This window comes from Rhododendron vialii, chromosome 6a (genome assembly GCF_030253575.1).
Source record: "Rhododendron vialii isolate Sample 1 chromosome 6a, ASM3025357v1".
Taxonomy (NCBI): Eukaryota; Viridiplantae; Streptophyta; class Magnoliopsida; order Ericales; family Ericaceae; genus Rhododendron; species Rhododendron vialii.
In genome coordinates this window covers 23521365-23665543 of record NC_080562.1, presented here as the reverse complement: position 1 = coordinate 23665543, position 144179 = coordinate 23521365, and the positions used below count along the sequence as shown (strand labels likewise).

At 39.2% G+C, this 144179-nt stretch overlaps 3 protein-coding genes and 1 pseudogene across 3 annotated transcripts; 1 reads left to right on the top strand and 3 right to left on the bottom strand.

Moving 5' to 3' along the window:
* Nucleotides 1-1613: 1613 nt before the first annotated feature.
* On the top strand, nt 1614-2762 carry LOC131329555 (serine hydroxymethyltransferase, mitochondrial-like). Its single transcript, XM_058362738.1, has 4 exons — nt 1614-1762; nt 1875-1925; nt 2045-2131; nt 2619-2762. The coding sequence occupies exons 1-4, from the start codon at nt 1760-1762 to the stop codon at nt 2745-2747; spliced, it is 270 nt and encodes an 89-aa protein (XP_058218721.1). The 5' UTR covers nt 1614-1759; the 3' UTR covers nt 2748-2762.
* A 55742-nt stretch (nt 2763-58504) lies between these two features.
* LOC131329327 (G-type lectin S-receptor-like serine/threonine-protein kinase At5g35370) lies at nt 58505-61389 on the bottom strand. The gene has a single exon (XM_058362417.1). The coding sequence runs from the start codon at nt 61276-61278 to the stop codon at nt 58669-58671; it is 2610 nt and encodes an 869-aa protein (XP_058218400.1). The 5' UTR covers nt 61279-61389; the 3' UTR covers nt 58505-58668.
* A 2533-nt stretch (nt 61390-63922) lies between these two features.
* On the bottom strand, nt 63923-122933 carry LOC131328965 (protein FORGETTER 1-like; annotated as a pseudogene).
* A 4358-nt stretch (nt 122934-127291) lies between these two features.
* On the bottom strand, nt 127292-132129 carry LOC131328964 (protein pleiotropic regulatory locus 1-like). Its single transcript, XM_058361953.1, has 9 exons — nt 131801-132129; nt 131615-131700; nt 131424-131445; nt 131219-131302; nt 130977-131032; nt 130817-130883; nt 128445-129487; nt 128272-128340; nt 127292-128180 (listed from the first exon to the last, which is right to left on the bottom strand). Exons 1-6 carry the CDS (start codon nt 132053-132055, stop codon nt 130880-130882), a joined length of 507 nt encoding a protein of 168 aa, XP_058217936.1. The 5' UTR covers nt 132056-132129; the 3' UTR covers nt 127292-128180; nt 128272-128340; nt 128445-129487; nt 130817-130879.
* Nucleotides 132130-144179: the final 12050 nt, after the last annotated feature.

Here is a 144179-nt window from a genome sequence, read left to right as displayed (position 1 = left end):
AGTGGACAGGAACGGCACGGCACGGTTCTAGCAAGGCACGGGCACGGGCATGGGCACAACCCGACACAACATGGGCACGAAAGGGCACGGCACGAGGCACGGAAAAACAAAACAAAAATTAAATAAGCCAAATGCCTTTTTTAAAAATTTTTAAAAAAATTAAACAATTTCTATTCGGTAAAAAATATTTGTTTACCTTTTTTTAAAGGTAAAAAAGGTAAACAACTAAGATATTTAATTTTAAAAAAAATAATTTATTAAAAAAATCATGTTTTTCAAAAATTATCAATTTTTAGTCTGTAAAAAATATTTGTTTTGTTTTTGTTAGTAAAATAAGCTTTGGACCTTTGGTTTGCAAATTTAATATTACAATACAAGATAACAAGTAAAATTTTAAAAAAAAACTTATCAAAATATTTATGGTGCAAGAGTAATTTAATACGAGAGAAAACGTGCAAAGAGTCATTATTATTTACCCCAAATCTAACGAGAAATAAGAAAAAAAGTGTCAAACCAAAAAGAAAAAAAAATACATAGTAGAAATAAGGGAAAAAAATAAATAAAAAGGGGTTAGCTGGACTAGGACTTAAACCCAGGTCCTTTGATCCTTTCATACGCAAACAAACCACTGTACCACCAATTAATTTGTGTTATGGATTTAAAAAATTAGTCTATAATATGTAGCTCTATTATATAAAAACGAGGCCATCAAGCAGTAGTCACACAATCGCAACGCAATCACGACAATCGATACCATTCAATGCATTCATTTTGTTGTGCTTAGTGTTTTAATCATTGGATCCAATTTCTTCGTACTTTAGATTTTGATAGCCCTTTCATCGGCACATTATTCATTGTTTGATTAAATTTTTTTTACGTCCGATCAAGTATGTAGCGATAAGCATTTTACTTGATTATTGGTATGAATGATCTAATCTCTCCCACATAAAAGTTAGATGGTTCTAATTTTTAAAAATAGCTTAGGCGGCTCTTAAGTAGTGTATTATAAGACTTTAATGCCTCTAGAAGCGTCGAATGTGTTCCGATCATGTGGTTTCCGACATTCGATTATTACCTATTCAGGTGAGAATGATAAATTTGATAAGACATTAAATCGTAACGGTTTAGATCGAACATTCGAAAAAAATAGTCTGTAGCTACCTTTCAAATATATAAATTGAACTTAGTTGGTTATGAACTAAGGTATTCTGCTATAATACAATGTTCGTTAGCCACACGATCACAAAATAAATATGACGATTCATACCGTTCCTTTTGTTATTCTCTGTGTTTTAATGACTCTCACCAATTTTTGGGTTTATCAGGTTTTAAAAACTCCTTCATCAAAACGTAGATTCATTAATAGAAAAATGAACGTTATAAACAATCAAGCATATAACGATGACCAAATTACTTCATTTTTGGCAAAACTGATATAATCGCTCCCACATAAAAGATAGACGGTTCCGATTTTCAAAAAACAGCTCGGGTGCATTATAGGACTTTACGAGAATTTTCCGCTATTGGTGCACATGGATTATTGGCGTCTCATACGCACATGATCATACAGTTAATATAAAAGGGGAAGAGATGTTGCCCTAGCAGCAGACATCTCTGATTCTCTCTCTGTCTCTCACAATCTCACTCTCCTAGTCTTTCACGACTCACAGTCTCACTCAGAGCAATGGCACTGGGTCGACTCTCCTCTTCGGATGACAAGCCACTCTAGCGCCTCATCAATGGCGGATCTGTCTATTACATGGTCTTCATTTTCTTAACGTTTTCGTATTTTGAAACTTCAGTTTCTACCTGTTTTTATTTGTGAACGATTTGTGTTTATGTTGCTCTGGTTTTGGTTTTGTTTTGTTGTGTAGGCATCATTGCCGAATGAAGCTGTGTACGAGAAGGAGAAATCTCGTGTCTCAGTTAAGCCCGTTAACTGTTTGATTTAATGTTTCGCCTCCTTTTGATGTAATTTTTATTCGTTTTGATTGGTTGCTAATATCTGTTTGTTCGCCCTTTGAATTGAAACTTGTGTATACAGTGGCCAAAGCAATTGAATGATCCACTTGAAGTTGTCGATCCTGAGATTGCCAACATCATTGAGCTCGAAAAAGCAAGACAATGGAAGGTATAACTTAATATGTGTATATGAATTCTTTTTTTGCTAAGTAAAAATATACGAATTTGCTAATTGATATATGGTGACTATTTACTTTGGTAGGGGCCATGGCCACTCATTGACAACTTTCAAGTCCATTCTCATATAGAGTATCTATTGTTTTCGGTTTTGTATACCATAGATCAAAGAATATTCTGCTGTGTTTATTTCTTTTTAATGAGTTCAATAGGTAGGAAAACTGAGAATGTAGAAAATTTTCAATCCTTCATGTTTTCTTGATTAATTCCGTAAAAGATGAAGAAGTCATCTCAACTAAGTGAAATGACTTTGCTACGCTCGGTTGAATTGAGTTTTTGTTTTCTTGGTACCAAGTGAAAGAAGAAAAGTTCAGGGTTCAATTCTTTTGTTACATTTAGGATATCCTTGAATGGAGTTGTAAGATGCAGTATTGGTATGAATTTGATCGCTCAATGAAGTTCAACTTACGTTTGTGAAGGGACTAGAACTTATACCCTCAAAGAATTTCACCTCTGTATCTGTGATGCAAGCAGTAAACGGGCAGACTAACATGGCAACGGCATGGCCCGACCCAACCCGAATAAGTAAATGGTCCGGCACATCTTGACACGATTGAAAATGGCACGGCACGACACGATTTAAGAACACGGGCCTGCACGACACAACACGATTTAAGAAAACGGGCCGGCACGACACGACACGATTTCAGAAACGGGCCGGCACGACACGATTGGCAAATGGCACGGCACGACACGACACGACACGATTTAAGTAAACGGGCCGGCACGGCACGACACGATTGACAAACGGCACGGCACAACACGATTTGAGTAAATACAGTAAATGGGCTGGCATGGCACGGCACGAAGCACGGTTAGCACGAAGTTAAACGGGCCGTGCCGGCACGGCACAACCCATTTGACACCTCTAATTAGAATTGAAGTTGAATTTAAAAGTTTATGTTAGAATGTTAGATTTATTAGAGGGTTCCAACTTAAAATCAATTGGCTATAAGTGGAATAGTCTCTAGATTATATTAACCAAACTTGGGTGGCTTAGATTAGCGATATGAAACAAAGTCTAACACTCTTCTTCACGTGCAGCCTGGATGCACGTGAAGGTGCGAATTGAGTTGACCAAGAGATTTGCTTCAGGTGACAAAGACTTTCTCGTGAGAGGTGAGGGTCACGCAACACCTAGCTCTGATACCATGTTAGATTTCTTGGAGCGTGTATCAGAGCTAGGTCTTGGGTGACCTCACTTCTCGTGGGAAAGTCTCTGTCATCTCTGTCGCCCGAGTCAACCACTCAACTCCTAGTCTGTCACCTCCACGTGCCTCCTAGTTGCACGTGAGGGGGAGTGTTAGATTTGTTTCACATCGCTCATTTAAGCTACCCAAGCTTGGTTAATAAAATCTAGAGGCTACTCCACTTATTGCCAATTGGTTTTAGGTTGGAACCCTCCAAGAGATCTAACATCCCACATCGCTCATCTAAGCCACCTAAGCTTGGTTAATAAAATCTAGAGGCTACTCCACCTATTGTCAATTGGTTTGATAAGCACCCGAGAATGTAATATAGGGTGCGCTAGTGTTTAGTTTTAGTTTAATTTAAGTATTAATTAGTTATTATTAACGGTGTTTGCTTGTAGAGTATTTTAGTTCTGTTTTGTAGGTGAATCGCCAAACACGGGAGTTTTCGAGGCTTAAGGCATGTCATGGCCTGAGAATGGCCCAATTGCCCGAGCAGAAGCTGAATTGCCCGAGCAGAAGCTGGATTGCCCGAGCAGAAGCTGAAATTGCCCGAGCAGAACCAGAATTGCCCGGGCAAGAGGCAGGCAGCCAAGGCAGAGGATGACGGCCAAGCATCAAGCTATTGAGCTCGGCATCGATGTCAAGTGAATAAGTCCATCGATGCCGAGCCCCTTAGTGGTCCAGTCTCTTATCCATCTCGGCATCGATGGGATGTATTGTGTTACATCGATGCCGAGCCCCATAGTAGAGCACTCTAAAGCCGTTGCCATCGATGCCGAGGGACTTAAGAGCGAATTTTCTGAGCATCTTGGGAATATTCCAGGCGCGGATCTTCAAGATATAAAAGCTTATGTCATTGTTTTGTAAAAACAAGTAGAACAGATTCAAATAGTACAATTTTTAGATCTAGATTAGATTTCATTGCAATTCAAATTGTTCTTGAGTGTTCTTCATTTTTCAGTTTTGAATATTTCAATTTCTGCCTTTAGTTGTTAGTTTTTGATATTGTCGCTTTAATTAAAGTTGTTTATTTTCTCCCGATCTATCTCAATCTCTAGTTTATTTCAAGTCTTGTTATTTCATTATGTTAAGTAGATTTTTGCTTGCTCTTATCTCTCTAGATATGGGTGAGTAGTTTCAAGGGTTAAGTCATGGGATGATTAGCTTCTCATGGCTCGGGCGAAAATTGCATTTTGCACCCAATAAAGCTTTAAACTTTGATTTGAAGATTGATGTGGGGTTCGGGTTTGTTTGACAAATTACCGAGGTGTTAACCTCTTTGATCATGTGTAGGTGGGAGTATCGCCTACCCACCACACATGATGCTTAAAGCTCTGTCGCTCGAGGTATTTGCCAAATGAATTCTAGAGCTAGCTTGGTTCTCAAATCATTTTATCTTCCGATTTTAGAACTATAATCAAGTATCTTAAATTGTGTAATTGGGTGAAGAGTGTGATTTAGCTTGAGTTTAATTTCTAGACCTAGCCTATCCTTTCTCTAGTTAATTCGTTTTTAATTTAGCCTTTTATTTCCACCGTTTAAAGTAAAACAAAGTTGGCTGTCTAAAAGCCGAAAGCCCTTACTTGCATCTACAAATCCGACCAAGCCATATAATTATTCCCTTGGGTACGATCCCGGATTTCCGGTTTATTATGCTTCAATCGACGTGTTAAACCCTACGCTTGGGGTATTATTCCACATTATCTTGGAGAACGAAACATTTTTGGCGCCGTTGCCGGGGATTTCTTGTTATGGCTTTCTTGGAGGTTCGACAAACCACTGTAAGTATCCCGCTTTCGTCTAGTAGCAGTAGTAGTAGTATAGTAGTTTATGTGTTAGTAGTTCGTATTTAGTTTGGTAGATACCTCTAACCTAGTTCTACTAAACTTGAGGTGTAACGAAGCCAGGCTAAATATCGAATTTGTTCTTAGTTAGTTTAGCATAACTAATTTAGTTAGTTAGTTTAAATTTGATTGCATTGCTTAGCCGAGGTGGTGGCATAACCCCTCGCATATTCTGTTTACTGAGTTGAGGTGGTGGCATAACCCCTCCAGTCTGGTAGTTTGCAAGTCGTTAGTTAGTAGTTGTTTTGTGTATGCGTGTTTATCGAAGCCCAATTTCAAATCGGCTTCATCGTTCTTCTTCACCGCTAAGAATCCGTAGCATTGCCAGGGCGTATCCTGCCCACTCTCTGCCTTGGAAATTAAATCGCAATCGCAAAGGCCCAATGGCCGAAGAAGTTCCAGTTCGTACTCTGCGTGATTATCTGAATCCAGAACGGGCTCCTCAAGTATCTCCTATCGTTATTCCGACTCCGACCGCTGGGAATACATTTGAATTCAAGGCTGAATACCTTCGGATAATTCCAGAATTTCGGGGGCGAGAATTAGAGGATCCTTATTTGCATATCCGGGAGTTCGAGAATATTCTACACTCTTTTGTTACAGTTCCGGGCAACTTGATCAAGCCCGCCTGAAGTTGTTCCCATTCACTCTCAAGGACAAGGCGAAACAATGGTTCAATTCTTTGAAGCCTCAATCTTTGCGCAACTGGGGAGAAATCCAGGATGCTTTCACCACTAAGTTCTTTCCAGCCAGCAGGACAAAGTTACTTATCGATCAGATTCAATGTTTCAAGCAAAGCGATGGAGAGACTTACCACAAGTATTGGGAGCGCTACAAGGACTTGCTTATGTTGGTTCCTCATCACAACCTTCCGTTGTATCTCAGAGTCAACTATTTCTACACAGGGTGTTCTCAAGAGAGTAAACAGCTTTTGGATACTATGGGTGGAGGTGATTTTATGGGAAAGACACCGGAGGATGCTTGGGATTACTATGAGTCGCTAGCTGAGAAGACCCAGTCTTGGCAGTTTGCAGATCCAGGAGATAGAGCAATGTACAATCAAGGTCCTACAGGTTCAGGAAAATTCTCTATTGCGGAGCATACAGCTTTTGAAACTCGTTTGGAGGAGATTGCTCGAAAACTTGACAAGTTGGAATTAAAGAGTGCTCAATCTCAAGAAGTGAAAGCAGTACGCCAAGTGGAGGAAGTTTGTGTTATTTGTGAGATTATGGGCCATTCTACCGAAGCGTGCCCCAATATTCCTGCTCTTAAAAACGTGATTAATGGGATTGCTCCAGAAGAAGTACAAGCTATCCAACGCTTTGACCCTTATTCTCAATCTTATAATCCGAGGACAAGGCAACATCCGGCTTTCCGTCGGAGTCAACCTGTTGAGGGGGGTTCGTCTCAAGCTCCACCGCAAGCTCCTCAAATGCCTTGGAAGCAACCTTAGAATGCTTTTCGTTTCCCTCAAGCTCAAGGTTCGCCTGGTTTTGCTCCTTCTGCTCCATTCCCACATGCAAACTAATTTCAACAACAACCTGCTCAGTTCCACCAACAACCACCAAAGCGTTCTTGGGAAGATCAATTTAGTGCTCTTTTGCAAGGTCAAACTGCTATCAATGAGCAACAAACTCAGATGATGAATGATATTAAAAATCAGTTGGGCAAGTTGACAACTACAGTGGGTTTGTTACAACAAGAGAAAGGGAAGTTTCCTACTCAACCTCAACCTAATCCGCAACCGAATTCTAATCCTACTTCTCAAGGTCTTCAATTTGCTAGCTCTTCGGTGACTTTCCCCGAGCAAGCAAAAGCTATTATTTCTCTTCGAAGTGGCAAGACGGTGGATAACCAAGTGGTGATGCCTCCGGAACCTACCTCGTTCCCTTCTCCTATCGAACGTTCAATTCCAATCCTTGGGGAATCTCCCAAGGAAACAAGTAAGGAGACTCTTGAAGAAGAAGGAAAGGATAAGGGCAAGAGCAAGGAAAGTGTACCGGAACCTCAAGTTATTCCAACACCGGCTCCGTATCCTAACCGTTTGAAGGCTTTGGCGAAACCAAATTTGAATGCGGAGTTGCATGAGTTATTCGATCAAGTGAAGATCAACATTCCTCTTATGGATGCAATTAAGCAGATTCCCTCATATGCCAAGTTTCTTAAGGATTTGTGTACTCGGAAGCGCAAGCTTAATGTTCAAAAGAAGATATTCCTTACTGAGCAAATGAGTTCTATCATTCAAACGAATATCGCGCCTAAGTACAAGGATCCGAGGAGTCCTACTATTGCTGTCACAATTGGAGGAAAGCGTATTGAACAAGCCTTACTCGATCTTGGTGCTAGCGTTAATCTACTTCCATACTCTGTTTATCAAGAACTTGGGTTGGGGGACATGAAACCTACTCATGTCACACTCCAATTAGCCGATCGAAGTGTTTGTACACCGAGGGGAGTAGTAGAAGATGTTTTAGTGCAAGTTGGCCAATTCGTTTATCCGGTGGATTTTGTCATTCTTGAGACCAATCCGACTGACTCTTTAGCTACTTCTACTCCGGTTATTCTTGGGAGACCTTTTCTAGCCACAGCGGATGCAGTTATAAACTGTCGAAATGGACTTCTCAATATGACCTTCGGTAACATGAAGATGGAGGTCAATGTTTTTAATGTGGGTAGTCAAATAGGAGATGACGAGAATGTTAATGAAGTGAGCCTTATCAATACTCTTATAGAAGAACACGTGGATGAGTTGCTTTACAGTGATCCTTTGAAAGTTGCTCTTATAGCCGAAGAGGTCAAATTTCTTGAGTCTTCTAAAGTGAGTTATTTGAGTTCATTGTTGGGTGAGGAAAATGAAGTTTGTGCTATAAATTCTTGGACTCCAAAGTTTGAAGAGTTTGAGGAGCTACCTCCAATTGAGAAGAAGGTTCTCCCATCTAGTGTTGAGCCACCGAAATTGGAGTTGAAGCCCCTACCTGATACTTTGAAGTACGTTTTTCTTGGAGACAATGAGACTTATCCTGTGGTTATTTCCTCTTCTCTCGGGAATCTCGAAGAGATGAAGTTGATCAATTCACTAAAGGGGCACATGAAGGCTATAGGATGGACAATTGCTGATATCAAAGGGATCGATGCTACTCTTTGCTCTCACCATATTGCTTTGGAGGATAATGTCAAGCCATCTCGCCAACCTCAACGTCGTTTAAACCCGATTATGAAGGATGCAGTTCGTCCTGAAGTTTTAAAGCTCTTGGACGTAGGAATCATCTATCCTATTGCCGATAGTAAGTGGGTGAGCCCGATTCAAGTTGTACCAAAGAAATTCGGAGTTACAGTGGTGCGAAATGAGGAGAATGAGCTCATACCTACTCGTGTTCAGACTGGAAGAAGAGTTTGTATCGATTATCGCAAGCTCAACGCAAGTACCAGAAAGGATCACTTTCCCTTATCATTTATTGATCAGATTTTGGAAAGGATAGCCGGCCATGCATTCTATTATTTCTTAGACGGTTATTCCGGTTACAATCAAATTGAAGTTGCTCTAGAGGATCAAGAGAAAACGACATTCACTTGCCCCTTCGGAACGTTCGCTTATCGTCGTATGCCTTTCGGTTTGTGCAATGCTCCGGGGACTTTTTCACGATGCATGATGGGGATTTTTAGTGATATGGTTGAAAAGATAGTAGAGGTTTTTATGGATGATTTCTCCATTTTTGGCGATTCATTTGATTCATGCTTGGCCAATTTGGAGAAAGTTTTAACAAGGTGTGAAGAGAAAATTTTGGTTCTAAATTGGGAGAAGTGTCACTTCATGGTCACTCAAGGGATTGTCTTGGGGCATATTATATCGTCGGATGGTATCGCGGTGGATAAGGCCAAGATCGACCTTATTTCCAATCTCCCGACTCCAAAATGCGTGAAGGATATCCGTTCATTTCTCGAGCATGCCGGATTCTATCGTCGGTTCATCAAAGATTTTAGTGCTATCTCTCGACCCCTGTGCCATCTACTTGTCAAAGACGTTCCGTTTGAATGGACCCCCGCGTGTGAGCAAGCTTTTGTTAAGCTAAAGGCTAGTCTCACTTCTCCTCCTATTGTGCAACCACCGGATTGGAGCCTCCCGTTTGAGCTTATGTGTGATGCAAGTGACTATGTTGTAGGTGCTCTTTTGGGACAAAGGAAGGACAAGCATCCGTATGTTATCCATTATGCAAGCAAGACTTTGAACGATGCTCAAGTAAATTACACTACCACGGAGAAAGAGTTGCTTGCAGTAGTGTTTGCTCTTGATAAATTTCGGTCTTATCTCATCGGTGGCACCCCTATTGTTGTGTATACGGACCATTCCGCTCTCAAGTACCTACTTACCAAGCAAGATGCCAAAGCTCGCTTGATACAATGGATTTTACTTCTCCAAGAGTTCAATTTGACTATCAAGGACAAAAAGGGTGTCGAGAATGTGGTAGCCGATCATTTATCAAGGTTACAGTTCGAGGACCCTACTCCAAGCTTACCTATTGTAGACACGTTTTCGGATGAACAATTGTTTGCTGTTTCGAGTACCCCATGGTTTGCAGATATAGTGAATTATTTGGCTACTGGACTCTTACCGCCACATTGGTCTCCTCAAGAACGTCGTCGGTTCCTTCATGAAGTACGAATGTTCTCTTATGATGACCCTTATCTCTTCAAGTATTGTCAAGATCAAATAGTGCACCGTTGTGTCCCAGATTCAGATCAACGAAGAATTCTTGAGTTTTGTCACTCAGAAGCTTGTGGAGGTCACTTCTCTTCTAAGAAGACTTCTACCAAAGTGCTACAATGTGGATTTTATTGGCCAACCTTGCATAAGGATGCTCATCACTTCTGTGTAGCTTGTGAACATTGTCAAAAGCTTGGAAGTGTGTCTCGGAGGGACGAAATGCCATTGACTAACATTATGGTGGTTGAGATCTTTGACTGCTGGGGCATAGACTTCATGGGACCTTTCCCCGTTTCTTTTGGCAACCTATACATCTTATTGGCGGTTGATTATGTTTCAAAATGGGTAGAAGCCATCGCAACACGTACCAATGATGCCAAGGTAGTGGTGGAGTTTCTCAAGGACAACATTCTTTCACGTTTTGGGATGCCGAGAGCAATCATAAGTGATCAAGGAACTCATTTTTGCAATCGTGTTTTTAGGGCATTAATGAAGAAGTATGGTATCACTCACAAGGTCTCCACTGCTTATCATCCTCAGACGAATGGACAAGCTGAGTTGGCAAATAGGGAAATCAAGCACATTTTGAAGAAGATGGTGAATCCGAACCGGAAAGATTGGAGTCTTCGTTTGACCGATGCACTTTAGGCTTATCGTACAGCATACAAGACCATCTTGGGAGCTTCACCATATCGTTTGGTTTTTGGAAAAGCATGCCATCTTCCGGTAGAACTCGAGCACAAAGCATATTGGGCAATCAAGACACTTAATTATCGTTTACCGGCCGCCGGAGCACACAGAAAGCTCCAACTCAACAAACTTGAAGAAATTCGGAGAGATGCTTATGACAACACCGCCATTTACAAAGCAAAAGTCAAGGCTTTCCACGACAAGTGAATTCACCGGAAAGAGTTTGAGGTTGGACAGAAGATACTCTTATACAATTCTAAACTTCATTTGTTTCCCAGTAAATTACGTTCTCGTTGGGCTGGCCCTTATGTTGTTGAACATGTTTATCCTCACGGTGCTGTTGATGTTATGAATCCGTTAAATGGTAAATCTTTTAAAGTTAATGGCCAAAAGCTTAAACCATTTCTTGGAACTTTTGAGTTTGGCAAGCCGGATGAGGAGTTAATCGATCCAGTTTACACGGTTGATTAGTTTTGATACATAAAATTGCACGGGGAGCGAAAGCATAACCGCTGAACTTAACTGTTTGTCGGACCCGGCCCCCGGGTAGGGGGTACCCTCCATTGACTTGGGTATATGTAGCTTCGCACGCCGCTACTAAAAGAAGGATCGTGTGCCCAGCTCCGGTTCGAAGGGCAAATCATTTAATATTAGTGACATAGGGCTTTAATTAGCTTTTCTGATAGGAGTAATTCACAGTAAACCACTCACGTCTCTCAGATTAGCCCCAACGGGGGCGGTATAGATCCTTAGGTTTGACCTTGATATTCCCGTGCTTACGCACTTGGCTCTATCTTGTTGCTTACCTGGTTACGATCTTAGGGGACGCTGGACTTCATTGTTTGGCGGAGTCTAGCTGTGACTTTGACGCTTCGAGTTCTGATATTAAATTTGTATATACTGTGCATTTCTTTCTTTCTTTCTTGCTTTGTTCTCTTTTAGTTTAGTTATGCATGTTTTGTTTTGTTGTGTTTTGTTTGTTTTGTTTTGTGTTTGCATCAAATAAAATCTTGGAGATACATCACTTGCAAAAGATTTCATCAATGTGTTAGTGTAAAAAGGGCTTTCATTAGTTCTTCTTGGTAATAGTTTATCGTTAATGATCCATGCTCTCCGCGATTGCCCCTAATCGGAGGTAACTTAGGTCTTCGAGTGAGGTTTGATATTGCCTGGAGTGCACGCTAGGTTGTATTGCATCTTGCTTTGTTTTGATCTTAGGGGACGCTGGACTTCATTGTTTGGCGAGGTCAAGCGATAGATTTTATTACGGGCGCTAGCATAAGAAATTTTCGACGGTCTAGTATAGCCACCCATTTCTTACCCCAATGGTAAGAGATGGGAAGAAAAGTATGACTCGTGTGATCGCGTGATGATCGGGTGGTACATTGCATTTCATTCTGTTTTGCATATCATGTCTAAGTGCTTTGTATGTTTTCTTCATGTTTTCTTTACCTTCTGTCTTTTCACTTTTTGTTTTGTTTGGAAGCCGGATAACATGGGCCGGCGGTTCTAATGTCAATTGTTTTGTGGAAAGTCGTTCTCTTAAGTTTTTTGCAGGGTTTATTTGCTACCACACCAGCCTTGGTGGATTGGGTCTAAAGCCGGAGCGAGTGAGGCATTCAGGAGCCCTAAGCATGGGTGCGGCTAAGCGCCGCGGTTGTTAGTCCAATAAAGCTTTGGATATGGCCCTGTGTGACTAGCTATGGTTCCGAGTTGGTAGAACCAAAGGAGTAAACCCTGGAAGCATCTAATCTGGCTGAAGCAAGACATTGACATAAAAACCTCCAACTTGATCGAGGTATTTAGGGGTTGACATTCCCCTTGGACGGTACATTCGCGCACTCTTTCTCTCTTCATCTTGTTCCTAATGCTATGAGGGTATAACATCGCTTTAAGTTGGGGGGAGGGATTAGCTTATGTGCTATTGCTTATGTGCTATTTGTTTGATATTTTTTTGATTTTGTGAAAATTTGAAAATTTCAAAAACAATAAAAATTGAAAATCAAAAAAATGAGAAAATGAAAAAAAATTTGAAAAAATAAATAAAATGTTTTACTTGCAATCATTCCTTTTATCACGGTTTTTGTTCTTTTTCTTGACTTGTTGCATGCTCAATAATTGTTAGTTGGCAAGAGTTCATAGCAATCCTAAGAATTTTGTGTTTCTTAATTTGCATGCTTAGTTGGAAATTGAATGGTTTAAGTGTTGAGTAAGTTTTTGAGCAAGTTTTGGCCCATATCCCCAACTTCTCAATAAAATACTTGTAGCTAGGTGAATAATCGCATGTCCATGCCTAGTTGTGTTTAAATGTCGATTTTCAATCATTTTGGAATCCAAGGCGCACTTAAGAAAGGATACAAGGCATTCTTTGCATGATCATACTACATATGAGTCACCTTGTCCTATTTTGCATCCTGTTATTCTCCCATTCTTTGCTTAGCCTAGGCGACCGGTTGTTTGGAGGGATGGTTAGTGTGGTTTTCAATATGCAAAGGTCTTTTTGGGGTTGTTGAATCAGTTGTTGGAAGTTCTGGGACCAAATTGAAGAAAGGCAGAATTTTTGAGTTAAGGCAGTCGACATCGATGGATTGCAAAAGTTTACATCGATGCCGAAGTGGATACCCTCCTGGGCAGTTAAGGCAAACGGCATCGATGGAAGGGGACTTGTTACATCGCTACCGAGGGTGTTATTCTACTGGGCCGTTGATAGAATCGGCATCGATGGGATGAAACATTTTACATCGATGCCGAAGGTGTTTCAGCAACAGATCAGTGCTAGTCTCGTCAGAAACCCAGCAAAGTACCACTCCAACTTCTGAACCCGATTACCCTCCTCTCTTCACCTCCGTTTTCTCTCAAAAAACCCTAACCAAAAACCTTCAATCCACCCACTAAATCCTCCATATCTCCACAGAAAACTTCCAAATCCTTCATCTCCCTCAAGAATACTCAAGCTTTTCTCCATCAATTTCAAGTTCTAAACCAAAAATGAGGTAAACCCACCACCCCTCTTCTCAAATCCAAAATTTTCATCTTTTACCCTAAAAATCTGAAATTTCTTCCTATTCTTCACTCATATATCCACTCCCCACCATAAATCCCTTCCCTACATTCCATTTTCCCACAAAAAAATCAAAAACCCTACTAAAACCCTAAAAAAATCCGAAAATACCCAAATAAATACCCAAAATCCCTTTTAGCCTACAATGCCGAGAATTAAACAAACCGCACACCGTGCTCCCTCTTCGTAACCTGAAATTGAAGAGGATGATGATTTTATGGCTGAAAGTGAGGAAGAAAATCAGCCCGCGGAGGCTTTAGGATCTAGGAGTAAAAGGAGGAGACGGACTCCGGGTCAGATTGCAGCGGATAAGAGGAGGGTTTGGGAGGACAGTTTTGCGGGCAGAAAATTCAAAAACGAGACGCAAGTGGATGCTACGACATTGCCCGATGATCACACGGGGCTTCGGTACATCATGAGAAAACGTTTGAATTTCTGGACTGAGCCGTTACTTGGATATAATAAGAATGTCGTTATTGAATTTTATAAGTTCATGATTATTCCTGAGGGTCATTGGGAAAGTGACCCGGCTGTTGGAATTTTTTCGAAAGTAGGGGGATTTGATATTGTTATTACTCCTAATGATATTGCTGCATATCTGAAAATTCAAAGGCCCCCTCCTGAGTCTGTGAATTACCCTAGAAAGGATGAGTTGATTGATTTGCAGGTTGTGAATGAGACCTTGTATCATGATCCCTCTTTGACTTCAGTACCCCATGTGCCCGGAAATTTCAAAGTAAGCTTTAGATTTCTGAATAAAGTGATTCATTATAATCTTTATCCCCGAGGCTGAGAGAGTAGGCCAACCAGGAAAAGTGGAGAAATTTTGTTTGCTTTGACAGCTAATGATTTGATAGTTGATTGGGCTTTGTTCATCTTTACTCAGCTGTGTGATTTTAGGGCCAATACTCTGATTACTACCAATATGTCATTTCCTTGTATGATTACTAGTTTGTGTAAGGAAAAAGGAGTTAGGGGGGCAGCTTATGAGCAATTGGAAGAACTCCCTCCGGGGCCTATAGATGACACATTTGATATGAAAAGCTCATCTCAGATTCACATTGCTAAAGGCAAACAGGCGAGAAAGGGGGATTATTTGACAACAATGCCATCAAAAAAGGAGAAACAGGGGTCTTGGCTCAAGAAGCTGTTCTGTCAAGGGGTTTCAATAATCAATAGCCAAAGGAAAGAGAAGGCTAAAAAGAGGAAGATGATGAGGGAACAGGAAGCACAAAGGAAAGAGATAGCCTGGCAGACATCAATTCTAGAGCAGCAGCATGGGGTGAAGTATGTCCCTGAGCCGGTTGATGAGGGGGAAGTAAGTGATGACTTCGCAGGGTATGAGAGTGAGGAGTTGGCTGATTGATGGGATGACTTGATGAGGTGGTGACGTGGTGATGATCTGATAGAGAGTCGGTGGCTCTAGAAATTCCCCTTACTTGGTCGGGGTCTTGGTTGGTTGACATGCCAACTATCCTATCCTTTTATTTTGTTCTGTTGCATTTTCATTTCGTAGTATAGCTTTGCACATTGTTAGTTAGTAGTTGGTTTATTGGTTTGGCCGGTTTGGCCTTGACTTGGTTCATTTCATATGTTGGCGACGGTCACTCGGGTAGTTAACCAAGCTAGTAATAGACCGTTGCCCATTTTTGCTAACCCTTCTTTGTAACCAAGGTCATTACAAGCTAAAAAAAGACCTTAGTTGATCTTTTGTGCGTATGGATTCCATTTTGATTAGCTGTTTGATAGTTGCATAACTAGTTAATGGCATGCTTTCCTTTCGTTATCCAAATATCATCTGCTAGTTTTCAATTCTGTTGAATAAGTGCTTTCGTTGTTTGAGGCATAGTATTTCTTGTTCACTATTGCCTGTTTATCAAGCACTTCTTCGGTGGATATGGTTTAGCTTGAATTCACAGGTTCTGTGTCCCGTATCCTCCCATTGTTCGAGGACACAAACCTTTTTAGCTTGCTCTTTAACTTGCTTGATACTAAGCTTGTTTAATTGAATGCTGAAAATGTGAGTTGTAGAAATGAAATAAAAAGTTGGATTGTTGAACTCTTGCTAGGTTACAGAATTGAGCATGTTCTAAGTTGTGAATTCGGAAGGATTGCATAGTTGCTAATGTTCTAAGTTTTTGCATTTCGTTCGCTAGGGACTAGCAAACCTTAAGTTGGGGGGTGTGATAAGCACCCGAGAATGTAATGTAGGGTGCGCTAGTGTTTAATTTTAATTTAATTTAAGTATTAATTAGTTATAGTTAACGTTGTTTGCTTGTAGAGTATTTTAGTTCTGTTTTGTAGGTGAATCGCCGAGCAGGGGAGTTTTCGAGGCTTAAGGCATGTCATGGCCTGAGAATGGCCCAATTGCCCGAGCAGAAGCTGAATTGCCCGAGCAGAAGCTGGATTGCCCGAGCAGAACCAGAATTGCCCGGGCAAGAGGCAGGCAGCCAAGGCAGAGGATGACGGCCAAGCATCAAGCTATTGAGCTCGGCATCGATGTCAAGTGAATAAGTCCATCGATGCCGAGCCCCTTAGTGGTCCAGTCTCTTATCCATCTCGGCATCGATGGGATGTATTGTGTTACATCGATGCCGAGCCCCATAGTAGAGCACTCTAAAGCCGTTGCCATCGATGCCGAGGGACTTAAGAGCGAATTTTCTGAGCATCTTGGGAATATTCCAGGCGCGGATCTTCAAGATATAAAAGCTTATGTCATTGTTTTGTAAAAACAAGTAGAACAGATTCAAATAGTACAATTTTTAGATCTAGATTAGATTTCATTGCAATTCAAATTGTTCTTGAGTGTTCTTCATTTTTCAGTTTTGAATATTTCAATTTCTGCCTTTAGTTGTTAGTTTTTGATATTGTCGCTTTAATTAAAGTTGTTTATTTTCTCCCCATCTATCTTAATCTCTAGTTTATTTCAAGTCTTGTTATTTCATTATGTTAAGTAGATTTTTGCTTGCTCTTATCTCTCTAGATATGGGTGAGTAGTTTCAAGGGTTAGGTCATGGGATGATTAGCTTCTCATGGCTCGGGCGAAAATTGCATTTTGCACCCAATAAAGCTTTAAACTTTGATTTGAAGATTGATGTGGGGTTCGGGTTTGTTTGACAAATTACCGAGGTGTTAACCTCTTTGATCATGTGTAGGTGGGAGCATCGCCTACCCACCACAAATGATGCTTAGAGCTCTGTTGCTCGAGGTATTTGCCAAATGAATTCTAGAGCTAGCTTGGTTCTCAAATCATTTTATCTTCCGATTTGAGAACTATAATCAAGTATCTTAAATTGTGTAATTGGGTAAAGAGTGTGATTTAGCTCGAGTCTTGGGTGTTAATAATTTCTAGACCTAGCCTATCTTTTCTCTAGTTAATTCGTTTTTAATTTAGCTTTTTATTTCCACCGTTTAAAGTAAAACAAAGTTGGCTGTCTAAAAGCCGAAAGCCCTTACTTGCATCTACAAATCCGACCAAGCCATATAATTATTCCCTTGGGTACGATCCCGGATTTCCGGTTTATTATGCTTCAATCGATGTGTTAAACCCTACGCTTGGGGTATTATTCCACATTATCTTGGAGAACGAAGCATGGTTTTAGGTTGGAATCCTTCAAGAAATCTAATATGGTATCAAAGCCAGGTCTTGGGTGGTGTAGGGAGGTATTCCCGAACACATACATTTAGTTGCCGAACACGTGATATTCGGGAGCACGTGGTAAGTATGACAGGACTTACCGCCGGGCAATATAGTGAACAGCAATATGGACCAATGATATGAGAAGTCATTGATCCATGCTGTTTGTTCGGCAAACTAAGGTCCAAGTTACATGTGAAGTAGATGGTCCAAAGCAGATTGTTCGGTTATAAACAGGCGAACAGATGAAGCAAAGAACCAAGCACGTGATACGAGGGATCACGGGTTAAAAAGCAATGCAAATGGTATGTGGGACCATAGTTTGAATATAGGCAGGACAGTCATCATGCTAAACAAATGTTCGGCAAGATGGACCAATGACATGAGAAGTCAATGGTCCAAGCCGTCTGTTCGGCAACGAGATGGCCGAACAAAAGAAAGAACTTCAGTCAAGTATTGGAGCATAAAGAACATTCTTGAAGAGTCCAGAAACAATAGTATTCCATTTAGGAATAAGATCCCGAAAATATAGGATCTGATAAAGATACCCAACGAGTATGGGATGTTCGGCTTGTTATGGAAAAGAGTCCTACAAGGATTAAAGTAATGAACTGATAAAGGAAATGAGAATCCTTGATATCTTGGGATTCCCATACGAGTTAGGAATCCTAAGGCAACACAGATGCTTGGACAGCAAGCATACGTGAATCTATAAATAAGAGGAAAACCTAGGGGTAAAAGGTATGCAATACTTTGCATCTTGCTTTCCTACTGATAATTAGGGTTTGATTGCTAGTACGTGATACTAACAAAGGCATCGGAGGGCCTTTGCCACGAGAGGCAGAGGTGCGCTCACCCCCTGTCTATTTTGCAGATTAGGGCTCCGACGACGAATTAGGGTTCCGGTGAAGAGGCACGAGAAAGCCGTTGCAATCCAGTTGATCAGAAGGCATCGATTGTTTTCATCCCCCTACAATTGGCGCCGTCTGTGGGAAAGAACAAACTTTTTTGAAAAAGTAATCATGACAGAAGAAAATCCAGTCACTCCGTTTAGTCCAAAGGACCAGTTGGGTGGGGGAAGGGATAAATCCCCACCAGGCGCTCCGAGAAAGCCCACTGGAAGACATGATAAAGATAACTCCAAAGAAAAAGGAGACAAAATAGCTACTGGCTCCACGAGAAGGAGTAGGTCTCATCGAAGAGAAGAGTCAATTACTCGTTCGAAAAGTATACACAATGATGATGATGTCCTTGATAAAAAGAGAAGAGAAATCGAGGAGTATGCTCGTTTAATTAGAAAACGAGAGTACGAGATATGAGAGCTACAGCAGGTACGAGAACACCCAGAAGATTCTGGACTCTCTCGAAGGAATTCCCAGAGAGACGGACGGGCTCTGGTGGTTCATAAGCAGACTCATTCACGGAGAAGAAGGAGCAGAAGTCCTGTTATAGGGCGTCACGAGGCTTCTCCACGAAAAAAAGGGAAGAAGAAGTAGAAGCCGAACGCCTGAGAGAAGGGCTTCTTCACGGAAAAGGAGGAGCAGAGACCGAAGTTCTACTCCCGAGGAAGAGGAAACAAGAAAACATCACCGAGATAAGTACGAGAGACCTGATGCTGATTGGATCAAGGCTTCGGCCCACAAGTCAAAAGAACAAGAGAATGGGACAGTGACTGCACGAGAAGCAGCACGCAAGGCCCTGAGTAATATTGCAGCCTCCCCCTTTACAAAGAGGCTACAAGAGGCTAGGTTGCTGAGCAGAGTGAAGCACGGTGCGTTCGTACTTTACGAGACAAATACGGATCCCGTGGCTCACATTCAGCATTATCAACAGGCTATGTTTATGCATGAAGGGGATGATTCCATCTTGTGCAAGATGTTTCCCTCCAGTCTTGGCAAGGTGGCTTTATCCTGGTTTCATAAACTGGCCCCACGATCCATACGAGGATGGAGGCAGTTGGCCGAGGAGTCCACTGCTCGGTTCTTGACAAGCAGAAAAGCCCCAAAAACTTTTGAGAGTCTTTCCACCATGAAACAGGAGGAGAACGAGCAGATCAGGGATTATGCAAAGAAGTACTGGGAGACTTTCAACGAGATTGAAAGTTGCAGTGAGGAGTACGCAATTGCTACTTTCAAGACTGGTCTGCCTGTTCGGGGAGAGTTGCGTCGTTCATTGAATAAACATCCGGTAGCCACACTGGCTAAATTGATGGAACGGATAGAGCAACACGCCAGAATGGAGGATGACATACTCCGTGAAGATGGCAGGACGGTTGCTGAACAGCCAAAGGCACCTGCCAAAAAAGTGGATAAGCCAGAGCCCAAGACTTATAGAGAGAGAAGGGAATATGGGCAGGCTAAGAAAGAGCCGTACAAAGATAAGCAAGCTCCTGACCCAAAAGCTTTCTTTTCTATCACTACGGTTTGGAAGGAACCAATATACAGGATTCTTTATCGAATAAAGAATCACCCATATTTCAAGTGGCCCCCGAGTCTAGGCGGAGACAAGGATGCAAAACGTGCTACGAATCAGCACTGCAGTTACCACAAAGATTGGGGCCACATGACCGAGGATTGTGAGATGTACAAGAGGCACCTTGATGATTTAGTCTCTCGGGGCTATCTCAAGGAATTTATCCAAGAGGATCCAAAGGAAAAAGGGAAAGCTATGGAGCTGGGTTACGAACAAAACCCTAAAGGTGTGATCCATATGATACATGGGTTGGCAACACCTTATACGAGGAATGAGGTGAGGCTGTTGCAAAGGCAAGTCAGACACGATCAGCATGTGATGCGTTTGGGAAATAAGAGAGGACGAGAGAATGATGTGTGCAACGAGAGCATAGCATTCACTGACGATGACTTGGGGGAGGTCCAAATACCCCACAACGATGCATTGGTCGTAACCCTACGAGTTGGAGAGTATGACATCGAGAGAATTCTAGTGGACTCAGGAAGTTGTACAGAGGTGTTGTACTACGATGCGTTCAAGAAGCTGGGGCTGGCCCAAACAGACTTAGAGCAGTCTACAACGCCTCTCATTGGGTTTGGTGCAGGAGCAGTCTGGCCCCTTGGGAAGGTAACGTTACCTGTTCGGGCTGGGACAATAGTGTTAAGAACAGATTTTCTGGTGGTCGATGTCCCTTCTTCCTATAACGCGATTATAGGGAGGACGTGGTTGCACAAGATGAGAGCAGTCTCCTCGACTTATCACCAGATGATGAAATTCCCAGGTTCAAATGGGATTGAAGTCCTTAAAGGCAACCAAAAGGTGGCACAACAATGTTTGATTTCCATCATCAAAACAGCCCCAAAGGCCCTCCATGTTCATACATTAGAAGTACCAGATCAACCAACCATCGAGGATGTTGGAAGAAGCCCGGCTGAAAAAGTGGTTGAAGGATTGGAGAAGATTCAGATCAACGAGACTGATCCTGAAAGATATTTTTTAATTGGGGAATCACTACCAGCAAACGAAAAGGCTGAGTCGATAAGATTTCTAAAGGAGTATATTGATGTTTTTGCATGAGTGCCAGAGGAAATGCCCGGGGTGGATGCAGATGTGATCTGTCACCATTTAAACATTGACCCTCAGCACAAGCCGATCATTCAGAAAAAACGAAGGGCAGCCGTGCAGCATGTAGATGCAGTGATTGAGGAGGTCGATCGTTTACTGGAGGCCAAGGCAATACGTGAAGTCTATTACCCAGAGTGGTTATCCAACACTGTTGTGGTAAAGAAGAAGAATGGGAAGTGGCGTGTCTGTGTGGATTTCACAGACTTAAACAAAGCGTGCCCTAAGGACAGTTTTCCTTTGCCCAGGATTGACCAATTGGTTGATGCAACCTCTGGTTACGAACGAATGAGTTTTCTCGATGCATATCGAGGATATCATCAGATTGCTATGTTTGAACCTGATCAAGAGAAGACTTCATTCATCACACCACGAGGGTTATACTGCTACAGTGTCATGCCGTTTGGGCTGAAGAATGCTGGGGCTACATACCAAAGACTTGCAACCATTATGTTCAAGAAGCTCATTGGGAAAACTCTGGAAGTTTACATAGATGATATGGTGGTAAAGAGTCGAGAAAAAGGAGGGCATATTACTGACTTAAAAGAAGTATTCGAAATCTTAAGGAAGTATAAACTAAAACTCAACGCCTCGAAGTGTGCGTTTGGGGTCGGTTCAGGAAAGTTCCTGGGCCATTTGGTAACCATGAGAGGGATAGAGGCAAATCCCGATCAGATTGATGCCTTGCAGAGACTACAGAGTCCCAAAACTACCAAGGAAGTCCAGAGGCTGACTGGAATGGCAGCAGCACTTAACAGATTCATCAGCAGGTCAAGTGATAAGTGCAGACCCTTTTTTCAATTGCTGAAAAAGAGGGAGGGATTTGAATGGGGAGCAGAATGTGAGCAAGCTTTCCAGGACCTGAAGAAGTACCTGGCCGAACCCCCACTATTGTCAACTCCATAGCCAGGTGAGTCTTTAATTCTGTACTTAGCTGTTTCCGAGCATGCAGTAAATGCAGTCCTGTTGAGGGATTTGGGAATCGAACAAATCCCAATTTATTATGTTAGCAAGACATTGTTGGATGCAGAAACGAGATATCTGCCTTTAGAAAAACTTGTCCTGGCACTTAGGACAGCCACAAGGAAATTGCCACACTACTTCCAAAGCCATAAGGTTGTGGTTTATACTGAGTTTCCATTAAAAACGTTGCTACGAAAGGCAGACTTTTCGGGAAGGATCTCGACATGGTCCGTGGAGTTAAGCCAATACGATCTCGAATATCAGCCACGCACAGCAATCAAAGGCCAAGTGTTGGCTGATTTTGTGGAAGAATTTTCACCCACTGTGGCTCCCCTATCTCCTACGAGAAAGGAACAGGTGACTGAGACATCATCCATGAAGGATCAACCTTCAGCCGAACAGGATCCCACGGAGTGGAAGCTATTCGTTGATGGATCAGCATGTAATACTGGTTCAGGAATTGGGGTAGTCCTGTTTCCTCCTCAAGGAGTTCTGATTGAACTATCTGTTCGGCTTGGATTCAGTGCAACGAATAATGTAGCTGAATATGAGGCACTCCTGGTTGGATTGAGGAGTGCAAAAACCCTTAAAGCAGAACGGGTTAGGGTATATTGTGATTCCCAACTTATGGTGAATCAGCTGTCCGGCGAGTATGAAACTTGAAATGAAAAGATGGTGGCCTATGTGCAGGCAGCCAAGGACTTGCTTGATACCTTCGAGAGGGTATATATTGAACAAATAAGTTCTGGACAGAATGCTCATGCAGATTCATTAGCTTGGTTGGCTGCGGCTGTTCCTACTGAGTTCAAAAGGAAGGTAGCAGTCGAATATCTGAATGAGCCGAGCATTGGGAGGAATGTAGACTTGGTCTTGGACGTGAACCAAGGACCAAGTTGGATGGACCCAGTCATGGAGTTCTTACGAGATGAGATACTACCATCTGACAAAAAAGAGGCCCACAAAATAAGGGTCAAATCTACTAGGTTTTGGCTGTCCCCAGAGGGTAAGTTGTACAGGAAATCCTTTACAGGCCCATATTTACTATGTGTACATCCTGAGATGGTACAAAAGTTCCTTCATGAAATCCACGAGGGAACATGTGGGAGCCATGCTGGAGGCAGATCCATTGCCCACCGAGCAATTACTCAAGGCTACTGGTGGCCACACATGCAAGAAGATGCAAAGGTGTATGTGAAGATTTGTGAGAAGTGTCAAAAATTCTCACCAATGATTCGAACACCCGCCGAGGATCTCGTGCCTTTGATAAGTCCCTGGCCTTTTGCTCAATGGGGGATGGATATTGTGGGACCATTGCACAAAGCAACTGGGAATCGAAAATTCCTGCTTGTTGCAACTGACTATTTTACAAAGTGGATTGAGGCAGAACCACTGGCCAAAATCACTGAACCTATGATAGAAAGGTTCGTGTGGAAAAGCATCATCACTCGCTTTGGGGTCTCTTACTCATTGATCACAGACAATGGATCCCAATTTCAGAAGAAATTCAAGGCTTTCTGTGCTCAATTTGGAATACGAAATTATTATTCCACCCCAGCCTACCCTCAGAGTAATGGGCAAGCGGAGGCATCTAATAAAACTATCCTTGATGGAATCAAGAAAAGATTGGACAAAGCTAAGGGAAAGTGGCCTGACGAGTTACCATTAGTTCTGTGGGCTCACCGAACAACGCCTAGGAGGTCTACGGGAGAGACCCCCTATTCATTGGCCTATGGAACAGAGGCTGTCATACCTCTGGAGGTGGGTCTGCCGACCAACAGGACCGTTTTGGTTGAAAGTGGAGGCAATGACAGGGCCCTTCAAATCGAGCTTGACCTTGCCGAGGAGAGGCGAGAAAAAGCCTTGGTACATCTTGCTTCTTACCAAGAACAGCTGATGAAAAGCTACAACAAGCATGTTCACCCTCGAGAGTTTGGTGTTGGGGACCTCGTACTACGAAAAGTGCTCGGCAACACCAAGGTGGCCAATGAAGGCAAGTTGGGGGCAAATTGGGAAGGTCCGTATCGAGTGACTGAGATTGTAGGCATAGGGGCCTATAGATTGGTAGATTTGGATGGTAATCCAATTCCGAGGCCTTGGAATGTCCATAATCTACGAAAATTCTTTGTTTAAAAGAAGCATTCAGTTCTGTTTTAGATTTGCACTACGTGATTGTGTGGGAATTACGAATATATTCCCTTGTTCTATATTTTAGTTGCAAGGGGTACAAATAACGCCCTCTTGAGTTTTACCGATTATGAATAAAATCACTTTTTTAGTATAATTGTTATGTTCTAATCTAGAATATTGGTATTTGTTTTAAATACGAACTACGAGATTAGTTTTCCTTATTCGTATTGGGGAGCAGGGTATACAGTTAAGTACGTGAAACTTAAACACGAGTAGTTCTAAGTACGTGATACTTAGGCGTTTTTGTGTGAGTACGTGATACTTAACAAGTATGAAACATTTGTATGGATTTTTAAAAGTACGAGAAAACTTAAACGTTATCCAACACACGAGTAGTTCTAAGTACGTGATACTTAGAAGTTTTTGTGTAAGTACATGAAACTTAACGAATGCAAATACGAGACTCTTGTAAACGTTTATTGGCATGACTTGAAAACATAACGAGTATATGTTAGCCACATTTATTCAAGTACGAGAAACTTAAAAACGTTAAGTACGTGAAACTTATAAATATCTGTTCTTAAGTATGTGAAACTTAAAAAGAACACCTATATGATTATATGAACCTTACAAGTGTTTGTACGAAAATACTTGAAAGATTTGAAGACGAATACAAGTATGAATACACTTGTATGTACTAAAATTGAAAATAGTACGAGACACTGGGAAACAAATGTGGTTAAGTACGTAAAACTTAGATTCAGTACAAAGAAATCATGTTTGTAGGATCTGCTCGAGTACGAAATACTTATGCAAACAAAACATATATGATTAAACTGGATCAAAAGTACGAAATACTTAGATAAAACTGATTTGCACCTAAAAATGCAAACAACGAGGGAAGCCGAGCAAAACATAAGGTTATGCCACGAAGGGCCGAATACCTGTGTTAAACAAAGTATTTGATTGTACTGATGCCTCACAGGGCCAAAATATGCTTATGGTCACGCAGGACCGGCAACAGTTTATATACTTACCAGCTTAGTCCACATTCTGGACCTCTGGAGTGTTAGTGTTGATCTCAGTATCAGCACCATCTTTAACTACATTCTCTTCCAAGTTTATGGGCTCAAGGGTCGAAGCCCGAGCAGGAGATTGAGCAGGGTGCACGCCTGTGGGTGTGTCTTCTTCAGCATTAGCAAATTCCTCAATTTGCTGTTCGATGTCGTCCTCCGGATGTCCTGCTGGTTCCTGAATATTCTGAGAAAGGGTGCTCGGCAGATCATCGTCAACCCAGAGGGGTGAATCCTCAGCAACCCCTACCTTGGTCAGACATGCCTCCCAGCATGCGGTCCAGATCTGGTCCTGTATAGCTGGCATCTGTTCGACGTAGCTTGTTGTTGTGGCGTCAAAACCCTTCTGGTACCCTTCTTCATAGGAGGCTTTTTTGGTGTTATCGATCTCCAACAATGCCTGATTGAGGCCCTCCTCAGCAATCTCCAGCTTGCCTTTAGCTCCTTCAAAGTCAGCTTTAGCTTTATCTCTCTCTCTCTCTCTAATCTGGTAATGGTACGGAGCGGTCTTGTGTTGTTGTTCAGTAGCGAGATCCTTTCGTTATCTGCATCCTGAAACTTCTGGCCCAGTGTGACCATTTTTTGCATGAATTGGCAAAAACACCGAGTGGTAAGTGACAGGTGTAGCAATATATGATCCGTGGTATACGAAATATACATAAAGACTTATATGAAAAGATTAAGTCACATTACCTTGATACCACTGACAAGTCCAGTGGAGACAAGCCGATCAGGAGCAGCCTCAGATTCCTTCTGCATGTCTACAGGAAGCAGTAGACCTTGGGCGAGGGCAAGTGCTGTTTCCGAAGAGCTGGCACTGTCCCCAATGTGAACAGGCCGATCGCCCCTAACGAGATTGGGGGTCCAGCTTTCGGGAAGTACTGGAGTACTCGAAGAAGGGGGTTGTTGGACTAAAGTAGTGGTTTGAGTAAGGGCGTCCCCAGTTTCTTCGCTTCTGGGACGTTTGTCCCGATGAGCATCAGTAGCCTCCACGGGACTATCTTCTTCCCGAGGAGAAGATGACGATCTTGCAGATCCCTCCCCCCCCCCTATTGCGACGTGAACGTGGGGGAGGGGCGCCAGTTGATGCTACCCTATTGGTAGCACCACGTCCCCGTGAGGAGACAGTGAGTAAAGAACTGAGGTTAATGGGTTGGTGCGTCATCGTACCTGAGGTTGGAGGTGATCGAGAATATCCGGATGAGGACGACTGACTGGTAATTTGGAGAGGAACGGGTTGTTGTCCAGCAATGACTTGCCTACGACCAGATCTTCTTAGAACCACCCGTGTTTGAGGTATACCGTCAGGAATAGCAATTTCGCCTGACTGACCGGCAAGAGTGACACCAGCTTGAAGCCTTGAATTGTATGGTTGGAGAGTCGTGGATGTAGACGCAGCACTAGTGCTAGGGTGGGCAAGTCTTCTGTCGATGACCCCTCTGTACGAAGGATCGTATCCCAGCAGTATATCAACGTCTCGACCCCGACCAGCTGTTCGGGTACCTGGTTCTCCTGTGTATTTTAGGATCCTGTTTATATCCTCTGTTCGGACGTAGCTCGGCTCACGTCTAGGACGTTTGTTAACGTTCTCAGCTGCAAGATTGGAGTTATAAAACCAAAATTAGGCACATGGAAAGAAAGCAGTAAATGAAGAAATTGCAAAAGATAAAAAGCAAGAGCATACGTGGATAACCCCATATGTGGGGGCAATGGAGCCCTAGCACTTGGCCATCCTCTCCTAGTGGCTCAAAGGCTCCAGTGACATAGAGAAAAACAATCTCATGATCCCGAGCGGAGTCTGGCAGGTTGAGCACGAGACGCTTTTCCGCCCTTCTAACTTTGAAATAGTAGGTATTGTATTCAGGGTTTAGTACAATACTGTACCACCACTGAATATCCCAAATTCCTAACTGGGTCCCCAGAATCCTATTTAAAGCTATTACACCCATTATCAGCCTAAAGACGTTTGTCGATACTTGCATGGGAGTCAGACGATACCAGTTTAGGATCTGGCGGAGTAATGGGTGAAGAGAAAATCGGACTCCACCTTCGACAATGGCCACAATTGGGATACACATTCTATCCCAAGAGCCACCGTCCCTATCTGTTCCTAAGGGGGCGAGTTCGAGCCCAACATTATCAGAAATGCTATACTCAGACCTAAATGCCGTCATGGCAGTTGGGGTTTCGCAGAGTCTCCTAAACTTACTGGGTCTAGGAGGGTTTTCGTTGTCATCCGCCATGGTTATATTCGAAGAAAAACTTAAAGATGGAAATGGGGGCGACTGAAACCCTAGAAAACGACCCACGAAACTTAGAATGGAGATCTCAGATAGAAACCTAAACAGGAGAAATGGAGTAAGAACGAGGATCTTACAAAGATGTTGTGACGATTTCCTGGAAAGTAATCAGATTTGCAGATGGCAGCAATGGCGGATAGCGGGATGTTTTCGCTTGGTTTCTAGAGACAGAAGGAGCGAGTTTGAGTTTTGGGTAAAAAACCAAAAAGAGCCCTTTCAGGGGTTTAAGGGTAAGAGACGGTGACGAAACGTCTCCTCTCACGCCTTTGCAGGTTAAAGTAACGGAAAGCAGAAACCGTTCTGACGCCATTTCATAGAACGTCAGTTCGAAATTAATGCTAGGCATACGAAACGTGCCACGTGGAGTCATTTACCCCGAAATGGTATAATGACAGAGGTGCCAAAAGGCATCAATGAAATATTGAAAATATGACTGCACGGGATCAGAAGAGTCTGGTCTAAATTAAATTCTATTTCTAAGCATCATATATTGCCCCCGAACAGTGGTAAATAGATGAAGCTGGGGAGCAATTGTAGGGAGGTATTCCCGAACACATACATTTAGTTGCCGAACACGTGATATTCGGGAGCACGTGGTAAGTATGACAGGACTTACCGTCGGGCAATATAGTGAACAGCAATATGGACCAATGATATGAGAAGTCATTGATCCATGCTGTTTGTTCAGCAAACTAAGGGCCAAGTTACATGTGAAGTAGATGGTCCAAAGCAGACTGTTCGGTTATAAACAGTCGAACAGATGAAGCAAAGAACCAAGCACGTGATACGAGGGATCACGGGTTAAAAAGCAATGCAAATGGTATGTGGGACCATAGTTTGAATATAGGCAGGACAGTCATCATGCTAAACAAATGTTCGGCAAGATGGACCAGTGACATGAGAAGTCAATGGTCCAAGCCGTCTGTTCGGCAACGAGATGGCCGAACAAAAGAAAGAACTTCAGTCAAGTATTGGAGCATAAAAAACATTCTGGAAGAGTCCAGAAACAATAGTATTCCATTTAGGAATAAGATCCCGAAAATATAGGATCTGATAAAGATACCCAACGAGTATGGGATGTTCGGCTTGTTATGGAAAAGAGTCCTACAAAGATTAAAGTAATGAACTGATAAAGGAAACGAGAATCCTTGATATCTTGGGATTCCCATACAAGTTAGGAATCCTAGGGCAACACAGATGCTTGGACAGCAAGCATACGTGAATCTATAAATAAGAGGAAAACCTAGGGGTAAAAGGTATGCAATACTTTGCATTCTTGCTTTCCTACTGATAATTAGGGTTTGATTGCTAGTACGTGATACTAACAAAGGCATCGGAGGGCCTTTGCCACGAGAGGCAGAGGTGCGCTCACCCCCTGTCTATTTTGCATATTAGGGTTCTGACGACGAATTAGGGTTCCGGTGAAGAGGCACGAGAAAGCCGTTGCAATCCAGTTGATCAGAAGGCATCGATTGTTTTCATCCCCCTACAGGTGGCCTCACCTTGTGTGGTCAAGTCTCTATCGCCCGAGTCAATCGCCTCACCTCATCAATTTATACCTCCACGTGCATCTAGGCTGCACGTGAGGGCTTGCCCGAGTCAAATCTCCTGGCCGGTTTCCTCAATTCGTACCTCCACGTGCATCCAGGCTGCACGTGAAGGGGAGTGTTAAACTTTGTTCCACATCGCTCATCTAAGCCAACCAAGCTTGATTAATAAAATCTAGAGGCTACTCCACCTATTGCCAATTGGTTAATTTTAGGTCAGAAGCTTCCAAGAAATCTAACAATTTATTTGTGGAAGCATTGATCTTCAAAATTGAAGTGAATAGATTAAGATTAGTCATGTTCCCCTTAGTACTAAAAATATCATCTGATAGTTTTGTCAGCAACAAAGAAGGTGAAATTTGATTTATTGCGTGTCATCGAAAATCAAAACTCCTTAAGGAAGTTACCTCATTCAGCTAAATAAACCAACTGGCTTTTTTTTTTTTTGTTCTTATTCAATTTTTTTTCATATTTGTTAGTTTTTCGTCATTTTTTTTTGGGAATTATTGCATCGTCATGATGAGAGGAATCTAAAAAGTAAAAAAATTATGATCGAAATCCAATTTTTTTGAATAAAGACGAAAAAATTGGCTTATTGGCTTATTTTTCTATTTTTTCAAAAAAAATAGGTTTCGATAATAATTTTTTACTTTTTAGATTCCTCTTATCATAATAATGCAATAATCCTCAAAAAATTGATGAAAAACTAACAAATATGAATTTTTTTTGAATAAAAACAAAAAAATAAGCCAGTTGACTCATTTAGCTAATTGTGTTAGTGAGAAGAGTGAAAGCTTTTCTTCTGCAGCAAAGAACTCTGCACTCGTATTCATCCATATTTAGGGTCTCCCTCATAGAAGGAAAGTACGTGATTGAGTGGACAATTTCACGGCTAAGCAAATATTTGGAAGTGTTTCCCACTTTTCTGCTGCATAGGCGTGAGTGTCTCAATCTGATTTCGTATATAATGTGATTGCGTGTGACTCAAATAGTAAGGCCACAAAGAAGTTCATGGTTTGCCACAACAAAATAGACTTAAAATTTCACAACTACGGAAAAAGAAGAACAAACGTAAAAAGAACTTTATTATATTGCAATAATAAAATTGAGGTACAAGAAAATTAAATGGTGCGAGGACCAAGGAGTACTTGGTACAATTGAAAGTAAAAGATAGTTTAAACTTTGGTGAACAGTTCAAGGTTATAGAAACGGTTTTTTTTTTTTTTTTGGAAACTAGGTTATAGAAATGTTGGGCTTATGTACATGGTGCTGGACCTGTTTTTTGTCTTGCGAACTTGTATTTATAGGCTGAAATGATACTCACGGTTTTGGAGCCATTTTCCTGACTTCACCCCATGATGACAAATGTCCCACGTCACTACAACACGAAAGGGCTATAGTGAAGATTCAATTTCCTCGCCAAAGCATTTGATTTCCTCGCAAAATGTATTGGAGAGGAATAGTTTTCCTCAACTAAAGATCATCGCAAAAGGTATTTGCGAGGAAAAAATATATTTCCTCGCCTATTCTAACACAATTGGCAAGGAATTTTTTCCTCGCAAATACCATTTGTTTTCAATTCTTGACCCAGAACAGGTTCTGGTTCTGGCCTTAATTAGTTTCCGTGCAAGTGGTAGTTTTGGTTCACGCTACAGATGTGAGTTACGTTTATACCTTGGTTACACGATTTTTAGTTTTGTAACGTATATAGTTTATAAATGAAATGCATGATCTGATAATTTAGTTTAAAAAAAATGATTACGAGGTTTTTACTTCTGAATCATTCTTCATTTTTAAAAGAAAGAAATGTTTTAAATATGATGAACATGGAATCAATTAATTGGAAAAGGATAAATGGAATGGATTGCTTTTCTTTTATGAGGTAAAGGCGGGCAGTGAGTGCCTGATATTGAAAACATCTAAATATGAGTGTCTTGACACAAGCATAACAGATTAAAAGTGTGTGTTGTGGTTTGGAGGTTTGGTAGGGTACGGCGGGATACCCTAAAGACTTGATATCATTTCCTCGGATTTAACAAGTAGCTCCAATCATACAAGTGTCCGTTCTTAGATGTGGATTTTCGATATGATTTATTTTGATATAAAATGAATTGATTGTTAACAGTAATCCTAATCCTATATAGTTTTGGATATTGGAAATGTTGCCACTGGAAATTTGAAATGTTGCAGATGGATTGGAATGTTGCTACTGTTGGAAACATTTTTGTCATGTTGGAGCATCCATAGTGGTATAATCAAAACAAAAAGGTTTATAAGGTTAGCAACATTTGCTCAAAAAGAGCTCACATTGGAATAACCAAACTTATAAATATCTTAGCAACTCATCAAATTTTGGCTCTTGGATAGTCAAAACTACCAACCTTTTGCCAATAATCAAATTTATTTGTCTTCACATTTTCTCAATCAAGTATACCATCATTACACAAAAACCTTCTTTCTTCCATTTTCAACATGTTTATAACAAAAATACTTTTAAAAATAGTTTTTATTTTTTTGCAAAAACAGTTTTCTTACGTGTTTTTAATTTTATTAAAATTGTTTTTAGAACAACATTCTCAAAGCTTGGGAATAGAGAGAGTGAATATATGGGCAAGATGAGAGAGAGAGAGAGAGAGAGAGAGAGAGAGAGAGAGAGAGAGAGATTAGGGACCCCTTTCACTTGAATGTAGGGGTGTATTTATAGGCAAGAGCTAAGGATTTCAATTCAAAATAGGGGAGGTGTCTTCTGGGCGGGCTGGAAGTGCTTTTTCAGCTAAGCCGTTTTGTAGTTGTGGCTCGAATAAGCGTGGCCAACAGCTTACTGAGTCAGTCAGAACTTTTACCTAAAATACTGTGCGGTTAACCTCATGACTGCATGTGGTGTAATAAATTCTATAACACCGTGCGATGTAGAAGTGTTTCATGCGGTGTTCTAATTTCATTCCAGGGCTTATCTGGGCTTCTGGGTTTTTAGGTTAAGGAAGTCCTTCATTCAAGCTCTTGAAGGTATTGTTTCCTTTATTTCATCATCGGGGCATCTAAAGAACTTCTGAGGTCCGGATTGGGGTGTTTACACAATAACATCTACATATTGTGGGACATTACATTGAACATGTAATGAGCTGGAGTCAATAACAAATACATGTACATGGAGAAAAGGAAGAACAAAAATAATGCAAAAATTCCATTCATGAAGAGGTAAAAATTGAATACCATTGCAGTAACATATATGGAGAGATTGTTATACAGAATATGAGCCTTGTCTCTAGAGGTCTAGAGCAGCCTAAACGGGCTAATAAAAAGATCTACATACCTTGATACCCAATCTGAATCCTTGCTTAAATTCATAGGATACTGATACAATTCTAATTTGCTTGTTAATGCACAGAGACAACAACTACATCAGTAGTGATTGCCATAAAAATTCCATGAAGATCATTAATAAATTTCCTTAGGGATGGCAACAGGACGGATCGGGGCGGATATTGGCATATCCGTACCCAATCCCCGAAACCGAAACCATATCCGCCCCAATACCCAAACGGGGAGAAGACTGGTGAACCATAATCGAACCAAACGGGTTTCGGGTAATCTCCGAAACAATTGGGTAACCGAATTTGGTACAAAATAAAAAACAGAGGAGGAAAACTTAAACACCATTTCAGAAAAAACACAGAGAAAGAGAGAAACTGTAAATTGTTTCTGGAATACCCAACAAAAATGGAATACAAGGTTGGAATACCCAACAAAAATAAAAAATCAACATCAGAAATCACACCCAAAAGAACTAGTATTTGCAATCAACCGAACATACTGTTGCAAAAAAAAATCTATAACTTTGCTTTAATCTATGAGAGAAAGACCTATGGCCGAAGGAGGGACCATGATCGATGGCGACGGAGAGAGAGACGTCGGATGGAGAAGAGAGGCTTCAACATGAGTCTTCAGCGTGAGAGGCTTTGCGTGATTCTGTGAGAGAGGCGAGAGAGGGTGTGCCAAATCTAATTTTTGTGTGCCCTAAGTGACCTACTGTTATGCTTATATATAAAGGGATATCACACTCCAGGTCCTTAGACCTTAACACATGCAACAAGCTGATCCCTAACATTTTTAGAAGTGTTCACTTTAACCCCTTGTCTCTTATATATATATATATATATATATATATGGTTTCGGTTCGGTTCGGGGATCTGCTGAACCATAACTGAACCGAACCCGTTCGGTTATTTCACTTCCTCCACCATACCCGCACCCACGGGGAATTTTTCGGTTATGGTTTAGGGGAAAAAATGGGTTACGGTTCGGGTACCCATCGGTTCGGTTCACTTTGCCATCCCTAAATTTCCTACACAGCCAAACTTTTATTAGTATAGGAAATAACATGAATTCAATTAGCATATAAACAAAAGCATTCTATTAGCCATAAGGATAGGTCTATGTTCCACCAAATGTATATACGAAGTAATCGAAAAGAGGAGAGAATGCAAACATTAAACCTAACAACTTAAGTGTATTCAGCTATTCTTTGGTGGAAGCAACAATCCTCCACTCATGTCCATACTATTGAACAGCTTATATTCAAGTATTAAGAAAATCTTTCTACAGTTACTTACATCACCCTTTTGAATTGCATCAAAAGACTTGCGTATCAATTAGAAAAGAAATGAAAATACTATCCAATGAAGGAGTTAGATGCTTAAACTCTTCGTTAAGGTTAATTGATGACTTAGAATTACTCCGTATAAGTCAAAATGGGTTTTTCACTAAAGCTTTTTACCAAGCACGTAGTGATTAGGTACCGGATATCTATAATGAAAGAGCAAAAGTGTTTTTCACCAACGCACATGCTCAATTGGGTACACAAAAAAAGGAAAAGTGGATACAAAAGAAATTAAAATCATAAAAAACCTTCGATTGTAGCAAGGACCCCAAAAATGATTACATTGCTGCAAGAAAAAGAAAAAAACTAATACCAACTTTACCCAAGTAGCAAAAGAGATCGCATAGTATTAAACTTGTAAGTAAGTCCAATTCTGCATTGAACTATCTGATTGGCCAGCCGCTTCAAATTGGGATTGGGGCACAAATCCTTTTCATCACTTGTGAAGAAAATAGAAGCCTCTTACTGGTGGCATCGCCACACAATTTACCCTCTCTCTGAGGTCAACAAATATTGGAATTCAATAACTTGAATTGGCATACAAACAACTTCATAGTTTGTTGTAGATCAAAACATTGTTCATATACAATCCAACTTCCACAATGGCACAATCAATAAGAAATCCCAGAATTTTAACAGAATAGTGAGGATCCCAATTCCCATTGTTCAACCACGCGCACAATCTTAGATTAGGTTTTTTGCCACAATGTTCTTGCTAAGAGAAGAAAACTGTATGCACAAAATGGATGGCAAACTAAAAACAGAATTTATTATTTTCTCTCTACTTAATGAAGAAACTTCGCTCCATCTCATTTTGTCAAGGACTTAATGATTTTCTTGAAGTTATAGTTCCGGCTTGTCTGCAACACAAAAGAAGCAAAACTCTACATTGTGTTCTTAACACCTAGAAAACATCGACTTCGGAAAATCAACTAAAAAAAAATGCATTTCTTGAAAATGCGTTTTCTTAAAAGTACCAAAAATGTTGTACACGAATCAAATGTGAAATGAGTCCATTAGATAGAATAACACACAATCAGATTTAAAAAGATCAACAACTAAATCAGCTCCAATCGCTCAGACTTCAACTACACAATAAAAAATGGAGTAGCAAAATCAAATGCCGGAACCTCATATACAATAGGTTGAATGAGTTGTTGCTGTCCATGAATCCAAATCAGATCTGAGCCCTACACGTGAAAATCAAAACTTAGATACGTTAACATAAACAACCAAAGCAAGGTATGATTTTTTGAACACAAAAGAGCAGAGAAGAAAGGTATGTGCTCATACATGTGTCTATCTTACATATTTTTCCAAACACAAAGAATGTAAGCAAAAATCATGTTCCCACCCATGTCTCTCTCACATTTTGTCGAACACAAAGGATACAAATAAAAATGGGACCATTCTTTGTATGGATGCTCATTTTTCCAATTCCAGTGAATAAATTTTAACTTCCAAATGTTAATAAGAGGTCTCTATTTAGCTTAGAAAGGACTCACATGTGGCCAAACACAATCTTAAAATTAAACATTAAAATAGTCCCAACAAACTAAACCAAATTTTGATTGAAAAATGCAAAGAACCCAAAAAATACTGTGGTAATTAGGATTATGGCTACCAAACATTCACGGCACGACAATGGAGAAGGGAAATTCACTAGTCTATATAAAAGAGAGATGATGGGAGATATATACAGAGAGAGAGAGAGAGAGAGAGAGAGAGAGAGAGAGAACAAAAACCCGGCCACCAAAACATTGTTGCACGCGGTCGCAATGTTATTGTATTGCGAGAGAGATGCGATGTTGGGAGAGCTTCGTTTGGATTTTGAAAATGCAGAGAGAGAGAGAGAGAGAGAGCACTTATTTTGATTTTGAATGACAGAGATAGATGCAGAAACCTATAAATAGAAGAAGAAAAAAATTTTATTTCTATAGATACGTACATCTGTCATATTAGCCATTTAATGTTTCCTTTTTACGAAGTAAATATTTACATATCTCCTTAATTTTAGGGTCCCCTTAATTTTAGTGTAAATTAGCCGAAGATTACCTATCTCCTTAATTTTAGGGTGTAAATTAGACATAGACTTGTACCTCATTTATTTTCGAAAATAAAGAATCACATTTGTATGTTTCCTTTCAGGAGGAAGCTATGGTACACAGGGTATACCGTATGTTTAAATTATGATAATTTGTGATTTTTATTATGCCGATTTTTGGTTTTGTAATGCATATTTATGATTCTAGTTACGAGTTGTACATTAAAATTTACCTGTTGAACACGTCATTAGCAGGTTACCCATAATTAAAAAATATTGTTATTATGTAACCATAATTATTCGTACCGAAATCCATAATACTTGTACCCTAACCAAATATATGCGTACAATATCAAAAATTAAATAATGTTATCCACAAATGTTATAACAACATCATAAATTGGCATTATCTTACCACAATGAATCGTACCAATTTTTTTTTTACTCGTATGATATTCCGTAACAAAATCAAAATATGTTGTATCAGAATCAACAATTGTTATACTCAAGCCAAAAATATTTGTAAAATGCCAAAAATTTTATAAAATAACCACAATTATTATGACAACACCTAAAATTGTCATTTTCTTAACACAATGTGTCATATCAAAAGAAAACATATTTAAATACCACAAATTATATAACAAACCATAATTATAATGACAATACCATAAATTGACGTTTTCTTACCACAATGTGTCGTACCAAAGGAAATTAATTAAAATATTCCGTAATAACACATGTCTAAAATACCACAAATTCAGTAATACAACCAAATTTGTTATGACAACACTATAAATTGACGTTTTCATACCCACAACGTGTCGTATAAAAAAATTCAATCAGAATATTTAATTAACGATAGTTATAATCAACAAAATATCATACCACAAATTTAGTAATATAACCAAATTTGTTATGACAACACCACAAATTGGCGTTTTCATACCCACAACGTGTCGTATAAAAAAAATTCAATTGAAATGCTCAATTAACGATAGTTATTATTAGCAAAATACCATACTGCAAATTCAATAGTATAACCAAATTTATTATGACAACACCATAAATTGGCGTTTTCATACCCACAACGTGTCGTTTAAAAAAAATTCAATCGGAATATTCAGTAAACGATAGTGATAATTGAAAAAATACAATACCACTAATTATTTTCAATTCCCGCCACATTATTTTTTAAAATTTTAAAATTTTCACCATATTATCTTAATTTTCGATTCCGTCCATACTATTTTTTCAAATTCTTATTTGTCCCTACACAATACCTCAATAATTTAAACTAAAAATGAAGTTCTCGCACAAAATTTTCATCCAAGAAATTCATCAAAAAGTAAGTACTATACCCAAATTTTTGAATACAACCACAATTTCCTCTCAAAATATTGTCTAAATCAAATTCTTTCTCTACAAAATTTAATTCAAAAAATAAAAATTCCTTCGTGGAAAAATGAGAGGTCACTAAAAAAATAATTATCATACTATCTCAAATGCATACACTTTCGACACTAAAATGGAGTACAAAAAAATAAGTGTGAATATTAAAAAATAGAGTGTGAAAATTACTCCCCTTTTTGTAATTGGTGAAATTAATTATATTAATACCCAATCTTATTAATATTCAAGGCGGTGCACTTAACAATTGGCACTATATATTTGACACATGGATCAATGTCAAACCTTCACCCTATGCATACCAATCAAAATTTAATGGTGGTCCTTGGAACTAGGTCGTGGAAGTAAAATCTAAATAATTTTGTAAATTTATTGTCATTGTACTTTCTTTCAAAAAAAATTATATAGTCGACATATTGATTTACACCAATGACATAGGCTATAATATGATCTACAAGTGTAGGCTCAGCACTAGGACGGAGGCATTTGAGGTCTCTGTCCTCTCAAATTTTTAGCCTGAAAATAAAGCCCTTACATACAAGAAAATATTATATAATTAATAGCCTTTAGAATTACAAATTCTTAATTGTGTACCATAGTGATGAAGTGTTGGAGTTTGGACATTTATCTAAAAGATCTAGGGTTTATGTCTTACACCCTTCATTCATTTTTTTTAAAAGAATGTTGTTATTTTTTAGAATAAATTACATAGTTAGTCCTTAAAGTCTCATACTTCAACAAATCTCGTCGTTCAATTTCAATACAGTATTAAAATATAATAATGCACCATCTGAGCCCTACGTAAGGTGTTTTTTTTATTTTATTTTTTATTTTATCAAAATCGTCTATCTTTTACATAATATTAATTAGGTCATTTGTACCAAGAATGAAGTTGATGGCTTATAGCTAGACACTTAATTGGATGGAAAATATAATTCTATTATTCAATTTGCGTGCCGATGATAGAGCTTTCTAAATCTGATTGAGACAAAAATATACGTAGGTGACGTAATCAACAAACATAAAAAATTCAACCGATTTGGTCGTCATTATTGTGTCACAGTTGCATGGCTACGTTACATTCAATTACAACAAAGGACTAGGTTTCATACCAACTACTATAAATTGACTGTACAGTCTAAATGTCGTTAGTGAGTGTATCTTTAAAATGATCGATCAGGACTGTTAGGATGTTAAGTTATACAATATTTAATTTGTGATATTTTAGACATATATCTTGCTTGGGTATAATAATTATTAATTGTGCTACGATATATTTTGGTCTTGTATCTAGTATCTTTTGATTGATTTCTTTTGGTACGACACATTGTGGTAAGAAAGTGTTGATTTTTTGTGTTCTCATAACAATTGTGGTTATGTTATATAATTTGTAGTATTTTACACATGAGGGAGAGGGAGAGAAAGTCAAAGAGGAGAGAACAACCTGTTACCTGCTAAGCCATTTTTTTATTTTATAAATTGATTTAATAAATGGGTGGTCCGGATTATTTACTTTGAAATCCAAGAGTTTAAAATCATGATGCGTACGGTACACCCCCTAATAAGGGGTGTGTACCATAGGACTACCCTTCCTTTCATCCTTTTTCCAAATTTTCATTCTTTCTAAATATATCGCTGCCTATACTGCTCGTAGATCTCTACCGTTAAAAAAATATGTACCGATCCTAGGGTCGAAAATATACGGATTTGAAAACCACCCTCTCATATTATATAGATACTAGTAATTGCCCGTGCCTGAAGGCACGGCGCAACGCGTTTAAAACACAATTAAAAGAAATTAACCTTTTCTACCGTTGACCTCCCCCGCCAAGAAAGCCGTCCTCTCTGAAAAGTCTTTTTTTCATATAAGGTTCAAGAGTTTATATTAAGGTAATTGTATTTAAGAAAAATATTAAAATTTACAACAACAAATGAATATAATTTCTTATTGCTCATTCACCAAATATAGAATGTAAATTGTATTTAAGAAAAATATTAAAGTTTACAACAACAAATGAATATAATTTCTTATTGCTCATGAACCAAATATAGAATGTAGAATCAAAGGAGATTTCCGATCGAATTCCAGGCAACCAACAATTAACCAAGTCAATTCCATTCGTCCAACAACTAAACCAAACAAACAAACAAAAAAAATTAAAAATTCTGCTATTTTTTTGTTTCTTTGTTCGGCAAAAGATGAACAAACAAAAATAATAGCAGAATAAAACGATCAAATAGATAGCATATGAAAATCCTCATTATTTTCTTTTCGGAGATAGATGGCATATGAAAATCCTCATTATTTTCTTTTTGGTGGGAGGTTTTAGCTAGAACATTCAAAGTACTTTTTTGTAGATTCACTCCAATCCCCATTCTTTGATGCTAGTAATAGCCTGCGCCTAAAGCACAATGCAACACATGCCATCCAAACCCGGCTTAAACTTATCCTTCCTTACCATTGGTCTCTCCAACCAAAAAAACTGCAGTTCTATCCAAATTTGTTTTTCAAAAAATATCACATTTACCAATTTCAAAGACAACTCCCAATGGAATGTCTACTGAAACATATAGGAGTAAAAAAGAGAATTAAATGAGGTAATGAAGAGAGCGATTGTTGTCTGACATAAGAAAAGTGAACACCAATCTTCTTTATAAAACATTAGTCCTTCTATGGAGAAAAAATAGTGACTGGGATATAAATAGAACTCCGTATACATATAAGCTCATCGTTGTCTGAAGTTGGTGAATTCCTAGGCCTCGTAGATGGGCTCTCAATTGAAGTGCTAGCGACAAAATTGTTGGCCACCCTTGCTGGCTATGAATTCTGTAATCTGTAACGAAAAAAAAAAGAACACACCCTCTTTTTGTCATGCTTTCTTCAAGATTAATCCTTTGAACGTGAGCAATTGGAAAATTGAATAACATCATTCCCTCAATACTACTACTTTCTAGAGGGGCTGCTCAATGCTATGACTTTAAGAACCTAAAGAATATTACAATCATGAGAATTTCTATCTCTCACAAATTCATGCGAAGTGTGAACTATGTATAGAAAAACATAGTTGTGCATTGGATCACTCATGAAGCTATCAAAAGAAAGCTAGAAAATTTGCATGATGCTACCAAAGGAAAGCTAAAAAATACCCGCGATTTGCCAAAACGCTCACAATTTCCTAGCAATCTTTGGCCCAATTGTACAATGCTTTGTTTTTCTTTCTTGTTTTCAACATGCATGTTGGTCCACTGTCACTTTTGATAACATATTACCAGCTTGGGCCTAAAGTAGGAGAATGAAAAAGCACACATTAAAATTGGAAAAAAATTTAAAATTACAAACACATAATGCATTTAAAAAACTAAACTGTTTGCATGACGTTGTTTTAGATTAGACTCAAAAAAGACAGGTGTAGTTTAGAGATGCTTTCATAGTTTGTCATTCTGACTCGGATAATTTTTAAAACTACCAAAAGAAAGGCAAATGATACCCTTGAATTTTGATTTTCATTCTCCACATGGATGACATTGTGATCCCGCTCATCACGGATTACTATTCCAATATTTTTTGTCTCGAAGAGGTTGAATCTCAATGTACAAAGTCAGTTGTTAATAAAATAATCAGAAGATGACATGTCTAGTTGATTCTAAAGAAGTTTAGAGAAATGAAATAGTCATACCCATTCATTTTCATTTCCCATGGCATAACTTGCCTTCTCTTTCCCTCTATTTGACATTTGTTTTGCCTGAACCGATTCTTATTTCCGTTCGTCCTATAAAAGTAAGGTATGATGTATTGTCAAAGTTTACAAAAGAAAATAGTGAATATATATGTATGGAACTGATGGACATCTTTTTTTTTGTCAATAAATTGATGGACTTACCTCATTGCTACGGATGACATTGACGTTTTGCTCATCACATACACTTTTTTCCTTTTGTAGAGGAGGTCAATCCTGCATAGAATTAATAGAGAGACTTGAAAGAGGTCGAACCTTAACTTTTCTATAAAAACTATACAAAAATTCAAAAAATCATACCGGTCCATTTTCCTTTTCCTTGGCAGAAGTTCGCGTAAATTTTTTCTTCTTGGGCCATTGAGCCTTCTTTTTCACAATAGATGTAAGAGGCAGAAAAAAGAACAATATTTTCAAAATCAGACCAATATAACACCACCATGTTAAGCTTTTACACATATCCAAATAGTATCTCAAAATAAACAGAATAAATTCAAACTACTTAAACAAAGTATCTCAAAACCCATTTAGAAACCCAAGCCAACGGCAAATCGTTCAAAAGCCAATCGTACACGTGATCAGGAAATACTACAATCTCTAGTACAGTGGGATACTACACTAATGGTTATCGTCGACGTCGCCAACAAAACTGAACAAATGCCAATCGTACCTGTCCCGTGATCAGGTAAAAAAAAAATAGTTTACTCACAACCTCAACCTAGTGCTTTCTTATCTTCTTTTCTCTTCTTCACGCAAACAATCGTACCTGTGATCAGGTAAAAAAAAACTCATAATTATATAGTAGAAGTCAATTAAGGTTATCATAGGATCCAAAAAAGCAATTCCAGCCGTTGTGAACATTGGAGACACTTAAGATTGTGTAAGATTTATTTGAGTTATTGTCATCTTTTACTCAAAATTCGATTTGTTTAAATGTAATTTGGGAATAGATAGGTTAGGCCTTATGTACCTGGTTCCCGTACTTCTTAGTAAAATACTTTCACAACAATTGAATGGAGGAAAATCCTGCTTTGGAGTATGTAAAAATTCTGCTTTGAAAAAAAGGGCACACACCAACCTATCCGTTTTCATCGATATTCAAAATTGAAATGAGAACACGGATGCCTATTGTGCTTTAAATTAAAATAGAAAGCTTTGATATTCCAAGACATGGAAAAAAAAAAAAAGAACCGGATAAAGAATTCACAGTGAGTAGAGAACACAGAACTAATTTTCTAAACAACTAATTTTTCAATTCACAGCCGCCACAACCGTTTGTTCAAAAAAAAAGAGAACAAAGAGTCATACCTGTGGAAAGAGAACTGGAGAGAGAGCAAGAGTCAGGGAGACAGGAAAGAGAACCGGAAAGAAAATGATTAGGGAGAGAGAGCGACATTCGTTCACCCAAAATTCGACTTAGCCAAAATTTTGTTCAAAATTGGCTATTTTGAACAAATTAATCATTACCAAAATTCGTTCACCCAAAGGCAAATAAATCTTTACCAAAATTCGTAGTCCATTCAAAGGCAAATAAATCATTACCAAAATTTGTTCACCCAATCAACGGCATTATCGCATGTGATTATATTATCTTACCCGATTTATAGCACGTCATTGTATTTTCCAATAGCATGTCATTATATTCTCACCCAATCAACGCCAATCAATGGCAATTTCAGAAATCATTACCAAAAATCTCGTATAAATCAGTCTTTGTATGACCGTAATTATAGTCCATAATCTTCCCGTAATGAGCTACTCTAGTCCACCCAATCATTACCAAAAATTCGACTGAAACCATATTGAGCAACTCTCAACCATCGGATGAAATCAATCTGAGTCATCTAATGCCAATGGTTGAATGAAGGGTGGAGATTTGTGCAGAGAAATGTGTTCTAAATTCAACAGCCAAGATTTATGCAGGAAAAATGTGTGGGCCACCACACCGTCGTGAATTGTATTATAGAGTATATTATAGATACTACTCCGTTTTAAGGAAACAACGTAATTATCAACTTTAAAAAACAAAGAATGTTTTCTTTTAGTATATGAATCAAAAAAGGTTTGTTTCGTTTTTGAATGTTAAAAAATCAACCTAAAAGGAAATTATTGAGTTGGATGTAGGAAAATTAAATAGGAAAATCTTCTTAAGGAAACAACGTAAAAGCAATTAATTGAAAGGATTTATCGGTTATAAGGTTAGGAGAGTTTATATTAGGAAGTACTCTCTCGATCAAACGGCTACAACTAACATGAAATATTGATCGGACGGTTGTAGAGGGTGCTGGATTTATATGTATAGACAAAAACCGCTCTGTTTTATAATATAGATTATATAGATATAGATATAGATATGTACCCTAATGATATACTATTATTGACATATTAGGCTATTTGATTATTTAACCGTTACCTAATTTATGTGGCTACTTGATTTGATAAGGGAGCTTTGGCTAGGAGTCCATAGTATAGGAACTTATAATGTAATAAGGACATCTACATTTTTCGTGCGGGCACCAGGACTATAGTCACCCGCTTTTCCAAAAATACCCCGGTTTTACAACAAACAACAAAGGGGGCAAAACCATTTCAGTCGATTCAAAAGAGAGAGAAAGAGAGGAAATGATAGGGGAGAAAGAGAACGGTTTGACGACAGTGGGAATAATAAGGACGTCAACGTCTCAGTTGCTGCGGTTGTGGAAGGGAAGTTACTCACTCAACTTTGACGACGCGGGCCATAAACATGTATCTCGGCAGTGGAGCTAGTGGTTCAATTGTCGATGACGCGAGAGATCGGTCTGTATTAGAGAAGAACTTGTTGCACTCAGCCATGAGCTTCATCGTAGAAGAGGTGCCGGCGGCAAGGCAATGTTGGGTGCCGGAGATGGGGATGTGAAGAGGGAGCTTGTGGCGGGGTATATGATGGGCTTAGGTGTGGATCAGAGATGGGGATGGAGTTTGTAAGTAAGAGTCATTAGTGTCAAATAAGTAATTAGTGAGTTAGTTAAGTTTGTTAATTGGTCATTAGGTAAGTCGGTGGACTTAAGCTCTATTGCTGAGTTGTCATTCAATTGTAACCTCTAGGTACAAAACATGGACGTATCACCTCATTGTAATTCAGTTTTGAGAATACAATAGAAAGCAATTTCTCCTCTCTCTCTCTCTCTCTCTCTCTCTCTCTCTCTCTCTCTCTGGTTGGATTCATGGTTTTCTTCATGGTATCAAAGCTTTACTGACGCAAGTCGATTCGATTCTGAGGATTTTGCTTCACAGTTTTCGATTCTACGGATCTGGTATATCAAGTTCTTCATTTCTCTTTTCGATTCTTCAACTGAGTAAAACAAAACCTAGCTGATTTCTTCAATTCGATATTGATGGCATCAACGACGGTAACATTTCCTCCTTCGCTCATGTTTCTTATGTCGAATTTCTACAATTTCGTCACTATTAAGTTGGACAGTACAAATTACATGTTATGGCGGATTCAAGTTGAAAACATTGTGAGTGCCAATGGCTTCTTTGAGTATCTTGATGGTTCGATTGAGTGCCCTGCTTCTCAAGTTCGTAATGACGAGGGCAGTCTGATACCTAATTCAGCGTATACTATGTGGAAACTCATTGACACACAACTACTTTCATGTCTTACTGCCTCTCTTTCTCCAACAACTTTACCCTATATTTTAGGGTTACATCATGCTCATGAAGTTTGGGACTCTTTGTCTAATAGATATAATTCCTTATCCAAGAGTAATGTTCAAGATCTTAAGAGTAGGTTGTACAACATCACCAAGACTTCTACGATTGAATGTTATATCGATAGTATCAAAGAGTATGCTCAGAAACTTGCTGCAGTTGGTAGTCCAATTGATGAGGACGATCTCATCTTTCATACTCTTAGGGGTTTACCTGGTGTTTTTAATGGTTTAAAGACCACAGTTAGGGCTATGCAAACAAACGGTCAGAACATCATGTTTAATGATGTGGTGAATATGCTCAAAGGAGAAGATCTCCAATTACTTCAAGAAACACATACAGGAGTTGACACTGGTTCTGTTCTTGTTGCAACAAATAGTCATTCAACAAGCCATGGAAAATCAGTTGAACCTACATCTGTTATACCATCAGTTTTGAATCCACCTGGTGGACAACTTGGTTTTTCTTCTCAACTTGGACCTACTCAATCAGTTGGCTTCTCTCAGTTTGGTTATATGCCTGGTTCCTCAATCTGCTTCTGTGCCCTTTTCTAATCAGTTTGGACCATCTCAGCAATTTAGTCAATCTGTCCCATCTTTTATGCCTCCTCAACATGGGCCACAACAGTTTTATCAGGTTTTTCCACAACAGTCTAGAGGTTTTAACAGAGGAAGAGGCAGAGGTCCACGAATGCCATGTGATATACGTGGTCGTTCTAATCATTCCACAAATTACTGTCACTATAGGTCTCCAACTCCATCTTATCAGTGGAGACCACCTGGGCCTTGGGTGAATCAGATGACCAATTATCCCAGTGGGATGCCTATGTTTCAACCCCCTTTTTCTTACAAGTCAGCAACCCATGGTTAACTCACAACAGCATGGTCAGAATATAGTTTCATCTCACCGGCATGGCCAGCATTTTGCAGCTCCGTCCTCACAGAATTCTTCTCCTCATATGTTTGCTGGATTCACTGAGGCTTATTCTGTTCCAAATATGTCATGTTTCCCTGGTTATTACACAGGAAGGGGCTGTAATGACGCACAGTTTTCTCATGGATCTCAATTGCCTCTTTCTTCAGCTGTTGGAACTTCAACTTCTGTTGGTCAACCATGGTACTTTGATAGTGGTGCTACCAACCACATTACTAACAATCTTCAGAACCTAACAAACCCCCAACCTGCAAACACTCAAGATGACATCATGGTGGGCAATGGTTCACATCTCCAAGTTTCTCATACTGGCAAAGGATTGCTTCCAACACCTTCAGGTCCTTTTCAGTTATCTCATGTTCTTCATACACCTCAAATTACTCACAATCTAATTTCAGTTCATCAGTTTGCTAAAGATAATCAGTGCTCCCTAACGTTTGACTCTTCTGGTCTTGAAATTCAGGACAAGAATTCCCACAGAATCTTGTACAAGGGACCCTGTCACAGGGGACTCTATCCCATTCTGACCTCCTCTGAGCATTATCCTGGTCATTCTGCATCAGCTTTTGTAAGCACTTCTTCTCCTTCTGCAATGCTTTGGCATCAGAAACTTGGGCATCCTAGTCTTCCTTTGTTTCAAGCTTTAATAAAATAATATGCCTTACCTGTTTCTAAGCCTCATTTGGTTAACTGTAGATACTGTAATATGGCTAAAAGTCATAAACTTCAATTTTCCCTTTCCAATACTACTACTACTCCTCCTTTTCAATTGATTCACATGGATGTTTGGGGTCCATCACCCATACCTTCACATAAAGGGTTTAGATATTACTTGTTGCTCATTGATGATTACTCTAGATTTACTTGGCTTTTCCCATTGCATTATAAATCAGAAGTTAAGCATGTGATTGCTCACTTCAAAGCCTATGTTTCCACTCAATTTCATACGACTGTTCAGAGTTTTAGGAGTGATAATGGGGGGGAGTTTATAAATCATTTTCTTCTTAATCTCTTTCTCACTAGTGGCATAATACATCAAACCTCCTGTCCTCGCACTCTAGAACAGAATGGTCTTGCAGAAAGAAAACACAGGCATCTCATAGAAACAACAATAACACTTCTTTTGCAGTCTCAATTACCCACTTCTTTCTGGCTTGAAGCCCTTACCACTGCTGTTTATCTTGCAAACAGGTTGCCTCATACTAGTCTTAAATATCAAGTTCCTTACACCTTGTTATTTCATACATCACCTGATTATCAGTTTCTCAAACCTTTTGGATGTTGTTGTTACCCTTGGTTAAAACCATATGTTTCTAATAAGCTGACTCCCAAATCTACTCCCTGTATATTTCTAGGTTATTGTCCTCATACTAAGGGCTATAAATACTATGATCCTAGAACAAATAAGGTTTATGTTTCTCGGCATGTTAAATTTGTTGAGTCTGAATTTCCGTTTTCTGATCTTGTAAAGGATGATTTAACCTCTTCTATTGCTTCGACAGCGTCCTTTACTGTTCCACTTACTACCTTTGAGGATATGAATATTTCAATTCCTTTTTCTTCTCCTCATTCTTCTACTCTTGAACATTCCTCTCCATGTCTTTCTCAAATAACTCCTTTACTTGATTCTGACCCTACCATTTCTGTTTTTATTAATCATGAGTCTCCCACATCTGCATCTGAATCATTCTCTTCTGTTCCTCTTCAGCCTCAGTCATTCTCTTCTGATTCATCTTCTGCTACTTCTACCGTTCCTGATTATGGTCATGATGAGACTATTGTTCCTGATATTCCTTATGCTGATCTTATTCCTGTTCCTCCTCCTACTCAGTCGATTCCTCCTGTCAATCATCATCCCATGGCTACAAGATCTAAACATGGGATTGTTAAACCTAAAATCAAGTTTAGTCTGAATGTTGTTGGTACAGACTTACCTTTGCCAGAAAAAGAACCTAACCATTACTCTGAAGCTGTCAAAAGTTTTGCTTGGCAACAAGCCATGAATGAAGAATATCAAGCTTTGGTCAAACAAGGTACATGGACCTTGGTTCCTCTTCCTTTAGGAGCCAACATAATAGGCTGTCAGTGGATATATAAGATCAAACGTCATTCTGATGGAAGTGTGGCTCGGTATAAAGCTCGTTTGGTCGCAAATGGCAATCAACAAACTGAGGGCCTTGATTTTACAGAAACCTTCAGCCCTGTGATCAAACAACCCACTGTAAGGGTGGTTCTGAGCCTTGCTGTGCATCATGCATGGCCAATCAAGCAATTGGATGTATCCAATGCCTTCTTGCATGGAGTCATCGATGAAGAAGTGTATATGAGACAGCCCCTTGGTTACAAAGACCCTACTCATCCTAGCTATGTGTGCAAATTAACCAAAGCTCTTTATGGTTTAAGACAAGCACCCAGGGCTTGGTTTTCAATCTTTTCTAGTTTTCTAATTCAACAAGGATTTACACAGAGCAAAGCTGATTCTTCTTTGTTCATTAGGAAAACAGATTCTGATATCACTTTAGTTTTGGTATATGTGGATGATATCTTGATTACTGGGGGTAATGCTGCATATATTTCTGAGTTGATCTCAGTTTTAAGCTCTAAATTTGTGACGAAGGATCTTGGGTGTCTGAGTTATTTCCTTGGGATTGAGGTGTTATATCATGGTTCATCTATCATATTGTCTCAAACCAAGTATGCACATGATCTACTAGTAAAGGCAGGAATGCTTGAATGTAAATCTAGTCCTTCTCCTACTTCATCAAAGTCTGCTATCTTTGATCCTGATCCAGCCTTTACTGATATTCATTGGTTCAGAATTGTGGTAGGATCACTTCAGTATCTCACCCTTACTAAACCTGAGATTGCTTATGCTGTAAACCTTGCATGCCAACACATGCATAGTCCCAAACACAGTCACTTTGTGGCTGTTAAAAGAATTCTCAGGTATATACGAGGTACTCTTCATCAAGGGTTGCTTTTTACTCCAAGTCCATTACAATTAAGTGCTTTTTCAGACGCTGACTGGGCAGGGAATCCTTTAGATAGGAGATCAACTTCTGGGTATTGCTTGTTTCTAGGTTCCAACCTTGTGTCATGGTGTGCCAAGAAACAAGCAACTGTTGCAAGGTCGTCTACAGAGGCTGAGTACAGGTCCTTAGCTCAAACAGCTACAGATGTGACTTGGGTGCATCAGTTGCTCTTGGAACTTTCTGTCCCTTCTGTCTTGCCTTACACAATTTGGTGTGACAATCTTTCTGCGATTGCTTTGGCATCAAATCCAGTTTTTCATGCACGAACAAAGCATGTGGAAATTGATTATCATTTTATACGAGAAAAGGTGCTGTCCAAACTGATTGTAGTTCATCATATTGGTTCCATGGAGCAGGTTGCAGACATTTTTACTAAACCTCTTTCTGTCGCACGTTTTCTGTTACTAAAAGCCAAACTCATGGTTGTCAATACACCCATGAGTTTGCAGGGGACTGTAAGTAAGAGTCATTAGTGTCAAATAAGTAATTAGTGAGTTAGTTAAGTTTGTTAATTGGTCATTAGGTAAGTCGGTGGACTTAAGCTCTATTGCTGAGTTGTCATTCAATTGTAACCTCCAGGTACAAAACATGGACGTATCACCTCATTGTAATTCAGTTTTGAGAATACAATAGAAAGCTCTCTCTCCTCTCTCTCTCTCTCTCTCTCTCTCTCTCTCTCTCTCTCTCTCTCTTCTCTGGTTGGATTCATGGTTTTCTTCAGAGTTGACATTGGTATGGCGGTGGGTTTTGGGGTTCATGGTTCTTGAAATCTATTTTCAAACATTTTGTTACTGAATTTGTATAAACTATAAGTTATGTTATTCACGGATTTTGTTTGTTTACTGGCATTTAATAGTTGGGTGGAGGATTCAATTAAGGAAAATCCAGTTATTGTTGAAAATTTAAGAGGGGAAAATAATGAGGATGAAATTATTCCTAAACATCATATTAAAGCATACCGAACTGAAAATGAACCTCTTTCTGCACCAATCAAAGCTGCCATAAATAGGGTAAAAGAGAAGAAGAAAAGGAAGACAATTGATGATATTCTGGGATTTACAAGGGTCAATTCCTTCAATGACAAGAGTAGAAATAACAAACCAAAGTGTGCGGTGTATAGATCTGTCGTTGCAGCCCTAGCACTCTCTGCATCTATCTCTTCAGATGGAGTTATTAACAGAAACAGAATAATTCTGGACGAAGCACAAGCAATTTGGACCTGCAACAAGATTATGGGATTGGGGTATGATGGTGAGGAGGATGAAGTCATAAGCAAATTTGTAGATATGGTAGCTGAAGACTTGGACAGAGCTGACAAAATGGCAGGGCATACCTAGTTTTCTAATTCTTTGTTTCTTGGGGTAGGGCCTTAGTGGGGTGTGTTTTCGTTTTTGGATAGGGGGGTGTCTTGTCTTGAGTGAGGGTGGCCGTGTCTTTGTTTGTGGGTGAGCGGGGGTGTCTTCCTGTGGTTTTGGTGCTATTTCGTTGGTTCCTTTTGAGGGTGGCTCTTTTGGGCGTTGTTTGGATTGATTTCTTGTCAATCCTTAAAGCTTGAATAGCTTTTGATTGCCGTGGTGTAGGAATTCTATATTAATATAATATTCCTTTTTCACCATAAAAAAAATGGTTTTTCCTCTATTTTGTCATTTCTGCTTCAAAAATCTGTTGTGCTTGGAAAATGTAGTACTCCCTCCGTTCCTTTTTAAATGTCTCGCTTCGTAATTCAAACTTATTAAGAAAATATTATTATTACACATTTCACATCAACTTTTACCCCCACATCAACTTTCACACCTTTCCTTATTTACCCTCACTTTCCTTATTTACCCTTTATGGAGATATCATCATTACACTTTTACTCACTAACTAACTTTTCAAAATGGAATATACTTTTAGGGGCAAAATGGAAAATGTACTAATTTTTACCCAGTAACTTTACAAAATGGACACTTATTAAGGGACAGCCCAAAATGAAAAACTGGACTTTAAAAAATAGACGGAGGGAGTAGTAGTAATTTTAGAGTGATTCGAACTCTATTTTTTGTTTTTAATGAACGCGAGAAATGATATTAAACCAAAATAATAAGTCTGGGATATTTAACCCCTACAATGTACGTCTTCATGTAATTGAAATGTCACCACAAACGATGAAACATAAAAAGAAATACTCCCTCCGTCCCATTTTCATTGTCTTTTTTTGAATTGTGTGCCACTTTTTAATTGCTTATATCTTTCGATCTATAATATTTTTTTTATACTTTTGAAAACTTTGTATTATAGAACTAATCGAAATACTCCCTCCGTCCCATAATGTTTGTCCGGTCCGCAAAATGGGAACGTAAAAATAATACAAGTTTTGCAAGAAAAATTTAATTTTTTTTTAACAATTCACTAAATATCGATGAGTTCTTTTAATTTATAAAAAAAATTAAATTTTTTCTTACAAGAAATGCATTATTTTTTAATCCTCATTTTGCGGACCGAACAAATATTTTGGGACAGAGTGAGTATATTAAACAAAATTAATATTGCATATTTTTCAAGATACACACTTAAAGATATAGGCAAAAAATATAAAAGAGATAAACAGAATAATGGATAATGAAAATGGAACGGAGGGAGTAAATCTTGAAGCATGATTCAAAGCTTCTCTGACAAGGATGTCTACACACTAGTTTTGTCCCGTTAGACATGGACTCTAGCCCTTAAGAATAGTTAACCCATGCTAAATAGTAGGTCGATACCTTCTTTTTTAGACTTCACACAAAGGTCCTATTCAACTATTATTTTTCCTTGTTTTGTCTTGTGTCGTGATTTTTATCTTTCCATATTGTGTAAATGATGAGAAATATGTTCAACTGTGTTGGATTGCCATGATTTGTTGTAACGCCCTGAATTTTGGGAACGTTAAATAGACATTTTCATTGAAAATTTAAATAGAGTCTGGCTCAATATTATATCATAATTCTAAAAAGAGTACTTTTATTCAACAAAAAGAGGGGAAACTAGGGTTCCTATCTACTGCCCTGCCTGCTCTTCCATCCTCCTCAGCTCCGAAAGTCTCCAAGGTGTGGAGTTCTTCCTGTTCATCTACAAAGTCTAACATATTATACCAGCGTCGCCACCAGTATAATATGTCAGGGTCACCAAAGGTAACACCATGAGCTACGAAAACTCAGCAGAACAATTCCATACCCGCTAACCCATAAATTACACATAATAAGGCATAGAATCAGTGAGATTCACATAGCACATGCGTATTTAATAAAATAATTAACAATGACACATCCACATTCACTATTCAACTAATGTTGGTGTCCGTGATTTCTGAGTTTCTCCTACGCGATATCTCGTAAACCGTGTCTCCATTTTCCACTTTTCATTTTCCAAATCAACATTTCCAAAATCGTTTTTACACACTCATCCTCGGTTCCGCCGCTCCAGGTTCCCGAGTATCCGCACAATGGTTCCGCCGCTCCGGGTTCCCATTGGCACACAATTGGCATTGGCACCTCTCCGCGGTAACCAAGCCACACACCCTACCTCGGTTCCGCCGCTCCGGGTTCCCGAGTATCCGCACAATGGTTCTGCCACTCCGGGTTCCCATTGACACACAATTGGCATCGGCACCTCTCCGCGGTAACCAAGCCACACACCCTACCCCGGTTCCGCCGCTCCGGGTATCCGCACAATGGTTTCGCCGCTCCGGGTTCCCATTGGCACATACACACACCACACCACACAATGGGCTACCACGTTCTGCCTCATTTGTGGTTTCAAAATTTTTTTTTTTTCAAAACACATCTCATCATTAACCACACCCTAGGTGTCATGTTTCTACTTTCTCGATTTTTGTGTCTCGTTTTCATGCAACGATTCCACGGTAGGACTTTTCACATACGTAATCATAAATCATTCATTCTAATCTTGAAACTAAACTAGCAAGATCATCCAACTCTATATTAATCATCATGCTCAAACCACAACTTAAAGCATAACGCCACATGTACGGACGCCTTTGGAGTGAAAATTACTTATGCTTTACAACAAGGCAAGTAATACAAACAATTCATAATGCATGCTCATATCCATCTTAAAAATCAAAATACGAATACTTTCATGCATTTCGATATACAAACAACATACAATATACGTAGAGTAGGAAAGTAGAGGTATTCTACATATACTAGAGATAGGGGATAAGATGATTCTACCGTTCTTCTTGGCAGTAGGGCGGCTACGGAAAAGTAAGTCGGCTATCGGACGGAGTGACTTCCTACGGTAAGCTTCCGGTAGCTTCGAAAGAGAAAGGTTTCTCTCGAAACTAGTTCTTGACTAAAAACTACTAACTTTTGGATCGAAAGAGTGGTCGGGTGGTGGTTTAGTGGCGGCTTAGGATGAGTTTCAAAAAGAACTTCAAGAAAAACTCAAGAACACCAAGAACAAGAAAGAACAAAGTAAAAACTCAAGTATTTCTAGAGAGAGAAGTTGAAAAGTTGGAAGGTTGGAAGGTATGAGTTAAATGGCAAGGATGGTGTGCTATTTATAGCAAAAGTCTTGGTTATTACCCAAGAAATAAAATTTTTCCTAGCAATTATTATCCAATGGTTAAGATTTTCCTAAAAAAATAATAGGCCAAAAGGTACATGTACCCATATATAAATATATTTGTGTACTTAGAAAATCTTGTAAAATACTTTACAAGGTACTATATAATCTTTTAAGATTTTCAAGTATCCAATAAAAAAAATATAAGATCAAAATTTCCTAATAAACTAATCTAATAAGCATATGTTCCTATTATATTATTATATATATATACACACACACATGTCCAAGTTTTCAAATATAAATGTAGGTACTATTAGGTACCATATAATCCATCAAGATTTTCAAGTATCAAATAAAATATATGGTCAAGATTTTTTTATTATAGTAATTCAAGAAGTACTAGTACTTATATGTTTATTAGTGTACTTAGAAATCTAGGAAATTAGATATTCATATATCTTTAATGAATATAAACACATGGAAAAATCTAGGAAGTGATTTATTTAATAAATCCTAGTACTAGTTAGTAAGACTAACTTATTATCTAATGGATAATATTTTTCCTTGCATTTTTTTGACCAATGGATAAAAGGAATAAGGTAATATATACTTGAATAATATTTAAAATAACCAAATGGCCTTTAAGCATGTGTATATAAGTCTATATACAACTATATATGAGTACTTTATCAAATCTAGCACAAAATATCTTTGATAGAAGATTTAGGTTTCTTATTGTCCAATGGATAAAAGTTTCTCTAACTTTTATTGTCCAATGGGTAAAGGTTCATCTGTGGTTAGGAGATTGTAGCTAAATGAATTGGTAGTTCGGTTCTTCCAACTAATCGGTTGAAAACTAATTCTACTTGCCACATAGGATTTCTAGTCAAGAAATATAATTTAAGATTTTATTTTATACACTAGGAAAATATATAAGTGTTTCCACAAGTACACTTGTCTTTTGAAAATGACTAAATTGTTCCTTGCAAAGAAATATAATTTTATAAGTCTCAAATCTAGTTATGACGGATTATTAAAGTTAAAACGGAATTTTAAAGGAAATCCAAGTAATTAAAAATAAATTTTAAATATTTAACAAAATTTTTATTTACCAAAAAAATCAGGGTCGTTACATTTGTTGTTCTTGGAAGATTTTTTTTCTCATAAATCTTGAATTTTTTGTCAAGAGAACATAAATTGTGAAACTTTAAAAAAGATAGTGTGACTTTGTGACATGCAAAATAAACAGATACCCATATTTGTGTCACTTTTACATTTATGTGTGGCACTAAATTAAAATAAAACTCAATTTGTATAATTTTTCTTTAACAGATATGGTTATTTGTCCAAATTCATACTCTTTATTATTCCAAAAGGTCCAACACACATAGTTAATTATTCTCTCTTTAATCACAATAAAACCAACAAATGATGTTGCCTATCCAAACTATACTCTTGTATTTTTCAAAAGGACTTACAGATAATGTTATGTTTGTGAAATATGTACTCTCTTTAATCGTAATAAAAATACGTTGTATTGTTCCAAAAGACCAATACATAAGTTATGCAAAATTTGTACTCTCTCCGTCCCTTTTTAAGTGTCCCTCTTCGTAACTCCAACTTATTAAAAAGACATCATCATTATACCTTTCACATCAACTTTTTCCTCCACTTTCCCTCTTTACCCTCTATGAAGACATCATCATTACATTTTTACTCACTAACTTTTCAAAATGGAATCTACTTTTAGGGGCAAAATGGAAAATTCACAAACTTTTACCCACTAACTTTACAAAATGGACACTTATTGAGAGACAGCCCAAAATGAAATAAGAACTCTAAAAAAGGGACGGAGGGAGTAGTTTTTATAATTGCCATAAAATCGACAGATGTTGTTATCTGTTCAAATTCATACTCTGTATTATCTCCAAAAAAATCAACATATAAGGTTATTTAAAAAAATATGTGCTATATATAATCAAAATAAATCAACAAATATGGTTATCTGTCTAAATCAATACTACTATATGTGTTTTTTTAAAAATGACCAGCAGATAACATTATCTTCTACGAAGTATGTGCTCTGTCTAATCGGAATAGACCCAACAAATATGGTTATCTGTCCAAATTTATAATTTTATTATCAACATATAACGTTATGTACCATGTATAATCATAATAATAAGATCAACAAATACGATTATCTATTCAAATTTATAACCTGCATTTTATCCCCAAAAGATTAACAGATAAGGTTATGTCTGCGAAATTTGTAATTTGCATAATCGTAATAAAACTAACAGATATGGTTATTTATCCGAACAAACTATGTGTTTCATTTTTGACTCCAAGCTAATTTTTTGTTGTATAATAGTGGAGGTATGTTTTCTTTTCTTTTCTTTTTTTTAGGAAACGAAATATATCTTCTAAACAAGTGGATGTATTTTTTTTTTTTTTAAAAGTAACAAATAATGTTATGTGCTTTTTTTTTTTTTTTTAAATATGTGATTATCAGTCCAAATCTATACTCTGTGTTTTTTCAAAAGTATCAACATATAAATCTATATGATCACATTAAAACCAACATATATGATTATTTATAGAAATATATACTTTTTATTATCCAAAAAAAGCACTTACAAATAAGGATATTTGTTCCAAATCAACATATATGTTTCATCTATTGCGATAAGAGGAGTTTAACAAGTAAAAATTATGACCTAAAGCAGAAAAAAATAAATTACAAAAACAGATATCAAATAGCTATTTTTTTTAAATGTCATCTTATATGAATTTTTCAACATCAACTCACGTTTATTATTTTTCCGATTTGTCTGATGCCTCCTTTCCAAATATACTTTACTGGGCCCCAAAATTTCTTTCACCAGGAAACTCGAGTCAAACGAAAAACAGTGTATGACAAGTAATAAATTAATGTAAGTCTATCCATTTAATAAGTAAATCAAATGCCAGACAACGTACTCATCTATGCTTTGATATCTCTTTTAAGGTGAACTTGCCACCCCCCCCCCCCCCGTGTCTCTCTTTGCTTTGTTCTCTATTTCCTCTCTCTGCAAAAGACTGCAGCGTAAAATGGAATCAAAACCTGAACCAGAAACCAATCAATCCATATGCGTTGGCGAGAGGTGGGCAAGCTTGATTAGTCAATGCGATTTCCAGCTACCGTTGAAACTTAGTACCAAATCAACCACGGACCACCACCATTGATAGTGATCGCAACAGAGAGAAGACAAGCCATGGATGGAGGAGCTAGGCTTGGGGTTTGATTTGGGGGATTTTGACGGCGAAGGAGTCGGGCCTGGTGGTGGCCGATGTGCACGCATTCAGTACGTGAAGCCATATGGAGAGAGAGAGAGAGAGAGAGAGAGAGAGAGAGAGAACAACGTACAGTTGTAATGGACTCGGGACATTTTTGTCCATCAAAGGTCGACCGGTACAACAGTACTTTTAAATCAATGGACTCGGAATCTTATACTAAAAACCTAGCTCGGACTAAATGGCCAATTGGACCCCTTCCTTCGGAGTTGAGCCCAATTTTCTGTTGGTAATTATCTGGTAAAGAGTTACATTTCCCTATGTCTCGAAAAAGGAGTTATATGAACTTCCGTTTGACAAAAAAAGGAAAAAGGCGTTATATCTATCTTTCTAGCTAGTTCTTGTTTATACTTTCTTATTTGTGTTTTGTGGGCAACTTCGACCGGTCGAGACGGCTCTTTACTGGCAACAATTAATGACTTTAGGGCAGTGATTACTACACGCCTCACAATCAATCTGGTCAGCCGGCTTTTCTAATTTCCTCTAATTGCATATACTATTATTACAAAATGGCATAAAGATTATGGTCCAAAAATTAAGAAAATTTTATTTTTTGTAAAAGCGTAATAAAACATTATAGACTATAGTTTTAATTTCAGTTATACTGAAAAAACTAAGATTGAAAGATTTTTTTAATCTAATCTCAGTAATCTCAAAAGCGAGATTCTATCTTAAAGAATAGATATCATTTGTGAAAAAACTAAAATTGTATATGAAATAATATATCTCGTTTGGGAAAAAAAAAATGAGATGGAAAGATTATTTAATCTTAGGAATCTAAAAAGTGAGATTGTAACTTAAAGTCTCATTTTTTAAAATTTAAGATTGTATATGAAACAATATATATCTCGTTTCAGAAAAACTGAGATTGTTACTTAAAGAATTTAGATCTCGCTTGATAAAACGGTGATTGTTTAATAACTTATAAAGATCTCATTTGGAAAAACTGTTAAATACAAATATAATATGCATAGTCTACGCAAATTGTACTGTGTTAAGAGTGGTTAAAGTGTGTCTTTGCTAAGTGCTTGGATCGCCCAACTGGTGTTCCAGTTGTTTTCATTTTTTACAAAAACTCCTCTCAGGTTTTCAATCACGGTTTTAAATAAAACCGAGATTTATAATGTTAAAACATTACGGTTTTACTAAAAACTTAGATTATTTCTTGCTAAATAGTCACGGTCTTAGGAAAAATATGAGATGATAAGAAGTTAAAGATTACGATTTTTACATTTTTAGTCACTGTTTTAATGAGTTTTAATCACAATTTTATCATGTGGCTAAAAGATATAAATTTTTAGTTACACTTTGATAGACCACTGTTTTGAATGCGAGATTTTTTTTTTTTTTGGCTCGGTAAAAGAATTTTATTGATCTCCAAATCTAAAAAATACAAAGATTAAAAGAATAAGAACAACCAAAAGGAAATGATTAATAACCTAAGGCTACCTGAGACTCAGGCGTTGGTAAGAGGCCAACAAAACCCTAAAAAGGCCTGGCCCAAAACCCTAAAATCAGCCGAAACTACCAAAACCACCCAAATCAGCCTCCAACAGTGAAGACGAATAACACCGTTATCGGAACCCGGGGAACAAGTTGCTAAAGAGGGAATCGATCACTTGAAATTGTATATAACATTCTTTTGCGTCACTCTAGTAATTAAACCAATCAAACCATGCTTTTTACATACTTAATTCCTTCTACCAGGGAGACCCTAAATCTGGATGAATTAATACCAGCACATAGCTGGTTAATTCTTCGCTACAGATCGATGAAAAGCTTTGATTGTTCACACTAACTCATTCGATAGGTGATTTTAGCTCATCCTTATATATATATATATATATATATATATATATATATATATATATAGAGAGAGAGAGAGAGAGAGAGAGAGAGAGAGTTTTGTGATTTACGATGACATGCAATAAATCTAATTTCAACTTCTTAAATTATTGCTGACAAAAAATCAGATGATATATATTTAGTACTAATTAAGGGATATGATCTTCAATAATATTAAAATCTTAGCACATCAAAACCACCTTTGTGTATGGATCATCTACAATTAATGGGGATAATATAGCAATCATAAGTAAATTCCCAAGAGTAGAAAAATGGCTAGATATATAGATAGAAAAACATTAATACTATATTATTACATGCAATCAGCAAGTCTAACCATATAAATTAAACGACCTCTTTGCACAAGACATGTAAATAACATAAAAAAAAAGTAGTAATTACATATTGAACAATATACAGAAATTAATTACTACAATTGCGTCTATATTACAGTAAAACATTAAATATCCACAGTAACGAAAAACACATAAATAACTTTACGAAGCTCAGTTGGTCCAGTACTATCTTGGCCCTGAGATTTGCTGCGATGACATGCGAGATGTGTTAAGAAGCAAGCTACTCCTTGAACTATCAGAAGAAGCATTCCACTGTGGAAATATCAAATCATCTTGCCCATTATTCTCTTCTGTCATAGAAGCCTCAGCAAATCGACGCCCATAAAATCGCAGAAAGTTCAGAGACTCTAGCTTCGGCTCGCCTAAAGGGATATCACCTTCCAACATGCTAACGACGCTAACCATATTTGGCCTAAGCGTTGGATCCTCGTGCGCACAACATAAAGCCACACGCACCAACTTCTCCACATCTTCACTAGTGACTCTCCCCTCTAGCTTGGGGTCCGCAAGTTCCAAGTACCTTCCTTGCTCATGCATCTCTAAAGCAAACATGGGGAAATAAACAAGCCCTTGTCCTGAAGAAGATGAGTACCCACCACCGCTGCTTCCATTCTCCTTGCTTTCGCATTGCGTTCGTAAAGAGCAGTTTTTCCTTCCGCTTACAATTTCCAACAAAACCATTCCAAAACTGTAAACATCAGTCTTGTCAGAGATTGCAGAGCCAGTAAGCCATTCAGGAGCAAGATATCCACGAGTTCCTCTCATTGTCGTGAATAAAGTAGACTGTTCGGAGCTAAGAAGTTTCGATAACCCGAAATCTGAGATTTTGGCCTGGAAATGGTCGTGCAGGAGTATGTTCTCAGGCTTGATATCACAATGGATGATCTTCTGCTGGCACCCACTGTGCAAATACGCAAGTCCACGCGCCATCCCAAGAGCTATTGCAACCCTTTCTTTCCATTCTAAGACTAATCCATTCCTAAAGAGGGTGTGGTCTAAAGACCCATGGTTCATATACTCATAAACCAACAATCTTTCACTCCCCTGAGCACAAAACCCTATCAACTTAACCAAATTGACATGGTGAATATTTCCGATGATTGCTATCTCAGCGCAAAAATCCTTCATCCCTTGAATACCAAAATTAGTGATCTTTTTCACTGCCACAAGTGATTTATCAGGGAGTGTACCCTTGTACACTGCACCAAACCCACCTGACCCTATCATATTCTTGAACTTATCAGTAGCTGCCTCGAGCTCTTCATACCCAAATCTTACAGGTAATCCTGGGATGGAGAAGGCATCCAACTCCAAGTCATCCGAAGAAGGATCGACCTGATTGTTGGAATTTAACTTCCAAGTTGTAGAGCTTTTGGATCTTCTCCACAAGAAGAATCCCAAAGCAGCAAAAAGGAAGAATCCAATTAAAGGCAATAGCACTATAGCAACTATAGGAAACCCAAGTGAGTGACCACTATTAGAAGGCGAAGGCCCAACTATTGCTTTAACAAAACCCACGCGATCATTATTGCTACTAGACATAACTGATCCTAGCTGGTTTTGAAGGACATAACATGAATCCGATGAGTTGTCATAGAAAATTCCCAAGCAAGAACAATCGCTTGAGCAGAGATCTTCACAGACAGACAAGTTTACACCGGACTTCGCAGGGCCCGTGAAATCATTAACAAAATAGTCAATACCATTGCCAAGGCTCAAATATGAAAATGAGGAGTTACTCATATTCTTGTTATCAGTGGAATTACAAGAATTTGACAAGGAATAAGTACCGTCATTTGGCATACAAATGGTTGAATTCTGGCCCTGTGAACTGATCAAATAGAAGTTGGATGGGCACGAGCATACGAGAATATTGTCATCGTCAGTACACAAACCAAGCGTTCCGCATATGAACGGGATTTGGCATTTATCATCCGGCCCCACGAGTACTGGCGTTAAGTCAGTACCAGTAAGGCTACTGACACTGAACTGGCCAGAATAATCCAATTTGGCAATCCCGAACTTTGATACAGATACGTTCACCTGCATTACGACTACAGAACCATTATTACCGAACAAATAAAGACCTGATTGGTTCATCGCCATGTACTCCACCGGGTAACTCGAGTTTAAGGTGTAAGCCGCGGTATCCATCGAGAGTTTCCAGTAAGTCGAATTCTGCCACAGTAGTAAAGCATCAGAGGCAGTTACTGAAAGCGAGTAACTGCCAACTGACAAGTCAGTACTTGATACTGCGCTGGACAGAAATACCCCTACGGACAAATTCTGGCCAATCACGATCGTATCTGTTGGATAAAGAAAACTCTCCCAAAGAGTAGCATTAGATTGATCGACTAGCAAAAGATTCCCGGTCTCAGTTAACTGTAGTGACGAGACCGAAGAATTTAACGTAGGAGTCGACCATTTTAAACTGCCGTCTTCTTCTGTGACTACAATACCAGTTGCAGAAAGATTCATGATTCCTGTAGTAGAAATGGGTGCGTCACGATTAGCAGACCAGGTGATGGTATTGGAAGGCACGTGAACGACGCACAAATAGTAGTTGCTTCCTGAACCTCCTTGGCCGCCTGGACTTAAGATAGCTGCTTTGAACGTTACGTTTGGGGAGGTTAAGAAGCCAACGGAACCATCGATGAAATGGACACTTGAAGCAGTGAAATTTGGATATATTATGAAATTTGTTGATGTAGGAGAACAAGATGCAAGAACAGAAAAAGATAACACGATTGAGAATATCAATGGAAAGGAACCCATATTAGCTAGAGAAGGAAGGAGATGGAAATGGTTAGCTTTCTCCAATTCTTTCTCCTCTTTTAATACCCATTCCGTTGACTATAGCTCTCTCTCTCTCTCTCTCTCTCTCTCTCTCTCTCTCTCTCTCTCTCTCTCTCTCTCCACGGAGTTGACACACTGATATGTGGGTATGACATGAGAATGTATTTATCTAATGGGAAATACTGGCAGTACCTTACACAACTACATCATTCCGAATAAAAAACTTCGTCATCTGGAACAACTTGAGGCTGAGGCCAATAAGAAAATCTATTGGGGGTAACAATCGAACAACTTGTGTGCTAAAAAAACAAGTAGCGAAATACTGCGAGAAAGAAAGGACTTTTTTTTTGGTCACTCAAAAGAAAGGACCATTCGCAGTGGCCCGAAACAACAATTCTCGAAGGCAAGAATAATGACTACGATCAAAGTAAGGGTACCTTCGGCCTTACGATGGAAGTAAGGGCACCACCACGTGATTTTTTGGCACAGTTTTTTTTGTTATTTTCTGTTTGGTCAAATTTTAAATCTAAAACGTTCAGACAAAACAGATTGTAACATAAAACAACAACAACAACAAAAATTACCGCGGTAAAAAGTCGGCTAATGCATAGAGGCCTACAACCCAAATAAACATTTTACGATCGAACAACTTACTATTAGCGTGAGAAAATAATTAACTCTGATGGGTTATAATCCTACAGCTCGGGCAGAAATTGAAAGCCACAACCCAACGAAATTTGTTGATGTAGCTGCTACCAATATTTTTCTTCTCCCTTACCCTCCTCCCTAGGGTTTCACACCTATGTACGGCCGTGGGAGGGGAAGGCCACCATACTTTTCTTTTAATTTGTTTCCTTTTTCTTTTGTCTCTTCAGTTTAACGACTTGTCATTTGATTTGTGAGAGTTTTGTCTCTCGTTTTCTCAAGAGTTTAGTTTCGTCTTTGGACAAATATAATCTTCTCAATTTTTGACCAAAAAACAAAAAACTTGAATTTAAACATCATAACTGAATAAGCCAAATATTAACTTGATTAAGCTTGATTTAAAAACCTAACGCACATTCTTTCTCCACCATTGGATGCCGAATAATCCTCAAAATCAGAATCAAATCTCTGGGGGTTTGTTCAGTTTGGATTTTGGGGGAAGTTTTAAAATGTAATGAGTAGAGATAGATAGATAGAGAAAATTTATTGGGACCGTGCGAAGGGGTTTTGAGTACCCCAAATGAACAAGCCCTAGTTGATTCGCTTTCTCTGCCTCTATCTCTCTCTTTAATGCTTACTACTCTCATCTCTCTCTCTCTCTCTCTCTCTCAAGATCTCACAAGATTACCTCAGAGAACTCATTGAATACTAAACAATTTTGCGAGAAAACCCTTGAAGAAGAAGACAAAACTAGACAAAGTTACACTGGCAAATGGGACACAGACGAAAAATGGCAAAAGTACAAAAATCCAATACAATAAAATGTTAAAATAGCTATAGCACATGAACAGTAGCAGCAAAAAGTCGAGATTGCACCCGTCATCTAGCCTTGAGGCTCCTCAATCTGGGGGCTCAATTGAAAAACTTGGGGCAAAAAGTGGTAGTCGCTTACATGCCCAATGAAAGTCAATCCTCCTTTAGGCAAGCGCGCATGGATTGAAGCATTTTCCTGTTAAAAAAAGTTTCTAATAACTTTGGGAGTCTGAAATTTTTTTATAGCTATGGAAAACTTCGAGCAACATTGGCAAAATGTGTAGCAGTTATTATTTTATGTAGTTTTCATTATACCCATTTTAAGTAATCTCTAAACATGTCATGCCAATCCAACATAGTTTACACGTCTATTTGTTTTTATTTTCCTAATTCTGTTTTTATTTTACCAATATTATCGTAATGTTATTTTCAGTGTAGGTTTTTCTAGATCGTAAACAGCAAAAATGAGACAAACAAATGTTTAAGAATTAAAAAAGCAAAATAAAAACAAAAAACTTATTACATTGGGAGAAAAATATTTTGTACACTTTAAGTCTTCCTGTTGACTTTCTATGCCCCTAAGTGGTCGGTTCAATAAAGAAGTAGTTGGAGTACTAGTCTCGGATTCAATGCTTTTCTATAACCTCTTGCAGGGGCCAAGATACTCATTAGCGCTCATAGTGCCTAATGGGACTTCAACTTTGGCCCCGACATATTCCATTACCAATAGGTAAATCAACCTAAATTCCCTACAAAATGGCTATGTGGTGCTAAATGCAATATTCCATTACCAATAGGTAAATCAACCTTTCCACGTATCCATCTCTTGTAACAACAATTGTGCTTTTCACAATTTCGTCAGAATTTTTAAATTTTGGATGCTTTCAGTTGAAACACCTAAAACTACGGCAAACGACTGAAAGTGAGAAAAGTCGCACAAAAAACAAAACCAATAGTGAGCAGAAAGAAAATAAGTCTCTCTTTTGGTGACAAAATAGAGAAGGAAATTAGTGATTTCCTTGTGTACAAAGTTTCTTAAGAACCAAATGCTTTAACAGCTAAATTCGCATTTCCTTCTGTACGAAGTCTCTTAAGAACAAAATGGTGTTAAGTTTCTAAAGAAAAAAAATGTTTTAACAGCTAAATTCGCCTTTCCTTGTTTATAAAGTTTCTTAAAAACAAAATGCTTAGCAGGTACATGTTAGGAATTGAATTACGTGCATGTTTAATTCCACAACACTCCTACGGATCTTAGAATCTAAAATCACAGAAACCACACAGCAAGGAAAAACCATGGAAGTCACACTAATCCGCTATAATGAAGAATAAATATAGCACAAGTCTATCATTCCGAAGTACTAAACTAAAAAAAAATTGACGTGCAAGTCTTTTCTCTGAGAATAGTTTTCTCTCGTCTTCTTTCGTGTTTTCACTGAAACTCACTTTACCCTGATTATAATACAATTGTATTACAAATAGTTAAGGTCAATGTCCGTAATTGCCCCGTGGAGGCTCCGCTCTCGCGTCCCTTGGCTAGGTATTGCTGAAGATTATCTACATACCAAATACTATATCGTCAACAACGTGGCTGATATCATACGAAGACTTTATTTCGAAAAAAAATAAAGCTAGAGTAAGTCAATGGGTTACGCCGATTAAAAAAAAAAAGTCAATGGATTGCTCGCATAGGTTACGGGCTGGGTGCTAAACCAAATTTAATTTGGCCACAAGAAAGAAAATCTAATTTAAGGTTTCATTTTACAGGTCAAGCCACTAGCTTGTACTCCCTCCGTCCCCTTTTTAATGTCCAGTATTCCATTTTAGGCTGTCCCTTAATAAGTGTCCATTTTGTAAAGTTAATGGGTAAAAGTGGGTATATTTTCTATTTTGCCCCTAAAAGTAGATTCCTTTTTGAAACGTTAGTGAGTAAAAATGTAATGATGATATCTCCATAGAGGGTAAGTAGGGAAAGTGGAGGTAAAAGTTGATGTGAAAAGTGTAATAATGATATTTTCTTAATAAGTTGGAGTTATGAAGCGGGACACTTAAAAAGGGACGGAGGGAGTAACTACCAGCTGACATATATGTAGAATCCCAAATTACATTAAATTAATTCGATATTAGTGTTTTTAAATGTTTTGTGTACATTAGAGAACCTTTTCTTCTTTTTTTCCCTTTCATATGTGTCATTAACATATGATCGAGCAAGCTATATGACCAAAAGTTATAATTAATTTGATGATTAATCTAAGCCCAAGTTGCAAACATTATTCTTAATTACAATTTCATAAAACCGAAAGTCATATATAGACACATCACTAGAAAGATAAACAGAAATTTTGAGTTGACAAATTTAGCAATTATCAAACTTAATTTTGTGCCAATGGCAATGGCAACCGCTGACAATGCAACCCGTTGACATGCCAATGATGCTTATAATAATAAGCCTTGAACTTGAGGTAATAGAAAAAGAAGCGTCAACGGTTGAGGCTCAACCACCAAGCTTAATTCACTGGCCTCTTGATAATTAATCATTTAAACCATTACTTCCAATTCATTCTCCAATCACAAATGAATTTTTTGGACCCTAGATTTATGCAGTGCACCAACGAAATTGTATTATACATACATCGTCACAATCCAAATAGTTCATTTTGTGATCAGGTGAACATTTACCTTCGTTCTCTAAATCATACTAATGATCAAAATTTGGAAAAATACTCCATCGATCTCACTATGTGTTTAACAATGTCCAATCAACCTAGTTTTTTACACAAATAAATCGATTAACAAATTCGATAAAATGAGCGGTTGAAATCTTGGTGATAATCTCTCAAGAGGCTTCGCCTAGGTGTACTATGACCTCATAGTGCGTTAATGAACTACATGGACCGCTACTCTAATTTTTTTATCGAAAAATATAAAAGTATGCAGCCAAATAAATTTTTTTTGTCAAACCACAAAAAAAGGCAGTTTGTGATTGCTTAGATCTCATGACCTAGACAAGTTATGATTCAAAATGATGCCTTCACCACCAAATTATGTTGGCCTATACAACCTCAATCTATGATAATGTTAGAAAAGCCTCATCAAGTTTGGGCAAGTCAACTCATCAATTAGCATCTTCAGATTTGTAGACCACATATTAGACAAGTTACAAAATAAAAGGGCAAACAGTACTTAGGGTATGTTTGGTTCGATGGAATGAAATTGACAAAGGAATGGAATTAAGGCTGGAATGGAATTAAAGGAAATAAGATTAGAATAAACTTTCCAATCCCAAGTTTGGTTGTGCTTAGGAATAACTATTTTCATCCGCAATGGAATGATGTGTCAATAGCAATACCGAATTACCGTTGCTGGTATGGGCATGATCTTGGGGCCCTCTGGCGTCCCCGAACCTCCTCCGAAGCATCTGCGAAAGGCCTTGGCCCGTGGTCTGACGTGCTCAGTGTTGGGAAACTGAATCCCCAAGACCCAGTAATGACGCGTACAGATTAGACAACAAAAATTGTAAAACCCTATAAAGCGGAATTAGGGTTCTACCTCAACTCCCTGCGACACGAACACTGGTTGAACTTGTTATAGCACGTCTTGCTATAAACCACGAATACTGCTCGACCGTACCTTACGATCTTCTATCGTATTCCCTGCACGTCTAGAGCACGAACCAAGTGTGGACTCTTTCGTGATCTGTTTGCTCTCTCTAAGTCTGCCTCTATTTACTGAATAATAGAAAAACATCATCCTGACCTAGAGAGCATAACGTGTATATATAGGGCTACGATAGGGACCTAAGGAGTAATAAGTATGGGCTCCCAGTGTAAATAAGAAAACTTAATCCCACCAGGATTCTATTTCTTATTTCACTAATTATAATTCACCCCACTACAGAATTATAATTGCACTCCCGTCCTTATCTCAATTATATTATGAGCTCCATGATATTAAATACTCATTAATCTCCCCACGTTAAGATTACAGATACCCGTTGATTAAAATAAATTACTAACAATCTCCCACTTAATCAACATCTTAACTTGAGACTATCCGCTTAACTTATTCGATATGTCGGATACAAATATCCACCTGCAGGGTTTGACATAATCGAAACTTATAAGCTTACTCAAGGGGTATCATCAATCCCTATCAGGACGTGGATTCCATTAATAATTAATAGTTGTCATATACATAATGTTACTACCCAATTCACCGAGACTATTTACCGTACAAAGATCTCACTCTTTAATGAATCAAAGTCAACAACATTAAATATATACTTCTAATAATTATCTTTGAATTAAGAGCATAAGCATTCATAATAACCATGAGATTCCAATTGTCTTATAAAGTTAGTATAAAGACAATTACCTCAATACGGTCCCGTTCAATACACACAAAGTATACTAGCACAATAAGTTGGAATTAATACCATTCCCTGTAGTCAAGAAAAACCTACTAAAATATTGTGCTACAGTCCTACCGATGGTGTGTCAAATTCCATCTAAGACTGTGAACCATAACTTATATTCCACAAGAATCGATGATCTAATCTTCTGTGTGTAAGTCGTACTCTACACACTGGATTATCTACTATGTAGAATAAAAGACACACATGCACAACATACAAAATTATCATGCAAATATTGCCCATAAAAGATTCTCATCAAAAATGGATAAAACTGATTAATAATTAAATATTAATCCATCATATAAAAACATAACTTTTACATAATCTCCTAACAAACTCCCACTAAGACTCAAAACCATACTGCCATGCATCTCACTCCCATTCCTTCTACGTGACTATCAAAAGTCTTAGCTGGTAAGCTCTTCGTAAAAGGATCTGCCAGGTTATTCACTGATGCAATCTTGGTCACAGCAACATCACCTCTCTGTACGATCTCTCGAATCAGATGATACTTACGCTCAATGTGTTTGCCCTTCTTGTGAGTCCTTGGCTCCTTCGAATTAGCAACAGCACCGCTATTGTCACAATAGAGTGTAATGGCTGATTGCACTGAAGGGACCACTTCCAGATCCAACAAAAAGTTTCTAAGCCAAACAGCCTCCTTGGCTGCTTCAGAAGCTGCCACATACTCTGCCTCCATGGTAGAATCAGCAATGCAAGATTGTTTGATACTCCTCCAACTTATAGCTCCACCTCCCAAGGTAAACACATATCCTGAGGTAGACTTTCTGGAATCCCTATCTGACATGAAGTCTGAGTCTGTGTACCCATGAGGTACCAGACTATCTGACTGGAACACCAACATATGATCTCTAGTTCTTTTCAGATACTTGAGTATATGTTTCACTGCAGTCCAATGTTCTTGCCCTGGATTAGACTGAAATCTGCTAACCATGCCAACGGCAAAGCAAATATCAGGTCTAGTACACAACATAGCATACATAAGGCTTCCTACTGCCGAAGCATAAGGAACTGCCTTCATTTTCTCCATCTCTTCAGGTGTTTTAGGACATTGATCCTTGGATAGATTGATTCCATGTCTAAAAGGGAGGAACCCTTTCTTGGAATCTTGCATGCTAAAACGGGCTAGAATGACATCGATATAAGTAGCTTGTGATAAGCCCAACATCCTATTCTTGCGATCTCGTATAAGCTTAATCCCTAGGATGTGACCAGCTTCTCCCAAGTCCTTCATTTCGAATTGGCCGGATAACCACACTTTCACTGAAGATAACACTCCCACATCGTTTCCGATGAGCAGGATATCATCGACATATAGTACTAAAAACACTACAACTTTTCCGTTGCGCTTCTTGTACACAGATGACTCATCCGGACATTGATCAAAACCAAAAGACTTGATTGCTTGATCAAAACGAATGTTCCAAGATCTAGATGCCTGCTTAAGCCCATAAATAGACTTCTTAAGCTTGCACAACATGTGCTCCTGACCTTTTGCTATGAATCCATCTGGTTGCACCATATAGATACACTCATCCAGATTTCCATTAAGGAACGCGGTCTTTACATCCATTTGCCAAATCTCGTAATCGAGATGAGCCGCAATGGATAAGAGAATCCGAATGGACTTAAGCATGGCTACTGGCGAAAAAGTTTCCTCATAATCGATCCCTTCTTTCTGAGTATACCCTTTCGCAACAAGCCTAGCTTTGAAGGTATGCACCTTCCCGTCCGCCCCTCTCTTCTTCTTATAGATCCACTTGCACCCAATGGGTTTAATCCCTTCAGGTGGTTCTACAAGATCCCAGACCCGATTAGAGTACATAGACTCCATCTCTGATTTCATAGCCTTTTGCCAAAGTTCCACATCTTTATCTTGAAGTGTCTCATTGTAGTTACAGGGTTCAGCATGTTGATCATCAGGGATCATTTCAAAAAACTCTCCCAACAACGTATACCGACTGGGGTGGAACAGTAACCCTCCCACTACGACGAGGTACCGATGTGTCAATAGGTGCCTCTACAAATATCTCTTGTGGCATTTCCTCCTGCACTATTGGTGGTAAAGAAGTTTGTGCCGGTCTCTCTCCTCTCAATTCTTCTAGAACAATTTTACTTCTGGGTTTGTGGTCTATCACATAGTCCTCTTCTAAGAACCGGGCATTAGTGCTAACAATGACCTTCTTATCCGCAGGACTATAAAACAGTCCACCTCTCGTTCCTCTAGGGTACCCCACAAACAAGCAAACTTCTGTTCTCGATTCCAACTTATCTGCGTTCCCATTCAGCACATGTGCTGGACTACCCCAAACCCGAACATGCTGGAGACTAGGTTTGCGCCCAATCCATAGTTCTGTGGGTGTAGATGGTACTGACTTAGATGGTACCAAGTTAAGAATATACGCTGCTGTTTCTAGTGCATGTCCCCAAAACGAAATTGGTAAATCTGAATAACTCATCATTGATCTTACCATATCCATAAGAGTCCTATTCCTTCTCTCTGCTACACCATTTTGTTGTGGCATACCTGGAGCTGACAATTGGGATGTAATCCCTTCAGCTGACAAGTAGTCCCTAAACTCTCCCAAGAGGTATTCACCACCACGATCAGATCGTAGTGTCTTGAGATATTTACCCAAACGCTTTTCCGTTTCCGCCCTATACTCCCTGAATTTCTCAAAGCATTCGGACTTACGGTGCATCAAATAAATGTATCCATACCTTGAGTAATCGTCAATAAAAGTGACAAAGTACTCAAAACCACCTCTAGCTTGGATATTCATAGGCCCACACAAATCAGAGTGAACCAATTCTAACGGCTCTTTGGCTCTATATCCTTTTGCTGAAAAAGGCCTTTTGGTCATCTTACCTTCCAAACATGATTCACAGACTGGAAGTTCCTTAACTTCTAATGAACCTAAAGGTCCATCTCTAACCAGTCTAGAAATCCTATTCAGATTAATATAACCAAGACGTAAGTGCCAAAGATACGTTTGGTTCAATTTCGAAGGCTCTTTTCTCTTGCATGGTAAATTATTAGTGTTATTCAATTCATGCAGTTGCACTGTAGGAAATATAGGATTTATAATGTAGAGATCATCCACCAATGAACCAGAACAGATAAAACGTTTATTTAACTTAATAACCACAGAGTCACTAAAATAAACCAAATATCCATCCTTTATTAACTTAGAAACTGAAACCAAGTTTCTTCTAATAGTAGGAACATAAAGACAATCTCTCAAAATTAAACTCCTATTACTACAAAAATTTAAAAAAATATTTCCTACTGCAACTGCTGCCACTCTCGTAGCATTTCCCATATGTAGATAAATCTCCCTATCACTGAGTCTTCTGGTTTCCTGGAACCCCTGCAATGAATTGCAAACATGATTAGTGGCTCCCGTATCTACACACCAGGTACTGGTAGATAACACCGCTAAACATGATTCAACAACTAGTGAAAAAGATTTACCTTGTTTGTTCACTTTATTGAGAAAAACCGGACATTCCTTCTTCCAGTGTCCTTTCTGCTTGCAGTGAAAACACTTGCCCGTAGGCTTTTTCACTCCACCTTAAGGCGCATGAACTGCCTCCACAACCTTTTTCTGAGACTTATTCTGCTTCTTCTTGCCTTTCGGCTTAGAAGTAGAAGCCTTCTCAGCCACTAGCACTGATGGTGGTTTCTTCGCAACCAAAAGACCCTCAGCTGCTTGGAGTTCCTTAAGAAGTTCCGCCAAAGATAAATGCATTTTGTTCATAGAATAAGTCAGGCGAAACTGCTTAAAACTCTCAGACTGCAGTGAGTTGAGAACGAAATCGATCTGGGTTTCCCCATCAATTTCAGCTCCAAGGATCTCTAGTTCATTAAGAAGAGCTATCATCTTTAGAACATGATCCCTAACCGGGGTCCCTTCAACATGAGTGATGCTCACCAATTCTTTCATAGCAACTAGCCTTGCTGCCCGATTCTGATCCCCAAACATTTCTTTGAGGTTCAGCATCATATCAGAAGCAGTTTCCGCATCATATCAGAAGCAGTTTCCATAGCTTGATGCTGATGTTGCAATATATTCGACATAGAAGCCAAAATATAACACCGCGCCATCTCATCAGCCTTAACCCAATCTTTATAAGGCTTTGCTTCATGTTCTGTGGCATTTTCTTCAGGTATAGGAGGGCACGCCGTAGTAAGCACATATTTGTGGCCCTCAGCAGTTAACACAATATTCAAGTTTCTTTTCCAGTCAACATAGTTTGGTCCAGTAAGTTTATTTTCTTTGAGAATAATGGCAAGTGAATTGAAAGAGCCCATTTTTGAATCTGAGAATCAAATAACATAACAAGCAATTATGAAGGGCAATAAAAATTTTGAATTTCATTTTAATATTGGTTCCCTCTACCACATGTTAAAAGAAAAACATTGGCAACCCTACACACCGTGAAGAGCATGCCTCGATGGGAAGTCTCTACTCTTTATCATTTGTGTAGATAGGCACAACCTTTTAATTTTACTATCTAGACACTATACCGTGCCAAGCAAAATTAAATAGCCAATATAACTTCGGTCCTATAAATAATAATAGTGACTCAGATGGTGAGGATACTATTATTTACGGCTAAGTGTATACCATTACCTAGCCCCATGACCCATTGTTCCGTTATGAATTACCTCAGATGGTGTAGTAATTCACACAACAATCATCATAGACCTATCCTTTAAGGAAGTCTGTACCGATGAGGGCATAATTAATTTTGCCCGATGGGGGGGAAGGTTCTAAAACCATCACACAAAATTAATTACATCATCTACATACTAGTAATGGAGACCGTGGGATTTATAAAAATAAACTCCCTCTCCCACTTAGTTATTTAAAAAAAATTTGTGAGGGTTATCAAAAATTTTAAGTTTGCAAAAAACGTGATCTAGGTCAAAAGCCATATATTACCATGTTGTCCCAATATGGTAAACTATCACATATGCAAACAATCATAGAAACATGCATAAACATAATTTAAGAAACATAATAAAATATGCATCCCAACTATTATGGTCAAAGATGCAATCCTTGAGCAATAAGGAATCCTTCCAATCTTGAAATCCTTAAGCAATAAGGAGTCCTTCCAAACTTGAAATCCTTCGGCTATACTTGTGTAGAAGATTTAGATAGTTTGAATCAATCAAGAAAACCAAAATCCAACCGTGCTTAGGCAAGAAATTTCGGATTTAACATATTCCCGCGTAAACTGCACAGCCTTCAGTATTTTGGCCATATCTTCTTCATCTGACCTCCAATTGAAGTGATTCAAATTGGGTTGGATTCAAAATTCAATTATCTACAACTTTCGTGAAGAACAGATTTTCTGATTCCAATGTTTACTGGGTCGAAATAGCCCTGCAATCAGACCCTACGAATCTGAAAAAAAACTGTTGCGAGCCAAATAACTTGAATCTTTTGTATCTACCATCTTCGATCTCCGAATAACCGTCGAATGCTATTACAATCGAAGAAACATACAAATATCGATCTTATGCCTCCATTGGAGTTCACATGCTACGTTAATTATTACAACCACGAAAAATAATCATGGCACCCAATAAATAACACATGCTACGTTAATTATTACAACCACGAAAAATAATCGTGGTACCCAATAAATAACAATAACCACGAAAAAATTATCGTGGGATCCAATCACATAAAACCAATAAAAATCATGTGACCATAATAGCTGGGTAAGAACGCTGCAAAACAAGGGTTAGCACAGTTCTACGTTCTACCCTCTATAACCTACGGACAACATGGCCTGTTTAATCCATACGCGTGATTACAACCTGGCTCTGATACCACTGTTGGGAAACTGAATCCTCAAGACCCAGTAATGACGCGTACAGATTAGACAACAAAAATTGTAAAACCCTATAAAGCGGAATTAGGGTTCTACCTCAACTCCCTGCGACACGAACGCTGGTTGAACTTGTTATAGCACGTCTTGCTATAAACCATGAATACTGCTCGACCGTACCTTACGATCTTCTATCGTATTCCCTGCACGTCTAGAGCACGAACCAAGTGTGGACTCTTTCGTGATCTGTTTGCTCTCTCTAAGCCTGCCTCTATTTACTGAATAATAGAAAAACATCATCCTGACCTAGAGAGCATAACGTGTATATATAGGGCTACGATAGGGACCTAAGGAGTAATAAGTATGGGCTCCCAGTGTAAATAAGAAAACTTAATCCCACCAGGATTCTATTTCTTATTTCACTAATTATAATTTACCCCACTACAGAATTATAATTGCACTCCCGTCCTTATCTCAATTATATTATGAGCTCCATGATATTAAATACTCATTAATCTCCCCACGTTAAGATTACAGATACCCGTTGATTAAAATAAATTACTAACACTCAGAGCCTCCATCTCTAAGGGCTCAAATGGAGTAACTGGGGGCAGAGCTCGGATCAAAGGGTTCTATATAGTCAATTGGAACTCGGAGGAGAGCCCAACGGTGTGACGCAAGCAGGATCTCTTGTACGGAGGGTCTCGTCGTCAAGTGGTGAAGAGACAGAATCACTGGAGCTGCCCGAGAAAATCTCAATGACGGATGCCTAAACCTATCAAAGAGGGGCATGAGATATCCATTAGCTGCATGCCTAAGGGTGTAAAGGACCTATCGCTCGAGATGAATGAGTCATCGTTCCTTCAAACCGCAGAGACCTAGGGGCCCGATTGGATGCGGTATGAGTTTTGGGTGTATTATTTATGAATGGTGGATAAGATAGTTGGGGGTATTAGTTAAGAAAGGAGGACCCATGCACATTGATGTGACATTTATAGAGGGTGTATTAAAAAGTAGATGGTTTCGATGATGTATTAGAAGGAATGGTGTACGATGTAAAAAACTGTCAAATGACTCTTTTGCCCTTGTGCAGTTCCAAACTTTATTATGCCTAACATTAATTATATAATTGCAAAACTTAATATATTTAATTATTTTTCAACAATTCTAAGTTATAATAATTTACTTCATTAACTAGTTAAATAATTTAACAAATTTGTACTAAAATATAAATTCCGTTTTTTTTAAAGTAGGGGAACTTGTAATACACATGGTCACACATGTGTTTTTCAAAATTGTTTGTGACCATTGGATTGCTCTCCATTATTCTACACCATTTATTTGGATTGATTTCAACTACACTTGATAATTTTCCCAACTTTGGGAGTATCGACTAACTTTCAGTCTTTTACATTTTCCCAACTACATGTGTAGTTGTATACGGAGAGAGAGAGGAGAGAAAGATGAGACAAAAGCGTAGAAGAAGGAGGAGCGGCCCCCCGGTTCTCTCTTCCGATCTGTACACAACCCATCCCCAATCCGGTAAACGTCTCTCTCTCCGATCGGTGGGTTGTCTTGCTCTCTCTTCGATTTGCACACAACCCACCCCCAAGAACAGGTAAATCTCTCCTTACATATACATACATGTTTTCTGTGTGTGTGTTTATGTGGTGGTGCTGGTGGTGATCTGTTGTTGGTGGTGGTGTTGTTCTTCTTCTGTTTCTCTATAGCAAATAGAGATAGGGAGAGCCGTTGGGAGAGGGGGATGAGGAGGGGTGTTTTGGTCAAAAATCAGGCGAATACACCCGGATTAGCTATTGCTACCTGGGAGGGTACCAATAATTTATGGCTATGAATGGTGTATTAGCGAATACAGGGATTAGTTAATACAGTGGAAAAAGTGGATGCCAAACCGTGTATTCACCTCTCATCCGGGTGTATTGTGTAATACACCACCGTATACACCATCCAATCGAGCCCTAGGTGTTTTGTTGTTGTGCAACAAGATACCCTTTCACAAGAAGGATATCTGGGCCCGGGAAGAAGATTGGCCTCGGGAAGAATATAGGCCTCGGAAAGAACATGAACAGTACAAGGAACAGTACGTATCGTATCATACTTCAGTTGACGAAAAGTCCATTTTTTGCCTTATTTTGGTTCAAAATCGCCTAAAAACGGCAGAAAAATGCATGAAAATTGAAGAATCACGAGATTTGAAGGACGATTTGCTGCAAGAATGCTCACAAAATCGATCCAAACCCTGGGAACATGCACAGCAGCAGCAGAGATGATAAGAAGAGAGATAAACGAGTGACTCTCTCTGCCTACCATTTTATAGGTGAGGATTTGAAGGGGTTTGGTGCACGGGAACGAAGCAACGCACTCCAAGCAGTTGAATCTTCGACACGTGGCACCAATCTGACGCTCCATAGCAGAACGTCTGCAAAGGGTTCGGGATGCTGTTCACTGAACCACTCGATGATTGACGCGTGTCCCCGAAGTGGCATTTCGTATCAATCAATTGACACGGCACATACCAGGGCACCTACCACCATACGACAGCCAGGCAATGACTGACACGGGGCTCCTAGGCCTAGGGCTACGTTTCGGAAGAACACCGAAGGCGCTCCAGCCTTAGGGCAAAGGCGTTCAGAAGCCCTCGAGATCATTATCGATCGAAGCTACTATCAACTCCCCCAAACTAGAAGAAAACAGCCGGACAAGTTGAGGGGCTATTGTAATGGCCCTGGAAATGGGGCTTGGACCCTTCTCCAAAGCACGAGCCACCAGGCTCAATCGATGGCCCTCCTAGGTCCGTGACGAACATCGGGCCCGAGAGCACCTTAAGAACCCCCTCTGTGAATCGTTCGTTGAGAAGCACCAAGGCATGCTCCATCGCTCGGTACGCTCGAGAATGGTCTTGCCCCAAGTGTCCTGAAGCCGCTTCAGAAAGGAATCATGACACGGCTCCTAAAACAGTTGCGCCAGATGGATAGTCATTAAGAAGGGGGGACCCGCCCACGTGCTCTGTAACCGCCTTATCCTCTACGTCATGCTTGACATCACTCGAGGCAATTACCTGAGGCGGTCACCCAACGCGGTTCCCCGAGCGTGTCTTCCACGCGCTAACTTGGGGACCAAGTCAAGCAAGATCTATAAAAGCAAACGGACTCTAACCTAAAGAGGTATGTTATTCTACCCTAACCCTAGACCTACATTCTCTTCCTAAATCTAACTTGATCGTCGGAGGGTCACTAGGCAACCACCAGCCCTAATGACTGGCTGCAGATCAGGCAGAAGGAGCATGGAACCACAGAGGAAGGAACCAGAGCCCTACCACAGTCCAAATCCCGTTAAACTGAACCCCTACATTCGGGAATTGATTATATGTTGGCCACATAAGTAGTAAAGAATTCAGGAACAATAGCACATATGCACTAAAAACGACAAGATACCCCATAAGTACTTTTAAAAAGCATTCTGTTTGTTTACAACAAAGTGGCATATGCTCACATTTAAGGAGCGTCGTATAAAACATGCATAAGTACGCGGTGCCTAAGTAGCATAAGCTAACACCATTTCAGTTACCCGAGACAGACAAAATACCAAATAGATGGATTTATGGGGGTTATTATAAATTGGAAAACAAGTAATGAACACATAACTAGGAGCTAGAAAAACACATAAAGCTGCACTTTTAGCAAAACTTGACTTATTCTGGAAGAAATAGCGTACGCCAGACATTACCTATGCAAGGTTCAATATTGTGTATGCTAGGTTACAGCTTCGACTGGTCACAGGCTGTTTGGGCTCCGAAACAATGTTATTGATTACTGCCCTGGCCCTCGGAGATATTTTGCCTTAGAGATTACATTGACCGGAAGTGGAACTCCCCTATTATTATAGGCTATGAAAAGCAACAAGATATCCATAAATACTTTCGAAAAGCATTTTGTTTGTTTACCAACAGAGTGGCGTATGCTCACATTTAAGTAGCCTACGCATGAAACATGCTGACTTATGTTGTGCCTAAGTAGCGTACGTAGGCTAACATTTCAGTTTCTTGAGACAGACAACATTGGTACCAATCAGATGGGTTTATAGGGGTTATTGTAAATAGGAAAACAAGTAATATGCACATAGGAAAACACATAAATCTGCACTTTTAGGAAAAGTTGACGTATTACGGAACAAATAGCATATGCCAAACCTTAGGTAGCATTCACAAGGTTCAATATTGTGTACACTAGGTTCTGCTAGGTTAGAGCTTCGACTTTCAGTCAGTTGGATCGCAGGTTGTTTGGGCTCAGAGACAGTAATGCTTACTAGCCTAGCCCGGACATTTCCCTCAAAGATTATATTAGCTAGGAAGTAGGAGCCTCATATAGAGCTTGTTGACTGTATTTAATGTATTGAATGTAATTAAGAAGATACTCAATTAGGTATAATCAATTAGGGATTTTATTTTATTTTATTCTCTTTCCTTATTTTACCTTGTATTCAGTCTATATATTGTACCTCGTTGTGAGAAGAATAATATATCAATCAAAGTATTTCGACATGGTATCAGAGCAGGTTCCAAGAACCTAATTTCTTCTTTCTCTTCTTTTCTTGGTCTCTCGACCAAGTATCGTCTTTATCCTCTTTTTCAGAGCCATGGAGTCTGTCTCTATTCTCTCTCGAACGATCTCTGTTTCTTAGACCTATCTAAGAAATCCATCTTGTCCGACGAAGTACTCTCAATTCTCAGCAATACTGAGACTGCCTTCTCCGACCTTCTACAGACTCTGCCGCCCACTCAGTCGGACTCCGGCAACCTTGCCTGAACCCTAGTCAGCAACGTCAGACCCTCATCTAAACCATATCAACTCCGGGTATCTCTGTTGCATCCCCACCAGATCTAGTAATATTTGGTTTATTCCTATTTTTTGGTTCGCTCTCGTATTATGGGTGATAAGGATAAGAAAACCAAAACATCTGGCTCTAAGGACACTGTTAAGGATCTATTTCATCGTCGTTCTCTCACCTCAATTAAATTAAATGGGACCAATTATTTGCCATGGTCACGTGCTGTGATTGTTTCTTTGCGAGCAAATGGTGAGACTTCCTATATCACTGATGCCCCATCTGAAGATTCTGTTTGGATTCAAAATGATTCGTATATTATAACTTTGCTTTGGAATAGTCTTGAACCTGATATTTTTAATAATGTTGCATGCCTTGACACATCCAAAGAAGTATGGGATACTTTACATGAGTTATATTCATCCGAATAGAATCTCTCTCGCATTTATCAGATTTATCAGAATATTTTCTCTTTCCAACAAGGAGATCGATCGGTTGATGAGTACTTTTCCACCTTAAAAGGGATGTGGGATGAATTAAATGTTTATCAACCTTTAACCACAAATTTAAAGGTTCAACAGAAGTACAGAGATGAATTTCGAGTTACCAAATTCTTGTCCAGGCTGAATACAGAACTTGCTCCTCTCAGTCCCCAAATTCTTTCCAGCAAGAAAGTTCATATATTGTGGGTGAGGCTTTTGCTCGTGTTCAAAGGGCTGTTCCTCAGTCTTCTGTTTTAGAGCATTCAACTCCATCTGCTCTAGCTGCTCCTGCTACTGGTCTTATTCCATCTTTTAGGAATTTTAGCCACTCTAATCCTCCCCACAGTCGTAGTGGTTCTTATGAACGTGGTGGCCGTGGGGGGCGTGGTGGTCGTGGCACCAAGAAGTGTACACATTGCAATGCAACCAATCACACTGTTGAGTTCTGTTGGAAGCTTCATGGCAAGCCGGCTTGGGCTAATCAGGCTACATTTAAGGGAGAGCCATTTGGATTGGCTCCTCCGGATCAAATTACTATCTCTAGATCTAAGTATGATTCTATGTTTCACAAGGCTAATGCATCTTCGACTTCCATTGTGACTCATGTCTCATCAGGTAATAATTGCCTTCACTCATCTTCTCGTACTGGCAGTGCTCCATGGATTCTCGATTCTGGCGCATCTGATCATATGACAGGTGATTTGTCTTTTCTTATTGATGTCGTTACACCTTCCGTTCCTTCTTATGTTACTATTACGAATGGTTCTAAAATTCGTGTACATGGCATTGGTACTTATCGTGCCTCTGGCCTTATTTTTACTTATGTCTTATACTTACCACAATTTCCTTTTTATCTACTTTCCATTCATAAACTTTCTCAAACTCACAATTGTTCTGTACTTTTCTATCCCTCTCATTGTGAATTTCAGGATCTCAAGACGCAGAAGATGATTGGTGGGTGTATGAGAAGAATGGTATGTACTACCTTCAGCCGTCCAATCCTTCCAAGTTATCTGCCTTCCACTCCACTACCACACCTTACCAGTGGCATTGTCGTCTTGGACACCCATCTTCTGCCAATCTTCGCAAGATAGTCCCTGATTTACCTAGTTTTTCTCCTTTTAATTGTGACACTTGTGAACTCAATAAACACAATGTTCTAAATGGCGCTTGGCGCTAGTAGGGCGGAGACCCACCTCCAAGCGCCACGCCGCCTAGGCGGCCGCCTAGGCGCCGCCAAGCAATTCGGCGTTTTTTTTTTTTTTTTAACAAACCATTATCCAATCAAACTATATTCTATGTATCCATAATACAATTTCAAAGTTCTACATAACCATAATGCAAAGTTTAATATACAAACCCAAATGAAATTAAGTAGTAGCAACTAGCAAATAAGTTGAATAAGACAATAAGTAGAAATAAACGAGATCGGAGATCCCTAATGCCAAGTTAAAAGTTCATCTCTTTTCTTTAACTCTTCTCCTCCATATCCTTCCAAAACTTGATCTATATTAGTTTAATACTATACATTTTAGGCCGCCAAAGGCCTCCAAAGACGTCAATGATGCCGCCAAGCCCCGCCAAGACCGTCGCCAAGGCTGCCTAGGCAGCCGCCAAACACCGCCAAACCTCCCTGGGCGCCAAATCGCCGAGACCGCCATGGCCGCCAACGCCGCCTCGGCGACCACCAAACACCGCCAAACCTCCCTGGGCGCCAAATCAAACGCCAAGGGGTATTGGCGTGGCGGCAGGGTACCTCCAAGCGCCTAGGCGGCCTCGGCGGCCGCCATTTAGAACACTGAATAAACATCGTAAGGTTTCTTTTCCTTTACGAGTTGAGTCACCTAGTTTAGAACCGTTTGCTTTAGTTCATTCGGATATTTAGGGACCATCTCGTACCACAAGTTTATGTGGTGCTCGCTATTTTGTTACGTTTATTGATGATTTTTCTCGTTTAACTTGGGTATATCTTCTCAAAGATCGGTCTCAATTATTTTCTGTGTTTTCTAATTTTTATGCTGAAATTGTCACTCAATTTAATGCCAAATTACGTATTTTGTGGACTGATAATGCCCAAGAATATATTTCTCATCAATTTACGCATTTTACTAAAACTCATGGCATTATTCATCAAACTGCTTGTGTAACCACCCCTCAACAAAATGGGGTTGATGAGCGAAAAAATGGACCGATTTTAGCAGTTGCCCGAGCTCTTAGGCTTCACATGCATGTTCCAAAACATTTTTGGGGGTATGCAGTTCTTACAGCTAATTATCTTATAAATAGAATGCCATTTCAGGCTTTGAACGGCAAAACTCCTTACCAGATTCTCTTTCCTGACAAGGATCTTTTTTCTCTCCCCCCAAAACTTTTTGGTTGTGTTTCATTCGTACATAATTTCTCTCCAGGTCGTGATAAGCTTGATCCTCGTTCTTATAAATGTATATTTCTTGGTTACTCTCGGACACATAAAGGATACAGGTGTTATAGTCCCTTGTTACGTAAGCACTTTGTAAGTGCTGACGTGACATTCTTTGAGACCGTCCCATATTATTCCCCAGTAGGTGCACGGTTACAGCCACCCATGTTGGCTGATCTTGCTTTATCACCTTGTTTTCTCGAGATTGTTCCTCGACCACCCATTACACCGGTCCGTCCTCTCGAGACTGCTCCTCGACCACCCATAAAACAGGTCTATGTTCGTCTTCGTCACCCTTCTGCCGCCGCACCACCCATTGCTCCTGCAGACCCAACTTCTTTACCCACATCATCTCCTTCACCGTCTGAGGATCCGGATCTTGACTTGCCTATTGTCGTTCATAAGGGTACGCGTTCTTGCACTTTCCATCATATTTCTTAGTTTGTGTCCTATGATCGTTTATCTCAATCTTTTCGCGCTTTTTCTGTGTCTCTATCTTCTGTTGTTATTCCTAAATCTTATTTGGAGTCTCTTTCTCATCCTAGATGGCGCTCCGCTATGGAAGAAGAGATGCATGCCTTGTCCATAAATCATACTTGGACCCTTATTTCCAATCCTATTGGAGCACATATTGTTGGTTGTCGTTGGGTGTTTACTGTCAAACAAAATCCTGATGGTACTCTTGATCGACTGAAAGCTCGTCTTGTGGCCAAAGGTTTCACCCAAACCTATAGACTTGATTATACTGAGACTTTTTCTCCAGTGGCCAAACTTAATTCTGTACGGATTGTTATCTCTCTTGCAGCAAATCTTGACTGGCCTCTCCACCAGCTTGATGTTAAGAATGCCTTTCTACATGGGGATCTGTCTGAGACTGTCTATATGGCACAACCACCCAATTTTGAGTCCAAGGGGGAGTGTGTGTGTCGTCTCCACAAATCTATATATGGCCTCAAACAGTCTCCCCGAGCTTGGTTCGATAAGTTCAGTAATACTATTATTTCTCATGGTATGACTCGGAGTCAGGCTGATCACTTCGTGTTCTTTAAAAAGACCACTCGTGGTATTGTGATTCTTGTGGTTTATGTGGATGATATCGTCATCACTGGTAGTGACAGCATTGGAATTCAAACACTAATTCGCCATCTTGGTTCTAGCTTTCTTACCAAAGATCTAGGCAAGCTTCGATATTTCCTTGGCATTGAGGTGGCTTGTTCCAAAGCGGGTATCAATTTATCACAAAGGAAGTACACTCTCGATCTCTTGAAAGATACAGGTTATATTGGGTCTAAACCTGTAGCTACTCCCATGAAGACTAATCTTAAGTTAATGCCTAAAGATGGTGAGCTGATTGACGACCCTGAGATGTATCGGAGACTTGTGGGAAAACTTATTTATCTAACTATTACTCGACCCGATATCTTCTATGTAGTTAGCGTTGTCAGTCAATTTAAGACTCGTCCTCAAGTTCCTCATATGGAGGTAGTTGTTCGTATCTTGAAGTATCTAAAAAATGCTCCCGGACGTGGACTTCTCTACAAATCATCTAGACATCTTTGTATTGAAGGATATACAGATGCTGATTAGGCAGGATCTCCTGCTGGTCGTCGTTCTACTACTGGCTATTGCACCTTTATAGGAGGCAATCTTGTGACATGGAAAAGTAAGAAACAGTCAGTTGTAGCACGATCTAGTGCTAAGGCAGAGTATAGAGCAATGGCTAATACCGCTGGTGAGTTGACTTGGTTGCGCACACTTCTACAAGAGTTTGAGATCCTGGTACATGGTCCTACTCCTCTATATTGTGATAATCAAGCTGTTATCCACATTGCTAATAATCCAGTATTCCATGAGAGGACCAAACACATTGAAGTTGATTGTCATTTCATTCGATCAAAGGAGGAATCTAAAGATATTAGCACTCCTTTTGTTCCTTCAGGCTCTCAACTGGCTGATATTTTCACCAAGGCACTTCCCAAGACTTCCATTGATACTATTTGTCACAAGCTGGGAGTACACAATGTTTATGCTTCAGCTTGAGGGGGAGTGTTGACTGTATTTAATGTAATTAGGAAGATACTCAATTAGGTATAATCAATTAGGGATTTGATTAGGTAGAATCAATTAGGGATCAATTAAGGATTTGATTTTATTTTATTCTCTTTCCTTATTTTACCTTGTATTCAGTCTATATATTGCTTGACGCAGCGGAATTCACGAGAGACTAGTTAGCGTACTAGTCCAAACGAGATAAACAACTCATCGCAACGAGCAATTCTTGCGCACAAGAAAGAAAGAGAAAATCTCTGAATATTATTGATTTAAAAAAGCTACATAAACTCTAGGTTACAAACCCTTAAATAGGATGAAACCCTAGAAACCCTAAAAATAAACTTGAAAAATAAAAAGTGCCATAATTTGGGGCTTTTCCTAAAACTGAAAACGGGAAAGAAAAACAAGACTTTCCCAAAAAGAATCAACTTAAAAGGAATTACGGTCTAAGAGTTATTAACGAAACAAATCTTTCCTAAAACGGCAAAATAACGCAATTGAAGACCTCAACGAAGGAATTAGGCCGAAAAGCACCATCGATCATCAACTTAGGGTTATGAGAATTGACCGGAGCGCGAAATTAATTCAGCCCACCAAGTTTGGGCCTATTCCGAGCTCGTCCGAATTTAGCCAATTTGGGTAATCTGAAATTAAACACCGTTTGGACTTTCGGGGCTTGGCTCGGTCCAGCTGATTATGGAATTGGGCCTCCACGTGTTCTACATCAGTCCCCTCTTCTTCGAAAGAACTCGACCTCGAGTTCAAGTCTGGATACAGCGGCTCCTCAGCATGATACTCAGATAAATCAGCAACATTGAAAACCTTTGAAATCTTCATGGAATCAGGAAGATCAATCACATAAGCATTGTCACCAATCTTCTTCAAAACTTCATACGGACCATACTTCCTGGGCTTTAGCTTGTTATAGGTTCCCACTGGAAACCACTCCCTGCGCAAAAACACCATCACAAAATCCCCTTCCTTGAACAATTTCTCACGCCTGTGTTTGTCTGCAGCCTTCTTGTATTTCGCATTGGTCTCAGCTAGCTTTTGTTTTACTTGCTCATGCACCTCTTGAGCCTGCGTAGCCATTGCCTCAGCTGCAACGCTAACCCCGGGACCCCGCGAGAGATGAACCTAATCGATTGTATGCTTTGGAGATGTCACATATACCAAGGAAAAAGGTGATTTTCCCGTGGCACTGTGAACTGCACTATTGAAAGCAAACTCAGCCTGCGGCAAAGCGTGATCCCACTGCTTCGGTTTGTCACCACAGATACTGCAAATCAAATTCCCCAGACTCCGATTAGTCACCTCAGTCTGTCCGTCAGTTTGTGGATGTGCAGTAGAACTCCTCTTCAGCGAAGTTCCAAACATCCTCCACAGAGTCACCCAAAAATGGCTAAGGAACTTCACATCCCGATCAGAGGTAATAGACTGTGGCACCCCATGCAACCGAACTACCTCTCGAAAGAACAACCGAGCCACATGTGAGGCATCCGATGCCTTTCGACAAGCAATAAAGTGCACCATCTTAGAAAACCTATTAACTACCACAAATACAGAATCTACACCTCGTTGGGTACGAGGCAGTCCCAACACAAAATCCATAGACAGATCCTCCCAAATATTATTAGGCACAGGCAAAGGAGTATAAAGACCAGTATTTTGAGACTGACCCTTAGATACCTGACAAGTATAGCACCTCCGCACAAAATTTCCAGCATCCTTCTTTAGTTGTGGCCAGAAATAGCGCTCCTCCAAACTCGCAATAGTCTTGTCCCTCCCTAAGTGTCCACCTAACCCCCCACCATGAAGGTCTCGGATTAAGCTTTCCCTTAAAGAAGATTGAGGAATACAAAGACGATTGCCACGAAACAAGTACCCCATCAGTAACATGAAAGTCACTAACAGGCCGGTTCTGAACGCATACTGCCCAAATTTCTTTGAAGTCCTCATCCTCTGGATACAGCTCTTTTAAGAACTCAAAACCCACAATTTCATGGGCCAAAGTCACCAACAAATCAGCCCGACGACTCAATGCATCAGCCACCCTATTTGACACCCCAGACTTGTGCCGAATAATGAACGGAAATTTCTGCAAGAACGTAGCCCAGCGCACATGCATATTGTCCAACTTCTTCTGACTATTGATGAACTTCAGCGCTTGATGATCAGTGTACAACACAAACTCCCTCTGAATCAGATAATGCTCCCAATGTTTGAGAGCGCGAATCACAGAATAGAACTCCTGATCATAAGTGCTCCACTTTTGTCTAGCTTCACTCAGCTTTTCACTAAAGAAAGCCATTGGTCTCTTCTCTTGAGACAAAACAGCCCCAATACCAACTCCACTAGCATCACACTCAACCTCAAAAATCTTCTCAAAGCTAGGTAGGACTAATACCGGTGCAGTACAAAGTCGTTCTTTAATCAGCGCGAAACTTTGCTCCGCTTCACCTCCCCACAGAAACTTGCCCTTTTTCAAGCACTCCGTGATTGGTGCTACAATAGTACTGAAATTTCGAATGAATCGCCTATAGAAAGTGGCCAATCCATGGAAACTTCTCACTTCCGTAACAGATTTAGGCGTTGGCCAATCACGAATAGCTCGAACCTTCTCTTCATCTACATGAATACCTTCAGAACTCACCACATAGCCTAAGAATAATAAGCTGCAAGTCAAGAAACTGCACTTCTTGAGTTGAATATACAGCTTATTTTCTTGCAGCACCATCAGCACTTGGCGCACATGCTCCACATGCTCCTCCTCAAACTTACTATAAATCAGTATGTCGTCGAAATAAACGACAACAAACTTTCCAGTGAAAGGCCGCAGAACCTGATTTTTTCACCCTCATAAAAATACTCGGCGCATTAGAAAGGCCGAATGGCATAACCAACCATTCATACAGGCCATCCTTAGTTTTGAACGCCGTCTTCCATTCATCTCCCGGTCGGATACGAATCTGATGGTACCTGCTCCGCAAATCAATCTTCGAAAACCACTTCGACCCATCCAACATATCAAGCATATCATCCAGGCGAGGAATTGGAAATCTATACTTGATGGTTATTTTATTGATGGCCCGACTGTCCACGCACATACGCCAACTCCCATCTTTCTTTGGCGTCAACAAGGCTGGAACACCACATGGACTCAAACTCTCCCGAATGTGCCCCTTCTGCAGCAACTCCTCTACTTTCTCCCTCAGAATCTCATTCTCCTTCGGACTCATCCGATAATGTGGTAGGTTGGGCAGACTTGCCCCAGGCACCAAATCAATCGCATGCTGAATATCTCTCATTGGAGGGAGCTCATTAGGCACATCTTCAATAACAAGCTCCTCAAATTCCTCCAATAATGGCTCTATCTTTTTAGGTACAGGAACTATCAGAATCTTTGCTTTGTCCCTTTCCTCCACAACCAGAGACTTCACCACCATAGCATAAACCTGTTCCGACTCCTTGAAATCTGTCACAAACTCAGCTTCGGAAGTAGCAATTGTTAGAAACGAAGACCCCTCTATTTTAGGGGGTTTGATAGGCTCTTTATGAATGGAAGGAGCCATAACAACCTTACGTGACTCCCAATTAAAACTATAAGTATTATCACGACCCTTATAAACAATATCAACATCAAACTGCCAAGGTCTACCTAACAGTACATGGCTAGCATCCATCTCAATTACATCACAGATAACTTCAGATCTATAAATTTTCCCAATTGAAAGAGGAAGTTTACAGATTTCAGTTACCTTCACCGTGGGGCCTTTCTTTATCCAACCGATGCTATATGGAGAGGGATAAAGTTCGGTTGGTAACTTCAGATGGTCCACCAGTCTTTTTGCCACAAAATTCTCACAACTCCCACTGTCCACGATCAAGTCACATACTTTCTGATTGATGGAATAGCTTGATCGAAAGATGTTATGACGTTGATTGGAACCTTCTGCTCTCGGCGCAAATAACACCCGTTGCACCACACAATTCACTCGTTCCCCGTCCTCCTCTGCATAATCTACATCATAAGAATTTTCTTCTGGCCAATCCTCTTCAGGCCCATCTTCTTCGCCACCCTCTTCTACTAGGCCCACCTTCCGATCTGGACACTCATTGGAGCGGTGTCCAGGCTTGCTACACCGAAAACACTTATCCCCAAATGGCTTGGCATATGGATTAGGGGCTTTAGTCATGTTTCTGTTATTAGAGCTACCTGCTTGATTAGATCCTCCAAATTTAGAACCACCACCAACTGTAACCTTAGGTTGAAAAGCAGGCAATGTTGGCTGTTTCTCTTTTCCCTTATCAGCAGCAGGAACAAACGACTCTCGACGGTACCCTGAATTGGTTGGTTTACGCTCCATCTGTTCGGCTTTAATCGCCAAGTTAAGGGCTTCGTCAACTTCCCAAACAGGCTGCAATCCTATCCTGTCCTGAATTGAAGGCTTCAACCCGTTCATGTACCTCGCTACGCGCTGACCTTCAGTCTCACTCAGATTATTACGTTCTGAGAGTCGATTGAATTCAGTCGTGTAATCAAAAACAGACCTAGATCCCTGTGAACAGTTCTAGTATGACCGGAACAGATGTTGGTCATAGTCAGACGGCAAAAACCTCTCCATCATAAGCTGTTTCATTATGCGCCATGTTGTCACAGACTCTTTTCCTTGCCTCCGTCGTCTCGCCTGCAATTGGTCCCACCAAACTGCAGCGCCGCTCTTTAGTTTATAAGCGACCATCTTTACTTGCTTCGACTCGGGAACCTCCATCATATTAAGGAACCTCTCAACCTCTGAAACCCAGTCAAGAAACTCCTCCATCTGTAAATTACCGTTGAACGTGGGAAGGTCCACCTTCATGCGATAATCATCGAACCGGTGTTGTTGTCGCCCGACGGGACGGTCTTCTTGTTCTTCATTATGCTCAGGTTCGAATTCTTCACTCTCAGCATCATGTATTACCATCTGACGACGACCGGTTGCGCCTCGGGCAAATCCTCCGGCACGATTCCGATCCTGGTTGCGAGGTTGGCGATGGGCAAATCCAAACGCACGATCCTCATCAACCTTCCCTGGCCTTTGGCGGATTTGTAGAGTCATCTCCTGTAGCATCTCACGGATCTCAGTGAACTGAGTGTGGGTATCCTGTCGGATCTCGGTCAACTATGCTTGTTGATCCTCCGCCATCCTCCTTAGGTCAGTAAGCCCACGACCAACGTCAATGGGTGTGTCTTCTTCTGTGTTTAGTGCCATCGAACCAGGTAAAACCTTGCTCTGATACCACTTGACGCAGCGGAATTCACGAGAGACTAGTTAGCGTACTAGTCCAAACGAGATAAACAACTTGTCGCAACGAGCAATTCTTGCGCACAAGAAAGAAAGAGAAAATCTCTGAATATTATTGATTTAAAAAAGCTACATAAACTCTAGGTTACAAACCCTTAAATAGGCTGAAACCCTAGAAACCCTAAAAATAAACTTGGAAAATAAAAAGTGCCATAATTTGGGGCTTTTCCTAAAACTGAAAACGGGAAAAAAAAACAAGACTTTTCCAAAAAGAATCAACTTAAAAGAAATTACGGTCTAAGAGTTATTAACGAAACAAATCTTTCCTAAAACGGCAAAATAACGCAATTGAAGGCCTAAACGAAAGAATTAGGCCGAAAAGCACCATCGATCATCAACTTAGGGTTATGAGAATTGACCGGAGCGCGAAATTAAGTCAGCCCACCAAGTTTGGGCCTATTCCGAGCTCGTCCGAATTTAGCCAATTTGGGTAATTTGAAATTAAATACCGTTTGGACTTTCGGGGCTTGGCTCGGTCCAGCTGATCATGGAATTGGGCCTCCACGTGTTCTACATCAGTATCTCATTGTGAGAAGAATAATATATCAATCAAAGTATTTCGACGGAGCTAATCATGTCAAGGATATAAAGGTCTGGACTTTGGATAATATACACCCTTGATAACCCTTACACAAAAAAATAATAATAATAATAATCATTTGTAGGCATACTAGCTAAAACAAAGAGCAATTCATGCAGACAAAGAGCAATTCAGTTCACTAGACGAGAGAGGGTTTGTCAAATGAACTAAATTTAATGGATGCCAAATGGGAGATGAGAGAACTTGCAAACAGTATGATCCAATTGTATCTCAGAAATATAGAGCGTGCACTTTTCCTAGAAGTCATCAATGAAATGGATCCAGCAGAACTTTAGGCAAAATTGTAGAGTCGGTACAAGTCCAAGTCTTTGACGAATCGGTTGCCGTTAAAGAAAAAATTGTATGCTTTACATATGTCCGAAGGAGCGAACTTTAATGAGCATTTGGATGAGTTCAATCGGCTACTAACGGAATTGGAAGCCAAAAGAAAAGATAATAATGGAAAACCATTGGCTGTATTGATGTAACTAATCATATTCATAGATCGGTACTATTAAATTAAAAAACATGGTTGTTCTAATCGTTTTACCAAGGAACCAGATGGGCTTGTCGAGAAACTTCTAAATGACCACCCGATTCCAATAATTATGTTATGTATATAGCCATGAAAGCAGTCATGATAGCACAAATGAAGTTTTTATTTTTTTGATAGGCAAAAAAATATATATTAAGAAAATTTGTCAAAAGGTACATCAAGTTGGGTGAAGGGGAGGGGGATCCAACCAAAAGTTGGATTTAAAAAAACCAATGAGCCAAGCCCAAAACACCTCAAGGTCAAACCCAAACATGCCTACACCTCTTAATATTATTTTTTTAAATCCCGCAAATAACGAGAGAAGTGATGGGCAGTAAATAAGTGACTCGGGAAAATGAAAGTAGAAGAAGAAAGAATGTGAAATGAGATAAGTGAAGAGGGTGATGAGGAATTGTGTGAATTTTTTTATTTTGTAGAAAAAGAGGTATGGCCAACACGGAGTATATATTTTCGTGTGTGCACAAACTAGATTTGTAGTTTTTATTTTTCTCTTTGAATAAAACCAAACGGCACAATTTATAACTACGATACAAGTACGAGTTAATAAGCTAGACGACATTTGTTCATCTGCATGCACAAGAATAAAAGAATATCAAACCTTGAAGTATGGACTCAACTGCAGCATTTGGGATAAGAAGCCCAACAATGTGTTGATTGTCAGTTGTAGCCTCTATGCGCACAACTCAAAGTCGTTTATGACTTTGGCGGGCCTGAAAAGGATGTTATATGATAGTCGACCGTTATAGTTAGCCAGGATGAATACAGCTTTTTCCAATGACCTATTAAGCTTATCTTATTAAAGTCCAAGGCGATATCCGAACTAGAATGATATCAACAGAAACAATAGGTGGACAATTTCCATAGTTTTTATATGTGACGATCACTAAGAAGCACCAATGGGGCATCCCTGTACCCAATATCATAAAAAGGAGAAACATCTGTATGCATGATTTGAACTACATATTGTAAATAAAAATCCAAAATAGTTTCAAGGGAGAGATTTACTAGCTGTAGGGGATGGGACTAGACTCATAATAATGTGAGCCCTCAAATATCATGTTCGGAGAAGCAGAATTATGGGGGTTATTGGACTATATTAGTCAAATATCATGTTCGGAGCAGCAAAATTATGGGGGTTATTGGACTATATTAGTCCCCTATACACAGAACTGGCTCAAAAACCCCAAATACAAGGAGATTGTAGATCACAATAAAAACTAGATTGACCTCAAGGACAAGAATTCATTGACAATAACTTTGCCAGGTTCTATGAGGTTACTCTTCTTTTTTCCAATCGAGTAGCACTCCCTCATGAACGACGATTGTTCGTAGAGGTTTCCACAGAAAGAGCCCTTGGTTCTGACAAATGGATTCCAATTACAGTTACCTAGGAGCATATACTGGTTAGGTTCTCCCTCCCTTATTTCCCACCTCACAATGTAAAATAACTAACACAATAACAAAATAAAAACTGTACTAAAAGCCTTGTTAACTTTAAGGTAGTTTCATAAGTAGGAATACTAGATACTTTCACCTCAAAATTGAAGCCAATTTAATCACCCAATCAAAAAGCTACAGAAAAAAGAATCTAGCGTGTGTGGAATTCATGAACCACATCACAAACTGTTTGATTTAGAGATAACGTAAATGGAGAGGAAAAATCCCATGAGGGTTGATTTCATTCAATGTAAGATATATATACAAGATGGATAATAATTACTCTACAATCCTAGATACTTAAACTAATTACATGATAAGACACATAATTATACAAGATACAAATAGATCCATAATCTAACACTCCCCCTCAAGTTGGTGCAAAGATATCAATCAAGCCCAACTTGAATACAATAGGATGAAAACTCTTGCTACCCAGCCCTTTTGTGAATATATCAGCTAACTGATCTCCAGATCTCACAAACGGCATACATATCAAACCCTCGTTCAACTTTTCCTTGATGAAGTGTCAATCACTATCTATGTGCTTTGTTCTGTCATGTTGAACGGGATTATGAGCAATGTTGATGGCAGCTTTATTGTCACAATAGAGTTTCATCGGAACACTGTTAGCAAACCCCAAATCACGTAACAAAGTTTGGAGCCACAAGAGCTCACAAACACCATGAGCTACAGCTCTATGTTCTGCTTCTACACTAGACCTGGCGACTACCGATTGCTTCTTACTTCACCGGGTAATCAGATTAACCCCAAGAAAAATGCAATAACCAGAAGTAGAGCGCCTATTATCTACTGAACCAGCCCAGTCAGCATCAGTGAATGCCTCCAATCGCAAATGGCCATGATTAGAGAACAAAATTCCTTTTCTTGGAGCTGATTTCAGACACCTCAGAATACGATAAACTGCATTTAGACGTGAAGTACGAGAATCATGCATAAGCTGACTAACAACATCTACTACATAAGTAACATATGGTCGGGTGTGGGCCAAGTATATTAGTCGACCCACAAGACGTTGATACCTCTCCTTATCAATACGCTCCCCACATCTCCACTAAGATGATGATTTGCCTCAATAGGGGAATCTGCAGGTCTACATCCCAACATACCTGTTTTTTTCAAAAGATCAAATATATACTTGCGTTGGGAAATAAAGATACCTCTATCAGACCTCGCTACTTCCATTCCAAAGAAATATCTCAATGATCCCAAATCCTTAATCTCGAACTCTTAAGCTAAACGAGACTTAAGATTATGAATCTCACACACATCATTGCCTGTCATTATTATGTCATCAACATAAACAATAAGGACAGCAATCTTACCATTACTTTGCCGGGTGAACATCGTATGATCTGCATGGCTCTGCTTGTAACCATAACTCAACATAGCCTTAGAAAACCTACCAAACCAGGCTCTAGGAGACTGCTTCAGCACATAAAGTGTCTTCTTCAATCTACACATTTTTTCCTTACTTGTAGGAGAAGAAAAACTCAGTGGAATATCCATATACACTTCCTTCTCTAAATCACCATGGAGGAATGCATTTTTCACATCAAATTGTTGAAGAGGCCAATTCAAGTGGGCAGCACATGAGAGGAGAGCTCGCACCGAATTCATCTTCACTACCGGAGCAAACGTCTCTTTATAGTCAATACCATAAGTTTGAGTAAAACCTCTGGCAACAAGCCTTGCCTTGTATCTCTCAACTGTACCATCAGTCTTTTGCTTAATAGTGAACACCCACTTGCAGCCCACTGGCTTCTTTCCTTCTGGAAGTGACACTAGATCCCAGGTGCCATTCTTTTTTACAGTTGTCATCTCTTCCACCATAGCTCCTTTGCACTTAGGTATCCTGAATGCATCCTGCCAATTTTGTGAAATAGATATAGAGGAAAGAGAAGAGACAAAGGCATTGTACGAAGGAGATAAACAATCATAAGAAACAAACTGTGAGATAGGATGATGAGTACAAGATCTAACACCTTTTCGAATAGCAATAGAAAAATTGTCAGGATCCATAGGAGGAGGATCAATAAGAGAAGAATCATTACCAAAAGAGTCAACTGAGGAATCTGAAACTGGAGTGGGTGATTGTGATTGACAATGTGGTAACACACATGAAGACTTTCTACGTCTAGCATACCGCTGTAAGTTAGCTCCTCGCAGACGTGCAGGTAGTTGTTCCTCAATGTCACCACCAATATCATGTGTTTCCCTTTTAACAGATACTGGTTCCCCGCCAATGTTTTCCGTCTCCCCCTCAGTATGATTATAAAAGGTAAACATCTCTTCCTCCTGTTGATTCTCCCACTGAAGAGATGGTTTGGAGGGAGAATAAAAAAGCTCTATTTCCCAAAAAGTAACATCCATAGAGACAAATATCTTCCTAGAATAAGGATCAGAACACTTATAGCCTTTCTGGGTAGGAAAGTACCCAACAAAAATATACTTATGAGCTTTGTGTCCCAACTTGCCCCCAGAAGGTTTGGGGGCATGAACGAAATACACACAACCAAACACCCTAGGTGGAAGAGTCGTAGTTCGACAACTGCTTGGCAGACACTCAATGGGTGTTTTAAAATTGAGGACACTGGATGCATACGGTTGATAAGATACGTAGCAGTTAAAATAGCTTCTCCCCATAAGTATTTGGGAACATTCATAGTGAACAAAAGGGATCGAGCGACCTCAGCAAGATGACGATTTTTGCGTTCAAGGACACCATTTTGTTGTGGAGTGTCAACGCAATCGTCTGAAAGATGATACCATTATCAGCGAGATATGTCCGAAAAATCTTATCAATATACTCAGTCTCATTATCACTCCGAAGAATTTTAATATGTGTATCAAACTGAGTGCACACCATCTTATGAAAAGATTTAAAACAGGAAAATACTTCATTTTTTGACTTGAGTAAGTACACCCATGTGGCACGAGAACAACAATCAATAAAAGTAACAAACCATCGATAGCCCTTTAAAGAAGTAATAGGAAAAGGACGCCAAACATCAGAATGGATAATCATAAATGAAGTATCACTTCGTTTATTAATAAGTGCATAAAAAGAGCGTTTATGTTTTCCAAACTCACAAGCTTCACAAAAAAATTGATCCCTAAGATAATATTTAACTAAAGTAGGAAAAAGTTTCTCCAATATCCCAAAAGAGGGATGACCTAATCTACGGTGCCACCGATGTAACAAAGAAAGAGTGGAACTCATATCTGCATGTAGAGCTTTTCCACATGATAAAAATGGCTGAGATGGATGAAGTGCATGCTCAAGATAATAGATATCACCATGTGCTTTACCACTGCCAATCACCTTCCCCGTTTTCAGTTCCTGAAAGACATAATGAGTAGGAAAAAATGTCACAGAACAATTTGTAGAATGGGTAAAACTACTAACTAAAAGAAGGTTAGTGGCAAAATTTGAAATATGGAGAACTGAAGAAAGAGATAGAGGGTGAATAGCGAACGAAACCTTTCCCTAAAATAGCAGAGAATGACCCATCGGCAATTCTCACCTTATCCTTACCAGAACAAATAGAATAAGAATAAAAAACAGAGGGACAACCTGTCATATGATCTGAAGCACCAGAATCAAAAATTCAAGGGATACCAGAAGAGGCTGTGAATGCACTAGCTGAAATACCTGAATGAGCAAAATAGGATGCAGTAGGAGCTGCTGTGAAAGTAGGAGTTATAGTAGAGGAAGAGTCAGACCGAGCCATAAGACGCCTGAGAGCTTGTATCTCCCCCTGAGAGAAACCACCAGTAGAATCAGAAAGTGACGAAACTCCTGTACTGGACCCAAAATCGGACAAGGTAGAAAACTCTGAAACATGTGCCTGTGCCTGAAAACGCTCGGGACCACGACCTCGACCTCCACATCCACTGCCTCACCCACGAGAAGGACGACCATGTAACTTCCAACAGAAATCCTTGGTATGTCCAGTGTTGTGGCAATGATCACACTGGAGTGACGTACGGTCTATAGTCCCACTGCTAGTACCAGGCTAAGACTTTCCACTGCCAGACCCAAACTATCCCTGCGGAATAGCAACCAAGGCAGAACAATCAGAAGTAGAAGCTTGCAACATTGAACCCCTCCTACTCTCCTCCTGCTGAACAATGGCATAGGCCTCTCCCAAAGATGGAAACGGGACACGACCCAACACCTGCACTCTAATTGGATCATATTCCACGTCTAGACCAGCAAGAAAGTCATACACACGCTCTTTCTCTATTCTTTTTAACCAAGCAGCAGCATCAACGGGGCAGACTGCTTGAAACCCCTAATAATAATCAAATTCTTGCCAGGCCCCACTAAGATCAACAAAATAAACAGCAACAGATCGATTGTGTTGATCCATAGTACGAAGTCTTTTCCGCAACTCAAAACACTGTGCATCATTACCTTGCTGAGAATAGATTTGGATTGCAATAGTCCAAATTTGATGTGGAGTATCAAGGAGCAGGAAAGTATGACGAATATCAGCTCTCATAGAATTAAACAATCAAGTCATGACTAATGATTTCTGAGATTTAAACTTTTTCAGTTCAACCGCCTCAACAGGTGGAGTAACAGGGCCCTCAATGAATTCTGACATTCCTTTGGCCTCAATAGCCAAAATAAAAGTACGAGACCAAATCAAATAATTGGTACCATCCAACTTAATGTGGCAAATATCTAGAGAATAGTTATCCATAGTCCCTACACGACTCAACTCATTATTTGTACTAATGGAAGCCTTTTGTTTATCCTCTGACATTTCAACAAGAGTTAATGGCAAAGTAAAAAATAAGTTGCTGGACTGAACAGAAGACAAACAACCCTAACAAAGAGAAGACAAACAACCCTAACAAAGTCTCAAATAACTCCAAACAGTACAAAAATTAAGCTGACCCAGTCGTGGACTTGACCCAGCCCACAATACCTCACAACAGATGGCCAATACCGAAAAATTAAGCTGAGCCATTCCAAACAGAAGACAAACAGAGGTCGCCGGAGGTTAGAGGTGGACCGATGATGGCTGGCGAGTGCAGCTGCTGGCTGAGTTAACCTCGTCGGCGACTGGCGAGTGCCCAGTGCCTGACGGAGGTCATAAAGAAGTTGTCCAAAACAAAAAACAAGGGCCGAAGGTTGGGTGAAACAGAGATCTAGTTCTGAACTGTTCTGGAACTTCGAACTACCAACCAGATAAGAGTCGCCGGGGGCTGATGAATCTCCGGCGAGGGTTGTCAGAGGTTTGGTGTCAATCACGAAAGGCCAACGAGGGTCAATGATGGCTGTAATCAACTGGGTCTTCAACTCTGGCGTCGGAAAGGTCTGTCGATGACTCAACAGAGATGGGAGACACTAGTTGGAGGCACAGTCGTGGGTGATCGACCAAACAGGAAGCCAGTCGATTAGAAGGACCAGCAACAAGATCGTCGGAATAGGTTACGCAGGTATATCGTTACCATGCTTTGATACCATGTTTGATTTAGAGATAACGTAAGTGGAGAGGAAAAATCCCATTATGGTTGATTTCATTCAATGTAAGATATATATAAAAGATGGATAATAATTACTCTACGGTCCTAGATACTTAAACTAATTACATGATAAGACACATAATTATACTAGATACAAATAGATCCATAATCTAACACAAACAAATGAAGCAGAATATGAGACCAAGTTACCTGCTTAGCAAGGGCCCTCTTAATAGTTCCCCAAACAGGAAGAATTAGACCACCCAGAATATTTACCTCCTGTAGTATACTACTAACTGTGCAGAAGCTACCAATCTTACACTTGGGGCCATGAATGCATTGCATGTCAAGGAACTTGTGAGTAATGAAAATTTTAAATGAGGGTAACATAAGCAACAAGGCATAGTTACCTCACAACAATCAATGGAACAGTTTGAGATCAAATGGACAAATATATAGATGAATAACAAATATTTGTGAGCTTAGACTCTATATCCATTTTAGGGATATCTCTCTCAATCAATGGAACAGTTTGCGATCAAATGGACAAATATATATAACAATCAATGGAACAGTTTGCGATCAAATGGACAAATATATAGATGAATAACAAATATTTGTGAGCTTAGACTCTGTATCCATTTTAGGGATATCTCTCTCAATCAATTCACCATTTGATTTGGTTACATCAATTCCAGTCAGGCTTGATCATGACATGATGATCCATCTAATCCTTATTACTTCTACTTTTCCTGCCCGTATAGTTATATAAAATGAAAAATCGGTGATTGTGTTGCATTTATGGTCAAAATTAAAATCCATGCGCAATTGCAATGGCTTCTCATATGAGGCGACCTCCTTGGAGGTATAATTCTTATTTTAAGGTTACCTTCTAATCAAAAAGAAAAAATTTACAGTTACCTGCTTAGATGAAACCTCGTATTCATCTTCCCAGCCACTACGAGCTTTCTCTAATTCTAAAATTCTTCTGTACTTGTTTTTAAGTTCTGCTAGAGGCATCTCCCTGGAGATTGAATGGGAAACTCAGTGAAAAGGGAGAACATAGTACTCCAGGAACTGAAAACCTTAACCACAAGTTTTTATACCTTAGTGCCTCCCCAACAGCAGGACGAACTATCTTATACAACCCAGAGGCAGAACTGAGCACAACTTGCAGAAGAAACACTAGAATAGTAAGTCAGATAGGCATTGATTCTAGAGATAAATGACATCAAAAACAAGTAAATATTTCAACACCGGTTAAGAAACAAAGAGCCAAAAATTGGATAAACCTAAAAGAGCAGCACAAATCATCAGTGAAGAAAGAGAAATTCAATATATCCATGCAATCTTAACAAACCAGCACTGAAAGAAGTCAAAGAACTAAAGAAGCACTTTCCATGAAGGGGATTCCGGAAATCACGCTACAACGATACCACCCTAAAGAGACACCTTTGAAATAGCAGCTACGCCACTTGCCAATGCTGTAGGTTCACAACCATTAACCAAGCATATTATGTTACACTTTTTATGCTCTCTCTCTCTCTCTCTCTCTCTCTCTCTCTCTCTCTCTCTCTCTCTCTCTCTCTCTCTCTCTCTCTCTCTCACACACACACACACCATCCTCCAGCAGAATCTGTACGTATATAAACCCACACTATGAAACCCAGTGAATCCACCATGAAACCGTCACTTAAGCAGACTACATAAAAGATCATATAAATAATCTTTAAGTTGATGATTAGATGCCACTACAAATGAATAAATTAAAAAATAATTCGAGGGGAGACTACGAGAACAACTTTCATACCCTTCAAATGCTAGAAGAAAATGCCACCTTCCCAGCCATGCCCTCTTAGATTCAAAGAATCCATCATTAGGTGAACCAAGTCCATCTTTTTGCTTCTCCTCAAGCAAGACAGAAGCAGACTATACATAAAGACACAAGTTAGAAAATCTGTGGTCATCAGGAGAAAGAAAGAAGTAAAAAACTTTAATATATTTTATTTTGGAAAGTGTCGAGAGCTTTTATTTATGCTTTTCCCTTTTTTTCCTAATTTGGGTAAAGGAATACCTCCCATGTGATACCACGATCCAGAATGAAAGTAAATAGTACAATGGATGCACCAGAGTACCAGACATATGATCAACATGAATAGTCTGCAGAAAGATTGAGGTTAATTATAATTGAATACTATGGAACCTAAACGAGCTTCCGAACAAGCTTAAACTCTGGAGTCCCTTGTTGCTCGATAATGTTGGCTTTCATGTCAACAATGCCAGAATCAAAATGCCCTTCCAAATGCGCAGTTTGAATGAGAAGTTCAAGGATGCTAACAAATAACTCAAAGAGAGGTTTCAAATGAACATTATAACCCAAGTACCTAGATAAAGTCTATCAAAATTCAACGAGTGCATAAAGTGCAGACCTGTTTTGGATTTCAGGGGGCAGTCCCAAAAGCCGATTAAGGAAACGTTCAACATCATGCATGTCTGAATCAACTATACGACCTGAAAGCTTTCCTGAGACTTTCCCATTTCCTGACAAAAATTCAGAAAGGGAAGTGTAGTTCCCTTAGCGAGAGCTAGAAAAGGGAAGAAAAACGCAAGGGAACAAGGAGAAGGGCACAAAGAGAAACGTCTACCGGTAGGGAGAGGGAGCATACTTCAATATCTGTGCCCTAAATAATTTGCCAAATAATTTACGCCTTATGTTCCTACTAAATTGAGACAATCTCAACTCTCTCCGGTCTACATCTTCATGAAAAGTAAGTGGGTAGCTCTCCTATTTGATGCCCGTGAGAGTCATCCTCAAAGTGCACTAGAACTCGATGAAATTAGCTGGCATGTTCAATAGAATGTACCTGATACATATTGTTTGTTGATAACATGGTAATCACAAACACAAGGGCTTAAGTTACACTTTAGGGAACATAATAGAGTCAGTATTAGGTTATCTTGTACTAAAGAAGTAAAGAACAATATATATACTGCAGTCTGAGCAAACTGGAAACATGATGACCCGGTAACCCCTCAGGTGGCCCAACGTCATCTTGGTTCAACAATACATCAGACTGGTTGTTACAGAAAGACAGATGAGAAGAAAAGTTCTTCAAAATGCTGCAAACGTTTGGCGAAATGTTGTGCACGTTGAATGGACAAAGAATAAGCCAAAAGGGCGAAGTACACTTCAAAAAATGTGAAGACAAACTAACAAATGAAAGTATTCACAAGGCATTATAAGTGGAACCACGGGACAAGAAATGAGGACAACTCAATGGAGATGTTTAGACCAAATGAAATCAACTCATACACTAGAAAAAAACAAGTGATCCAATCCAAGTTTAGGGTACAAAAAGAGGTAAGTCAGAAATGCATGAATTGAAGCCATGGGACAGGACACGGTTGCCTTGAATATAACTGAGCATATAGACGTTGACAGTAGAAAATACTAGGGTCAATTAATGTTGTTTGATAGTTTGATATAAATTTTTTGTGGTCATTTCCTAGCAGCTTAAGCTTTTAGGACAATTGGTAACTGAATATGGTATCAGAACTCGTGTTGGGAGAGATCTTGGGTTAAAGTCTCTCTATTTGCATTTGTTACCCACTTGTATTTTGTTTCTCCCCTCTGCATTCTACCGCAATAAGTGTGTGTGTTTGCATCTCTAAGTGCAAGACAGAGTTGCAAATTAGGGAGGGTATTAGATAGCTTGATATACCTATTGGGCTCATTTCCTAACACTTAAGATCCCGTTCGTTTTGGTATTTTGGATTTGGATTTGGATTTGTAGGTAATGAGTGTAGAAAGAAATAGAGTAATGATTGGAAATAAAGGTAATAATTGGAGAGAGAGAGAAAAAAAATGAGAGTAATGATTGGAGGAAAATAGGATAATAATTAGAATCCAAAATCCAAAACACTTAAACGAATAGGGTCTAAAGCTTTTTGGACTATTCGTCCATTCCAAGTCCTTGGGACTTTGGCATTAAGGCTTGTAGAGTAACATATTATAAGTGTCCGTCAACTATTATCAAAACAAGTACAAATAGAATTCTTAATACTCCCTCCGTCCCCTTATTATAGTCCAGTATTCCCTTTTGGACTGTCCCTTAATAAGTGTCAATTTGGTAAAGTTAGTGGGTAAAAGTTGGTACATTGTCTATTTTATCCCTAAAAGTAGATTTCATTTTGAAAAATTAGTGAGTAAAAAATGTAATGATGATGGGTAAGTAGGGAAAATGGAAGAAAAAATTGATGTGAAAGATATAATGATGTTTTTTTAATAAGTTGGAGTTACGAAGTAGGACATTTAAAAAGGGACGGAGGGAGTACTCATTTAAGTCAACTGACAAGAATGCCAAAATAATTACCCCAACTTGTATCTCTAACTATGCCAACAGAAAAAAGAGCAGCTTTTCCCTTGATCATAAACTCCTGAATAGTATCTGGTTTATCTAATGAACAACCTGGAGATAGAACTAGCAAAGCATCCTGAATAAAACCTAGAATTAATTTTCATAAATCTGACAATCCACCCACAGCCCAACCCCAACCACTTTGCAAAATGGACAGAGACTCGGTTGTCGCTTGTCGCAAGGGCAAGCAAGGTTGGGACAAGAGTAAAAAGAAGCCGAGAGAGCACGTGTAGCAAAAACCTGCTCCATGATTCCTATATACATCACCATTAGGGCCCTTGTTCTGTAAGCACTGTCGTAATTGTAAGCACTCAGAGATGGTCCAGCCCTGTGACACCGAGAATAGCTTTGAGGCCAATCTTGTCCTGATTTGCAACAATAGTTATCTTCTGAGTCGATAATTTACTGAACACCAAAAATAAATACATCCAACCTGCGGTCTCCCTGCGTTAATGCTCCAAGAGATTGGAATCTCTTGGAAACAATGGATGCAAATTGGCGCTCACCCCCAAGATTAGTAAAGAGTAGCCTGCAAAGTATATAAGACAACAGACAGCAACATGATTAACTTATCAAGGATATAAGAAAAGAACACTCATATGATTTAAGTAATAATAACATAAGCCAAGTCATCTCTTCGAGAAGGGGGAATTATTGTCTAATAATCAACCACGGACATAACCCGATAAATTTTAAGCAATTAACTAGGGCTAAATATAGAAGAGGGGCCAACTAAGGCTTTGTTTGGTAGATTTCCACTCTACTGTTTTCTTGATTCTATGTACAATAAACAAGTTTATGTTCCTTTGGTGGAAAAGAGAAACATATATATTTGGTGCATAAACTTGTTTAGAAATCAAGTGAGAGGGTGGTTGGACTGCCGGAGGAGTTACGAGAAAAAAGAAAGTCACCGAGGAGGACACTGGAGGTAGAGGGAGTTGCTGGAGTGCTGCTGGAAATAGTGGCTGGAGGCAGGGCAGTAGACTAAGGGTCATCGTAGGCAGTGGCCAGAAGTGGACAGTCAATGGTGGGGTTGCGTAAGGGAATGGATTCACTAGAGGTGACAAAAGGGAGTTGGCAGAGGTTTGCCGCAAGTAGTGGCAGGTGACAGGAGGTGGAGGGCTGAGGTGACGGAGGGATGTGGTGGCTAGGGGTTGTGCGGAAGTAAGGAGTGAGGGAAAACTTATTTTTGAAACCCATTTTGTGATTTCTGACATTCACCAATTTCAGAAATTTTCAGAAAGGGTTACTTGGACTGGCTCGTTGAGTTTATTAAATTTTACAATCGTTTCTTTTGATAAGCAATCATTAGCATCACTCTACTTTTGATTAAGCTTCTCTTACCCAATAATGCAACAACATAAAAAATAAATAAATAAAAGAAAGGCTACATATTTACGATGAATAGGACTAGAATGCCAATTCAACCTATACTCAGGTGCAGAAACTTGATTTGACCGATGTGTTCTTCCAAATTGTTGAATAGCTCGGTCTGCACTCCAAGGTAATTCCAGAGATAAATGGACTCTTTTTTTCTAGCATCAGAACAGCCACCACAACAAAAAGTTAATTCGCAAAAATTGAAAAATGAGCCAATTTTAATACCCATTGTGTACCAAAAGGTCCAAAACATATTTTGAGAGCTTTCTCTCAATACATCATCGGTGCACAGAAGCATTCAGCAATAGCTACCATGATCAAATCAGGCAATGACAATCTCAAATAAAACCACAAAAATAGGTATACCTGATTTACTGCCCTTCGGTCTGCTTGCAAAGACACACCAACTGATCCAGCCTCAGAAATTATAGCAACCAGCTTCTTACCATCCATGAAGAGCTACTTCTCATGCATATTGACCATTTCCATGGTCACATCCTTGCTAAAGTAGCAAAGAAAATTCTGTTTTAGCAACACCAAGAGCTAATCAAGGTATATACAAAGAAAAATTGTCTAAACTCAGGTGTTCCGTCCTTGATAAGTAACACCTTTTCCACCAGAGCCCCTAACAAGCATGCCTCACCTCCCTGTAATTTCTGCAACTTTATCAGGGCCCCCCAAGCTGCACAAACATCACAGGTAATTAACATAAATAACTTGATAACATATTCATAACATACACAAGTAAACCAAAAGCTTTTTCTGGAATTCCTAGCATATTCAAAGTGTTATAAAACACACTTCCATGTCCTAGACTTCCCCTCTTCATCTTCCAGCTCTCTTTCTCCTCATTCTTCCTCTTTTCCTATTGTTTCTTTGAGTCTCTTCCTATTCCCCACAAAAATATTGTTCCCTCCAACGATAGCACATTGTTATCACATTTTGCATGAATAAAATTATATTTTGTTTATAACTAAATAAATAAAAAACACTTCCATGTCCTAGGCATACCCTCTTCATCTTCCAGCTCTCTTTCTCCTCATTCTTCCTCTTTCTATTACTTCTTTGAGTCTCTTGCTATTCCCCCACAAAAATATTATTCCCTCCAACGATATCACATTGCTATCACATTTTGCATGAATAAAGATATATTTTTTAACTAAATAAATAGTGAAAGAGGTACGTGATTAGCATTGGTATAAATTTTACTCCCTTCGTCCCTTTTTTAGAGTCTATTATTCCATTTTAGGCTATCCCTTAATAAGTGTCCATTTTGCAAAGTTAGTAGATAAAAGTTGGTACATTTTTCATTTTGCCCCTAAAATTAGATTTCATTCTAAAAAGTTAGTGAAAAAGTGTAATGATGATGTCTCCATGGAGGGTAAGTAGAGAAATTTATAACTTTTAAAGTGTAATCATGATGTCTCCATAAAAAGTTGAATTTAAGAAGTGGGACTCTTAAAAAGGGACGGAGGGAGTAGAATTTTTTAAAACTCCTTTTACAAAAGAATAATATTTTAAGACTATAATAGAGACTTCAGCAATAGATTCTTTGAAGAGTCCGAAATTAGAAACTGTAAATATGCAATTAAACTAGCTACTTATTCTAAGCATTATATAGTTTACTTGCTTCTTTGGTAAGAAAACAGCAATGTATGATAAGTCAAATAGTCAACTTTTACGAGGGTTTTATTGTCTTTTTGAAAAGCTGACCTAATCACTTTTAGTTAGGTGACTTAGGTCCAAGACTCACTTTAGTTAGTAATATGTCTACCAACTAGATGCTTGAGAACTCAACCTATTTTGTTCAAAACCCATTTTTCATAGTGATTCATAAAACGAGTTTGGAATGTTAAGACATGCAATTATAGAGTGACAAGTTGTTCATATCGATTTTTTTATGAGAATATAAGTTGAATTTAAAACTGTTTAAAAGTTTTTAATTTTACTATACATTTGATTCATCCTTTGAAAGTGCACTTTTACCATTGCATTTAAGTTTCAAACATTACTCATTCTAAAAATATACCATACTCGCATACAAACTCTGAACATCGCCTGTGCATCGCACATGTAAAATGCTAGTTTGATGTAAGGCATAACTAAAATAAACTACTCTTAGCACATACAAGTCAAATGATAACTAGAAAGGAGGGACCAGCTATCCTTCTGTAGGTACCTGATCAATAATGTCATCCAATGGATTGTTGGGAAGATCTAAAGAACGAATTATCTCAAGAATTTTCAACTTGCGCTCCACTGCTCCTTCATACCTATCCCCATGTGAATATAAACCAAGTTAAATTCTAACGGTAATATAATATTAACTGAAAAAAATATGTCGTCAACTCTGCCAGCCAACCATAGATATTTCACCACATAAAAAAAGAAACAATTTTAGAAGAAAGGACCTTCTACCTTTCACAAAAAAGACCCTGACTAAGTTTAGCAAAAAAACCACTTCCATCTATTATTCATCAATGTTTGCTTTCTGAATATGACCGACCACGCTTTGACCCTTCCTTTGTTTTATGCCCTTCGGCCTCGTTTGATTGGACAAAAAATGATGGGATTAACAGTCATGGGATTAATAGTCCGTGGATTAATTTCATCCCTAATTTCACCCAACTCCATGTTTGATTCGCGTGGGATTAATTATGGGATAAGGAATAGGATTTTGTTTTTTAAAAATTCAAAAACATTTTTCGAAAAAAGAAACTTTTGAAAAAGAAACATTTTAAAACAAATAATTTTGTGAAACATTTTCATTACAAAACAATTTGGGAAAAGTTTTTTTTTTTTTTTTGAACTAATTTTTGAAAAAAAAAACAAATTTCTTAAAAAAGTTGAAAATCGATTTTCTGAAAGAAAAAAAAAACTAGTTTTTGAAACTTTTTTTGAAGAAAAAGGTTTTTTAAAAACATTTTTCAAACAAAATAGTTTTTGAAATCATTTTTTGAGAAAAGAAAGTTTTAAAAAACATTTTTCGTATTTTTTAACAAAAATAATTTCTGAAAACATTTTTGAAAAACATGAAAGTTTTGAAAATAGTTTTTTTTTTAAGTTTTGAAAAATAAGAAAGTTTTGAAAAAATATATTTTAAAAAAAAGTTTTTTCAAAACAATTTCTGAAATTAATATTAAAGAAAATAATTCTGAAAATACTTTTTGAAATCAATCTTAATATCATCGAAATATTTTTGAAAACAATTCCTTATTTGTTAATCCTACGTAATCCTACCTCCCCCCTAGGATTATTTAGTACCCCCCATACAGGGATAAAATTAATCCTGGGATTAATAATCCCGACAGTCATTTTGGGAACCAAACGTGGAATAACTCAAGATTAGGCACATTTAGTCCTATCCCAAGCAGTTAATCCGCAAATCAAACGAGGCCTCATGTATAAATATTAAATCTACCTTCTTGTTCAAAGTAATGTATAAATCTACCTTACTACCCTCAAGCAAATTACATTAGTATCCTAGCCTCCTAGGGTAACCAGTTAGAACCGAGGTTCTGAATACCGTACCCGTTAAGAGTACAGTACTGGTGAGATACCGGGTACTATTTTGGACTTATCGCAGTTATTGTTATTTTTTCACCTCAAAAAGTGTACATTTACCTGAAAGGAAAATAAAAATAAAAATAAACATTGGGACCATCCGGTACCAACAGGTATTTGAGCCGAAAAGGAATTACTTCTTAAGGTACCGGATTTGCTAAAAAGTGGTACATAATGGCTGGTATGGTACCGGAATCAAATCACTGGTTATAGTACGGGATTCAAATCACTGGTTAGAACTCTCCAAAATGCTATAGCCAGTTGCTACTGAATCCAAATAAAAGGAAAAGTACAATCAGGTCATAGAAGTGGTTTCTATCGCTAATCTGCAAATTGTCATTGTGGTGCTTCATACATCTATGCAGGGGCAGCTGTGGAAGTGATGCTGATTATGTAATGAGAAAGTGCCTTTCCAAGGGAGATCGTTTGGGTTACCAAGTGCAGACATGTGGAATACTTGTAACTTCCCAACCTTGCAATCAAATATTTGAAAATATAGAACAGAGCCACTAAGATAACGTATATTTGTTTTGAAGCTAATCAAAAGCCAGGATTTAATGTATTCAAACTAGAACTCCAAATTGTTGAATCAAGAGCTAGTAATCTCCACCCCCAGCAAGTTTGTTAGATTGTTACATCCAATCTTGAATTGACACAGAAAATTGGAAAAGTTACAAAGTAAACCCCAGGGTCTGACCCTTTTACTTATTCAACTCTACAAGTTACCTTCATCACAATCAAACCATACGGCTTCAAATTGTTGTTGATATCAATTTCAAACCCTCCTTCTACATCTAATTACATTGACTAATGGAAGATATTTTATGCAAGTAGGTGGCACTTTCTCTTTGGCCTCTTTCTACCCAACTCTCTTATTCTTCACTTGCAGCACAACACTCTCTCCTCTTCTTTTGTTTTACTCTCTTCTTTCCTTCTATCTACTCCCCGCACAACCATCAACACCAGATCCTCTACCATGTGAACTTCCCATGTGCCACCACCTACAGATACTCCAACTCCAAACTCAGACCAATCTCTTTGCACTGATCCACCGCAACCAGCACTCACAAGCAGCACCTTAGCCCCAAATCCTACCCATTGAAAACACACCCAATGACCCAAAATCAAGAATGGGCATTAAAGAACACTAGAATTATAGAACTTGAACACCAAAAATTGAACCCAAAGCTGAATGCCAGAAAATTGAACAAAAGCAGCTTAAACCAAATCAGAAATCAGAAAATTGCATACCACAATGAATATCAAAATTAGAGAGGCAGTAAGGGGTCATGAGCACCAGCAAACAAAAAATCTGCTATTCTCTACTTTTCATTGACACCAGTTGGAGGGGCGGTGCCAGATTTTTTTGTGGCAGTGCTAGGTGATGAAGGTTGTGGAGGATTAGAGGCTTTGGGGATGGAAATACTCCGTAATTAAATAAGGCTATCGGCAGATCTAGACAGACAGATGTGGTGTTGGTGAAGGTTGGGAGGCTGCGGGGAGAGAGAGAGTGGTGTGAAGTTTGAAGGTTGTGGGTTCTCTTGTGCAGGTTTGTCTTGAAGGGCCACCAACTGTGGGAGAAAAGGAAAGAGATGAGAAAGAAAGTAAGTATGGTGGCGGCTACCAGAGGAGAGGGAGGTGTAAATTGAAAATAATACCCATTCCATCAGTGAATCTAAACGTACATAGACAAATGGCTCAAGATTAATCCAATCATAAGTCTACGTTCAATGAGAGAAATCAGAAACTTGGGGTGTAATTTGCTGCTAGGGTCAAACCAAATGGGTTCTTAAGGCGCATTCTACTGAAAAGATTTAAAGGAGAAAAGAATCTATGTTGAGATATCAAAACCTCTTCAACAGTTCAGCTACATAGGCTTGTTTTGTATGGAGATATTCATCAGTTTTTTCCTTGCACGAATGACAGGACCAATCAACAGCTACTGCATCTACTACAGGTGGAACTAAACAAGCAGGATGTACCAGTTGACCGCAACAGGAACATTTGAGCAATTTCTTTCTTTCCTACATTGAAAAATATAGGAGATAGTAACAGAATGCAGGCACTCAAACACTGAATAATGTCAAGGAACAGGGGAAGGGAAAGGGCGGAAAGAGAAGGAATAAATACCTCTTCAGAATTGCATATCTCACAGATCTGAAACTCATCATCAGATTCGGTAGATTCATTTCCAGAATCGGCTGCATAGATCGAAAGGATATTTAGAAAAAGAAAGAGCCATAGCCAATAAATGTGCTCAACTAGAAGAGACAAACTCCCCCATACTCCCTACAATTAATAATAGATCTTTTAAGCAAACAAACCCAGGCCCCAGCAGCAATACGTCCTAAGAAACTATATATTTTGAACTAAACCATCCCACAATTACATCACATATGACAAAAGCAGTGACGCGATATCATTCAAAGTAAGGGATTTAGATTAACTAAGGAAATGAAAGAAAGACTTGTCATTCACACAACCAGTATCTTATGGCCACTTCCACTTCTAAGAAACTTTCAGATTCGTCCTCGCTTTCAGCATCGCTTGCAGCTCTCCACTTGGCAACTTTCCTAACTCTGCCTTTGAATGAAACACCAGGTGTTGCTAAATGCCTTTTTCGTTGAATCTCCTTGACACTTTCCTCACCTATAACAAAACTGGCCAGTGAACTTTAAGCAAAGAGATTTCAGCATAGACATTTCAGCATAGATGACCCAGTATAGAAACGTCTAAACCTGAAAGGGCCTCAGGTTTTTCAGGTAAAGGATAATTTTCTTCAACAAATTTAAGCAACAGCTCATGAGGCCCCGAAATAAAATCATCGAGTTCAAGACCCTACGGAAGAGATAAGATTCATTATCCCAAAGGACAAAAATAAATCATCAATAACAGAAAAGCAAACGAACATATGAAATGAGATTAAACATTTTTCTTAGTTGTACTCAAAAGAAATATGGATACAAAAAATGCAGGAAAAAGAATCTCACATATTTCGTCACAGCTTCCTCGGTCCGTGCCTCTCCAGTATTCTGAAGGCCAATGACCACACACTTATTTTCCACTAATGCTTTTGTAGCAAGTCTTACAACAGCAAGCACCTTAGCTGACATACTCATGTCTGAAGAAACGCTGCAGTAGCATTGTCAAAAAGAAAAAAATGAAAAGACATAAAATCGTATTTTGAGAAAACCTGAATGCAAAAATTTTAGAAATGATACTTTTTGGAGACACTATATTCAAATGGACAATCACCATATAGAAAATCTTAAACATTTGAACCTGACGGTTCACCCAGTATAAGCGCCATAGCAGACTAGAATTAGGCTTCTCAGTCGAAAGAAATGCACTTGCTGATAGTAATTCCACCCGCAACTCTGCCCAGAACTCTGCAGCTTTTATATACATTTCCTGGCAACATAGGGTTAACAGGTTTTGAACAAAATCCAACAAATGTACTCCATGCGAGTAAAATAACTGATCCCCAAAGATATAAGAGAAGGCATCGACGAGATACGATTTCTGAAACCTACTAACCAAACGTATAACTGAAACAAAACTCTCTGCCCATCCACACTTACAGCTCGTTTGGTACGCAAGAGTTCGCAAGAGAAGAAAAGAAACGGGGAGAGAGCTCAATCTCTCCCTCGTTTGGAAGGGGAAGAAAGCGAGAGAGGGTAAGAGACGCAGGGAGACCAGAACCCCTCCAAAGCCCAGTTCCGTTTCTCGCCAAAAGTGGCGAGATTTCGTGAGAAAGGGGAGCGTGTGGTCCACCTGTTAGACTTGTCCCACATCGCTCCTCTAAGTCACCCAAGCTTGGTTAATAAATTCTAGAGGTTACTCCACCTATTGCCAATTGGTTTTAGGTTGGAACCCTTCAAGAAATCTAACATGGTATCAGAGCTAGGTCTTGGGTGGCCTCACTCGTGTGGGAAAGTCTCTGCCATCTCTGTCGCCCGAGTCAGTCAATCAGCTCCTGGTCTGTCACCTCCACGTGCATCTGGGCTGCACGTGAGGGAGAGTGTTAGACTTGTCCCACATCGCTCCTCTAAGTCACCCAAGCTTGGTTAATAAATTCTAGAGGTTACTCCACCTATAGCCAATTGGTTTTAGGTTGGAACCCTTCAAGAAATCTAACACCACCCCCTTGTCGGATCGTCGTCGGATGAGTGGCTATGCGTCGCCGGAGAAGAGAGAGAGAGAGAGAGAGAGAGTACCAGGTTTGCCGGAGATGAAAGGGAGAGAATTTCAGCTAGTCGGAGAGTCACCGGAACTCTACCAGTCGCCTGTGAGAATTTGATTTCTCACTATTATTTCGGTGGGAGGGTGAGAAATCACACCCCTTTCTTTTCTTTTCTCACTAATAAGGGAGAACACACCCCTTTCTTTTCTTTTCTCACCTCTCCATCCAAAGGGGCTGTAAGAGATCTAGATTGAGCTCAATTGCATGAAGCAAGAGCAAGGAAACTAGAGGATATAGAAAATTTTATTAATTTAAGATTGAGAGCATCTATGGGAGCCCATGTGTATAAATAATTATATATATCTGCGGGCAAAAATATAAGTCTTTTATTATTTTCTTGTTAGTTCTTCTGTAAATGTTAATGCTTAAACAAATATAAGTAATTAAAGTCAACTTTAATTTTTCCAAAACTTAAGTAACTACTATATTTATAGCAACTACTTGAACAAAATTTGAATTAATGTTCTCTAGTATCTTATCGTTGCCACATACTTTCTCTTGCTTGATAGCTCCTTAATTGTTTGTTTTGGAATTCATGTGTGAGAGATTCTATCCTAGTTGGGAATGCAATTCACTCTATGGGAAGAAAGTTACTTCGAGATTGTGACTTGGGAGCACATGAGCGAGGTTCCAAGCTTATTTGCCATCCCGACAAGAGGATACTAAACTAAGATGCTGAGCAAACATGGAATATTTTCAGATAAATGAGCTCTCATGCAAATCAATTACTCTATCCTGAGAAGAATTGCTAAATCCTAAGCTTGCTCTAGTTTTTTCCTGAGCATACTTGCTCGTAATTATAGCATGCACAAAGAATAACGCACAATAAGGAGTCTTCACAAACATTTACCTAGATAATAGACCGAGCAAACCCTTATGCTTTAAAAGAAGATTATATCCTCACCAATCAAACGTTCTTTAAACCTTCGTCACCACACTCGCAGAAAAATCCATTTCAACTTACCAATCTTGTTGTTCACGTCCAACAGAACTCCATAATAAGACAACTAACAACTGAAAATAAGGAGTTTCCCTCATCCAATACTTCAACATCATTCCCCAGATCAGAGACCAAAAATATTTCCTCCATGGGATTGCCCACCAATAGGAACCCCAAATACTTAATTGGTAAAGACTCAAGGGGACAACCAATAATGTCCCTTGGAAAAGTTTTCCCAAACTGTTTCCCAAAAAATGCAAATATCCTATGGGTTTACAAACCATGGAACACCTCTTGAACATTTTCCTTAGGGGAAATTTAACTTGACTTAATGCTTCTAGAGTGTAACTTAGCTCCAATGGTTTTCCTTGCAATTTACAGAGCAATCTGCCTGCATACCACAAATTAGGGCATGCGGTGTACCACCTTCCCTCAGCGAAAGTCAATACTGTAAGAATAGTTAAAGTAGCACCTTAGAAGAAGGGTTGAACTCCTGACTTCCTTTCTCCTAGCACCTAAGTGCACTCCTAATCCCTTTTGGCCAAATGCCTCTTGGCAACAATGTCAACTCTTAGTCAAATAAATCTTCAACTTTGTGATCATCTCAACCATTCTCAAATTAAAAACCAGATTAACCATGTTATTCTCCTTACCAAAAACAAAAAGAGGATAGCCAAAAGAGAAAAGGATCGGTATCATCTTCCAACAGCAAGTGGGATACTGTATAATTGTATAGCTGTACGCATTTACCTACACACTCATGTGTGTGTGGAGATATATCAAATAGCAAGTGGGATACTGTATAGTTCTATGCTATGAAGCACGGATACGGATACGGGATATGGATACGACACGATACGGATACGGATACGGTGATACGTCAAAACCTAAAAAAATAGGATACGGATACTTCGGGGATACGGCTGTATAAATTATACATTTTTATAATTATTAGTCTCCTAGGCATAAAAGTGAAGTCATAAGAAATAAAAGAGTAGTTGAATTGCTAATACCAAGCATGAATTACATGTCAATCTCAAAAGAGTAGGAACTTATCATCCAAAAGATTAGAATTTTGTAAAAAAGAAAAAAAAACACAGATTAGTAGGCAATAGACTAATCGGTATGCATATAATATACTTCATATATAAACACATATATCTATGTACCAGTGTATGTATTAGATATAATTTATTATATAATGTAAACAATAGAAACCCACACCAGTAAAACAGAGAGAACCTTGTGATCAAAGGTTCAAGCGATCTAGGGTTGGAAAATATCGACCGGTTCATGGAATGATCTATCGATGTGCATAATTTCCCAAGTTTTATATTTTTAATGATGCTATTATTACAATTTTTCCCTTTTAATTTGTACTTGATTCTTTAAAAAATTTCATTTTAACCCCCGCCGTATCCTAAACGTATCCTGTCGTATCCCCCACGTATCCCTCGCGTATCCGAAACGTATTCGAAATAAAAAATATTTAATTTAAATGCAGGATACTTATTTGTCGTATCCGATACGTATCGGGCGTATCGGGCGCGTATCCGTATCCCTCACGTATCCGATACTCATACGTGACTAGTTTCGGAGTATCCATGCTTCATAGGTTGTATGCACATAACAACACTCTCCTATGTGTAGGTATATGTGGATATATATATAACCCCAGTCTCCGGCGACCCAACCTCCGTCGAGCCCCTTATCCAGCGACCCCATCTTCGTCGATCCCCACCTCCGGCGACCCGTTCCATTCACACGCACCCTACGAACCACCACATGGATTTTCTTGTTTTATAGTTGAAAATCTAAAAAAATTGCACAAAATATATACAAATTCTACTTGTAAGAAAGAAGCTATAAATTGCCAGGCAAACAAAATTGCGCGAAATCTAACAAAAGCAATGGAATAAAAATTTAGTAGTTCAAGTTTAATATTATACCGCCTATCCCTAAACAAGGCTTCAACTATAATTCAAGAAAATCCATGAGATACAATCAAAAGGGAACGGGTATCAAGGGTGCGTGTGAAGGGAATTACAGTGTACACAACTTTCGGGTTTATTTTTGAACTAGATAGTATGCGTTTAGACTAATGATTGAGGTTCAAATGCGTTTAGGATGAAGTTGCAGAAAGGAATGGGTCCCCGAAGATGGGGCTCGACGGAGACGGGGTAAGGGGTAAGGGGCTCGACGGAAGTCGGGTTGCCGGATGTGGGGTGCCATAGTTAGGAAAGGGAGAGGAAAAGATTAGGTGAGAAGGGAAGAGAGGAGAGAGAGGATACACTTTTATGATCTAATCTCAGCCCTCCATTTCAAGGGTTGAGATGGAGTGTCAAAACTAATAACGCAGTGGTAGAGGGACTTATAATGCAATAAGGACATCTATAGTTCCCATACAAGCGCAAGGACATTGGGCTCCTTTTTTCCAAAAATATCCTATGAAAGTGCCTAAACCACTAAAACCCTATAATAAGAAAGTGCTAAAACCCTATGAAAGTGCTTAAACCCTAGGGTACCCTATCCTTTAATAGAAAAGTGCACCCTAAAACCTTATGAAAGTGTCTAAACCCTAGGGTACCCTATCCTATAATAGAAAAGTGTACCCTTAAACCTTATGAAAGTGCCTAAACCCTAGGGTACGCTATGAAACTACACCCCAAAAATAAATTTTCATTGCAAAGGATACAGTCTCCATTCATAATTTTTTACTTTTTCGATTCCTCTCGTCAAGACAAACCAGTAAGTCACAAAAATTTGACACAAAACTAACAAATGCAAAAATAATAATAATAATAATAATTTGAGTAAAGACAAAAAATAAGTTTTTTAATCCAAATCTAGCCTAGTAGAGCTTCAGTCAAACATAGTGTTCAGCCATATTGCAACTTTCACCCTTACATGACAATGACAAGCCACTTTAGTGAAGCCACGTGCTATTATGTTAGAGAGAGAGAGAGAGGTCTAGGCCCGGTACTTGTATTTGTATAGTATAGTAGTATAGAGAGACGAGACAAAGACACAGAGCGGGAGGGGCGCACAAGAGAGACAATGGTACATGCATGGGATATTTTTGTCCGTTAAGGACCTAAGGCTATAGTACTTTTAAAACCATGGATCCGAAACATGATAAAGAAGTAATCCGGATAAATGGCCTAATAGGCCACCACTTTTGGACTCTAGCCCAATTTCCTGTTTTTTTTTTTTAAGTTTTGCAAAAAAAAAAAAAAAATTTCCAGGTATAATTCTAGATTTCTTGTTAATCACTCTCATATATTTTGTACATCATTTCATTCTCAACTTTTCATTTCAAAATTAGAACAATCTTATTACATTGGCGACATGAAATGTTTAAGGAAAAGCATAGCCACTAGTTATGATTTGAAACTCTCCAATACATGTCCAAAATTTTATAAGTGGCTAAACCATGGGCTATAAACATTATACTTTAGCAATTGTTTACAATTTTTACGATAGTCTTGTTTCTTTTTCTCTGTCAATAGAACCCACAACGCAATTCAAATTTGGAGATTTTGGAATAAAATTTCAAGAAAAGATACTTTCTAATAACAATTGCATTTTAGTTCCTGTATTAAATTGTTCTTAGACTTGATCCGCTTAAACAATTCAAGCAATTGGTTCGTGTTGTGACTTTCTTAATAAATATGTTGGTTGTTTTTTTTTTTAGAGATTTTTTTTATTATTCTAGCAATATTGCTTATCACAATTTTTTTACTGAAGTGTATTAAAAGGTGCCCCCACTAGTCACGTTTTCTGGCAACGCCACTGTGATAAAGGCTGCTCTTTCCTTGTAGCTCTTTCCTTGTAGCTAGGTTCTCATTAGCGTGATACTAAAGTGGGGAGTCATTTTTTTCTTGCAACATAGTGGAGCAGACGAAGTGCGTCACACCATCACTTTGGCCTCTAATGGTTCTTCAACGACTTCGAACTCCACCCCTTTATAGCTAAGCGTATGACATACGTACAGTCCCCTGGAAAGCTAACAGTGACAGTTTGATTGATAGTACTTAAACGAAATCAGTGCATATGAATAGTATACCCCCAGACCTTGCTTTCATGTCCATGGCCACAAGTTCTAGTGCTCCAATGCCTCCTTTTTCAAAAGCAACTGCAATAGAAAAATATCAATTTCTATATCATTCTACACAAAACAAGTGCAGTACAAAATGGTCATATGACAACACACATAAACATTGGAGAACAACAATTTTTAGAAAATGCAATAACCAAAGTAGAATTTCTACTTGATACCACAAAGAATATATCAAGTGAGTATTTAAACCATGCACTGCAACTAATGACAATTAGAAAAGGGACATCAAGATTCACAAACCAAGCAGATACACGATTGTTTTTTATGAAAAAAGAAAGATTCACAAACCACCAGATCTTTATTAGGTAGTGTCACATTTCAAACTGCGACCAAATTTTCTCTTCTCCGTGTAGCTTGTATTGCATCATGTAGATGTCATTTAAGTGATTTATATCTGCCTGCAGTGTAATGAGTCTTCCCACAGTTTGACAGGTCCTTCCGTAGGGATTCTAGAGGAGCAAAAGTGGAAATGAAGTGTTTTAGCTAAACATGTGAGAAGATTAAAGGAAAAAATCAATCAAGTTAACTATTGGTTTTTTCCCATTACTGATCAGGAAGACCCGTATAATAGCTCCAATTATGCTATCATTCATCATCTTGAATGCAACATTTAATTTGTTCCAAGAAAATTGAAAATTAGGGACCAGAATTGTTACAAAAGAAGAGAACATCTCCATCAAGAATTCAGAACCAAAAAATACCAGTAATAGACAGGAGACAGTGTGTATGATAAAAAATAAAAAAAGACAGGAGACAGTGTACTTCATAGTACCAGCTAACAAGAATCAGACCTAAAAATTCATGGAAATTAGAGAAACACGTTCCAACTCCCCAAAGACCAAGCTGAACCATATAACCCAAATTGCAGGGTTCTGATGCATCAATTGCTGAGCAATAAATAACACGAGCTTGGGGAAGTCGAGCCTGTTATGCAAAATATTGGAAAAAACAATTAGGTAGTGGGTAGTAAACTGTGCAAAGCTAATGCGGAAATTGTAGAATTGGTTCACTGAAACAATATGAACAGAGCATTTGGCAATAAACCAAGTTGGTAATAGAAGCATGAGCAAGCATGCACATTCCTACATATCTGTGGATGCACATAAACACTTGCAAGTGAGTTTCACAAAATCAGAAAACGTGGAAGCATGGGACATGAGAACTACGATAGCAACTCAGAGCATGAATGTGCATGTGTCTGACAGACCAAATAATGAACCAAGAAGCACAAAAATTACAAGGAATGACATAGCATCCTCCACAATACATTAGAAATAAGGTGTCCCAGTACGAAGAAATATAAAAGCCAAAACACGTCAACAACAAAAATCCGAAAAAACAAGTCAACCTTCATTGTCCAAAAAAAGTCACAAAACTATATGTTAGCAACCCTTATTTCGGTCAAAGTGTTTCTGGGAGAACACATTGTGGCATTAAGCAACTGTTGACCAAATTCAGGATACCAACAGAAAGCAACCGTTCGCAGTCATACACAGGTGCCAAGTGTAAATACAGAATCTAGGTGCTAAGTATGCAACCCAAAAATCAAGAGCTGTAACACTGTCTCAATACAAACAAACAGATAAGTATACATCCGTAAACGAGTTTCTGTACATATGTATTCTGTAGTTCTACATGTACATAAACTTAATATTCTCCCTTAGCATTGCTTGCTGTTAATGTTCTCATCATTTATACACTTCGAATTCATAAAATTGGTGAAATGGGTGGGGCCTCAAAGTTTTGTAAGTGGAGTTAAAAGTGCAAAAACCCTTGAAGTTCTATGAGGAACTATATATGACATCAAGAAACGGAGATAGAAGCAGGAAGGAGGGGGGGGGGGGGGGGAGTAGGAAGGATCCTTTAAAAATCAGTATGACTTACAAGGAGTGGCCAAGCTATTAGACGCAATATTAAAATGATTCAAACTTTCAATTTTTACTGCTTCCTTGGATTTACTTATTCCTGCATCTCTTTCAAACTCCATCATTCATTCATTACACAGAAAGAGTTGAAGCAAAACTTCAATTAACAATCACAAACAAGTAACTTTTTAGTTTTTACACAGAAACAACTAGAAGCTATTGGCCACTCCAATTCTTTGAATTCCCAAAACCCTTAAAAGCTCAGAGATGTCAAAATTCCCGGAAAAAAAAAAAAGGATCGGTGATAATACTACACAAATCAGGCAAGTTAAGGGTATGGTAGTTGATAAGCCCTAGAAAGTATACAATGGGGCTTACTCTCTTATTTTGTCACACATACACGCACAGCATGGTTGATTTGAATGATATTGCGCAGAAGGTGTGTTTTTGGCGTTTTCAAGTAAATTGTGTGAATAAGGCGTGTTTGGACGCTATGAATAGTCCCAAGAGTGTCCAAGACCCCGAGGCCACATGGTACCCCATGGTCGAGCTCAACAAGACATTGGAAGAAGCCTCGGAGAGTACACGGGACGGCAAAAGGTGAATTGAAGAAGAAGCAAGAATCCAGATGAGTACCGGTACTGGCCAAAATCTCAATACCGGTACCCTTTGTCCAGTGGCCAACATCCTTTTCAAGCCGAGATCAGTTCCAGTACTCCCAAAATGCCAGTACCAGTACCAAAAGCTGGAAAATTCCGATATTTTTGTGCCCATCCAAACAACAACTTAGGAGCATTTAGGACTTTTGTAGCACCATTGTAAGGCGGTATTTATACCTTAAAACCTCATTTTAGCAAGGATCTATCTTTTAGCACTCTCTCTCTCTCTCTCTACCTCCCTCTTCTCTCCTCTTTTCTAGTTCTCATTGTCTCTTCAAAAGAGCAAGGAATCCTAGGGTTTTGGAGCTTTAGCCTTCATTAAAGTTGTAAGTACTAATCTTATAAAGTTGTAAGTGCTAATCTTATTAATCAAGATCTTGCTTTTATTTAAGTTTTCGTCCATGTTTCGATTTCTCTTTCCATTTTGCCTTGTGTTTACACCCACCATGGGTGAGTAGTGATCAAGGCTTGTGAATGGATGAAAACCCTAATTTTTGGTCTAAACCGAGAGATGTTAACTTCTTTGATTGTGTGAAGACAAGTTCTTGCCACACACAATGCTTGGAACCCTGGCTCTCTTTGTGTTCGATAAAATGCCTGAATGAGTTTTCTTCCATTGACAAACCCTTCTTATGAGTTAAACTTGGTTTTAATAGCTTAATCCTCTAAGTGAGAGCAAACGGCTTTGACTCTCACTTGAGTTATAAATGAGAAGTGTTAAATGGCCCGAGTCAACGTTAGATTAATCCCCTAGATCTTGCCGCTTTTAATCTTTAGTGCAAACTACATTTGTAAGTAATTTAGGAGGTAGAAAGAGAGAATTTCACCCACAGTTCAAACCCAAAGGTTGGCAGTCCTAACGCTAAAACCCTATGTGAAACGAACCTCCGGGCCTAGCTACACCGAGCTACCTGTGGATTCGATCCCGGACTTTTGGGTATTATGCAGCAACTGACCTAGCCCTACACTTGGGGCAACCACTTCTACAACACACTTTAGGCTAGCAAGCAATAATCTTACAAGACCAAAACAAATACTTACTAGCTATAGAGCACTAATATGACATGAGACACGACAACGACGCAAAGTTTCAAAAAATAGAGAACACGGCACGTGGGGGACACTTATTAAGAAATATGAATTATTAAATTATTTGAATTAAAAAGGCTCTAATTTTACAACATGTACCTCAATAATATTTTCTCATCATATCAACAGAAGTATTCGAATCAGAAGCAATTCATCTCTATCTGTCTTTATTACTAATATGCAATCACACATCTCAAAAAAGAAGACTACTCTTCAACAAGAGTCTACAACTTCATTTAACACCCCCGACGTGTATTGCCAGTGTCGTCAGACACTGCGAGTGTCCTCAAAGAGAAGAACTCACTCTTCTTTGTGGAATTATGGGTTTTAGCCATTAAGGGTAAAGTGGGTGAGTTGATTCCTAGGGTTTGAGATGGATTTTTGGGTTCAAAGGAAAGGGGGTGTGAGTACGGGTTAAAAAGGGTAGGATCCGTAGAGAAATGGGTTAGGTTTTGATTTAGGGTGAGGATGAGGGTTTTAAGTTCTAGGGTTTTGGTTATGGAGGGTGAGAGGTTGGGAATTAAAGGGGAAGAGGGAAAAATCGCAGATGTGGGGAAAGAACTGTCAGACCTCTGTTTCATGTATATACAGAGCTATTGCACAAGCGGTCAACAGGTTCGGTTATCCTAGGTTGGCAGTCCTAACGCTAAAACCCTATGTGAAACGAACCTCCGGGCCTAGCTACACCGAGCTACCTGTGGATTCGATCCCGAACTTTTGGGTATTATGCAGCAACTGACCTAGCCCTACGCTTGAGGCAACCACTTCTACAACACACTTTAGGCTAGCAAGCAATAATCTTACAAGACTAAAACAAATACTTAGTGGCTACAGAGCACCAATATGACATAAGACACGACAACGACGCAAAGTTTCAAAAAATAGAGAACACGGCACGTGGGGGACACTTATTAAGAAATATGAATTATTAAATTATTTGAATTAAAAAGGCTCTAATTTTACAACATGTACCTCAATAATATTTTCTCATCATATCAACAGAAGTATTCGAATCAGAAGCAGTTCATCTCTATCTGTCTTTATTACTAATAAGCAATCACACATCTCAAAAAAGAAGACTACTCTTTAACAAGAGTCTACAACTTCATTTAACACCCCCGACGTGTATTGCCAGTGTCGTCAGACACTGCGAGTGTCCTTAAAGAGAAGAACTCACTCTTCTTTGTGGAATTATGGGTTTTAGCCATTGAGGGTAAAGTGGGTGTGTTGATTCCTAGGGTTTGAGATGGATTTTTGGGTTCAGAGGAAAGGGGGTATGAGTACGGGTTAAAAAGGGTAGGATCCATAGAGAAATGAGTTAGGTTTTGATTTAGGGTGAGGATGAGGGTTTTAAGTTCTAGGGTTTTGGTTATGGAGGGTGAGAGGTTGGGAATTAAAGGGGAATAGGGAAAAATCGCAGATGTGGGGAAAGAACTGTCAGACCTCTGTTTCATGTATATACAGAGCTGTTGCACGAGCGGGCAACTGGTTCGGTTATCCTAGGTTTCATCCAGTTAGAAAAAAAAATGTTTCGTTTTGTTTTTGTTTTGTTATATTTTTTTGATGAAAGCAAAACTAAAAAGTATGACTAATATTATAGCCATATGGATACGTAAGCCTATGTCCATTACCATTAACGTTCATTACAAAGTTTAACGTTCAAACCAAATGAAACTACGTACGAAATTAATAGTCAATTACAAAGTTCAACGTTCAAACCAAATGAAAAGAAGCAGCAGCTCGAAGATGAAGAGGAACAGCAGCAGTAGCTTGATTGGTGTGTTTACTCTATTAGGGTAAGTATAAAACTATACTAAAATTACACTAACGACCCGTCAAATTTAACATATTATGTATTTTACCCCATTTTTCAGTTTTTTTTCGATTTTCTCCCCACTTCCGAGTAATCTCGTTTTACCAAGTAATCAGTGCTCGCCGAGTAATGCCGAGTAATCGGCTGGCCAAGTAATTCCCACCGAGTAGCCCTAACTCTCCTCGGCTAGGCACCGAGTACTCGCCGAGTATTTCCGAGTTTTAGAACACTGAAAAAAAGTAAGCTAAGCTAAATATACTTATTGAGACAAAAGGTAAATAAATAGGAAGGACCGAAGGAGTCACTGACTCCTTCCCTTTACAGTTGTTGGAGCCCTTTGATTTGCTCCTGTTGCCACTGGATATGCCAGTTTTCTTTGAGCCTCTACACACCACTTTAACATCTGGAATTGAGGGGCCAGAAATGGGTGTATCACACCCATGAACTGCTTCCTCTACCAATTCAGAGCTGCTAGGGCTATTGGGGGTATCTGGTTCGGACTTGGTGTGATTGGATATCTTCAATTGAACTATTTTGAAAGTTATTTTGATCTAAATGGAAAACAAAAAGACATGGGACAGAGCAATTAGAATTGCGTGTACCAAGCCATAAAGTACAAAAGCCTGGTTAAGTAGTCAAACTTAGGAAACAATCCAAAAATACCCTCAAGCAGCCAGAAAACAAAATAATGGAGACGGTCAAAATAGTAAACTCACACGGGACGAAAGATACTGTTCTTTGCATCTTCATGCTTTATATTAGGGAAGGAAGTGGGCCAAAACTGTATATCTTGCTGCCAATTTGAGTGCCAATGGAAGAAATTCTAATGGAATCCAAAGAGAGAGGGAGACTTGAAAGTGTGAAAGTGGGGGCGGGGGGAGGAATTGCGAGAATGGCATTTTTTTAACTATTTTTACAAGATAAAGAATTAGTTATCCCACTTCACCCCAAGCAGTTATTGCAAATTATGAATATTTAGTTTGAGTAAAACATTGAATCAGTTCAAAAAACAAAAAATATATATAAGTGATAGTAAAAGGGCAGTCTATGTATGATTAAAAAAAAAAACCTGATATGGCTTGGAAAATGGGCAAACACCAGCTTGTGCTCGCCCTTCATATTAGCATAGTTTTCCATTAGTCGCAACTCAAATGAATACAAAGCTGACATACATACGCATAAGTCTGATTCTACACACAGGTTGCTAAAAACTGTGAACATAAATAATGTCAAAAAATAACCTGATATCATAAAATAAAATAAGAGAATAATTCAAGTCATTTGTAACTATTCCTTAACAAAAAAGCATAAACAAATAAAAACCGTTGCTCAAACTTCTCGGGAACCTAAAAACAAAAAAAAATACCACAATGTATCGTTTTGAAATGAAATCCCACATCGAGTTATTAACTGTTGGAATACCTCAAGTGCATCTGGTCCTACCCCTCATGCCAGTGTTCTAAATGGCGCTCCGCGTGAGTCGGGCGGCGGGTGCCGCCTAGGCGCCACTGAGCAATTTGGCGTTTCTTTTCAAAATATTTTTTTTTAATATTTTTAAGGCAATTAAGCTCCACCAAGCCCAGCCAAGACGCCACCAAACTCCCCCAAATCTCTCTTAGCTGTCTAGCCGCCAAGCTTCGCCAAATCTCCAAATTCGCCGAACGATCCGCAGAGGGTGAAATCATGGCGCCGAGTGCCTAGACGGTCGCCTTTTAGAACACTGCCTCCTGCCAACATAAACTTGACCAAAACTTCCTTACTCAACTTCCCTTCTATTTTATATCCCGAAGAGTTATTCTCTTGTACTTGCACTACTATTATATTATTTTATTTGCATGGTACATGTACCATATCTATAATAGCATAATTGTATTCCAAATACTAACACTAATATCACTACACTTCCTCCCACTTCTGGAGGTGAAATCATATGGTAAAAGTGATTGCACTCTTCCCCCCCTCCATTACCCTCTAAACCCCCATCTTCCCCTCCTAAACTGCAATCCAAATGAAAAAATAACTTCTAAACCTCCCACTCATCCTTGAAATCCATCAATATAATTAAAAAGAGACCAAGACTGTACAATGCACGTACACAGGACCAATCTCTCCATGACAGGATGGAAGGGGTATGGCCATATGCTAATGAGTGGTTCTTTTATGATTGCATAGTTCACTCTTCTGTCCAATCTTGCTACTTTAAAACCATTGATAGATAAAAACCATTGCTAGCCTAAATATTTAACTTACACATACAAGAATGAGTTACCGTTAGGAGGTGCCAATAGCCCAAAAATGCTCTCCAAAAGAAATCCAATAAGAAATTCAAAGTCTTCAACACAACAAGAAACTTAACCATTAGAGTGGAAGGAACATCGTTTGGTCTATCCCCATCCCTGCAACAGTAGAATAAGACAGTTGAACAGCCACAATCAAAGTAAAGAAATATTATCAAACAAAAGAACAAAGCAAAGGACATGGAACTTGCCAACAATCAACGTAGATAAGCCTCCCGAAGCTCAAGGCCCACACTTGCAGCACCGTTTCTCAGTACTTTTTTCATTTCCTCCAACTAGTGTAACGCTCGTGTTTTGCACGCTCATTGGTTTAATCGGCAAAAAGTAGTTAATTTATGTATGTTTTTGGTGGTTGTAGTGATGATAGTAGAGAAATAAACCTCGTCATATTTACCACCAAAAAATGGCTATCTCGAATGTAAAAAGAGAAGTATGTTGCATGTTGATTTAAAAATCAAGGTGAAAGTACATAAACACCCCCACAACTATCACTCTTTCTTGTAAACACCCCCTCACATTTAAAAGCGCCCATAGAGACCCCCTCAACTACTGGAAATGAAAAAAATGCTGACTCCATTAACGGAATGGAGGAAATGACCAAGATACCCTTTTATATTATACCCAACGAAATATTTTTTTAAAAATCTTGAAATTATTTACTCCACCCTCCTGGAGAGAGAGAGGGGAGAAGGAGGAGGAGGGTGATCGGCGACCACCACCGCCACCGGCAAAACTTGCTCAGATCGGCAGTCAACTTGGCCCATATCTCGGGCCCAGAGAATATGTCCCCAAATGGCGACGACAAAGGCGACGGTCTTGACTTAAGGGCGGCAGATCAAGCGTCTTTGAGGCGGACTGTAAGGCCTCGTTGGTGGGGTCGAGGTCGAGGCCATTACTGTAGGCGGAAATGGCGTCATCGTAGCTACGGAGGCCTATGTGGGCTACGCCGACGCGGGAGTAGCCCTTGGGCCAGTCGGGCTTGAGCTCGAAGGTCTTCTGGGCTTCGGCGTACTGGTTGAGGGAGGCGTGGGCGGCGGATCGGTTGGAGTAGAGGACGTGGTTGTCTGGGGAGAGGGCGATGGCATCCATGAAGTGGCGAACGGCGTCGGCATAGTTGCCGGCAGAGAAGGTGGCGTTGCCTTTGGCCTTGGCTTCGTCGGCCATGTGGGGGTGTCGATTGGAGGAGTGTTCTATTCTAGGGGATTGTCAAAGGGCTTTTTTGTCCAAAAATTGCCCAATTTGCTTACATGTGACCTCCAGCAAACAATTCTGAGACGGAAGGGTGTTACTTGGGTAACGGGAATACGTGAGGGGGTCTCCATGGACACTTTTAAATGTGAGGGGGTGTTTACGAGAAAGAGTGATAGTTGAGGGGGTGTTTACGTACTTTCACCGAAAAATCAATGTCAATAACAGCAACCACATATTATTCATTAAAATCAGTGTTCTAAAAGAAGGATTTAATCGCCGATTAATCGCCGATTAATAGGAAATTTGGCCTAACCGATTAAATTAATGCCTCGAAGGTTGAATTAGTAGGTCAGGAGGTTAATCGGAGTTAGTCGGCGATTAACCGGCGATTAGTCAGTCGGCGTCTAGCGGCGATAAGTCGATTAATCGGTTAATGGGCGATTAGTCGGCTATCGGCGATTAATAAGGGTAAAATCTATAATTTTGGAAAATCAAGGGGTGTAACTATTATATACTCATACCAGTTTAAGGGTTTTGAATCACAGTATTTAGGGCTTGTTCAACACCCAGTCATCGATTGATCGATCTCGGAGTCACCTGTCATATCTCTGTGTAAAACACGAGATTTCCGAGCCGCCTATCGCCTCTCTCTCTCAAATTCGAGATCTCCTCTCACTCCACGTCTCCACCGACCTCGAACATTAGTTTTTTTTTTTTAAAAGCCCATACCCATATTGACACGTTAGTGATTCTGGAAACAAAGTGTAGTAATATTTTTTATTAAATCTTAACACGAAGTGTAGTATTGTTTGGTGTGTATAAATAAAGTTATTATAATTGGTAAGTGACTAATAAATGAACGGCCCATACCTAGTACCAGTTGGTGTTATAATCATGTTAACAGTTTTCTGTAAATGAGAGATTTCTATGTCATATTTGAAAAACAATTGATGTTGTTGGATTGATAGATGAATGTTCAATTTTTTATGAGAGTTGTCATTGGGGAGTATTTATATATAAATAAATAAAAACCCGACTAATTGCTACAAGCCGATTAATCGGCGATTAATAGGTCTCGAAGCTCGAAGGTGGTCGACCGAGCGACGAACGCCGAGCGATTTTTAGAACATTGATTAAAATGAGATCAAACGTCACTGATATTGACATTAACCACATAGAGGTTTACAGTACCTATAGGATATATCCAAGAAGTTTTTGACAACGAAGTAATTCAAGACATTACCCACCTAAATGTAATCCATGCATCAACTACTTTTAATTGACTGTCTTCTATAGTTAAGTACAAGACATCCTCTACCAAGATCCCAGTAGATGAAGTACCATTAAAAAGATATTGAACTTGATAAGCAAAAGTATTACTTTCTAACAAGCATAGTCTTTTTTGTCCACAGAAGGTACTACTTTCGTGCTTTAAATGTTCAGGTCAATTTCCTGTTTCAAACAAAAAGGATACAGACATAATCCTAGATATCAACAACAATATGTATTCAAATAGAATCCTTTCAACAAGAGGGCATAAACATGAAAATATATGTTTCACATGTATTTTCCCAAATAACAGCCATCATTAAGGCATGTAAATGACAAAATGTGATTCTAGCTCATCAATGAATAAAAATATGTTTCTACCTGCAATGCTTTTGACTTTAACTGTTGTCACTTTGTCGTTCTCACAAGTTCATAAAAGTAGAAAGCCTCCATATCATATCTACAAAATAAGAAAAAAGAGAGCAAATGAAGAACATTATGGCTTCGATGGAAGCGTCCAAAAATAAGAGATAAGTCATTGTTACAATTTTTTCAATGTTTCCTATAAGCTAGTGTGCTGCTGTTACTTATTTCTATTATCTCTGAAAGATCAAGTATGTTTTTATGGCTCAGATAAACAAAAACAGCATGTCATTATGGACAAGACTTGCTGCATATAGGCTTCAGTTACACTCCATTGGCCTTTAAAAACTCAAGCTGACTTAGTTCAGAGTTACTCATTTGCGACTTCAAACTTACTCAGAAGGGCAAAGTATGGATTACCTCCTTGTGGTTTGGCGCTTTTGCACAACACCTCCCAGACATTTAGAAATAACCAATTCCCCTCCTTGTGGTTTTGGACTAAGTGTCAAGCTAACACCGTTAACAAAAATTGCTAAAATGACTGTAATACCCTTTATCTTTTTTAGAGAAAATAGGTAATAGGAGCAGATCAAACCAAGATCTGAATATGGCGTACATATATACTAGTACTAGTAGCAGTACAACCCCTTGCTCAACAAAACATTATTTAGACAAAAACACAAAAAGAAATATGACAACGAAAGAATAAAATGAAGCCAAATCATATTAAAATATGTCAAAATGGGAGTAGTGCGATCACTGGTATAGTCAACTAGTAGCAATACAGCCCCTTGCTCTTCCCATTTTTTTCAGCGTTTGTTTCATCTCGCCAATACTCACCGGAAATCACCGGAACCGGTTGGTAACCACCGGTAAATGCCGAGAACAGTACCATCGTCCTCCCTCAATCATTTTGATTGAAACCGCCACTGCCACCATCACCGGCGTCCGCTGTCGTAGGTGGTGGTGAGCATTTTCTAGGTTAGGGTAAAATGGTAAATGAATATGAGTTTGACTTTGTTTAAGGAAGAAGATGAAGGAAAGGACACAATAGTCCTTTTACAGTCGATTTTGGATTTCTCAGTGGGGCTGTGGTGGATGGTGGTTGGGTGGTGAATTTACTGTTCATAGTGATTTGGGAAAGAAGATGAATTACAGTTGATTTTATCTTTTTACTTTTGGGAAAAAAATACAAAATTTTAAGCCATAAATGCAGTAGGAGCACGTGAGGCACACGAACCGTTAATTTGGACGGAATATTTAACCATTGCACTTACTCCAAAAGCATAAGGAGGTGATTTGGCTATTAATAAAACACAAGGAGGTCGTCTGCCAAATGACCAAACCACACTAGAGTCATAGGGTATTTCACAGGTCTTTTCCCTAACGGCAAAAGTCACCACAATATTTCACGGGTCTTTTCCTTAGACTTTCACAAATATAAACATAATCAATGGTCCCAACACATAAGACCAACGGCAAACTGGAGTCACCTACACCAGGATTATTCCCCGTGTCATTGCATAGTCACAATAATATTATAGAGTCAACGAATTGACGACAATAAAAGTAAGGGCAATCGATCAATCACAAATATTCTCAATTAACCTTGTATGCCAAAAGGGTACATCAATTGTCAATAATTATGAGAGCAATGAATAAGATTAATTTCATCGGATCACAACGAACAATGAATTGTCAATGATAGATAGGCTCAAGAGGATTCCAAAGAAAGCGATCACAAGCTTAACCACTCACTAGATAGATCATGAAATGTAATGCTCAAGTACTCTACTAGTCTGAACAAAAACAATGCATGTACAGAAATCAATTTAATGAAAATGACTACTCTAGTTACCACTGAAACTAATAACAATATAATTACTACTAATATTGACTCTCCATAACTAAACTCCAAGAACAGCCCTAAGGATTAATTTCACAATTCTCTCATCTCGACACACACACACACACACCAAAACGCCTTGCCACATGCTAACTTTGGTAGCCCACTGATAACAAATCAAAACCCAAACTACATATATAATATAGCTAAGAAATACATATCCCGCACAAAGAAGAGAAAAAGACAAGGAGAAGATTATTACCGAGGGACTTCTCGATAGCCCACTGTACCGAAATCCACCTCTGCACTCTCTCTCTCTGCCGCACACACTCTCTCTAATGTGATGTATTAAAAAAACAAACCCTACCACATGCCTTCCCTATATAACTGACCACATACAAACCCAACTTTCTAGTCTAATTACACGTTCAGCCTGAAATTTCTCTTCCACATTTAATGATCACTCATCAGGGAAAAATCCCTAATTATAACCCAACTTAGAATTTCAATATAAGTTATTCGAGTTTAGATAAATTTTCAAAATACATTAAGTAAATAACAGCCGACATTTTTTTTTATTAGAACGAAGTTTGAAAAAAAGAAAAATGAAGGATTTTAATTATTTGGGTCAAAAATATTATATGTTCCTTTTACTGAAACAGTGGGATGTCACATCATTCCCCCCTTAAAAAGAATTTCGTCCTCGAAATATAAAAAAAAAGTAGTTGAACCACAAATTAACACAACACACTAATAAATTTACTTTGCCCTACTCAGAAAGATAGATATCTAAAGATTGAACTGAGCTTCTTCCCAAAACCAGGTACTGAACCAGATTGAACGGCTTCCTCCAATGCCTACCAACACTATTCGGAACAAAGAAATAAGAAATGCATAACGATTGATTTCTCACTTATTACAGAAAGCAACCCAAACAGCAGATAGATGCATAAATACCTCATCAGAGGTCAAGCGTCTTAGCTTATCACTGGCAATCTCTTCACAACAGACAGTGACAACCATGACCTAACTATCCAAAAGTGAGAAATTAATAATACAAGTCAATAGCAAGAACTGTCTTGTGCAAACCAATGCTATCTATCAATCAAACTGCAAGATTAATGCGTAACCTTGTGAGCAGGAAGGTCTAGGCACCTATTTTCTTTTATAACTTTCCATATCTGCTGAGCACTGAAAGAAAATCCTGAGCTAGGAACAACACCTCTTCTATCCCCTGCAAGCCCTCCTGGAGCAATAGAATCGAAAAAATACTACCTCAGTTGAGCAACCTGTATAAGAGGACACAAAAGGTTGCAAGCCTATGAATACCCCATAAAATCAGAAGTAACAACCACAGTACTACACGTGACACCCTCCACTTCATAATTGGATATCCATATCTGTATGCATAGGTTGGCTTTAACTTCGACTGGACAGATTTCCTCAGTTTAAACATTCACAAATTTACCCTCTAAAATTTCAACCGGCATAACAAATAGATTCTAAATTGCAGGTTTGGCCTTTCTCCTTCTACCTACGTCAAATTTCTTTGGGAATACAAAGGAATTTTAGGACTTAAATTTACATAAATAATGTGAGAGACTGAGACTGCAAGATGATTCTGCAATCAAAAACCTAAAGGGAGCTGATTTTTTTAGCAAGTGCTAGAATGTTGTGTTTCCAAAGACGGCGTGGTTTTATTGTGGCTGAGTAATTTTCTTTCTAAGGAAAACAAACTCACTGAAAAGGGATCAAAATATGTTGAAATCTGGAGGTTTTCACATCCCAGAGCTGAACAAGGTAGGGGCATTGATTGAAGAATATATGCATTGAGAGCAAATCTAGAGATGATTTATCAACAACCTAGAGAAACATGCTCAATAGTGCTGCTGGATAAATGAAAATCATATGTTATAATAATGGAAACTGCTCTTCCTTCTCTTTGTAGCTAGATAAAGCAATGACCTCCACCTATAGGCAAAAAACATTGAGGTCAGAAGGAAAACTTGCACACCAAACATTGAGGTCAGAAGGAAAACTTGCACACCGAGAGAGAGAGGGAGAAAGAGAGAGAGTAATCTTGCATTGAAAAATTCACTAAGAGGGGTGTGCTTGTGTGAGCCTGGAATATGACCACTCTTCCAATTCCAAAACCATAAACATCCATTATCACCTTCAGAAAAAAAAAAAAAAAGAGAAAACCAGAAAATTAAGAAAGAGTCAATAATTGTTACATCCTCACTGAACTATGAGAAGATAATAACTGAAGGACACAAGAAAACATAGAAACGGGGGTGGAAAAGTTCTGGCTTTGGGTCCGTAGTATCATTATGAGCTTTTGGATAGCATCAGGAATAAAACTTAACTGATTCAAATTTGTCATTAACAGGAAGTGCATAAAACTGGAAAAGTCAAATTCTTATTGAGTGCCATTGCATTGATGATGGTTTTCTGCTGAGAGCTGCATGAGCAAACACCACCAATGTTAGATATTTAGGAATTTAAGCTTACACAACAAGACAAGATAGAAACCAGGATAAAGCAATGACCATTGGAAGCTTTCGAAAGTTCTCACAGAGAGAGAGTAATCGTTTCTCTGAACTTTCAATGGAAATTGAGGTGTGTGCCGGATGAGCTGCATAAGGGGCAATAGAAGTCCTAAGATAAACACAGCCAAGAATGGCAGTTGAAAGGGCACGGAAGTTTGGAAAAGAGGCTTGTTTGATATGGTTCATTCGACTGTCCATTCAAAGGTAAATGAGAACTTTTTAGACAGAAGAATAGGATGTAGGATATCTTTTAACAGTCAAGTTTTCAGAAGTGTCAAACTTGAAAAATTCTAGATTTTGTAGACTCTGCTTTTCATATATAGCTGATATAATTTTTAGTCTCCTTTCTATGCAGAGATAATGAAATAAAGTCGTCATTATTACATATCTAACTCATAGCAAAACCAGTCTTCTAAAATCGAATGAAAAATTCCTATCCAAATTTATTTTTGTCAAGACCACACACCATACATATAGGGCCCTTTGCCTAGCACCTGCGACTATGTTGGAAGCCACACAAAAATACTCAACAACAAAGTTTTGGAAAATAAACCGGGAAAAAAGAATATTTGTATACACTGAATACTGCAATATTTCAGCCTTTTCCTTGCCCAATAAGGCAAAATTATCCCCCATAACTGCCTCTGAATGAAAGTTCCTCGTAAGAGAGACAACACGAAACATAATGGTGCCAAAATAATCATTGCATAACATATCCATCTTACATCTTTAGTGGAAGATGTGTACAAAAGTAATTTTCCAAGAAAAAGATACAACATGTTGTGCATAAATTCTCCTTTCAGAAGGTTGAAATTTTTTATATTGTCAGCTGACGCAAATGCAAAACAGTCCCTGGAAACAAGAGCAACAAATTGAGGTAAAAGGAACAAAACAAATCAAAAAATAAATTGGAGAGCCTCATGAAGAAAACTATTGTATTCATAGGCACATACTCTGTAGGATGTAGAGCCATTGCTCGCACAGATTTTTTATGGTGCGTAAGAGTTTCTATTGTTCTACCTGCCAGACAAACAATCAATCGACATCACTACGAACATAGTGGAAAAGAAACCAAGGAAAAGGAAACAAAATAAAAATAAAAAAATTGATCACCATATATAAGGTCCCAAAACTTTATCATCGGAGCCAGTTATAACTACTTGTGGACCCTGAAAACAAACATGTTACGATAAAGATGGAATTACAAGAAAAGAACTTAGATACAGATTTTTGTGATTTATCTACTACACAACACCACCTTCTTCAACTTTATCAAAAAATAGACCTCAAATCTCTGTTGGAGACCAAGCCATCTCTTTCGAATCATCATTTCCGCTGCAGAAAATATATCTTACTGTAGGTCGAGTAAAAACTGAGCAAACTGTATTCTCATGCCCAGACAGTGCATGAACTTGCTTCTTGCTATGAATATCCCAGACCTGAAAACATGATGTAGCATCCAAGTATAAGAATATTATTTTCACTTTAAACACAAATATATACGAACTTAAAGGAGAAGTAACATTGTGATCTTTATTAACTGTGAAATTGAATCCTTACCCGGTAGATAGAATCCGACCACCTGTGAGTAGAACATCAAAAGTCGGATGAAAAGCCAGGCAATACACTTAGATGACCATGATAAGACATAACCTGAGAAAAACTTGAGTTTAACCATTGTTAATACATGCATTAAAATAGAAGTATGTGCATGTTATATAAAGCTCTAATCCAGGCTTATCACGCCCAACCTTGTTCGGCTCAAAGTCTCAGCATTTAACTTGTTTGTCATTACCAGCAGAGAACATCTATGTGCATTTTTTGTTGACGGCAAGGCCTGCAAAGAAACATCCAATTTAACCATTCACAATACATGATTTATGAAGTTAGTGTCCGCAGTTGTAAATGCCAAAAGAAGTAAGGAACAAACCTCGTACTTGTTCGATGTGTCCAGTTAGTGTGAGGTTTAGCCTTCCGGTCCACATCTCATATCTCGTCACCAAAATAAAGGAATGCATTTCAAAAAAAACCTTAAAGTTGGTCAGGAGGATATCAAACCATTTAGCGAAAGAAGCATGTGGTTTCAATGAACACTTTTTCAGGCAGAGGAAGAAACTATCAATCTGCATACTAATCCATTGACCTGAATTACTGAGGTTGATAAAACTCATAATGAATTTTAAAAGTGACATTCATAATAGATAATGTATTGTATCATCAGCACAAAAACTTAGCCTCAACCTGCAGAAAGAAAGTTCAAGAGAGAAGGTACCTTTATCATTCGATCTGCGGCCACTTATCGCCTAACGAAGTTAATAGTTCAGAATGTCAGAATATAGTGAAAGCAAAAAAAAAAAAAAATTATTGAAAGTGAAATTAATAACAAACAGCAGATAAGGCTCAATAAGGAAAGTGGAAAGAAAAAGAAAATAAATATGATAGCATTGATAGGATACAATGACCGGTAATCATAAGATTTAGAATTTGCCACCCCTCCATAGTTTTACAGATAGGGTATGAAAAGAACATAGCTAATGCAAACTTGGTATCAAATCACCGTTGCTATGATGCATGTGAAGAAGATATATTATCCTCATAGGGGCTAGAAAAGCAGAAACATTGAATGCATGATCCTCATATTAGAGGAGCTACAAGTCTACCACCAACCACATCAACTGAAAGGGAAGATGGGGGAGGGGAGGGTTTGCAAACAGTCATGCAAATTAATGGACAGACTGAATTCAGTTATGTCGCAAAGCACATTCCTATTCTACTGATAGTATGGAACACTCCTAGCCTTTCGTTTCCCAGTCAAGAGAAGATCTTTCATTCATTTTTTTTTTCCTTTTTCACAAATACAGTTTTTATGAACTCTTGGACCCTTAAATTTGGAGTATCCAACTTCCACACAATCCATGGGGCTCATTAAACTAAAGAATAAAAAGCTCATTAAATTTGGAGTATCTACTTATATGTGTATGTATACTGTACATTAAAAAGCTCGAATCTTGCAAGAATGGAGCTCAACATAGTCAGGCTGGCAAGCTGTTTAATTGTCTCCGTGTGCGTGTTTAAACTACAATAGTAGTTCTTTACTTTAGCCAAAGGGAGTCCAAGTGTATGAAGGGCGGAGATAACGCATCTTACAAGCACGATTTTCTAGTTTTCCTTACTAACCTTTGGGCCACCCAGCAAGTACCCACTACTGCTAGAAACAAAAAAATGCACTGAAAAACAACAAACACACATAAAAGCCTCACCTCATTAACATCAAATTCAACTAATTTCCTGGAAGAGTACTGGTATTATCAAGTGGACAAGAAAATACAGCCCAACTACTGTTAGAGAAAAAAATGCACCCATACAAAAGCGCAAATAAAAGCCTCGCCCCATTAACATCAAAGACATGTTTCCACTAAACTAAATGGACAAAAGTCCATGTTTTCACAGATTTCTGGACAGGAAATTCTCCTCGCATACCTCAACTAAAATACCATTTAGCAGAAACTCACCCTCATATCCCAGAAAAGTACTCGTTCTATCAAGTGGACAAGGACATACCCTAAAATCAATATCATAGATACCTTGAACAACAACTTCTAGAACCCAAGCGAATCAAGTAAAAAGACCACAAGGACAACAGACAAGTTACTATATCAGCGAATTGGAAAACTTTTGTAAGTTCATATAGATAAAACCCTATGTTTAACACGAAAATCAGCCATCCATCCAATCGTTTAAATAATTTCTAGGGCGCGATAAACCGTTGACGAAAAGTCCATGATAGAATTACTCTACATATAAGACTTATTAGAGTAAAATACCACGAAGACAACAGCCAAGTCAACCATTATATCAATTGGCAAATTAGAAGCCCAACCTAAACCACCAAAAAGCCAAAACAGTCATAGGATCTCTCTTAAACCCAAATTCAAGCAAAATATAACCACTATTGGGGAAATCAAAGGTCCAACTACTAAAACACTTATAATTCCCAGGTCCAACTTGATTCGGCTTTGGGGAAAAGATTTTTGAAAAAAAGCTGCGTAAAACTTTTTCTAAGATGCTACCATTTCTATGCTTTGTAGACTCTATCGTTGAACACGATCAATATCTATGAATTATATTGCACATACAAAAAAAAGGATCACGAACTTGAAATTCAGCTCTAAAGAAACAGTTTTTACACATTAAATGATCTACATGGAATCCCTGTTCAACCCAATCCAAAATCTTTCAAGTATATTCAAAAGATCAGAGAATCAATGAATATGAGAGATGGAGAGTACCTGACCAATCATCTTATGCTTGAGAACCTTCTCCTTGTCTAAAATCTTTAGAACCTTCTCCTTGTCTAAAATCTTTATGGCAATTAATATTTGTTTAAGAAACTGTCAACATAGCAGCAGCCAACATAAGTAGAGCAAAGACCAAGACTGCTGTCTCGAAAGGACCCAAAAGATATGCCTCTGCCACGCACGCCTGACTTAAAAAAATAATATTAACAATTAAAAACTGACCCACTTTGATTTAACTATCCCAACTGTAAACACTAAAGCGAGTTGTGAGTATTTCATTAACTTTTTCTACGAAAGACCAAATTGAAACCTGCTTGCAAGGATCTTTTAAGTCCTTCAAAGCTGAATGGGTATGTTGTTAGACTTGTCTCACATCGCTCATCTAAGCCACCCAAGCTTGGTTAATAAATTCTAGAGGCTACTCCACCTATAGCCAATTGGTTTTAGGTTGGAACCCTCCAAAAAATCTAACATGGTATCAGAGCCAAGTCTTGGGTGGTCTCACCTCTCGTGGGAAGTCTCTGTCATCTCTGTCGCCCGAGTCAGTCAGTCAGCTCCTGATCTGTCACCTCCACGTGCATCCGGGCTGCACGTGAGGGGGAGTGTTAGACTTGTCCCACATCACTCATCTAAGCCACCCAAGCTTGGTTAATAAATTCTAAAGGCTACTCCACCTATTGCCAATTGGTTTTAGGTTGGAACCCTCCAAGAAATCTGTTACCACACCAACAGTCAACTAACCTGCTTCTCTTGAAATCTGGGCCACAACTGGAGCAGCACCAGATCCTGTACCTCCACCCATACCTATTGTTAAGAATACAAGATTGGAGCCTCTAAGGGAAATAGTAATCACTTCCTTTGATTCCTACGCAGCTTGTTCCCCCAAGAGTGGATTCCCACCACAATCGGCACTCTATTAAGCGATTGAATCAGATGACAAAATAAAAAACACTGCAATAAAATAAGTAGTAGCACCACACAAGCAAGCAGATATCAGAACAGTGATTTTGTGATGCTACTTAATCACCATTCAGCACCATAGTTATTCAATCACATAGGCTCTTCCTTGCTTCAAAAAGGGTAGAGTGGAAGCTCTAGAATAAAATCTTAGAAACTCAAACCAAAGTGAGAGTGCGAGACCGACTTCACATGTCAAAAGGTCTCCAATTTGAAGTGGGTTCTTAGCAGCAGACTGAAGTAGTGCTTGAGCATTGGTGTTTATATGATAGATATAGACTTCCTGATAGTACCAGTTAACAACAAGATGTCAGTCCTGTGTAAGTTTCATTACGGTGCAAATATTGTAGTAAGCCAAGTTTGCATACTTGCATCTTATAATCTTAATCAAAACACTTGCATGTTGGATCTAACTTAAGATCATACATACCAAATACACAAAATGAAAATAAAAAAAGAAAAAGAAGAGCCAATTCAACTAACAAGACCTCAAAGTATCACCAAGACTATGCTCTTTACCTCAATACTAAACAAAATAGTGCAGGGAAAGGAAGTGAAAGGGAAGTTAGAGCACAGTGAACTGAAACCAATGACAGAGAAGGGGAGGTAACATGGGGAAGAAAAAAATAGTAGCAGGCTAGCAGCATAAAAGAAAAGTTCGAGAGCCAAAGAGGAGGGTTAAATTTGTGTAGACAAAAGCAGATGTAGAGGAGAAGGAAGAAGAGGGAAGATAGAAGAGAACAATGTAACAAGAGAAGAGGAGGCAACACACACAAAAAAACTGTACTTCAACAATCAACCTCTATAAAATGCTTATTAGGTTTAAAAGCCTCATACCAAAATTAGGCCCTTCAATTTTACAAACCTAGTGTACCTTGTGTGAAGTCAGGCTAGTAGCTGTGTGACTAACTGTTGAAAATTGAGTGGATGTAGAGGGCATACACGTCATACTCTAGAAAATGAAACAATCAGAACCAATCCCATAGCTAAAGGATATCAATATACAAAGGGTCAAAGACGTACATTGCTAACTTTAGCGTTATTCGCCATACGTATGATGTGTATGCTCTCTACACGTCATACCGAATACATTTTGGGTTAGAGTGTTCAGTACATGTCTCAGAAGTGGTGCACTCAACACAAACACGTTGCATAATGGAAGTCACCAAGCTTCTCATGCTGGGACAGAGATTCCAATTCTCGAAGGATTGAGAGTTAAAATAACACTAATCTAACTTCACTCCATTGCACTATACAAAATACTCTGTTATTTTCAGTCGAGAAGGTATTATGTTCGATTCTTTGCCACCAATGAAAACAAATTTCTCTGCAATCAGCAAGGGGGTTGAGCACAATTTCCTGCTACATATGTGTTAGAGCCCTAAAAAGCACAGAAACTGCTTTTATGTTAATGCTAGATCTGTGAGATATTTTCCCACGGAAAAAGGTTACTTGTCCTTTGTTGAATCCCTGTAATGATAGTGCTAGTGGCTATGGTAGTTATCAAGGGGGTGCTACGAAGCACAGATACGACTACAGGATGCAAACAAGACAGGATATGGAAAAAACTAGGGCACAAACAAGTAGGGTATAAAATAATGTTTATATACATACTTATGAATTTTATATATAATATAAAAACATCATTATTTTAAAAATTAAAGATAAAAAAATATTAGGAAAAAAAAAACAAGAATAGCAGTTGTGAGTTGTGTTTTCATTACATAGATTATATCTGTTATATATATCTTTTATCTTAAGAATATAGGGTTCGGAAGAAAAGAGAGTAATGATACGGTTCCCAGAAAATAGAGAAACACAAATAGACAGAAGGAGAGAGAGAAGAAACACAGAAATCTCTAGAGTGCCAAAATCTCTCTTCCTTCTTGTCTCTCTCAATTGCACTCTGATAGTCTGTCTCCTACGGTTTCTAGCTGCACATATATTACACTTTTCATCCTTAAGATATTTAGTACTATTAGTTTTTAATTCAATTCAGATTTCAAATATTGTATAGGTTACACCTTTTCAAATTTTAAAAATTACATTACACCCAAAACATATTCGGTACATGTCTAGTGCATGTCAGAGCATGTACAAAACATGTTCAACTCGGAAAAAAATGATTAAATCTTCGGACACATACTTTCACTCCTCAGGAACGTGTCCGAACATGACCACGTCTGACATGTCTGCGATAAGAAAACGAACGGCCCGGGGGTGATAGGTGGTGGTGGCTAGGGCGCAACGGTGATTGCGGTTGAGTGGTAGCGACGGTGGTGTGAAAATAGTTCTGACCAGACAACGGTTTTTCACTTGGAAAAACTGGAAATGTTTTATCCCAAAATCAACTCATTTTCCATTGACCACTGAAAGCTTTTCCTTCGGCTTTTGTTTGCCATCTCACTGACCACTAGAATATATTCTCAAAATTTCCAGAACAAGCAGACTGCTCAAAGCAAAACTTCTATCAATATTCAATACAACTGCATAAATCACAAAGTCAATACCATAACATACCCAGAGGAGAAATAAAACTGAAGCAAAAGATGTTGACATAAATAATCCACAGTTGTAAATTCAAAGTTTGGGCCATCACAAGTGTATAATCTTATGCATCATGCCCTAAAACTATAAAACATAAAGAACAAGCCATAATCAATCATCTTACTCAATGTATATGCAAACAGATCTTCTGTCCAGCTGGAGTTGAGCCGTAAATTCTTATCACAAGAACTTCATTCACCTTCCAGCCTAAAAACAACCAAAACTGAAGAGAACATACACACAGAGGGAGGGAGAATTAGATTCTACTCCAAATTGAACACATAAGCTCAACAAGAAGTTTTAAAAAAAAAATTGATAACTCAATTGTCCAGGCCAGCTTATGCGCACCCAACTAATCCTATGACCAATCCAACCGTCCACTAGCGGCCCAGGGGCAGCTCAAGGATTTCATTTCAGCGGTTACAATATCATACCAAAAAATTGTGTAATACTAGACTAAAATAAAATATATATATTTCCCCACAAAGTTATTGGACGTAATTTTTTTTTTCTAGAGCTACAATAATATCTATTTATTCAATTCATGCAAATTTTTATTCACTTTGAGTACGCCTGAATGACCCAATGCCGACAATAGTAAGGAAAAATAAATTTATACTTAAAAAATACAAACGTTTAAAGCATTTTTTGAACCCAGGCCTAGGGTTCGTTTAATCTCATCGCGTAAGCCGCCGCCGCCACCCTCCAGCACCCTCAAATAGAGGGCATTTGCCACCGTCAAACCGCGGCATTCGATGAGGGAGGAAGGGATTGAGGCCTAACATAAAACAACATTAGCAAACAGTTGCACATGAAAATCCAATAAAAGTTCTCCGTACATACTGTATCTTCAAGATTCACCAGAAGCCCAACCATCAAATTTTCAATCATAACCACAAATCATCCCGAAATCCCACAAACCCCCAACCCCCACCCCCCCCCCCCCCCCCCCCCACCCCCCAAACAAAACAAAACAAAAAAACACTATTCACGACACCCACAAAACCCCCTTTTCCATTAAAATAGTTCAAAACCCTAACACTTAACTACCAGCAGCATTCAATAATAAAGAATCAATGCTTTTCCATTAAAATAGTTCAAAACCCTAACACTTAACTACCAGCAGCATTCAATAATAAAGAATCAATGCAAGCGTACTGCACCTGATTAGGGTAAAGATACTCATTATCGCACTTACTCATCGTAACCCTCCTCGGCTTCACACATCCGCTCCCAACACCTGCCTCGCAAGAACCACCAACCTGGCATTCCTCAACTCCCTCGCGCCGTAAGCCTGTGCTGCCGGCACCCTCAAATCGACGGCATTCGCCACCGTCAGACCGTATTAACCCGTCAGCTTCTCCACGTCTTTGTGGATGCCCACGCCGACGAAGGTGTGGGTGGGGTTTGCGAGAAAGTCAATTTAGGGAGGAAGGGATTGTGAGGGAGTAGATGAGTCGACGCAGAGTTGGAGGGTGGCGGCGGGGTTGTCCTGGTGGGAGGCTAAGTTGGGGCGCCAGCCGACGAGGAGGGTAGGGGCGCGGAAGGGATAGGGTTTCGGAAATACAGGAGTCGACCAAGGAAGGGGTGGTCGATGGAGACGATTCGAACGTATGCTACACAGGGGAGAGAGAGAAACTGGAAGGGGAAACGAAGAAAAGAGGGGGAGAGAAGCGTTGAAATTTGGTTGACCACCCGTTAGAGGGAATTTATAACTGCCTCCGGAAGAGAGTTTTGAAACTTCGCCCCCAAGTTTCCATTCAGGGCCCAGGGGTGTACTATTAAACAAGCCTAGGGCCAGGGCCGCGGCACGTGCCACCCCCAAGTGTTAAAATAAAATATTATTATTATTTGTAGAAACGTGACATGGTGAGTCGGTGACACCTAGGGGTGATACCGGTCCGGTTTCGACTGGTTTGAGTGTATTTTTCGGTCGAAATCGGATATTCGGTTTGAGATTTTTAGAAACCGGAACCGGTTGAGATAAAACCGGTCCGATTTCGACCGGCTCAACCGGTTTCCGTCCGGTTTATCCGGTTTTCATTCATGGGCCATATATTTTGCTCAACACATCAAAAAATTCACAATTCAACTCATAAAAATATCAACCAAAAATCTATAATTCAACCCCCTTTTTTTTGGCCCAACAAAAAAGGATCAATTTTGAGCCCAATACATAAAAAAAAATCCATAAAAACATAATTAAACCCATAAAAATAGTTTTTTATCTAATAAATATATTTATTAGACCAATATACACCACAAAATATCAACCAAAAACCCATAATTCAACTCCTCCCCTATATATATATAACCGGTTCCGGTTTCAACCGGTTTTTAAAACACATAAACTGGATCGAAATTATTTTTTCGGTTTATAAAATTTTATAAACCGGAACCGGATCGAAATTATTCAACCGGTTTAAAAAATCCGGTCCGGTCCGGTTTTTCCGGTTTCGCTCAATTTTCCGGTTTCAAGTAACAGCCCTAATGACACCCCAATTGAAAAGAGAAAAAATAAGGGGTGTTCCGGATACGCAATAAAAAAAAATTAAAAATGAAGATTTTTCTAACTCAAATATAATGAAAATAAAAAATAATTTTTTAATTTTTTTTACACCGTTTAAAAGATCTCGATGAGATTTATCAAATAAGATCCATATTAGTAGAAAAATTATTTGCATAAACATATAATTTTTGAGCATAAAAAATCTTTTTTTTCAAAAAAAAACTTTAAAAACGAAAAGAAAGTGGAACACCCTCTTAGTACTCCTCTTCTCCCTCTTTTATCTGGCCGATGGCGCCGATCCTAGGCGATCTAGCACCGCACATCCGCCGCAAGGCCCACAATCTACTGTGCACTATTGTCTTCACTCTTCATAACTTTTCCCTGCCCTAGTTCTCGGGCCAATCTACCACGGTTCACGGTGGTTCCACACTGTAGTGCACCGAATCTAACGGTTCGAGTCCGTTGAGCAGCAAGCCGAGGCCAAGCTCGGCTACAAGCAAGGTTGCGACACGCATGGCTCAATCAAGCTCGGCAACCTTCCAAAAAGAAGTAAGCTCTCAGCCGCGGTTGCCTTTAAGTGGACTCTTTAGGTTCGGCCACCCTTTGCATGGCGGCTCCGTAGGACTTCTCATCTCGTGTCGTCCGCCAGGGTCGGCGAAGACATGGGCTCGGCCACCTTTCAGTCATGTGCTCTCCCACGCGACGGAGCGGTTACACCAAGAGATAACGATGGGAGCACATGGGGACTGCCAGCTCGTGCCCAAAAACGGTTGCCAGATCTACTCAGTGACATCAGGGGGACGTCACCTGACCCGTGCAAGGCACATGCCCGTACTTACAGAGCAAGTCAAGAAGGCTTTATAAATACTGGAAGAGTAACCCTAGAGAGGTATGTACGTTCTACCCTACAAAAATCCTATTCTCTTTCCTCTCTAAGAACACATACTCATCCTCGCGCCGGAGGGCCTTGCCGGGCGACCCCCGGCCAGGTCTTAGTCGTGCGTTCACTGTGCAGGATTGAGCAAGAAGGCTAGGAAACCCATGAACCAACGGAGGAAGATCCCAGATCAAAGGAACACGGGCCACACAATTGGTGAACCCGACGTGAAGTTTAAAATTCTGATCCAAACGACTCGAAAACTCCTACAATCCACCCTCCTCCTCTCAACAACCACCGCAGCTTCAATCACCATGGCCGGAGATTTGGCAGACGTCACCGTCTCCGGGGCCAAAGACGCCAATGGAAACACAATCCTTCCACCGTTTCCGGAGAGGCACATGTCCATTTTACTTCCTCCCAATTCAAGCCTCTCCCCAGTGGCGGACGACATAACAACGGCCTACATCCGCTTGTTACAGCGTTGCGACGAAGATAGGGACAACGAGCTGGCAGCGCTGAGAGCGGAAGTCGCCCAAATGAAACAACAGATACAACGAGATACCACTCCTGCTACATCTAGATCCGCGGGAGGCGGCAAAAGCAAACATCACCCCCACCACCACCACAAGAACATCCTTACGGAACCGGCCACCGCGGCTCCATCAAAGACCGCCTTGGCATCCCACCAGACCCACGTGATGCAAGGGAAATCATACTTTACAAGCAACCCACAACATCCGGAACACACCGCTCAAAGAGCAACCACGATCGAACCAATACTAAAGACACCGAGTCGTCTACAAGCACATACTCGACTGGTCGCGCGGAGTTCTCTCGCACAACGGTTTCCCACCGTAGCCGAGATTCTGTGGAGACCAGACACCATGTATCTGAACGTCTCAGGGAAATCCCGGTAGAAATTTTGACAATAACAACCAAGCTCGAAGGAACGGAAAAGGCGTGCGTATTGAAGAACCGAACAACGAAACAAAATCCCGTAGGGACAGAGGAAAGTCTGTTGACGGACCTCACCGGGCGACAGCAGATTTACGAGACAAGCTCCGGCATCGAAACCATGAAAAGTCCCCGGACAGAAACTCCAAGAGAATGAAAACAGATGGGCACGGCAAGCCACCGCACCCTGGTTTTGAGCGGCAGCTGAAGAACCTCGGCGTTTCTCCCTTCACGCCTCACATAATTAACACGACGGCCGAACCTAACTTCCACCGACCAAAGTTTACAAAGTTCGATCCTACCACTTGCGAAGCTTACACCCACCTGATTCACTTCCGTCAAACCATTAAGCTATGCACCACGAAAGACGAAATCAAATGCAAAGCATTCCCGTCCAGCCTCGGCTCCCTTGGACTCCAGTGGTTCAACAAATTGCCCGTTGGATCCATACGGAACCTAGCCGACCTTGAACGCACTTTCAACGCCTGCTTTATCACAAACAATAGGATCGCCAAGGAGCCTGAGTCATTGTCCCAAATGCGAAAACTCCCATCTGAAACTCTTCAACAGTACGCCGAACGATATTGGCAACTGTTCAACGAAATTCCTGTAATCGACGAGTACTGGGCCGCAAGAACCTTCAAAAATGGCTTGGAAATTAACAGCAAGATTCTTGATAAACTTGCTATTCGACCACCTCATGGCATGGGTGAGTTGATGCGCATCGTGGAACGTTTCTGCGCTCTTGAAGAATTTTACGCGGACCATGCAGCTCAAGGGCTAACAAACTCAACTACAAGCTTCCCAATGATCACACCTCAGCTGCCAGCACCAGTCACAACGCAACAGCCTCAGCTAAAGAAATTTGTCCACAACATCAAGGAAGGAAAGAAGCGCCAGTCGAAGGCACATGACTATGTGGCCGAGACCACATACTTCAAAGAACCCATCTGGTCTTTTTTTGAAGAAGATCATGAGGCAACCGTGGTTTGAATGGCCAACAGGAAAGCTGGGCACAGACACTGGTCAAGCAGATCAGAACCCACGAAAAAAGTGCTCATACCACAACGAGCTCGGTCATTACACAGCTGCATGTGCACTTTACAAAGCACTATTGGAGCGTCTTGCAGCACAAGGCCATCTCAACCAGTACATCGATCAAACCAAAAACACCCACCCGTCCACCTGCTGCCAAACCCAACCCAAATGAACCGCGGCCGACGATACACGTTATTCACGGCCCCGTGACAAAGGAATCTGAATCCAATCTTTGCGCCGACCTCAGTCGCGCATCCACTTCCAAGCAGGTACTCGCGGTAGGACCTAAATCCAAACATCCACGATTAGAAGAGTTACCCAAACGGACAATTACTTTTACCAAGCGCGATCTTGAACGTGTGCAAACACCATACTCCGGCGCCCTCGTCGTAACTGTCCAAATTGGAGTACATGATGTCAAACGCGTTCTTATCGATCAGGGAAGCTCGGCGGAGGTCATGTACTATGACTTGTTCAAAAAGCTTGATCTCCTAGAATCAGCTTTGCAACCCGCCGAAGTACCCCTCATCGGATTTAACGGAGCACCCGTTTGGCCACTTGGTCGAATCTTCCTGCCAGTCTTCGTTGGCTCGAAAACATTGAGTGTCGAATTTATCGTCGTCAATGTCCCTAGCCCATACAACGCAATTCTTGGCCGAACCTGGCTACACGGCATGCAAGCAATCGCCTCAACCTACCGCCAGGTCGTTCGCTTCATCGGCATCAATGGGAGACAAGAAGATCTACGAGGTGACCAAATAGCCTCCAAAAAGTGCTACGTCTCAGCCGTCCACAATTCCACCAAAGCTAAGCAAGTGCAATGGGTCAAAATTCCAGACATTACCGTGATCGATGACGTCGTCCAGCAAGCCGAGGACAAAGCAGAAGAGGACCTCGTCCAAATGCCAATCAACGATGATGGCTCCCGATTCTTCTTAATCAGCTCTTCCATCAGCAAGGCCGACCGTGAAGAAATGTACCATTACCTAAAGAAAAACATAAAAGTTTTTGCTTGGACCCCTAATGAGATGCCAGGGGTCGATCCCGATTTCATCAGTCACTCTCTCAACATCAAGAAAGATGCCAAACCTATCATCCAGAAGGCACGACGTTCTGCAGCCGAACACGCTGAC

What these genes read in the sequence shown, in the direction of transcription:
- LOC131329327 (XM_058362417.1), bottom strand. Translation starts at nt 61,278, where the DNA reads ATGGGTTCCTTTCCATTGATATTCTCAATCGTGTTATCTTTTTCTGTT.
- LOC131329555 (XM_058362738.1), top strand. An exon ending in AGGAGAAATCTCGTGTCTCA is followed by an intron (nt 1,926 to 2,044) that starts GTTAAGCCCGTT and finishes TTGTGTATACAG; the next exon opens with TGGCCAAAGCAATTGAATGA. An exon ending in AAAAAGCAAGACAATGGAAG is followed by an intron (nt 2,132 to 2,618) that starts GTATAACTTAAT and finishes ACGTTTGTGAAG; the next exon opens with GGACTAGAACTTATACCCTC.
- LOC131328964 (XM_058361953.1), bottom strand. Translation starts at nt 132,055, where the DNA reads ATGTCACTTTTAAAATTCATTATGAGTTTTATCAACCTCAGTAATTCA. An exon ending in TAACTGGACACATCGAACAA is followed by an intron (nt 131,701 to 131,800) that starts GTACGAGGTTTG and finishes GTTTCTTTGCAG; the next exon opens with GCCTTGCCGTCAACAAAAAA. An exon ending in GGTCGGATTCTATCTACCGG is followed by an intron (nt 131,303 to 131,423) that starts GTAAGGATTCAA and finishes TCATGTTTTCAG; the next exon opens with GTCTGGGATATTCATAGCAA.